General features: G+C 41.0%; 2 protein-coding genes across 4 annotated transcripts; one reads left to right on the top strand and one right to left on the bottom strand.

The window, feature by feature from the left end:
• Window positions 1-7,371: 7,371 nt before the first annotated feature.
• CAPN7 (calpain 7) lies at window positions 7,372-41,564 on the top strand. Of its 3 annotated transcripts, XM_027733309.2 has the most exons (21): window positions 7,372-7,565; window positions 11,716-11,824; window positions 13,484-13,641; window positions 15,935-16,002; window positions 17,069-17,269; window positions 17,661-17,747; window positions 18,638-18,764; window positions 19,472-19,557; window positions 20,429-20,522; window positions 21,964-22,110; window positions 23,809-23,915; window positions 25,395-25,515; window positions 25,770-25,914; window positions 28,418-28,517; window positions 30,124-30,259; window positions 30,689-30,764; window positions 32,706-32,851; window positions 33,525-33,587; window positions 35,978-36,108; window positions 37,314-37,406; window positions 37,488-41,564. In XM_027733309.2, exons 1-21 carry the CDS (start codon window positions 7,464-7,466, stop codon window positions 37,630-37,632), a joined length of 2,442 nt encoding a protein of 813 aa, XP_027589110.1. In that variant the 5' UTR covers window positions 7,372-7,463; the 3' UTR covers window positions 37,633-41,564. The 3 variants fall into 3 exon arrangements, with proteins under 3 accessions (XP_027589110.1, XP_039247159.1, XP_027589113.1); XM_039391225.1 differs by lacking the exons at window positions 30,124-30,259; window positions 32,706-32,851; XM_027733312.2 differs by lacking the exons at window positions 7,372-7,565; window positions 11,716-11,824 and having other exon boundaries at window positions 13,549-13,682.
• A 1,133-nt stretch (window positions 41,565-42,697) lies between these two features.
• On the bottom strand, window positions 42,698-94,302 carry SH3BP5 (SH3 domain binding protein 5). The gene is made up of 9 exons (XM_027733313.2): window positions 94,166-94,302; window positions 92,018-92,080; window positions 81,385-81,513; window positions 61,044-61,208; window positions 54,488-54,618; window positions 50,294-50,336; window positions 48,103-48,322; window positions 44,806-45,066; window positions 42,698-44,157 (listed from the first exon to the last, which is right to left on the bottom strand). Exons 1-9 carry the CDS (start codon window positions 94,244-94,246, stop codon window positions 43,976-43,978), a joined length of 1,275 nt encoding a protein of 424 aa, XP_027589114.1. The 5' UTR covers window positions 94,247-94,302; the 3' UTR covers window positions 42,698-43,975.
• Between the last annotated feature and the right edge of the window lie 18,236 nt (window positions 94,303-112,538).

Raw genomic sequence — 112,538 nt, 5'->3', positions numbered from 1 at the left:
CTGCTAGCCGAAGTCACCCCATCACAATGAGGAATGTGTTTTAAATTTTTAATTCCCTGGGAGTACAAATCTGACAGTATAACAAGCTGTTTTCAGTAAAAGACTTGCTTGATTAAATTCAAGTTTCTTGCAAATAACATTATTCATGCTAATTAAAATGCCTTCATTGAAAATGAGAAAATAAATAGCACCAAAAGAACACTTTAAAAAAAGGTCCCTCCTGCCCAATGCATAGAGTCTGAATTTTAATTTTTCTTCAAAAAGGAAAAAAAAATCAGCCAATATTAACCCTTTAGAAGTTGCTTCCTGTAAAAATTTGCTATCCTGTAAAGAATACTGTTTTCTTTACAGAAATGTTTTTCAACAGATGAGAGAGATACATTTGGGCATCTATTTTAGAACCTTTCTGTCCTTCAAATTGAGAAAATTAACTATTATTATTATTATTATTATTAATTATTTTAATTACCTTGAGCAGTTTTGAGGAGTAACCTGAGATATTAACAGCAAGAAATTGTCAGTGCCCAGGTGTTAATTTGCTCCAGAGCTTTTCCTTGGTATAATGCAGCACACAGGAGGGAAAGAATTACTGTTAAGTGACAACCTAGTTTTTATTATGACAATGTTTTACATACATGTCTACAGCAATCTATTTACTGAACAGAGAAAATTAGCATTGAAAAGTAGGCAGTGATTGTGATAAAAGAAGGAAAGGCAGAGGAGAGAGCTCATGGCAAGAAACTGAACTAAATTACAAAGAGCATACTGACCAGCGTGCTAGATACCTTTTAGTGCACAACAGAGTAACCTTTCTAGTTCCATGTCAGCATAAATAAGTGAAAGAAAACATAGGAATCACATTTCACCTTTATATTGTACTGACTCTATTGCTATCACACGTGTCATGTCGCACTTAAGAGAGATAATAGTGTTTAACAATTTATTTTGGCACTAATGATGCCAGCTAGACCTTTGATTATCAAACACAGTTATATTAGTTTCTCCCATCAGTCCCTAAAAAGGGAAATCTTGTCCCTGGCAAAGTCATTCAACAGACTCAAAATGCCACCTCAGTTTAATATGCTCATGAAGTCTTAACACATCGCAGCTCATGTGTATGAGGCTTGAACAAAACTTGTATTCCTCTTCCTCCCACATTCCATAGTATCTTTATATTAGCTCATTTACAAAGCACAACAAAGGTTCTGGCTTTGGTTATCCTGGTTGATAGTCTGCATTTTTTCTTAAACCAAAACCAAGTTTTGTAGACTCCTTATAAAACCACAGAATTAATCTTTGAAATCTAAGTAAAGGGGAGAACACTGCAATAGTGTCAGAATTTAACATTTTCTACAATTCTCTGATGACTAACTTCTAAGAGTCAGCAACCCAATAATACTTTGAGTAAACTGAAAAACACCATCCTGCCATAGTTCACTGCATATTTTTTTATATACAAGATTGCATAAAACTTTGATTTATATAAATAATTATATATATATATATATATATGCGTAAATAGCATGTGGAGATCTCTTAGTTAATGCCCTAATTCATAGTGTCATTGGTGCCTTTCACTCAAACTTATTTTATATAAACTTTTATTTCATTATTAGGCTTCTCTTCCCAGTCAACACAGTCAGAAGAAAGAATCTGCAGATGCAATTCCCAAAAGAAGTGCGTTCACTAACTACAAAGGTGAAGAATATTGTTGTTATCAAGATATATTTCTCCTTTTTCTTCCCTCTTTCCATAGTTAGGATCACAGTTCCTATCACCATAACTGTTTGTTTCTAAACAAATGCCACATGTTACAGCCCATAAAGTTGAGAACCACTGTTTTGAAAGTGTAAGGAAGAAATCTTTACTTTTAGAAAATTGTATTACTTTTTGTATGAAACTAGTTAAAGAAATTTTAGAGAACTGCAATAATCTCTGCTGAAATTGTGCTACTTAATAAAAAAAATCTACAGAATCTACAGTTACATGATTTTATATTTCATACTGCTATTTCTTTAGTGCTTGGGGAGCAGCAGGACCCAAAATTTCTGACCAGTTTAGACTGCAAAAAACAAATCTAAATCTCTGTGACTGAGTCAAGAAAACTTCAAAACCAAAATTAACCAAAGCAAATTCAACCACACTTGTAGCTAAACCAGAGCCAAACTAAAAATGTATTTGTTCAATTTCTGTTCCTTTAACCATGTAAAAACTTCTAGCTTCAATCTAACTGTAGATGGACATCTAGTGGTATAATATAATTGATTCTTTTTTTCAAGTAGTTTCATATATTCAAAGTCCTATTTATAGAAGGTATTTCTAGCATATGAAAAATTAAAATACTATATACAAACTTTAAGGCTTTATTTTCAGCTGTGCTTTACCTGCCTTCTTAATTTCATACCATTAAGCAGCATCAGAAGCAATCAGGGGTCTGGATTCATATTCAGAAGTCCTCAATCAAGGAAAATTTAATTTTCTAGCAAAAAGAGTTCCACATACTCTATACGTAAGGGTTCAGCCCTGAAAATACAATACTTAGGTACCCTACGTAACAATAAATTGGTGGTACTTCACAGAAAAATGAGCCAAGATCAGTTAGTCTGTTCAAGAAAACATTTTATGCACTAGAGAATATACACAGACTCCAATCATCTGTTAACGCAGATTTGCTCTGGAACAGTCCAACCAAAGTAGACCCACAAATATAGATACAAGGAGTTTCTCCTACGTAGCTGAAAAATATAGGCAACATTTCTCTAAAGTTTTGCAGAATTCATTTAACAATTGTGCGTACACGTCCAACAAGTTATTGATGAAACAGGTATTGATTTTCAATGATGTTCTGAACAAATAGCAGTCACTGTTTAGTAACACACTTTACCTTCCTTAGCTTCTTGTCACTTCAGTGCATGCTCTAAATCTAAGGTCTGTCCCAGTCTTTAAAATATTAACCATCATATGTCTAAAATAATTTTACCTGGCACTTACTGTACTGAATCAAAAGGGAAAACACAAAGATAGAACTTTTTAATGTAGAATAAAAAGATTAGTCGACATACTTAAATGACTGAAATAATAAAAATTACATGAAGGGAGGGAGGCCAATACAGTGATTAGTTTTATTATTTATTTTACAGTAGTGACAACTATCATATTTTGCTCTACTTGGAACTAAAAATAGAAAGAGATTACCTATAGTCTGACTCAACATGAAATAATACAGTCCATGGAAGCAATGAGATAACACTGTCCTGGCTAAGCAACAGGGTCAGAATATGAACACCATTTCATGTAGAAGTTTTGGTAAGCAACTTGTAAAAGGATAATCTCTTATGTCTTTCATAAGAAAGTGAAAATTTGGAAGGCAGTTCAATAAAGGGGCACTTAGAGATTCCGACACAGTGCCCTTCTCTAACAAGTAGAGGAAAATGAAATCATTGGTAAAATGCATGGGATGCCAGTTCTTAAAGTGTTAAAGGGGAGGCCTCTACGGAACTTAAATACAGCATATCCAACTTCTGTTTTCGAACAAAGTGGTCAACTACTGTAAAAACTCAGAAGTTACCTAGAAATGGCAAGAAATAATAGGGAGAAGAGGTATGACAGTGCTGCATTAGAGTATGAAATTTGGCAGAAACTAACCCCCCTTGCATTCCAGCTAGTCCTCAGAGATCAGAGGGGCTGGGTGCAGCTAGGCTGAATTTCTGATTATAACCAACGTAGCACTACAAGTCTAATCATGTTCGATAAGAACTTTCACAATCACAAAGTCACAACCGGTGTGGTTTATTGAAGCAACAGAAATAAAGATTTGGAATAGCCATTGATAAATATACTTCCTGCATTAGCGCTAAATATATTAAGGTTAGCCAATGATTATTAAGCCAAGTTAACAATTCAAACCAAACTAACAAATTCAGCTTTTCACTAAGCTTAACTTCACTGTTAATTAGCTTGGTTTCACCCAGGTGTGCTCTGACACAGTCAGAGATGCAAATCTTAGCAAAGAGTCTTTCCTGCTTGTTCGTGAACTGTGGTCATATTTTCATCCTCTACACGACGGATTCCAGATATCAATCTTATTCTTTTGGATAAATGGAAGTGGGACTGTAGTCAAATATAATTGGTAAAATGTTGTCATCATAGACGAAGGGGCAGCCTCTTTCTCATTTTCGTATTGATGGGTGCATTTTTTCACGTGTAAAGGAAGGACAGTGACAGTTTTGGTTACCTTCGGTCAAGCTGAGCTATAAGACTTAGAGTTGAATCAAAGGCAGAATAGAACCATGACACTTCAGTATCACTTCCTGCTCCACACAGCTGAGGCAGCCGTAAAAGCTGTCTGACGTCCACCTGATAGTCTTATCCCATCAGCATGTTAAAACTGCACCTCACTATCTCCTCAAAGGACCAGATTTATACTTCTAACAAATACTCTGGTTTGTGAAAGCCTACTACAGAAAGTTGTGCAGGGATCTCTCCTGTGTATGTAGTAAACAGCCTGTGAAATTAAATGCTGCTAAATCACAGGGGGAAAACTGCACATTAGGTACATAATGGCAGATGCTGAACTGTCTATCCTTTCCCAGGAAAGCTGAGTCATTCTGGAGAGTGCTCAGAACTTCAGTAAATGCTCAGCAGTGGTTAAAAAGGCAAATACAAGTGTTAGGAAAAATTATGAAACAGAAGAAAACAGCACGCCGGGATACAAAATTAATGATACAACTGTAATACTGCACACCATTCTGGTCACTCCATATAGAAGAAAACATAGAGGATATTGAAAAGAGATTAAATGTATGATGAAAGAAGGAACGGAAGAAAGAGATAGCAAAGAACACAAAATTATGGGCAAAATAAAAGGTGTGTGAGATGTTATCATAATTTTTTATAAGCAGGGGAGATAAAAAATTACACTGAGAAAAGGGATAGGGTTGGTTTATTGTTTGGGGGCTTTTTTTAAAGGGAATGTTATTTCACACAACAAATTTAAACATTCCCACAAAGTGTTTTGAATGCCAAAATCAAAATGTGCTAAAGCAACAATTAGACTAATTAATTGAAAATAAGCCCAGCAAGTAGTATCAGAAGCAATGATGTGAGTTCAACCTAGGCTACAGGAAGCTGAGACAAAATACTATAAATTTGACCTATTCTTGTACTCTTTCAACAAGCATCAACTACACTCCAGTCAGAGGAATACAGGACTGGAGTGACTCCTGTTCTGACTCAATATTGGCACGAGAGTGAAAGTAACCATGGGGGAATTCACAGAATAGATTATATCAAAGTTTTGGATCTTTGTTTTTTTAATGCCTGGGAAAAAACATTAAAAGCATTAAAAAACCATTAAAAAGCATTAAAAGCTTTGGTTGTAGTCAAATGAAAATAGGTATGACCATAAGCAAAATTTAGGTACAAAGCATCATCAACATGCAAATGTCTACCCCTACACCATATTTGGGAAAATGAGGAGAAGAAGAAGGAGAGAAGCAAGAATCAAAATCAGGAGGCAGGAAGAGGAGCTGGGAGATGGTAAGTTATAGCATTAAAGGAGACAAAAGGAAAAGAGTGATGAAAATGTCTCAAAGAGGAACGACAAATGAGAATGAGCTGATTCTGTCTCGTTAGTAGTAAAGGAGTATGACACAGAAACAGAGACCTGAATTTCTTCATCTCATATTGCCTCTGCAAAAAGGCAGGAGCTGGAGGGAATTAGATTAAGACAACATATAGAACTCTGATCTTCTCAGAGAATATCGACTGCAAAAGGCAGGCAAGGGAGATAAGAAAGCAAGCATTAGATGAGGTTAAGAAGGAAGGCACATAAGGTGAAAACAATGCCTTGCAATAAGCTGTATTTTCAGGCAGAAATAAATGCCCACAGAATCACGGAATTGCCCAAGTTAGAAGGGACCTTGAAAGATTCCCTGGTCCAACCTTCTGGGGGAAAAAGAGATTATCTAGCACCCTGTCTAAGCATTCTTGAAAACCTCCAGCAATGGGAATTCTATCATGTCCTGGGGAGGTTCTTTCAATGAACAGTTGATCTTACTATCAACACTTTTTTTCTTATGTCAAGATGAAACCTCTGCTGTAAAACTTGTTCCCATTTGCCCTTGTCTTTGCCATCTGGCTCCTTGTGGAAGGACCCCAGTCCTCAAGTATCCCACCCCCCAGATTAAGGAGAAATTCTGAAAGCATGAACAAAAAGCTGAACTGGTTACACACTGAAAGTGTTCTCTTTAAGGCTAGAAAACCCAGCTTCAAGAGCTAACCATGAGTACCTCCATCAAAAAGTCAATGAAAAAAACCCCACTCTGTTTTTAAAACACTGCAAAGGCACCTTGGGCTGTGCCTCCTCCCCTTGCCCGTGGCTGACAACCATGGGAGAGGTGGGATGGGGAGCAATTTAGGGAAGTGATTTTTCCCCTGCATTTGGCACCAGTGAGGCCACACCTAAAGTACTGTGTTCAGTTCCAGGCCCCTCAATTCAGGAAGCACATTGAGGTATTGGGGTGAGTCCAGAGAAGGGCAATGAAGCGGGTGAAGTGTCTGGAGCACAAGTCTATGAGGAGCTGCTGAGGGAGCTGGGCTTGTTTATTGCAGAGAAAAGAAGACTCAGGGGTGACCTTATTGCTCTCTAGAACAACCTGAAAGGAGGTTGTAGTGAGGTGGGAGTCAGTCTCTTCTCCCAAGTAACAAAAGGGCATAGTCTTAAGCTGCACCAAGGGAGGTTTAGATTGGACATAAGGAAGAATTTCTTCACAGAAAGGCTGGTTAGACACTGGAATGGTCTGCCCAGGGAGGTGGTGGAGTCACCGTCCTTAGAGGTGTTTAAAGAAAGACTGGATATGGCACTTAGTGCCACGGTCTAGTTTACATGGTGGTGTTCGGTCATAGGTCGGACTCGATGATCTCAGAGGTCTTTTCCAACCTAATTGATTCTGTGATTATGTGAGTCATAGAATCATAGAATCATAGAGTGAGTCAGCCGGCTTGGAAAGGACCTCTGAGATCATCAAGTCCACCCCCTGATCCACTACCGGGGTGGTTACTAGACCACGGCACTAAGCGCTACATCGCCCCTCACGCACCTCCGGCCCTCACACACCGACTCCCTCCCGTCCCCCACCCGCCCCCCACGGCACCCGCGAGCCCCACCCAGCCCCGCGCGCCGGAGCACGCGCAGTGCAGCCCCGGGCGGGCGGCCGCTGCCAGGGTGGGTGGGCGTGGCCGGGGGACGGTGGGCGTGGCCAAAGCAGCTGTCAGAGCGGCTGGGCGTGGCCAGATGCGCGGGGGGGCGTAACCAGACATGGAGGCGCGTCCTGCGGGCGCGGCGGGGTCAGGGGGGCGGGGGAAGCAGCCGGGCGGGCGGGGAGTTGCCGGCGGGGACAGGGTGGGCTTGGAGAGGCGCTGCCGCCGCTGCCGCCGGTGGTGGCACCGGGAGGGCACCGACCATGGACGCCACCACGCTGGAGCTGGACGCGGTGAAGTTCGCGCAGCTGGCGGTGCAGCGGGACCAGAGCGGGCGCTATCAGGAAGCGGTCTTCTACTACAAGGTACGGCGGGTGGGGGCCGCATCCCTCGGGGCGCCAGCGTCCTCGTCCCCTCACCGCGCTGATGCTCCGGAGCTACCGGAGGGTTCGCACTTCCCCCCAGCCAGCGGAGGGCCGGGGCAGGGAGGGAGGGGCGGCCGGCGCGGCCCGGCGCGGCCCGGCCCGGTCCTGCCGGCGGGGAGGGCGCGCTGGGTCATCCCGGGGTGTGTGCCCGGGGACGGCCCGCTCGGCCCGGGGAAGGCGAGGCGGTGCCCGCCGGGAGGAGAGCGGAAGGCCGGCCGTGCGCCTCCAAAGTTTGTCCGTCAGTCTCCGAAGGAGCCGCGTCCCTCAGGGCGGGTTGCGAAATGCCTTTTCCCTGCGTCTGGTTTTTAGGTGGGAACGAGCGCTGCCCCTGCGCTGCTGTTTAGGGGTGGCACCGCAGGTGCTGTGCTGGATAAGCGGGTGCCGGCGTTTCTTCCAGCTACTGGAAGCACAGCCCCCTCGGTGCTTCTCGGAAGCTTCGTCGTAACCTAAAAACGTCTCTGCCTCGCTACTTCTACGCTTTCGTTCCTGGCCTCTCCCCCACCCCCGCCAGGCCGGAAAGGCTGATCAGTTTTATGCTGGAGATGTAGCGCTGGGCATTTTGGAGAACCACAAGTCGGCAATGCTGCTGCTCTTGAGTGTGCAGCTGGAAACAACTCTATTGTACAATTGGTCATCAAAAAAAAAAAAGTCTATGGTGAAGTACAAGATGCTCAGCAGTAAGACAGCTTCATATGCTGTCAGTGATGTGTTTTTAACCACGTATGAATATTCTTTCCATTAGGGACCAGATTTTATTATTTAAGTACAGCTTCAGGTTGGTGTAACCAAGGGTGTAATGAGGTTGATTCAGTGTCTTGCTCAATATCTATAGACTTACTACTGGTATTTAGTAAATCTTGTGCAACTGTTACGTATTTTTCACCTGTGTAAGTTGTCTCATTTTTTTGGGTTTATGTTTTGCATAGTTACATTAAAGTTCCATATCCCACTGGCTTTACTTCTCACCTGCAAGGAGGGATTTTTTTTTAAGGCTATGTTTATCCTTGTCACATTAATCGTTCCGCAAATTCCGTTACTCTGCCAAAGTAATTCTTTTCCATTAACTTGCTAAAGGCTTGGTAGCTGGCCTTTTGCTTCATGAGTGTTAGGTGTCTATGAAATATTTAAAAAGCATAATATTATTATTATGGTGGCCTGTGCGTGTAAATGTGAAGGGATAGGAAGGGAAGTATCTTTTTTTTTTTTAGCCTGGTTGTTAATGTAGTGTGAGTTAAGTTTATATATGTAAAGCGTATGTATGCAAAAGTTATAGTTACCCATAATAACACTGATAAACTCTGTACTTACCAGCAGCAGCGTGTGTGCATGGTCTGATATCCATGCACAGTATTGCTTCAGTACCATATATTTCTGCATATATCTGAAAGAAATTATTCACTGCTCTACATAATAAAAACATCTCTTTGTGCAAGTAATCACCCTCGTATGCTTTTGAACAGTGTGTGGAAAATCTTTTTCAGTTGCTGCATATGGGTAGTGTTCTTGCTAAGTGCAAAAACGCCTTCCTAGCAATCTTGGTGCACTTGAAGCTTACACATGACAAAGAGTGTAACCTGGGTAGTGTTTTCTGGCGTGCAAAAGCTGTGCCAGAGAGCAGCACAGTCACAGATTTGACCCTGTTATAGCTTTGAATCACAACTGCAGGTAAGGTTTCTGCTGTTCAGACAGGTGCCTCTTGGCAATCCAACACTAGATATTGATGCTTGTGTCAGATTATATGCAAAGGTGTTGGTGTTCAATCCTATTGTGATCAGGAGCGAGAGCAAACTCAGCAGATACTATTAAAGCAGAATTCTTTATGTATATTTCAGCTGAGATAGGTTTGGCTTTCTGGATATTGCCTGAAGAATCATTGCCATATTAGATTACTAACAAAAGTAGTTAGAAAATATCATCTAGTATTTTGGGACCCTTCATGCTTTTCTTTTTGGACAATGCAAGTAAGCTCTGGCCCATCGCTAACTTTCTTATCAACTGATTTAAGCAGTTCAGAGCCCGCTGATGCAACTACTAAGCATGTGGGAAAGCCTAGATGTTGAACTGGCTTCTGCGAGAAAGTGACCTTAAGGATGAAACATGGAAAATGCTACAGTTGTTGTCCATAGACAACAGCGAAACAGACCAGTCTGAATGGAATTTCTATGGCTTGCAAGTGCTGTTCACTTCCTGCTGCCACTTAACTTTGATAGATCCCTAGAGGAGGGCTGCATCTGAACCAGCCTAGGGCAGCTTGCTAATGGTGCTCTGCAGAAATGTCAAGATCATTTTTGGATACCCAATGACCTCTGCAAAGCTGCTAAAGGCTGTTGCTAAGTTTGAATGTTGACCAGCAGTTAGCATCTTGCAGACTGACAATGAGTAGTTAGCTTAGTGTGGCTGTGGCACACTACTCATGACAAAGAACAATAATGATAGTGAAGAGATCATAAATGCTAACTCTGAATTGCATGTCCATCTGGTCACTGGAAACAGCTGGCGGGCTGGCTCTGCAGGTCAACTTCTTTAGTCCTTTGGAGGCTTAATTTATAAAAGACTGTTTTCATTATGTTTACCTCTTAAAACCAGGCAAAACAGTTGTTCCTGAAGGTACAGAACCAACATCAGTTATACGTTGATTTTGCAGCACTGGTTTGAAAATCCACGTTTGTTCTTGGCATCGTATATAGACAACACGCCTTTATGATAGAGCACCTGATTTGTCAATCTGTACTTGTCATATGTCACAGACAAATATATTTATCCTTTGAGCAGGTAGCTGTAGTGCATTTTTTCCCCCTCCGAAGAATAGTTGTGTGCTAGACCTTAATGGTAGTTAATTGCTACATATAAATGGACCTTCAGTTTACCGTGCTGTGGCTGTGGATGCTGACAGGGAGTATGTGGTACTTGGTTCTGTGATGCTTCTTAGTGAAAATTCATCCTGATAACAAGTACAGGCTATGTCAGGATCAGTTTTAAGCTTGGGCAAACTGGGCAGATGAGTAGGGGAGCAAACTGCAAAGCTTAACAGAAACAATGGCCATAAAGCACACGAGGGGCTCGTTTGCTGTGGTTCTGTGCTTGCCCTGTGCAGAGCAGCCTCTCTGAGCATTATCTTTGTGAAGCAGCTCTCTAGTTACTATTTTGCTTTCTACGGTACCAGCCTGCCTGCTATACGACCACCTCCTCTCCTCTTGTGCTGCAGAGAAGATGAGCACTGCCACAAGAATGTTGTGGGTTTTTTCCCCATGCCAATAATGAGGACAAAATAAGGTTTTTGTCCTCATTTTTGTGGGTGACAAGTGTGGATTCCCCATGTGGTTCTGAGACTGTGTCAGGCCTGGCTATTTCTTGCAGCCCTGCCAAACCTTACATGTTTTTCATAAATTTAGTGAATGGATAGACAGCTTATGCAACTGAAGGTCTTTTTTCTTAATAGATTTGTACAGTATGGGACAAGCCTTAATGTGGGTAGCATACTGTGCTTCTGAGCTGGAGGCCTATGCTCCCTTCTGGAAGTAGACTTGCATCCAGTATTTTTGTGTACGTGCAAATATTTGAAAAAACAAGTTTGAGAAGGTAGGAAACCTCAAATTTATAGACTTTCCACATTTCATAGCTTTATCTGAGTAATACTAAAAATCCCCCAAAATTCTTTGCATCTGATTTTGAAAAGCTTTTATCGTTATTATCAGATTAAATGCAAATAACTTGCGTAGCTAATGTTTTTCCTAATCTTAAATCCATGGCTTTAAAACCAAACTGGTTTCAATGCATGCTTGGAAAGTTTTACTTAAAATCTCCTAATTTCATACGATACTTTACAGACAGGCCTAAAATCTTGTCTTACAGAACTTCTAAATATTTTTATAGTCTTATAGGTTTTTCCAGATGTGAGAAATTGAACGTGATCTAATTTATAACTTGAAACTTTTTCTTTCCAGCAGAATTTCCCTTCAGCCGCTGAGTCTTTTTGAAGATGTAAGGGTTTGCTTTCATGCAACTCAAGGCTGTTGTAGGCCCTCTGTTTATGGAAAGTAATTTTCTAGGCAGCAAACATTAACTTTGTCTCAAATTCTTCTGTCTGCAGGAAGCCGCACAAGCCTTGATTTATGCTGGGATGGCTGGGTCAAACTTGGAAAATATTCAAGAAAAAATAAATGAGTACTTGGAGAGAGTTCAAGCTCTCCATTCAGCAGGTGGGTAAGGAGCTTTCCACTCAATTAATTTAAGCAGAGGTTTAATTAGGAAGTTGTTTGCTGCTGTGAAATACATATCAATGGTGTTTGCTCTGTTTTTCATTATTCTAATTTTCTTGTCCTTTGTGAAGAACCACAAATAAGCGTATCAGTGCTTTGAATTCTGATACATCAGAAATTAAGTGGAGACTGAACTACCTAAGGACTTGGGTGTGGGTATTCTTTGCTTTTAAATATTCTGAGGAATCTCATCTGCAGAGAAAACATGAGAAAGTAATTAAATATAGCAATAAAAATTGATTAGGAACAAATCAAAACACACATATGAGGTTAGATGGATTTGAAGCAAGTGGGTTCTGATATTTATATATAATTACTAATGTTGAGAGGGCAAAGGAGCTCTTTGCTCTCATAAGAGTTTCCTTGTTTGATCTGATTTCAATGTTTCTGCTTAGACTAAATCCTTAAATTTTTGCACACCTGCAATTCTCAATTAGAATCATAGAATCACTTGGCCAGAAAGGGACTTTGGAAGGCCTATGTCCAGCTGAAAGCAGGGTAGACATTGATTTTTGGACCAAGTTGCTTAGGTTCAGTCAGGTCCTAAAAACACCTAAGGACAGAAATTTCCTGGTGCCCCTGAGCCCCCGTTCCAGGGTGCAATTGTATTTCTAGTGATTATTTTTTTATATATATATCTAGTTGTATTCTCCCCTGTTTCAGTCCATAGCCACTGACTCTCATTCCCTTTCTTCACACTGCAGTGAAGAAAATGGATTCAGGCTCTTTTTTGACAACCTCGCAACTAATGGCAAGTTGCTATTAGGTCCCCCCAAAGCCGTCTCTCCTCCTGGCTGGACAAGCTGTGCTTCCTCAGCTTTTCTAAAGGCGAAGTCCTCCAGCCTCAACCTCACTGGGGACCCAAGGTGGGATGCAGCATTCCAGACAGTCTGCTGAGTGCTGAGTAGAGGGTGCCAATCGTTTCCCCACCCCCAAATCTCCTGGCTGTGCTCCTGATGATGCAGCCCGGGATGCTGTTAGCCTTCATTGCTGCTGGGGTCCTGCTGGCTCAGGTTCATCCACTTGTCCCCCAGACCCTCCTTCATGGACCTATACCCTGCAGGGTGTTAGTCTGTCCCAAGCACAGGGCATAGCATTTGTCCTGAGGTTCTTGGCAGCCTGTTACTTTAGCTTGTCTGTGTCCATTTGAACAGCTGTGTTCATTCACACAGCTGTGTGCTTGAATGAATTGGTTTGGTGGGGTCTGCAGCCTTGGTGAAGGTGCACTCTGCCTTCTCCTTCAGGTCATTAATAAAGGTATTAAATGAAGTGGGCACCTAAGGAACTCGTATGTTTTGTTAGGTGATGTGTTTTCACAAATGATGCAATATTTGACATAAACATACTTGTTCTCAGTGTAGTATGAAAGAGACTTTATTTACATTATTTGACATCTGAAATATCCTGAGAGCGTATCTCTGCTTCAGGGAGGGGGTGGTCCTTGCCTAGATGTTTTTAGCGAAGTCTAGAAAGATTAGTTTCCAGACAAGAAATAGTTATTACTCATCTGATTAGGGTTGCTAGTGTTTCCATACCATGTTAAGGATGTTTTTACATGTCTGCTGCTGAAGAAAGCTAAATACTTTCTTTTTCGTTTAGTTCAGTCACAGAAAACAGACCCTCTGAAGTCAAAACAACAGTTGGACTTGGAGCGTGCTCACTTCCTAGTTACACAGGCTTTTGATGAAGATGATAAAGGCAATGCAGAAGAAGCTATAGAGTTGTACACAGAAGCCGTGGAACTCTGTTTGAAAACAGTATGTTAAGCTACAGGTTAACTTGGTGGAATTATGTGATGGTAAGAAATTCTTCAACTTACACAAGTGACTGACTCTTAAAGGCTGGCTTGGAAATGGAGTACCTGTATTTCTAAAAACTACTTTTTAATCTTTTTTTTCCCCACTGTTTTTTTTTTTTAGCATTTCTTCCAGCCTGTGTTGTGTTGCTATACAGCACTGTAAATTTTTGGGGTCTTGTGATTTCTGTGTGGTTTTTTTTTCTGAACTGGATCATACTAAAAACTAGAAATATTCTGGAACGTTTTTCATGTTAATTTTTGCCCTGGAGCAAATACAGCGCTAAACCAAATTAAAAACTGTTAAAACTGAAGATGACTTGCTAATGTGTCAGCTGTATTACTTTCTGACTACATTAAAGGAAGTAATTTAAGTGAAATTTTTGTGTGTGACACTTTCTGAAGATGTAATAGTCTACTGATGCCAAAACTAGTAAAAATAGTAGTTGATTGCTCAACATTAAAGCTGTTATGAGTGAATTCAATTCACACTGAAATTAATAAGGACAAATTGGCCATTATGTAAATGATGAAGAATATAATTACAGGTACTGCTTTTTTCCCCTAAGTCCAGTTGCCTTAACTAACTCATTATAAGAAGAGCTCACCATCATAATGTAACTCCACCAAGTCTGTTTTTCTTTTTCCCTTCTTTTCCCTTTTTATAATGTAAAAATATACGTGGGTTGTTGAGAGTGGTATGTTACTGTTGCTACATGCTAGAGTAAGTTCTTTTCTCTGAATTCTGTAAACAGGTTATACCTAGGCTAAAAACCCCTGGTGATGCAGTGTAACCAGATCAAGAGTTAGTAGAACTGCTCTAGTTTTTTGACTTGAGCTGTTGGAGCAGAACATTTTCAGTCTATTACATAACATCTGCTGCAGCAGTGTACTGTTTTTCCTCTGCTGTGTTCCTCCTTCTGTTGTGTCAGTGCATGAAAATATTACTGAAGTTAGTCTGAAAGTACGTATTTTGTACATGTATTTTTCATGTCTGAAAGAACATATTTTTATTAAGAACTGCATATATATATGCATATATAACATTGGGTACTTCATGAGGTACAAGATACTGCTGAAGTTTCTTTTAGCATATTATTTTGTTGACATGATGGTAAGCTTTGTCCCTTGGGGTGACCCAAAAGTACCTTCTTCTTCCCAGGATGAAAGAAGATTGAAGGAACTCTGCTATCTTGAAGCTTTACTTCTGTTTTTCTCCTTAGAATATGCTGGTGGAGAAATTTGTTTCTTCCTTACCCTTAAAGTACTCAGAGAGCAGCCATTCCTCCTCTTCTGTGGCTGATTCCTAGATGACTGTGCTGGTGTTCCATCTCCATTGCTTACCTTCGTACATCTTTCAGAATCTTTTTTAACCAGGAACTCCAGTGTGTAATTTATTTGCAAATGAAGTTAGTAGCTTGTAGAGGGTGCTTCTCGTTTTTTTTCCTGGGGTGAAAGTAGCTTGCTTTTTGTATCCTCAGTTGACCTGGCTGACCTGGTCAAGCTACAGAGCTAGAACCTGAAACCTGTCACACTTGTGGGTGTCACAGGAGAAGCCACATGTCGTGTTGTGCCTCTTGCAGATTGTTTAGCAGCAGAAGCCATACTTCACTTGTAAGGAAAAGGAAAGTGTAAACTGTCATAGCTGACCTCCCAACTGGGAACAGAAGTTAGCACTCTTGATACCTGTTTTGTTGCCCTGTCATAGTTTATTTTATGCCTTTGATTGCAAGTTAAAAATGTTGTTCTTGCACATCTGTCTTGTTAGTTTGTATTTTATGAAACTAAACATTCAAAAATGTATTTTTTTTTCCTAAGTTACCCTGATTATTTTTTACTCATTTGGGGAAAAGAATGAGAACACATCCAAGCTCAGTAGTGTATGTTACATTTGGTTTTGTGTTCTTTCTGCCCATAGTGTTTTAATACAGTTAATTCTTCTGGCAATTTTTTTTCTGTATGTTATGTTTCCCATACTGAAAAATTTTAAACATCACTTCCATTTTATGAACATTTCACTAGAACAGCAAAATGATATTTACGTACTTCATATGGTTTTTATGATGAGATTTAAAAAAAAGAACAGCAAAAACCCTACGAGCCCCACATATTTGCTCATTTAAAAATAGAATTGGAAAAAATAGCTAGTTACTCTTCAGTGTAATCTAGAATTATGACAATCTGAGCTTTTAAAACATGCTGGGTTTCTTTCAATGTGTAGCTTTGTTTTTTCTTGCTTTTATTTTGTACTTCAGGCTACTGAAACTTCAGAAGCAGGCCTCCAGTCCAAACTGAAACAGCTGGCTCGACAAGCGCTGGATAGGTGAGTACTGCTAATGTTAGTAAATATACTTGCTGTCAGGTCTAAGTGCACCCTCTGAGTTGTGTTCTCAGTCTTGCATGTCTGTATGGTTTCTGGGTAGACCAGGCTCCCATAGACTTCTCCTTGGAGCTAGCTGCCAGCTGCTACACTGCTGAATGTAGCAGCTGTTGTGCCAACCCTCTGGGAATCTTGCAGAATTAGGAAAGGACATGCAGAATTAGGAAAGGGCTGCGTATATGCTTGAACAAATGCACTACTTCAGTATTCAGAGATATATGTCAGAGCTTCTATAAAAATGCTGAATTGAAGCCAGCATGAAGTTAAGGTGTCACTGTCCCTGTCCCTTCATAAGGAAGACGGCTTGGAAACTGGGAAACACTTATCTTGACAATAGCAATCTAATTGCATGGTATATGTGTAATAAAGTGTCTGTCTGAAACAATTTACCCAAGTATAAGTTCAAGGTACCTCTTCTAAAATCAGCTCTTTGATGGTGAATCATGGCCTATGTCGGGCAAAGTTTCAGTATAAGCTGGTTTTTAGCACTGCTTGGTCTGTGTTCAGAAAGAAACCAGTATTTTGCATGTGTGTGACCATCCACCAGCTTAATGCAGCAACAACAAAATATGGCTCCCGAATACACAGTCTTCAAGCAGTTGAAATGCTGGGTTGTGAGAATGCCTGTGGGTTTTTACTGCTATTGTAGCTGCTAGACAAAATAAATCTGGAAGGTATAAGAGGGTGCAAATCAGTTTTCTCTCTCTGTGTTTCGGTGATCTTGTTTTGAGATTCCAGATAATGAACACTTACACAAATTCTCCTATTAGCGTAAAAAGCAGCTTATGTGAGTTGGAAATGCTATCTTTTAATTGATTCAAGGACAGGAAAGTAAAGTACCAGCATCAGAAATAGATTTTGGGTTTTTTTTAGGGAAAGTGGTGAACAAATTGGGCATTTGTTCTTTCCATGTAATATATGTGGGAACATGAACCAAGAAAATGAGTAATTGAACCATAAGTATGTTTTTATCATTGTTGTAAGTAAAATGCATTTTTATTTGCTTTAGAGCAGAGGCACTGAAGGAATCTATGTCAAAGTCATCTCAGAAAGAAAAGTCAACTGCAGCTAAACCAAATCAGCCAGTGAGAACGTTCTTCCCATTGGGACCTGATTTTTCTTTAAATGATAAACCACAGACAATCAGAGCAGTACAAGCTAGTGAACCTCAAGGTCAGAGATACACTGCAGAGGAGATTGAAGTGCTCAGGTAAGTTGAAGATTTTCCAAAATGAGTTCATGAGAGATCTGGCTCTGAGAAGCCAAAGTACAGAGGTGTTTTCATAGATTAAGCAACTGCACTGGAAATTGAGGTTGCATAATATTTTGTAGGACTGTGGCTTCTGTTGCATCCAGTTCCTTTTGCTTAAATTTTTATTATAGGTGGAATAAGCTACAAATAATCCATAAAACCTTTAGCCTAAATTTTGAATTTTTAAAACTATCAAATACATCGATTTCAAGTGGCAGTTGTCTAGTTTTCAGAAGCACTGTTTTGTTAGCTTTTAAAAACTGATTTTGTTGCTATTACCTTTTGGAACTTAGTCTTTGAAAGATGATAGATAGGTTTGTAACTATATTTTTTTTGTTATGACTTTCAGGAAGACTTCAAAAATTAATGGCATTGAATATGTACCTTTCATGAGTGTCGATCTGAGGGAACGTTTTGCTTTCCCTATGCCTTTTTCGTAAGTATGGTTCAATTTCTGAACTTCACTTTTGTTTTTATTTTCAAAACTTTCCCATATTTGGTATTTCTGTGTTTTCTTTTTAGGAGATTAAAATTGGTAAGGTAGGGTTTTAATCATAATTCAGACAGAGATACTTAAATACTACCACTTCCTTCTTCCATTCTGAACTTAAGACTTCATTGTAGGCTGACCTTGCTGTATAGTGCTTTTGCAGTTGTGCCTTCAGGCCTATAAGGACAACATTATATTTGACTTTTTGGAATATTGGGCTGGGCTGGCAACTTGGTCCCATTATCTGATTCTGCTCCACACAGAGTTTAGCTCCCTTTGCATCAGTTACCTGTAAACTGAGGGTGGTAGCCGTTTCCTCTGTAAAGGACTATTCCGAGGAAGAGTGATATGTAACTGCTAGACCTTCATTCATGAGCAATAATAATATGTCAAGATTGCATAGCCATAACAGACAAAGACACTTGGGGTTGGTTTTTTATTTTGGTTTGGTTTTTTTCCCAATTTTTTGCTAAAGGCGTATCAATCAAACAAGCCTCAATTTTCAAAACTAAAGAAAGTTTTTATTATTAGGTTCATCATATTCAAATAAAGTGCAGAATTTGAGTTTCTACTGGTGTAGGTGGCTTTTTGGAATTCCCTTCTGTTCAGTCTTTTATGAAGGAAACTCCTGGGTTTTATTTCATTTTTTTTTTTCCTCTAAAAATCACACACTTAGAAGTGATGTCCTTTGAAATTGTTTTACAGCTTTTTAATTGTTCTGTACACAATTATTCTGTACACAATCTATCAGACGTACATAGGATTGGTCAAACCATGAAAAGCTTTTCTAAACTGCTACTGACTTATTTCTACTTTTTTTTCTCTTTTAAATCTAGTGATAAATGCGGGAAGTTACCATTATCCCCCAAACAGAAAGCAATGTTTGCCAAATGGGTGCGACCAGATGACATAACAAATAATCCTACCATGATCTACACTGTATCAAGTTTCAGCATAAAGCAGGTAAATTGTTCCTAAAGAGAAATGTGTGCTGCTCCCAGGGAACTTTCTTGTTCAAAAAGGAATCCCCAAATGTGAGAGTTCATTCCTTGGCCCTCATGAGATTAAATAAATAAATAAATTCCATAAGTTTTCTGTCCACAAGAATAAACAGGTGTTAGCAGTGACAGTGAAAATTAGAATTTGAATTCCAGCTGAAAATCCTGTTTTCTAGAGATAGTGGTAAGGGTAGTATGAAAAAGGCAAGGCGTACTCTGCAGGAAATCGCTCACTTCATTTAGTGCATGGGAAAAATAATGAGCAAGATCTTTAAATTTTTATTTGATGGGAAGCAGTGGCCTATGGGAAGCAGGGGACATATCCTAGTGTCAAGTTGCAGATGGTCCAAACTATTCTGGAATCTGTAATAGATTATGCCCTTGGATATGGTATTTGGGAGGAAGGAGTAAGTGTGAATGCATGCTGAGGTATCTGTGCTTGCCTCTGATTGTCATTAGTAATTCTGACTTTGGTTTGCTTTGTAGGGGACTCGTGTTGAACAAGCATACACTTCCTGCCTTTTTAGTAGTGGCTTTGTTTCTCTTCGTTTAAAGCTTTCCTTTTTGAAGGCAATTACTAACTGATGGTTTTCCTTCCCTCCATACACTGCATTCATCTTTCAGTATTTGAGTTATTAGTAAATGTCCTCACTGGTTTTCTTTTCTTTGTAGACAATAGTGTCAGATTGCTCTTTCGTGGCATCACTAGCTATCAGTGCAGCATATGAAAGAAGATATAACAAAAAATTGATCACGAGGTAAGTAGCTGTTGCTTTCTAAGGTCTTTCCGGACTTAATACTGCCAAGCTTTTGCAAGATGTTCCATGACACTTGTACACAGTAAAAACTAGCATTTGTTTCACCTTCATCTCCCTTGGACTTGTGATTTCAGCACTTCTAAGAGGAGAGCCAACTACATAGAGATACGTATACAGACATTGGTGTTTAACTTAGGTCTGCTTCAAGGAGTAATGAATAGTTTAGAAGGGGTTTTTATTTGTTTGGGATTTTTTTAATAGAAATTTTACTTACAATGCTTTATAGTTTCATTGCAACTCATTGTAGAATTAATGTTAGCAAAACTGTCTGAGTTCCACTCGTTGGGCATCCCATGATAAATTTGCCATGAGTTTTGTGGACTTTGATGGGAGCCCCTTGCCAGACCAGTGTGTGACTGTTTTTGGATTGCTTCGTTTTAACCTATTCTCATTAGAACTGAACTTGTGTTCTTTTCAAGAGCAGTGAGTTCTGCACTGCCTTCTTCTTCAAATGTTTAACTTATAAATACAGTACTTCCCTGAATGACATTAGAGATATGTAAATACCATTTGTTTAATAATAAGATAATTTCCTTTGCCTTGCTTCTGTTTGAGAAACAATTAGGTTACTTATGTTCTTTTTGCTACTATATTAAGCAGAAAGCTGCAGGAAAAGCAAGGCCTGAAAAATAAAACCTATTTCCACATTATTATTTTTTACTTTAAATTTGAGTTGCTCTTTCATTAAAAACTCTATATTGGTGTTAAGTATAAATTCCAGAAACAAACTGTGTTAATCCCACTCTTATTGTTATCAGCCAAGTAATTTGTCACAACTTCCTCTTTTTCTTTTTTTTTTTTCTATTAACAGTATAATTTACCCTCAGAATAAGAAAGGGGAGCCAGAGTATAATCCATGTGGTAAATACATGGTGAAGCTTCATATCAATGGTGTACCTAGAAAGGTAAATGGTTTTGGGGAGACTTAGTGCTATTACTGTTTAAGTCATATATTTTAAAGGCTTGGTCTGCTTCACTGTGAAGTGCTTGCATAGCAAAAAAATCCTTATATCACTTAAAAGAATTATGAAAACCAAACAGGAGCAAAACTACATATCCCATATTTATGAATTGGGTGTGCACTTTTCCACCCCATCTTAGAAAGGAAGTTACAGAATTTAAAAGTACAGAGGGGGACATCCAGGCAGACTATAGATATGGAATGACCATAGAGGAGTAACTCGACTGCAGATTTTTAGTATGGAGAGGAGATGCCTGAACACAGAAGTTTTTAAACTGACAAAAAACTTAATTTTCTTTTGAGCACAATAAATAAGGACATAAAATAATGTATTTCTCCATATAATACTTAATAGTAGCACTGATTATTGCAGATCATATTGTCTGATGAATGTTTAGAGGAGTTCAGAAGTAGAGTGAGCATATTCATGGGGGTGGGGGAGTAAGGCGAAACTCGTCAAAGGCTCTTAATTGCTAAGATATAACCTCTGGGTCAGGAAGTCCTCAAGCTGCAAAATTCTGGAATCTGAATGTTTCAAGAAAATATCATTTATGTGTTTGCCTTGCTCTTATTTACCCCTTCCAAAATATCTCTTAATGGCTTCCTTTTGTTATGATGAATGGCCATTTGCTCTTCTATGAAAAGAATTATTCATTTTTGCACAGATAGGATTTGACCAGAAAATGTGCTGTGTTGGTAGCCTGTATGTAATGGACTAATGCCAACAGAAAACTGAAAATCTATTCAGGGAAACTGTCTCATACCACTACAAGTATGCGGGAACAATCTGTGATAATGAGGAATATATGCTACCCAATATAAGGAAGAAATGTTAATACTGTAACAGCTGCTGCTATGAGTTGTTTTCCCTCTTCAGAGGGAAGAAACTTAAATCTGGAAGTAGAGGCTATGAAAGTGATATGACACAGTTTGTTTCCTTATAGACAAATAAATGTTTATTTTTCTGCTGGCTACCAAGCACAGTCCATGCTCTTGATTCCTAATTAGCTGAGGAATGTTGTTTGGCTTTTCTTTACTTTTTTATGCTTGTTATTACACTGAACGTTTCTGCACGTACCTTTTGCAATAGATATTAAACACTTTATAAGACTGTACTGTCGTCATTCCTATTTTACATATGGGAAAGAGAGGCAGCCGTTCACTGGACACTCAGTTGGGCCAGTGCGAGTCAGAGATGGCAACAGAATTTCTTTTTCACTTGGGCAAACCACTGCAGAATTGATAGAGGTGTTAACATGTGAGAATAATGGTTAGGTTTGGTTGTATCTGAGAAGCTGTGTATTAATGAGGGGTTTGGTTTATTTCCTAAGCACTTTCAAATTATTTTATTAGGTTTATGATGATTTTTCATTCATTTCAAACAGGTAATCATAGATGACCAGTTACCTGTTGATCATAGTGGGGAACTTCTCTGCTCTTATTCTAATAATAAGAATGAATTATGGGTGTCACTAATAGAAAAGGCTTACATGAAGGTCATGGGAGGATATGATTTTCCTGGATCAAATTCTGTAAGTATGAGATTATTTCTTAGAGGAAGAAATTCCACTTAGATAATATTGGGTCAAATAATTTCCTTCTAGTGTAATCAAAGTGAATTGCTTGGGGAGACAAGTATTGGGTTTGCCATTTTCCTAATTTTTTTTTTTTGTTACTTTCTTTCAAATATTCCTAGCTGTACTTAAGGAAATTATTCTATCAAAGTAGAATGAGCAAGATATCTTGATGGTCCAAGTTAATCTTAGTTCTCAGACTGCACTATTGACACTTGTGGGCGGGAAGTACATGTGTTTTATATAAAGCCTAGATGAAAGTGTTGGGTGAAGTCATAAAATTTCTTTGCCCATATCAATACTGTTGATTTTGGTTTCTAACTCAATAGGGCAGTTCTCCCTCATTAGGTAATGGAGTCAGCTAGGAAAGGGCTAGTCATTCAGGACGTGTATGGAGGGAGCAAGTACTTTGATCTGTTCAAGTTTGTTTATCAGATTGTTCCACTCACCTACATAAATATGTATCGGGTTCCTATAATGTGGTTACTAAAGAAACAGTCATTGATTGTACTGCAGCTAAACTGGCATGCAAATTATTCTTTCAAAGAGGGACAGTTTACTGAAATGAGTATCCCTTATAATCTTAATTTGTTACTTAGGAAGCCTTTCAGATTTCACTTTAAAATTCTTTAAAATTTTAATAGTATATTTTTTCATTTCATGGTGCTGTTCGCATTCTAGTTAATCACATTCTTGGAGGGTATACTAGGTAATCATCATCCCTTGAAAAATTATTATGGAACAAATGTGGCTTTGTGTAAGGGGTAAATGTAGCACACATTTTTATCTGTGCATATGTCAATGTTAAGCTGCTTTGTTTTGAAGGACAGAAGCTGGTGAGAATAGATGTGTTTTATTCTCATTGTTGTTCTCTAACTTGCTATCTGGAAAAATAGCTTGACTTGTGACATTTAATCTCCACCCTTCCCACCCCCTCTGATTTCCACTATATTCTATCTTCCTTGTGTAATCAGGGTTACTTACTGGCTGTCTTGTACTTGTAATTCCTCAAGTTCCCACCCAGCAGTGCTGGTTATTGACACTTCAAGCATTTAGAGTGTCTGTTTTTGCTTTGAGGAGTAAAAAGCAAAAGAAAAGGAATAAGCAATGTTTCAAGGAGTTGGGAGATTAAAGCATCTTTTTATGGAAATACATGTCAGTGTCAGCTTTACCAAAAAGAATAAAAAAAACCCAAACCCTGAGCCTTAAAGTAAAACTTAAATTATTTAAAATGCATATATACTGCTTTTGAGACTGTGCTTCAAGAGTTTGTGAATCAATGAAATAAATAGAACACATCACACAAATGAGTGTGACTGATGATTCTCTTATGCTTCTGTTACTCTGAAATTTCCAGCTTTTGGGGGGGGGGGGGTGGATTTTTTGGGGTTTTTGTTGGGGTTTTTTTTTGGTTTGGTTTTTTGTGGGTTTTGTTTGGTTTTGTTGTTTTGGTTGTTTTTCATTTTGTTTTTGTTAAACGATTTGGAAATGTTGTCCTTATCTAATCAAAGAATTTTTTGTTAGTCTTTATCTTGAGCCTTTTAGGTGTAGAGTTGTACTGTAACGTGTGTATACTTGATTTCTTTCAAGGCATTTTTATAAGATGTCATATGCTGATGGATCTGTTCTGATTTCTTTTGAATATTTACTTTTCAGAATATTGATCTCCATGCACTGACTGGTTGGATACCTGAAAGAATTGCTATGCACTCTGACAATCAAGCTTTCAATAAAGACAGTACTTTCAGAATGCTTCATCAGAGGTAGATGTTTTTTCTTTCCTAAGTAATTAAAATGCTTGCTGTGTAGTAGGTGCATTACCACTGTAAAAGCAGTACAGTCATCACAGATCCTTTGATAGCATTTTGGTATTGCTACAGATTGTGCTTTATAAAATCTCTATGTACTTTGTGGAAGAAGAAAAATTGAGGTATTGGTGGCTTTGATAAAACAGAAGAGTAAAATATTGTGGAATTTTGATTCTTTACATATGAAGAAAAATAATAGTAGCCCTTTTCTTGATGAAGAAAATAGAACACAGAGTCAGAGAAGAGCAGCTTGGAGTTAACATAAAAGTTAAGTGTTTAAAAGTTGTTCTCACACAGCTCCCCGGAACTTATGCACTTATCTGCTGTCCTTAGCAAGCAGATATAATATAGTATTTCTAATCATATCACAAGATTATGCCCCATTAGTAAGTGTCCTGGAGTAGCAGCAAAAATCTATCAAAACAGCATTATTTGTCTTCAGACATACCATAACAGTTGGATTTGATGGTCTTAAAGGTCCAAACTAAATGATTCTATTATTCTACTTGTGGTGAAAGGCATAGCTGCAATTTATAAATGCCAGCAATCAAATACTTGGATTTCTTTCAAAATGGTTTTGTGCAACCAGTTTCTTATGTATGTCAGTGCAGTAGAGAGGTGTTATTCTGATGACTGAAACATCTGCATTCATGATAGAAGAGCATGACTCTTTTGACAGTGCTTTTTCAGTCGGTTAGGAGCTTTTTAGATGACTGTCAACAATTCTTCAGATATTCCAGCACTGTAATTTGGAGGTGTGACTGCAGTTAGAATGGTATCTAGCCATTATAGCATCACTATTGCTTACCTGTGCTAGACTGAAAATGTTTTGATCCATAGCCCAGTGACCCTGTACACTGTCTGGGGACACTGAGTCTGTACTTGAATTCTAGCATGGACTGTGAAATGTGCTAGTGTGTTTTCAGAGTAATAATTGTTGCAAAATTAACAATTGCTATTCATAACACAAAACTTGAGTGTAAACACCTGCAAAAGTATAGAAGCACGAACTTCTCATTCTTCAGGTTTTGGAAAGCACCTTCAGAATCCTGGGGGTGTGACAGCGTTATTAATTTACTACGTGCAGTGCTTGGCTAAGTGTTGATGAAACCACGTTTGTGCTCAGCTGAAGACCTGTGAAGAGTATCTTTAAAAAGTGACACAGGTCGAACTTCAGGTTGATAAATGCTGAATTATGTTTATGAAAATATGAAGTTACATTAAAAAAATATTTTTTCACTTAAAGTCTATACTTAATTCTGAAAGAAAAATAGTTCCACTTTCTTAAGCTTTTTCAGGAGTGATTTCTGCTGACCAAAAACCAAAGGCATGCTAATGGACAGTCTAAAAACGTACTATAACAGTCTCTGGCAAATGTTAGTTTGTAACTTGCAAGGTTTTAATTAAGGTTTTTTTCGCTTTTTTTTTTAACAGATTTCACAAGGGAGATGTCCTTATTACCACAGCAACAGGGGTGATGTCTGAAGAGGAAGGAGAAAAATGGGGTTTAGTTCCAACCCATGCATATGCAGTGTTGGACATAAGAGAATATAAGGTATCAAATAAAACTGAATGTGTTTTCAGATGCCCGTTTGTAAACTCCAGTGGGTTTCTAGGTTTACCTTAGGTGGGCAGCTACTGATTTTTTTCTCTAAGGGCTAATATAGTGTATTTTGTCTTGGTCTCCACTGGGAAATTTCAGAAAACTTAATGATGCTGTCTTTCCTTTAGCTATTGGTCCATATAAAAAATACCTTGAATATGTAAAAATTACCCTGACAAGATGAATTTTATTTTATATTTCTTTAGGGACTTAGATTTCTTCAGTTGAAAAATCCCTGGAGCCACTTACGTTGGAAGGGACGATACAGTGAAAATGACACAAGAAATTGGACCCCAGATTTACAAAAATACTTGAACTTTGATCCAAGAACAGCTCAGAAAATAGACAATGGTAATAAAGTTTGAGAATTCACTATTTTTTCCAATAATACAGATCTTTGTCATGTATCCTTGTAGGAAGGTGGAAAGAAATGCTTAAGCACAAGGAGAGTAAAACAAATACCATGAATTAAATAGTCCAAAAGTTTAGGAAGTATTTCTGTATCTAAATCTGTCATTTCAGGTTTGACTGAGGTTTAAGTAATCTGGACTGTTAAATATATCTCAAATTCACTGACAAGAAAGTACCTCTTTGCTTATGTGTTGCTGTCTCAGCATCTGAGTGTGGGGGAGTTCATTGCAAAGAGAACATGCTTTTTAATATGTCACTGGACTTTCTGTGGGGTTTTCCCTATGACATTAGCAAATACGTACAGCATGCTTACTGTAATCAGTATTTAAATTAGTCTTGCCTGTACTGGAGGTAAGTGGGTTCTTTCTCCCTTGCATTACATTGAAGATTTGTTTGTAGATATATTAATTATATACACTCTGTTTCAGGTTGTAAGATTAGATTGAGATCCATCTTCGAGATAGTGGCACTAGTATGTCTCTGCTCAGAGAAACCACTTGGAATGATGCCCAATGTTGTCCCTTCTTTCTAAGGGAGCAACAGAGTATAGTATATGGAAAGTTAGCGTGGGTTTGGTGGTGGAAGGACAGGTTGCCAATAGTTTAGAAATTCTACAGTAGCTGCATTTTACTTTCCAAAAGAGATTTCTGCTTTTTACTGTATCCTAGTTGCTGTCTCCATATCTCTATGAGGGAGCCCTTTTGTTCAGTGCCACTCTGTTTCTACGACTGTATACATCCAAATCCATTAAATTTTAGCATTTATTGTTCATCATCATCATCATCATCATCATCATGGCTGGGCTTCGCGAATGAAGATTTGGGAAGGGCTCTACCCACATTTGTTACAGGCACGCTGGTGGCTAAAAAGGCCAATACGAGACAGGCACGTCTGGTTGCAAAAGGCACAGCAGAAAGACTCCTTAGATGGTATATTCTGCAAGACACGGTTCTTTCTGCGTTGCCTTTTCTCCTCAAGGGTGATCCTGCGTGCTTTCTCAAAAGCATCAGCAGCGTTATAGATGGTATGTCTCCAGACCTCCCGATTGGAGGCCAGAGTAGACCAGTTGTGGTGATCAATATGGCCAAGGCTGAGATGTTGTTTCAGGGAGTCCTTGTATCTTTTCTTTGGGGCTCCTCTCTTGTGGCAGCCGGTGGCAAGTTCACCATAAAGCAAGATCTTAGGGAGGCGGTGGTCCTTCATCCTGGAGACGTGTCCTGCCCAACGCAGCTGTGTTCTCAGCAACATGGCCTCAATACTTGTGGCTGCTGCTTGTTCTAGAACAGATGTGTTGGTCACATAATCTGACCAGTGGATGTTTAGGATTGTACGGAGACAGCGTTGATGGAAGCGTTCTAGGAGACGCAGGTAGTGGTGGTAGATGACCCATGATTCAGATCCATATAAGAGAGTGGACAGCACTATGGCTCTGTAAACACTGATCTTGGTACTTTTCTTCAGGTGTTTATTTCGCCAAACTCTTTTATGAAGAGCATTTATTGATAAGCCTCACGCAAATGCATAAGGAAAACTTTTGATTAAAGTATAAGAATAGCAGCCCTGGCTTTGTGGCAGTTATGAGGGCTCATTATTTATTTACCAATTCATTTAGTAAGTAGTTTGTAACATCTAGTAGTTAAAATCTTATATAAAATTACATTAGTAATTTTAATGGAGTTGCTCCTTCTAACTGGATTTGCACTCTGGTCTTACTTTTTGTGTGTAGCTATTATGACTGTTTTTTAGTGCTGCAAGATCTGCAGCTGCCTATGGCAGAGACTTGAATTATAAGGCTGTTACCATTTTAAGAGTTCATTCCATTAGGAATCTATTGTTTTGCAGGCACTCTTGTTGGCTGGAGTTACAGGAGCTTGCAATTAAGGGAGCTATGTTGTAAAGGAAGTTGTAAGGGAGAAGCAAAGGTGAAGGTGTTGTAAAGGTGAAGCAAATTCAGGGTGCCAAAGCAAGTGACGTAGGCATTGGATGAAGTATCTTAGAAATACATTCAAACATACTCATATGTTGATTGAATACTTGATTGTGCTGGATGATTACTGAAGGACGTTGTTGAATTGCAGGAACCCGTTTGACTATGTCCTTTTTGTTTTCAGAAACCTAGGAAAGGGGGAAGGCAGGTCAGAATCACCTAATGACGTCTCTTTCAACGCAACAGATCCTCTCATACCTTCTGCTTAGTGCTTGAGAATGAAAGGCATTCTGACAGCTTCAGAAAGTTCTTGATAATAAGCAGAGACTAACTTGTTTTTTCTTGCTTTAAGTTGTTTGTTTAAATTTAAACATTTGGGCAATGCAGTTCTGCAAACTAAGTTTTGCAGAAATGTTGGCTAATATAAGCTGTATCATTTGCCCAGAAAGAGACTTTTGAAAAACAAGTAAAATCAAGATATCTGCTAAGAAAACAATAACAGCATTTCCTTTTTAGGCATTTTCTGGATTTCCTGGGAGGACCTGTGCCAGTACTATGATGTTATTTATTTGAGTTGGAACCCAAGTCTTTTCAAAGAATCTACATGTATTCACAGGTTGGTCCAAAAGATAAAATTTTTGTGTCAAAATCTCAGTAAGTGTTCTGAATAGGTGTTTCCTTCCTTCCATTCTTCCTAGTTACAGCTAGGAGGTTGAACTCCAACCATGTTCTTTTGAGCCTGATTTCGCACTTTTAAATTCTCAACCCAGGCTTTCTTCTTGACTACTTCTGTAACAGAGTTGAAGCTCCAGTGACCTTTGTGATGTTGCTGTGGACCTAAGACTGCATAACCAGATTTTGACCTCAGTCCCACATCTATCGGAATAGAAATCAAGATTTTTGTGCAGTCTGTCTCTAAGCAGTGACCAGACAGTGCTTGAGTGACCTCAATTTTATTTGGAATTAATTTTTCTGGCCAGTTGCAAGTCTGCTGTGCAGCATGTGTTGTCTTCACAGGTGTTCACTGAAGTCAGAGTAGTTTAACCAATTCTGTTTTTCACCAGTTGTAACTAAGTAATCTTCCTTGCCGCTGATTTTTTTTTCTGAATGTGATACCCATCTCTTACCAAATATCCATCACATTCAGTTTTTTTGTCTCCCAGTTTAAGTGTGTGTATCTGTGTCTTGGTTTTGGAAAGCAAGTGTTTCTTTACTTTTCCACTCCACTATACTGCACTCTGCCACTACTTCCACAACTGCCTCTGCTTGTGTTAGCTCTGCACGAGCTCCTTCATCCAGAGTGTGACTGCTGAGCTTATCTGCAAAGGCTCCTTCTATCTTTGTGTTCCAGTTATTTCTAAAATACACTGTGGTGGTATAGTAAGATGCGGTAACATGTATGCTAATGTCAAAGCTCACCTATTGGTCTGTCTGTCCTTATATTATTAGTGATTCTCGTACCTCTGTGTAGGGAAATGCCTTAGCACAGTGGCACTTGTCATAAAAAATGGAGTAATGATGGTGATAATTTGAAGCTTAGTTAATGCAGCCTTCCACAAATACTGTTCAGTTTTAAAAATGTGGGAGGGTCAGTCAGACTTAGGAATAGCTGTATATGTTTCTGTTTCCAGTATGCTGCACTTTGCATTCAGCCATCAGCACTTTCTGTTTTTTCAGATTGTATTTTCCTTGTCTCCATAGTTCATGAGGCACCAGGCAGATTCTGCAGTAGGATACCTCAAAGATCTTTAACAATTCCTGCATGGCAACCTTCCAGACATGAAACAGATCAAATTTTAAAATAAAAATTGCCTCAATAAAAAAACTGGATGAAAAAATTTGGCAAGTTTTTGGAACTAACCATAGCTTATAGATGGATTTCTGCAGTTACAGTAGCGTAGGTGTTTTTCATTTAATATTGGTGTATGCAGTCATGACTAGAATATGTGTAGCTCAGGCTCCCTGATTGGTTCATTTTTTTCTGGGCTTTGTGTGGTTGCAGTCACCAGCCAGTCTGTTTGTATTTAGCATTTTTTATTATCATACATGTGTTGTAGTGAACTCATTTATAAAACAATGTTCTAGGATAATGCTTCTGATGAGACTGTATTCTGTCTTCTCACTGATAATAGCTAGCTCTCTGTATAGGTAGAATTTGGAGTTAGTTTCAAAGTAGGAATTAGTTTCTTACTCATTTAACACCGTGTCTGTATCACTTTCAGTACCTGGGATGCAAAGCAGGGCCCGGTGAAGGATGCCTACAGCCTGGCCAACAATCCTCAGTACAAGCTGGAAGTGCAGTGTCCACAGGGTGGTGCTGCCGTCTGGGTCCTGCTCAGCAGGCACATCACTGACAAGGTGCTGGGTGCTTATTCCATAAACCTTTCTGTAAAGCTTTCTGTTATTGGTATATTACTACTCATGTTTCATGTTCAGGTGTGTATGCCTGTGTGTGTATGTATAAATTTTAAATTCAGCAGGTACACATATCTAAAATTGAAACAGACCCAGAGTAACATTTGAGCTACGTGGTTCTATTCCACCATAGAGGTTCTGAAATAACTTTCAATCCTGGGGACTGAATAGGTTAAATTAGTGGCCGTTTATTTATTTCAGGCATTTAAAAAAGAATTGCATTGGGTATCTCAGTAAATATAAATATCAGGTCATATCGTGCAGTGATCAAAAAGGATGGTAGAATGTGTACTTGTCTCTGATGAAGCATTAATTTTGTTTCATAGAAGTGTACAACTCTGCTTGATTTGTGTCTGGTTGGTTTTTTTATAGGATGACTTTGCACACAATCGGGAATTCATTACAATGGTCGTGTACAAGACTGATGGCAAAAAAGTTTACTATCCAGGTTAGTGTACCTTAATTGTCAAGAAAATTATATTATAAATAAATGAGGAATTACAAAGAATTTTGTGGAGAGGAAAGGCATTTTTTGCTTTAAGACTAGATGCCTCACTAAGAGGTCAATCTTATGAAATAGTTGTTTAGCTCTGATCACCTTCAACAGTCTACACTGAAGGAATAAGCTACATGTTGGAAGCACACTAAGAGATCTATATAGTCCTGCTGACACTTATTTTGCTGCAGCATTTTCGTTATTCTTCTGTTTATTTTGCAGTGGCAGTACTTAATGCTTAGAGGGAACAGATGCTGCGCTTCTGTTTCTCTGATAGCATAATTATTTCCTACATTTGTGAAATTATTTAAAGGTCTGCAGCTTCCACTAAATGAAAATAATCAAGGTTAATTGTTCTATGAATTTGGCTTAATAAAGTACCTAAGCAAGCTTATGAGATTCTGGTGAACACTTCAACATATTTCCAGGAATATTTAAGAAAAATACTTATATGTTCAAATTTTATCAAAATACCGGTCTTGGTCATTATATGTCAGATTCTACTCACCTTGAGAAGAAAGGGTTTGGCTTTTGGAGCTTTGCTGTAGCTGGGAAAAAGCCATGATGCTTTAGTTCAAGACCGATAGCAGATCTGAAACACAGGCTGAGACACACTGGTAAGCGTTGCATTGTTCACATCTGGTCTTGTTCAGTGAACTGTGCTGACCAATTTCCCTAGAATCCAAGCTGTCTTTCTGCTGAAAGCATCTGTTGAGACCTGACCAAATCATCACCTGTTTTTGCAAGAGCTGATTTTGTTAAAGCATCTGCTTTTCCTTACAGCCCATGACTTGCTTCTGGTTTTGCTAGTAATTGCAGCAGTGCTTATTTTACGTGTGTCTCACTGAAAACATTCTTAAGTGGGCAAACCAAGCACATTGTGTAGTGGAGGGAATTCTGCTGTGCTTGAAAGAGACAGTCTTCTTAGCAGGATCACTAGCAAGAACTGAATGACTCATATGTTTTGTCTTGCTATCCAAACTCTTTTAAAAACTTTTACTCTCACGAGCTCAAATTTGTTTAAAACCTTTTTCCATGGAAATAGATTGGTCAAGCTGCAGTATTATTTTTAACCATCTGTTAAAATAAGATCAGAACAAAGCAGGTTAATCCTTTGGCAGCAAGGCTGAGATTTCCCATTTCTAAGCTTCTTATTGTTTTATATTAATCCTTTCCCCTCTCCCATGTTGCTTTGTGGAAGAAAATAAAAGGACCTGATCCTGGGCCTGTCGAAGTAATTGGCTAGATTTGGTCCTGCTTCACTGAAATTAAAAGAAGTCTGGAAAGAACCAATTAGAGGCCAAATAACAAATTACATTGTTTAATTGTAAAAGCAAACATTTAGGATGTTTCTAAGTACCACATGTGGTTTGGTACTGGGATGCAACTACATCTGTGTAATGATCACAAGGATTTGGGGAGAGAGAGAAAAAGTGTGTGTGGTGTAGTCAAAAGAACATGTTTTAAGTCTTGTTTACCCAGTGGCCAAAGATTTAGGTTGCATGCATTCTGGAACTGTCCGGCCAACAGAGAAGGAACAGACACCTCAGAGATTTTTTAAAGAGTGCTCAAACATTCCTTGTCTTTCTCGTGAAATTTCAACATGATCACATGTAGGTCTTATTTGTGACGTTGGTGAGGCATAGATAAGCAGTTCTTGCAGGTCTTGGGATTTAAGCTGTACTTTTCAAGTGCAGAATATGTCTTCTGTCATGTGTGATGTACCTCTCCTGAAAAAAGCAGTTGCTCTTAAGATTATATGTCCTTTTATAAGTCTTGAGGCTCTGTTGTTTTCAAAGCACTCAGGTCCGTTCACAGTCTAATCTTTGTAGAAGTTTACCAAGGTGGGGGATTTTTTGATCCAGAAGAGTGTTCATCCTTTTTCTTTTTCAGCTGATCCTCCTCCGTATATCGATGGTATTCGGATCAACAGTCCTCATTATCTGACTAAGATAAAGTTGACCTCTCCAGGGCCCCATACATTTACCTTAGTGGTGTCCCAGTATGAGAAACAAAACACTATCCATTACACCATCAGGGTATGTGCTGTTGGTTTTATAATGAATGTAAGCAACTAAAAAAACATCCTTTATTTTTAAATTTGATTAAAAAGTATACTTCTGGGTTCATATTGCTATTTTGGGGAGGGAGGCTATGAATGATGGAGTAGAACCTCTGGATGAAGTGTTTGGTAAGGTTCTCTGTTTGTAGTTAAAACAACGTGCATGCATTTAGCAATGAAATTTCAGTAATGAAATCAGCTGAAAAATACTCTTATTTCTTAGAATAAAAAAAATCTGTGTACAGGGAGATCATTGGCTCTTTGTGTATCCAAAATATGCCCATTTTAGATCCCAGTTAAGATTTAAAATTTTTTTGACTCCTCAAAGTCTTTGGACTTAGTATTTGAGTTTTTCTCTAACTGCTCAGTCAGGTGATGGTCAATGCTAGATATCTCTTTTTGTCACTTAAAAATAATGTTTCCATTTTGCCTTTTGTTTAAATAAAAACTAAGTAGAACTAAGTCTTGTTATTCCCAGCACTATTCAGGATTTTAAGTTTGACACAGGATCATCCAATGGGTAATATGGGCATGTAGTGAATAAGTATCTAAAAATGTTGTGTAAGCAATTCTTTTTTTTTTAATTTGTCATGATTTCATATGAAAAGTGCAAGGTGAATGTGTGACCTGCTGCTTCTTCTACAACACAGGTGTACTCCTTGTGCAAGTTCACCTTTTCCAAGATTCCTACACCTTACACCATTTCCAAGCGGGTAAAGAAACATTTTATTTTATGGGTCACTGGATAATAATTCTGGTTTGGCTTTTCCATATTTGAGATGTACAAGGTTTTTAAATGTATTTTTATACTACTTCTCCACCTTCACTGCAGAGTGTGTGGTTGCAGCTGTGCCACTGCAGACATTCTGCAAAGCCTTTGTAGAATAGACTGGCCTTTAGAACCTGTACCCTAGTAAGTCATCTCTCTGCAGAGGTCAGACTGTGCTAGTAATGCTACAGAGTAAAAACCCCACAAAAGCATTTATTGTCTCCCCTTGGGAGAATTGCATGATTTTCTTGGGAAAACTCTTGGCATGATGGGACAAAATCAGCAATGTCAAACCAAAGGCACAATAGCAAGACTGTGACAAACATACTTAAGATGTCAATATCACAATACATACAGTTCCTAAATTTTGCAAAGACATCTCAAAGGTCTGTCACCATTGGGATAAGCACTCCCATTGCCAAACAGGATGAAAGCAATATACCCATGGTACATTTCACGTTGAAATGCTCCCCAAAAGTACAGCAACAGGGGCAAGAGTGAAAAACTTGACTGAAATTAAGTCAGAAGCCCAGGCAGTTTTGGGGCCAGCTGCTGTTCATATTTCAGCTGTCAATGTGAGCTGCAGTTACACCTTCAGCTGAAGTACAAATATAGCCAAGAGCTCACAGGATAAAGTAACTTGCATGTATTTTCATATATTAGCAATTTTACCCCCAAGAAAGAATAAGCCAGCAGCTCTTAACTTTAGCTCTGTACCTACCATGCACACCCTGGGGAATCTATTATAATCAGAAGTCTTCTGTTCAAATAGTAACTTCTTCAGGAAGAGAGAAACAAGGGAGCTTGAGCCACAGTGGAACAGTCCATTTTCTAGGACACTTGTGCCTGAAGCCAAGGATTGCATTACTTTGTGTGGTCAGGGGCACACGCTGGCTTGCAGCGAGGCTCTCGAGTTCAGACAGTGTTCCATACCAGATGTTATTTCTGGAACAGCCCCTTGAAGCTAGCCTGTTCTGGAGAATGGTGAGTGACTAGAAAGATTCCTGGGAACAGTGAGATGATTTGCTTAGTTCTTCCAAGCAACCATTTTCCTGTATAGCTTATAAAAACTGGGCTTACTTTGAGGGAGTGCTTTAAGAGATCAAAAATGCATTAAAGATACCAGTCTGAGGAAGAACATCTGTTTTATGTTGTAATATGTTTCAAAAGAAAATTAAGTATGTGGAAACCTCCTGTTAATTATTTGAAGATGTCTGTCTAGTATTCAAAAAAAAAAAAGAGATGTTCTAGCTATCCAAGGCCAACTCTGTCTTTAAGATTAAATACAAAAAGTTAGTTGTCTGTTTTTAATGCATCTTTTATGTTTGCTTAGCAGTCATCACATTTAAAAGCAAGCAGAGAACTAGTTCCAAGTTTACCCATAAAAGAAAGTTCTGTTAGATGTCCTATGCTCAAGTCGAGTGTTCACCTCTGGAGCTCCCAAGCCCTAGTGTGATTCCTGGAAATAAGTGTAGCAGAGGTAGAAAAGGGCTGGAAAGGTTAACAGCACACAGAATTTTAGGCTCCTGGGTAGCAGCATGGTAGGGGGAGAAATCCCCCTTGCTTCCAAACTTGCTGTGTTTGAGGGTTTTAGACACTGAATAAAGAAATTAAATCACAAGGAGAAACGTTGCCCCTTGTTGGTTTGACAGAAAGGGGAGGGAAGTAACAGGAGAAATGGATCTCAGCTATAAATTTGTGTGAATGCCTGGCATGTCTTACAAGTCTAAACTTTCAGTTTAAAGACTAGCAGGAGGAACTTGGAAACAGATGGCCTGTTTCTCAAAGTCTGAGCAGCAATTTTCCTCTTGTGTGTCTTTGTCCTTGCGGAATCTATCCTTATGGTTATCTTGTCACTGCAGTGCTGGTTCTCAGAGAGCAGAGAGGTGATGGACAGGGCTGGAGGCAGTGATTTTTGAAAGCAAAGGTTACACTACCATTATTGTTGTACTTCCTGTATCACTGCTGCTTCTCATTTAGCCCAACAGAGAAGTGTCTGAGCAAAAAAAAAAATAACCTGCATAGTCTAGAAGGCATGGGATAGATGGGAATATAGATCTGTCATAGTCAGAAACAGTCACTTGTTACTTATGTCATATAAGCTGAAAAAGTACAGTACTCTTCCAAGGGATGTAAGGCTTTGATCAAGGGGGGTGGAGGACGGCAGTGAAACTCTGAATACTTAATATGGTCTTTCACTTCTCTTTAAAAATTAGGAGAGCTTACAAAAGTCAGTGACCTCTAAAGTGAGAGGAGTCTCTGCTCTTGTTTGTGTGTTTATATAAGCAATACAAAGCCTCAGGATGTGTTTTCTGTACTTTTGACTTCTTTCAGGTTAATGGACAGTGGAAAGGTCACAGTGCCGGAGGATGTGGAAACTTCAGAGACACCTACAAAAATAACCCCATTTATCAAATCCAGCTAGACAAGAATGGACCATTGCTAATTGAACTACGGGGACCGAGGTTTGTAGAGCATAAGCATGCATCAACACAGTGAGAGCATTACAGCTAAAGATAAAGCTTGGTCAGTGTCCTCTTGGGGGGAGGGTGGGGAGCTCACAGAAAATCCAGAAAACAAGGTATCAGAGTTGGCTTGAATTTAATACTATTTACGTTTCTATCTTCACCATCAATAGTGTTTTAAACCTACATGTTTACTACTGAAAGAAATCCTTGACCTACAAGGCAAGCAGGAGCCTTCCTTTCTTTATAGTTTTGGGGTCTGAGCAGAGCTAGGCCTTGCACAGAAGGGAAGAAGGTATAAAGGGCTCTTTCTCCCTCTTAAAACTAATTATGATCATAATTCCTTTCCTTTTTTAGTACAGCTACTATGCAGGATACTAAACCCTTACAAGATCTCAGACATCTCTGAAAGTGCATTTACTCTACCACTAGCAAGCCAGGAGAAGTATTGAATCTCAATGTCCTATGAAGTAGACCTATGCAGGTCAAATTCCTTTGGCAAAATTAATGATTACCTCAAAATACCAGTATTCAGAGCTTCTGAATAGCAACATCTCCTGATCTGCAGTTAAATGTTTATCTTTTGCAAAGCTGTACAGTGGGGCCCACAAAATGGCAGCACTTTTCTATCCATCCTCCCCTCTTTGAGGAAACTCCTTCTCTCATGAAATGAAGATGAGTGCAGAGGTGTGGCTGTGCTGTTCCATGAATTGAGCAGTTTTTTGTATGCATTTTTTTTTTGTACTTGCAGATCATATTTGGGTAGTTTGAACGGCAGGGGCAGCGATGCCTGTCACATGTGTTAACAGGTAGTAGACAAAGTGTCACAAGTTATATTGCAACATGAGAAATTCTGCTGAGATCACTGACACCGAGTCCTCCCATAGCGATCAGATCACACCCTAGGATCTGTGCCACGTGGCACAGGAGTGCGTCTCCACAAGTTTAACTACTTGAAGTCTGCTTAAATGCAGAGGCAGGCTTCTAGCAGGCATTTTCCCTGTAGTCTAGTTCCAGACCTGAGTTGTGTTCTGTCTCCCTCCAAATTCACTATTCATATCACGGTAAGTTTGACTTGACGTTTCTGTCACAAATGTGACAACGCTTTTAGATGTCTTTGTTATACTGTGAAGGTTTTAATAAATAGCCCTCTTTGTGGTAATCCTGATGACCCAGATACATGATGGCTGTCATGTCACTTGCAGGCAATACAGCGTTGGCTTTGAACTCGTCACCGTCTCAACAGTAGGAGATCCTGGTTCCTATGGCTTTCACAAAAAGAGCAGTGGTGACTACAGGTAATAATACTCAATGAATTCTGTACAGAGGTTTGAAATACTTCAGATCTTATTTCTAACAGGTAGTTTTCTTTATCATAGGTGTGGATTTTGCTACTTGGAAGTGGAGAACATACTTGCTGGAGTTTACAACATTATCCCCACCACATTCCTGCCTCAACAAGAGGGTCCTTTTTTCTTAGATTTTAACAGTACTACTCCTCTTAAGGTGTCCCAGCTGCAGTGAGGAGACATATCTGTGCAGTACTGTTTAAGGAGGTGGTTTTGATCTGTCCTACAGGCTGAGAACAGGTGAATAACCCTTCCTACACATATGCACAAAAGAAAATTACATTCTAAGTTATAGCCAAAAGCATGGAATCACTGATTGCCACTTACTTGTGGTAGGCAGTTAGCTGTGGGGTTTGCTGCTATGGTACTGGAGGGAGCACTGTTCAACAGGCTTGGGAATAGGCTAAAATGCATATATTCAAATGAACCAGCAGAACTCAATTTATTGCAATTTTCCCACACTTTGAATCAAAGTCCAGTGAGTTAGGAGAAAAACTAACACTGAAATTCCCTTCTCCCAAAATACAGGGTATATGGGTTAAAGATTTTATTCTTAAAAGTAAACATGTAAGAAAAAATATTCTTGTGTATTTCTGCTTATTCAGTCTCAGGACCAAATAGCTTTTACTACATATTTGTGCTGCTATCTTGAATGTTTTAAGCATTGAACTGGTTATCACCTCTAAATGTAAATTTACTACTGCTGAGCATGTAGTAGTCCATGCGCCAACTTATCTGGAATATGTATATAGGAGTAAAGGAACTATTTCTAAGAGCTTCGCTCATGTTACGTGTACTTTGAGAACTGTTAGTTCATATCGGTGTGACTTTAGTACATAAAACAGCACAAGGTTCTCTGTGGTTTTCTTCCTACTAGCTGCCAGACCGAGCTTGATCCTGATCAGCAGTAAGGACAGGGGGGTATCCAGCAGCAGCATACGGAGAATGCAGCATAGACTTCCTTGAGCAGGCGTGAAAGATTTTCATCTGAAGATCCCCACAGTCTCAGCTGCTGGTGGGGAGATGGGAAACTGCCCACCATCAGAAACCCAGCAAAGAAATGTTTTATTTTCATCACTTTTATAAGTATTCAGCCTATAGGGAAGGATTAGTTAAGCCTCTCCTGCTAATAAACCACAGCTGCAGGGAATGGACTTGCTGATTCCATTATACCAGACATCTTTGAAAAGGTACTTTTTTCCTTGTAAGTTGAAACCAGTGGATGAATTGAGCACCTGGCCACTGTCATCAACAGAAGCGGGGTTAGAGTTTCTAAGAAAATAGTGGAAGTGGGATTAATGCAGAATGAGATTTTTCTAGAAGCCTCCTATATGAGCTCCTCCTCTAGATCTGTATACATTGTATCTAAAGAGGATTCAAGATAACCAAATTTTCAATTTAATACCAACTGCCTCAGATCCTGAAATGCATTAAATTTTGTCTTTTTTACAAAATGTATATTTGACAGCTGGGGGAGAGGATGTTTTTAAAACAGCCATTTTGCTGTTTTAAAGAATGTTTTAAAACAGAATTTTGCTGCCATTCACATTAGTTTGCCAGTTTTTCAATCAAAACAGGTAGCATTTAAATCTTGCTTTAGAGCACAGGTGTCACTTGGCCATTGGGAAACTGAGCACACATTCTACAGGAGCACCAGAAATATCTGTGGGCTAAAATTACTCCCACAGAGGTCTGCTATTAGTCCTCTCCAGAAAGTACAAGATCCTTTTGTTTCGTTTCCTACATCAGACAGCTGCTTAGCAAGTGTCTAGTGCTGAAAGGGCACTGATAGCTCATGCCTTTGAAAATATGTCCTGCTGACTGCAGTTCTCTCAAAGGCCATCTGGGATAGGAAATTTGGGACAGGTTTGTCACAGTGTGACTTACCTTCTTTTGCAGGGAAGTTTCTGCATGGGCACAAGCTGAGCAAAGAAACAGATTAGGTTCATTGTAGTTACCCCCTGGTTTCTGGAGTATGGGTCAAGGACAGCTTCATCCCTACAAAATGAAAATCTCATTCAGCTCACATTTTCTCTGCAGATTTCTGTGAAGTTTTTAGCTCACGCTAAACCAGAATCGCAGTGGAGTCCTGCATGTATCTTATCACCTGTGACGTTAGAGGTAGTTAGGAAGTCCCAACTGAGTATCTTTTTGGCAGTACAAAATGCAGATGCCAGAACTGCCAGCTTTCAGTACCAAGTTCTTGCAAATTCTCTGCTGTTTGAGATCAAGCTGGTAGACTTGCCTACAGTAAAATCTGTTGTTGTTCTTCAGTAGTTGGTTTCTACTCAGCAGAAAGGAGTTTTTCTTTCTTTTTCCCCCTGAGCACAAGCTACTGCCAAGCTTATGCTGCATGAAATGAGCATAAGGCTCAGCTTCCATACTGTGCCGAACTAAAACTAAACTGAACTAAAAGCAAGAAATGTACTCACTGTCTGGCATTAAGGACAAAGTATCCTGTCCCAAACAGGATGTGCTGATATTTCTTACATATACAGAACAGTCAAGGGATTTGGCTTATCTTAAATCCCATACATAAATGGAGACAAGTGTCAATCTTATTAATATAAAACAAATCCTGTTCAAATATTGCACCTGCATAGGCTACTAGAATGCCATCACTGTGCATTTCCTTTAAATATAGGACAGAACACTCCGGTGGACTATTTAAGAGGAACTGCAAAATATTCTTATAAATTCTAGTCTACAGATTCTGGTTGTGGCAAATTGATTTTGCAACGAAGTTTTCTTGCCATTTTGTCTTAGGAAAAAATGTTAGTGTAAGCGTTTATGATTTGCTTTAATATTTTCTGTCAAATATATACTTTAATATTTTTTCCACAAATAAATCTGGAAAAATTATTGGAAAGTGAAGATTTTAAGACAACCTCAGGCCACAGTCTAAGTTAAGCTTTTCTTTCCCCTATACTGTTTAGCATTTTTTGATCCGTGACAGAGAACATGAGGTGGTGGGTTATGCAGCAAGACTTCTGGAAAGGAATAAGAGCTGTGAATGCAAAAATTTAAATAGCTGCCCAACAGAGGTATATTGGATTTGTTATTTTACTTCCAGTTAGACAGTCATGCACCTCTTGATCCTTAAGTCTTCTCTTCCTCTAAACATACAATTCAAGCTTTTAAAAATTTAAATACAAGGCCTCAGCAAGCATCCTGCACTCCTAAGTTGATTGTCACACAGGGTACACTTCTGAACTACAGCTAGAGCCACAGATGAGGGGGTGACTGATGAAATGGAGGCCAGTTGCTGTAAGGGATTTTAAGAGGATTTACACATTTTCTGATTCATTAAGGGAAGATTGCTACAAAGAAATGACTTTTAACTCTCTGTCAGGAGTGCAGCGGAATAACTGGATATAGCCTCTTCAAAAGTTTTAATGTTCTCTTTACTTATGCATTGCAAAGCCTTTTCTGTGTATTCCTTTAAAAATCCTACTTTAAAGCTCCACACAAGACCCCATGACGCTGCTGTTTATAGCTCAGGTTGAGACACCCCTCCCAGTTTATTTTTTTTCAGGAAGACACAGGTTAGACCTTGGTTAACCCAATCCCTTATTCTCAGACTCAGTGAGAGGTAGTACCATGGATGAACAGTATCAACAGCTTCTATCCCATCTGCCCCATGACACTGCAAGTGTCCTGTAACTACTTTGTACAGTAATTATGCGCTTAACCACACAATCTCCATGGTGTTTGAACAGCCAGCTATTTAGAATTAAGTTTGTGTACATATAGTAGAGGTTTTCATTGTTTCAAAAAGGACATATAAGTTGTTTGACAATACCAAAGAGAAGCAGAATTCCTAGGTTAACATTTGCTTCATACATTCTCATATCAGGGCAGCTGAAGTGATCACGTATACTTTGATACAGCAGAGGCTTATTTTTATACCCATGGAGGCAGCTACCATCATGTTACACTTCAGAATCCTTTAAGAGCTCCAACAGAAAAGTAACTGGAGAAAGCTTGTTCATTTGCTTGTAATCCATAGCAATGTTTGTTCATTTAAAAGTCCGTCATATTTATAATTATGGCTTTTATGAAGTTTAAAATAAAATGAGTTTTCCATTAATTTATTATAGACGCACAGTTCTGCCTGTTTGCTTGTGTGTTTGAAGGGTGATTTACCTGCTAAGTCTGGAGGTCGCCAAAGGAAGAAGGCTGCAGCATGGTCTTTCAACAAATCTCATGGAAGTGTGGTGTAAAAGTAAGGGCAGGGTGGGTTCCACGCACTTTTGTACTTCCTCATCAATGGTTTTACCCTGCTTGGAGCTGAACCCAGTCAGGACATAGCAAGGCAGTGCACACACAACTATTTTTATATCCTGATGGAACACAAAACTAATTTGTTGCCTAAGTGCAGAGAGTTTGGGTTTCTAGTCAGAACTGGCAAAATGAGAGGAAATGCAATAGCAAGAGAGGTTAAAAAAAAAAAAACAAACCAGAAAAAGGAAAAAGAAATCACCACCAAAAAACCATCCAAACAACCTAGGAAAATGTAACTGGCATTGACTGGGAGGTCTGCAAAAGTAAGATGCAACCACAAATACCTCTGCAAATTTTTCTAACTGAATACAGCACAGACAATAGGTCAGCTACAAAAGTTTAAGTAAAAACATTTAATGCAATGTGGCACTTCTTACTGCTTTTCATTTCATATTTAATACTGCCTACCCCAGCTTTTCCCCAAGTAATGGTCACATCAGAAGTTGGAACCACAGACTTCTTTCCTAAGCACTTTTTGGGCCTAGGAACTGCTGGCAATGGAAGATTTCAGCCTTCAAGTCTTCGGAAGATGTGAACGTATAAATGTTTAAAGCTACTACAGCATAACAGTTATAATGTGTTGAATCTATTTTTTATGAAAACAGGATTCTTTACCTCCAATTCTGCATGGCCTTACAGCCAATTTCAGCAGCATTAGGTACAGAGGTGTTGTGTAACAGAATACCTCCCTCCTTCAGCACACTAAGGGATTTTGGAAAACCTGACTAAAGCTCTGGTCTTGTGGCACAGTTCAGAATAAAAAGTGAACCACATATGCAGAGATTCAGGAAGCTGGAAGGAGGCAACAGTTGCCCATGTACCTCAATGATGATAATACCAGAGTTACTCCAGACTGCAGTCTTCAGCTGGAAGTGGATATTTGGAGACTAAACTTGCTGCACAAGAAGATTCGGTTCCTGGAGCTTTGGATAAACTTCACTTGCACAGACTCAAAATGTGGAAAACAAAAATGTTTACTGTAGTGTGAAGAATTTTACATTAACTTTGAGAATAGATACACAAGCTGTGGCAGGGATGAAATACAACAGGACTGCAAAAACATAGAATAGAAAATACTTTGGGCAATACTAAAATTCCCATCAAATTAACAATATAAACTGACATTTTAGATAAAATGGTGCTTTCAGAAATGCTTAGTCACCAAAACTGAAGAGTCCTAGGATTTTTTTACTACCACTTATTAGCATAATTATCAGACACTACTACTGTCTAACAGCTGCTGTCAAAACATTCCCCGTGCCCTTTCTAGTTTTATTGAACACTTTCTCTAGGGCATACTAAAATCCCAAGTCCCTTTAACAGTTATAAACCCCCACACAGTACAACCTACGGAGAAGCTTAAGAACACATTGTCAATCTACACTGGCAATTCCTTTTCTTCATGCATATTTCAAGGGTGAATCCCTTATCATAGCTGTCTGGAAAACATCTATGACTCCCATTTTTGAGGGAAAAAAAACCCCAAACACTTAAAGTGCTGAAAAATAATACTTCACTTTTCAGGGGAGGGGAAGGGCAAGGGGCCAATCAACTCTTTTTGGTCACTGGAATCACCCACAGAGTCCAAGTCAGACTCGGGAAGGTGTCTAGAAAGGGCCTACCTCTGCTTGAGCATCACCATCCCCTTTCTGTCATCCGTCTGTTTTATAGGCTTTTATAGGCATGACTCATTTTATCCTTTCTGCGAGCACCAAGGGAAGAGTGAAGGCTTTCAGACCCCACACATGCAACAGCTTTCCTGTATACAAAATACTTCTACAGTTTCAGCATAATACAGACAAATACAGATGTTTAAAGAATATGCCACTTGTACTCAAGAGATCAGCTGTATCTAAAGAGCATTTCATTCTACAAAACCGAAGCCAAACCGCTTTCTGCAAATGTCTGGCTTGAATTTCAGACCCCCGACTGGCATGAATTTACACGGGAACATTACTAGTTATTGCTTCAGCCAGGCTGCTACAAAACAATTTACAAAGTCTGTGAAATATGAGCACAGCTTAAACATTTGATAACTCGTCAGGCCTACAAAGGGTTTACTGAATAAAAACTTCAGCCCTCCACATCAATTAAACTTCTTAGTGCATTTTTATATTCTCAGAGTAAACGCTTAAGATTTGGCATATATTATTGGCACAACGTTCTTCAAACACTTAGAAGTTCATGTATAAATATTTAGACTCCCATTAATCAGGACAGGGCACAAGAAGGACTCAGCCAATCTGGGCAGCTTTTCTGCCCGCGCATATTCCCTCTTTGATTTTCATGCACTGAAGGGAGAGCTGCTTCATTCGGTTATCCAAAGTCAGCCCTTCAGTGGAGCTGCTCCTGGTGCTGCTCCTATTCTTGTTCACTCTGTCGCTCGTCTTGTTCTCAGCCCCTTCTGCCCTATCCCCTGCAAAGAAAGGATTAAACTGGATGTTAAACCCAGATTTCATTCTGCAAGTTAAGCTTCAAGCATCTCTGCAGTTTCCTTTGCCAAAGCGAGCAAAAATTACAGGAGCAGGAGCAAAACGTTGCTTGTGCACTGCGTCAGCAAATTAATCAACACAGCTTTAGGCTGGAGCACACAAGAGTGATGGTAATCCTTTAGTCTGAATTAGTCAGCTAGGGCTGGCAAAGCCTGCAAGAGGTTCCTTTTGGCACATTATTTTTTGTGAGTTTTTTTTTTTCCCCTGGAAAGCAAGATTTTCAGCAAGCGAGACAATAATTTTAAAAAAATAAATAAATGAATTCAGATTTTCCTTCAAATAAACGTACCATCAGAATCCCACTGAACACTTATTTTGTGAGAAACCTCCACCCCCTCCACTAAGACAGAACTGGGGAACATTTCCAGCCAGGAGAACAATAATTAAAATGCTTTAGATGTCACTGTTAACTTTGAGACAAGGGGCCTTCAAGAACTGCCTTCCCCAAGGAAGACGCCAGTGGGTCAGAGCTCAGTGAGCTGGCACACACACCTAGGGGAGCTGAGAAGGTTTTCCTGCTCCCTTTATAAGACTGAAAAACATTGGCCCAGGGCGTATCCAGCCGTGCGTACCTCTTTCAGCTTCGCACTCGGGGGAGGACGCCCCGCTGCATTCGCTTCGGGGGCCGAGGACAGGAAAGATCATCCCGAACTCAGAGAGGGATACAGGGCTGGGCAGATCCAGGCTTCCAGGTCGTGTCGCAGGAGGAAACTGAGTGGGCACCTCACAGGGACTTGTAGGACCAGAGCTGAAGCTGGATACTGACTGAGTTTCTGAATCTTCTTCGGATACAAAGCTGCTGCCATTATCATCCTCAAACACTTCCGAAGCCACTGCAACGTTCAGAGAATATTCCAGTTAGTAATCGTACCCTCTCTCTTGCACCTTCACAAGCACAGGCAGTTTCTCAGGTTTCCACCTTCTACTGCTCCTCGTGCCAAGAAGCTCTTGGATTTTTACTGGCCCTGCTCCCCCTGCCCAGCTGGTCTTGTGCTCTCGTGGTCTTCACTACACAAGTTAGGCCAGGGCCTAATCCCCTGTGTCTGCCTCACCCAGCATCATGATCCTAGCACAGACTCCTGGTTATTTAAGGCACTAATTGGAAAGACATAGCTCCCAGGGCAGATTGCTTCCACCTTATCTTCACACACTTGCAGTTAAAATCCAGCACAAACTCCCAAGATCTCTTTTTGGATGAGGATCACCAAGCAACATCAAATTAAAAAAAAACCCACCCACATATATTCTTTTCCCTGTTCATATTTGCTCAAATCTGAGTTCTAATTAAAGCAAACCAGCTCCGAGCTGTCTGGATTAAGCTGCAGGGTCTTTATTAGCAACCAGAGGAGAAACCCGTTAAAGATGATTCCATTTTGTGCAACATAGGGGTGTACATTTTGCTAAAATTCAACACACTTCAGACATGGCTCACTGCAGGATGGGGACCTATGAACCAAAGACTTTTGCACACAAGTAGTCCCGCTGGGATCAGAAGGTCCTTTACATGCATCAGACTCTCCACAAGAGAAGTGCGTGCTGGAATCACACTGGCCTGAAGATGTCCTACAAAGAGCAAGACATGTCCAGTGATCTGAAGTTATCTTCAATTCTGCCTCCTTCTGATTCCCACCATTGCTAGTGAGGCTCAGAACCGCCTTGGAAGAGCAGCAGAAGCAAAGCAGCAGCATTAACAAAACGGCTCAAAGGAGAAGTTTCAAAGTAGTTCTTCTGTTGCCCCGGCAGCCCAGGGCTCACATGCACCACTCGGACACAAAAGTGCCGACAGAGGCAGCCACCAATACGGTTATTGCCGAGATGTTCAGCCTCTTTCTGCTGGATCTGCAGATTGCAGAACTGTACTTACACACTGCAGAATTGACCTAAAAGGCTTCAAACATAAAATGGATAACAGCGTCATTCACCTTCCTGAGCCCCCTCTAGGGCACTTTGAGCTCAGAGACAGTTTTTCTTGTGGTTTTGTGCTTTATTTTTAATGATGTTAAATACAAGACTGCGGAGTGGCCTTCTCACTTGCTGTATTTTATCAATATATGGTGAGCAATACAGATAACTTTGCAGGGGGTGAAAGCAAAGAAAGGTGGGGAAAAAAGATGTTTCCAATTAGAGAGTCCTCTACTTGGCAAGAAGCACTGACATCAGCCAGTCTACAAGCAGCACAGCTCAAACTGTAGCTTACTTTTCACCATCTAAACTTACTGTAAAACACAGGAGCATCTGCAAGGGCCAAGAAACTCTTGCTGATGACAAGGTGTTTTATTCAACTCCGGCAGACAGAAATCAAGATATAAAAGGACCTTGGTGGAAACCTCCCTACACATTACATAACTCATCCAGGCTATTTTAGTTACTAAGTCTGGCACGCTGCTAGTCCTGCCCTGTTGTAACCCAGTTGTGTTGGCACTAGACACAACCTGAAGTCCTTCCACCTGTATCAGATTGTGCAATTAAAAGAGAGGGATGAGCCCATGCTGCTGGTCTTTGCTTACAGCCTCAGCAGTGACCAGGAGAGCCAGCAACTGGTCGCTCTGAATTAACTTTAATTTTTCTGGCTCTTTCTGCCCCTATATCCCAGGCCTCTGAACTCCTTCAGCACAAGAAAACCTTAACTCAGTTAAGCTAAGCCTTTCAGAAAGAAGGCCTTCTGCATGAGGAGGGGGGACTTGCAGGTATCCAAAGAGGCAATTGCTGCCAAACTTGGAAAGGTCCCAGCTGCACAGTACTGAGTTGAGAGCTTCAACACATCATGCAAGAAGTCTTGCCAGTGCAGAGGTCAAGCACCAGCCCAGAGCTGCCTCCCAGCTCCTATGGCACAGACAGGCTGTATCACCGACCTGTAAGACCTCAGTGCGAGTATGCACCAGTGTCTATGGGGAAACTGCATTTTCTGCCTTTGGGCACCAGGGTTGTGCAATTATGAACTCCTGCAATCCTGACCTAGACTTTCCCCTGCAGAAATGGAGCTGAAATACAAATTAAATTTGAATTTGTGGGACTGGGCAGCAGAAAAAGACTTTCTGCATCAAGAATTGGAGAAGGTGTCCAGGAGGGAGGCAAAAGTAGGCCACATGCAATGGCCATCTATCCACTTTCACCCAGAGCCAGGATAAACGCAAACTCTCAATACAACAGGCTTCGCAACACAAGGTCCCCATGTACCACCAGAAAGCAGAGGTTACCTAGCTTGCCTGGAGCTTGTTTGGAGCTTGCTGCTGCCACCCATCTTATACAGAGCCCCTCAGCACACTGCATCAGCATATTGCTGCTTCTTCACTTCCCTTGTTCGCAGCACACATGCTCTGCTGAAATCACATCTTGGCAGAAGATCCTGCAGTGCGAAGGAGCTTATCCTTACACGCTTCTGTGCAAGCATCACACCTTTCTGTAGTGCTGCAGCTGTACCTTTAGTTCCTCTGCCACAGGCCCAGCACTGGAAGACAAGCACTTGATCCAAAAGGTCTGTTTCCAGACAGCACTGCCACTTCAGCAACCTGGCTGAATGATCTGCGACAGCCTGAGACCACCTCAGGCAAGTCACCAACAGCAGCATCATTGGCTTAAAAATGCTCTGAAGTGTGTTAATTTTGCTCCTTTCATACAGCACTGTACAAAAAACAACAGTGATGCTATGAGAACAGCTGATGCACTTCAACTCATAACCCTTCCCCTTGAAAACTGGCTGTAAAAGAATGTAATCAACTTCTGTAATAACAAGAAGCATAACAACTTAGCCACAGTCCCACAACAGCCAGCAAATTTCAAAACTGCAGAATACGCAGAGCAATCCTAATCTTAGCATTTCTTATGATGCCCATGGGATATTCCCAAGCACAGCAGTGCTCTGTACTCACTGGAGATGGTGTCAGACTCCGGTTTACTTGCTGACAGGTCTTCCACAGAGGTATTGCTCCCTTCAGCACCCACGCCACATCCTCTGGGCCCCATAGCAGTGGACCTTCTCCTCTCATGAATCTCATCTGAGATCATCTCCAGATTTTTCAAGGCAGTCTTATACTCTCCCTTAGCCAGGGCCAGCTTTGCCTGCAGGTCATCCACTGTTTTCTTCAGTTGCTAACAAGGAAGACAGGTATTAGACGGACTTTCACCGTGAACAACGCACAGCACACAGTTCCCTGTTACGTGTCCGGGGGACTTGGCTCTGCACAGGCGAGCTGGCACAAACCAGGGCTAGATACCATCTAGGGGATGGGAGAGTTTGGAATTCAAAAGCACCCTAGCACAGGCAGTGACACTTGTGAAGGAGACAACAGCAAGGCAATCCACAGCAGCCAAGGGCTGGGACTGCCTCTGCAGTGTGGTAATTGCCCCTGGCTGAGCACAGAGCAGGGCCCCCACTCAGTTAATGTGCAGGATCTCTCATAGGAATGCAGCTCTCAACACAATGTCATTGCTTATTCTTGAACCACCCCTAAGGTTTGCTGACAGCCTCTGTCTGCAGAGCACAGCAAGGCTGGGGATCACCCTTGAGGGGACTAAGCCTCACTCTCCACTGAGCACCAAACCCATCATTTCTGGTCACTAAACCTTCAGAACAGAAAGCAGCAAGCCTCACACCCTGACAGCTATAATACAGCAGTTTCCATGTCCCCAGGCACAAACACCACTCTAGAGCAAGGGCAAAAGTGTTGTACCCCCTGTTTCCCAAAGGGAAAACACTGCTTGTGTGTCTGTGGCTGTCTCAACACTTTATATTGTACATCAAAAGCAGTCTGTGCTGTCTTTTGTATTACATTTTACACAATCACCTTGCTTCAGAAGGGCACTGAGCTACTGCCACGGAGAAGCAACAGGCCCCCTAACAACGGGCCTTTGCCCCTGGGAAAAAGGGTATTTCTCAAAAGAGGCCTCCAGCCAGAAGGGATTATTGGGCTGGCACCCAGCAGGCAAGGGTTCAGCTCTGTGCAGCAACAGCTGCTGACCACAGCTACACAGGCAGGCAAGACAGCAGCAGTGGGCATCCAAGCCTGGATCCTGGCAAGAAAAAGGTGTGTGCCAGAGTCTCCAAGGCTTACAAAGAGCTGCTGCATCTCAGGCAGCTCAGGGAAGGGCTCACAAAAAAGATGTGGGACATGCATTGCATCCCAGGCAAGGAATGGGAATCTTCTTCTAGCTAGGCTCCTACTGACCTAGCACCCCACAGGAGCCTTCCTGCACCCAGAGCCAACAGTGAGAGGCAACATGCTCCACTTAAACCCTGTGCACATCACACACAACTACAGCACCAGCCACTACTCTTCAACTCAGAGGAGCCAGGCTCCTTGTTTTGGGGGCCATATGCAGCAAAAGTCACTCAAGTAGAAAGAGAGTGATTCTTGCACTTGAATTTGTAGGGCTACTTTGCTCTCCCTGCCCTGGCAGCTCCAAGACTAAGGGCTGTAATAGCAGGGAGTACCATCCCATGAACAAGTGCCATGCCCACCCCAGGGCCACTGTACCTTGCGAGGCACGTGCTATGCCCAAGCACTGACCAGACACTATTGTATCACACAGAATGAAGTGCAAAGATACTAAAAAAAAAAAAAAAAAAAGCCCTGGAAGCTATCAAGCCAAATCACAAATCCCACTTATCCCAAACCCCAATCAGAAATTCACATCTGCATATGTTTGAGCAGTACAAGCAGGTTACTTCTTCTGTTAATTGATCCAACTAGTAAACATAAAAGAGCACCCCAAGGACAGTTAAACAGTCTGAAGCACAAAACAATAGGGGAAAAAATGAAACAAAAACCCACAACAAACAAATAAACACCAGACACATTAAACTACAAGAAATAAACACAGCCAAACTGTATTTGTTTGGTTCTGGTAGCAAGCAGCAGGGTTTGAACACTCTGATTTCACACAAGGAAACAAAGCCTCTCTTAGTCTTTTATCTTTAAAATGTGCTTAGCAAATTGCTCAAGAGGTTTTGAATTGGTTTTTTACAGAAACACAACACAGTTGTCAGAGCACTTTAGATGTAATTTCAGTATTTACCATAAGCAGTAAAGAGTTTCAGATGGATCTGAATTACATACGTACCTCTAGTTGGACATAGTACTTTGCCTTGAGTTCAAAATAAGGCCTGTGGAAAAACAAAGAATAATTGTTTACAATCACTGGGACTGAATGTAGAGTACTGGAGTGGGAGTTGCTCTCTTTGTAGCACGAACACAGCTATTTTGTGTATTGCTGTAACCCCAAGAGACCACTATCTAGACGACAGGACACCTACGCGTGCTCTCAATGTCTTGCTCTTTCTATTTCTCATGGGTCTTTTGACCTAAATAAAAACTGTAAAACTCCAGTTTTAGGAGTTGACAGCACAATTCCTTCAGGCCTAGATTCTGCAAGATACTTAAATGCAGCATCCAGCTTCAGGCGTAGGCATCCTCTCTGTATCCATTTTCTGAGCAGCCCACAGCACATGTAAATTCCCCAAAGAAGGTAAACATTAGATTTCCCTGGGTTCAGATGTGGGGGTTGAAGGCACAGTTCTTGGGTTATTCAGTGAAGGAAAGGGGATGAAGGGAGGTCAGAGCACCACATACAAGGGCACAGCACTTCCCATCAGCAGCCCACCAGGCACTTCCCTCATGCTGCACGGCTCTGAAACATTTTGCTTGGACACAGAACACAGTGTCACACCCGGTCTGTTTCCTACCTCTGACAACAAAAAGACAACAAAATTTGCTTATAAGGCTGCAGGAGGGCAGGGGTATAAGAGGTGCAGTACAAAGCCTAGAAACTACATTCCAGCTTCAAAGATTTGAAGCCCACAAGCCAATATCATCTGATACAACACTGAGGAGGAAAAAAAAAAAACAAAACCAAACAAAAAAACAACACACAAAAAGAAAAAAAAACCCAAACAAACAAAAGCCCTGATTTTTTAGCAGAGCTCACTACCTTCCTCATCTCTCAGAAGCTGGAAATTAGGGGAGACATAAACAATCAGATATGGTTTTACATGAAATAGAATGTCAACTACCCTTGTCATGTTTCTACCCTGACAGCAAGCCTCTTCTGAGCTGCAAGTCCTACTGCAGCTGCATTTTGGATTGTGCACTAGAATTCAGGAGTGCAGAACTGTGGCTTTCTGATCCTATATTCTTTGAAGGGTTGAACTCACTACACAGTCACACACAAAATAACTGAGTTGTGTTTCCCCAAGAGTAGGTCATTTCCATCTCTGATACTTTTAATCAGCCCCCCTACCATCAGTAGGAGCACACAGCCAAGTCTCGATGTTTCCAGGGACACTGATTCAGTCAAACTGTACCTCTGCCTTTCCTCACTGGGACATAACCCTGCCAAAGGCTACACAGATGCACCTGCCAGACAGGATAAAACATTGTAGTTGAGAGTTTGGATCCAACAGATAAAGGACTCCTACAGCCATACCCCAAAGCAATGAGAAGCCACAGACACTGACAGAACAGTGTTGCAGGGAAACATGTACAGGGAAAACAGAGAAACCCATTCACCTCAAATAACCTCATCCTCTTCCTTCCTTACCCTGGCATCAATTGGGAGGGAACAACAAGGCTTCAGTCCTAACCTTCCATCAGCTTCCACAAGCCTGGGGGAAAAGTCCCCTTTCTATCAGCCACAAGCACAGGTGTGTTTGTATGGTGTGAAAAAATCAATACGTATATGCGTGTGTGTGTGTGTGTGTGTTTACACACAAAGACATATATGTGCACATGTGAGCAGGCATGTTTACTTATAACAGATAAAAAAAATGCCACCTAAGTCACAGGAAGGATGCCAACAGGCTGACATGTAGGAGCTCATACATAAGCACTCTTGCTCACTCATTGCTGACACACAGCCAGGCATCTGACGCCAGCAGAAAACAGCGCGCTGGAAGGGTAGGGACCCACATCTCCTTGGGTCACTTCATCCCCTTATGTCCACGGCCCCATAACTGCTGAAAGCTTGTCTGTAACTCAGCAGGGCGGGCGAACCGTTCACTGATGCAATCAGTGTCCTACATCAGGAGTCGTCCAAGTCCAGGGCGTTGCACAGTCAAAGTGCTTTTTAAGTAGATGACAGGAGGAGCGCAAGGCACTTTGCCCAAGTCACCGGAGCAGAAAGTGACTTCCAAAAACCAGCTAACACAGGCAAGTTCATTATCCTACAGCTCAGAGGCACTGAGCCAGAAGATCTGGGGACTGTTAAGAACGTGCAGCCATACGCACACTCATAGCTTACAAGCAAGTAAGCACCCAGAAACAAAATTAAAAGCAAAACCAAAACAAAACTATCCAATAATCCTTTGCTCATCAACTTTACACAGCAAATCATCTAAATTACTTTTCGCTAGGCTGTCCCAGTCTTATTTTCAAAACAGTAATGCTTTAAGCATCTTAATCCAGACTGAAGTGGGGAGCAAATGCAATTAACTTTTTCCTGAAAGAGAGCAACTCATTCAAGCATGTCTATCGACAAGTTTACAGTGAGAGACAATGGACAAATGCACCTGAAAGACCCAAGCATTACAGCCAGTGCTCCCAAACCACCCAGGGAGAAGGTCAGAGCAGGATGCTGCTAAATCCTTCCTGAAAAGCAGCTACTAACCAGCAACACCCTAAAATACAAACAGCTGCAAGTTCAGGAGCCTCATTTCCCAGTTTATGTAGCCACCTGACAGCACTGATGTTTTCAGTTCAGTTTCAATTCTCCTTTACAGGAAAACTGCAATGCTGAGAGACAACTGACCTTTCCAACATCCCTATGTGGCGTGACTTCAAATACATCCGTGGCTGTTTGTGCCATCAGGCGTCTTCCACTTCAATACTAGGTTAGAAGTGGCATTTCTGTACACCCCTTATTAAAGGGTCTCCAAAACACCCTACATAGGTGGTTTAAACTGCAGTCAGCCCTAATGTGAGATGAAGGCATACGCTGGAATTCTTCCACACAAGTGAAAAGCAGCTTGTCCTGAGGAGAATGACACAAGACAACACCCCTCTGAGGGTAGTTTCAGCAAGGAAATGAAGACTCAGAAGCAAATCACACAAGAGGCAGCTGGGGCATCAGACTGCGCACTATCGTGGCTATAAAAAGCTATGTAGGACCCCACTGACAATTTAATCAGGGCTTTTATTTTAAATCTTATTGTAAGGAAGGAACTCCTAGCAGCCAAAGCACTTCTCAGATATTGCTCTCATCCAGAGAAATCTGTCACTTAGTGATCTGATGATGGTTTTCACAGTCCCTGTGCAGCGCTAAACAAACAGCATGCAGCTCATTCTAGGAAGTCAAGCCGCTACACCATTTCAGCAAACATGCTTTAATCTTGCTTGAGTATGCTAATTCTCTCTGGAATTGAGCAAACACCAATCAAAATAGGTTTTTTTGTTGACCGATTTCACCAAAAAGTCATTTTTAGATGGAGGGATTAAAAGCTAAATACAGCAAGCAGATTGTTCAGACAAGCTACAGTCTGGAAATGTAAAAAAAAAAAAAAAAAAAAAAAAAAAAAAAAAAAAAAAAAAAAAAAAAAAAAAAAAAAAAAAAAAAAAAAAAAAAAGGCTGTGAAATATAAAGAAGATTAAGATTTGGTTGTAAACAGAGCCAAAATTTTAAACAGGTTCTGAGCAAAAAGCTGTTTCACTTCTCTGCAACAGAGCAAATGTACATCAAATGCAGATACAATTACTAATGACACTTACGCTGCTTAGCTATGCCCTCTGAAGTGTGCTTCCTTCCCCAGGAACAGCTCTCATACGGCTTTGCCACGGCAGCATCAGGAAGTAAACAAGTCTGATGTACAGCACGCTATACCAGTGCAGTCTCACACCTTTCAGACTTCTGTCACTTGCTTTGTTGCTCTCCTAACTAAAAATAAGAACTAAACTGCAAACAATCCTAAGCTGCAAAACACCTACACACAGAGCCATGATGCTCTGCAGACAGCGTCTGTGTGGATGCCATGGGCCTGTTTCTCAAGTCATGTGCCACCAAAGGATTCAATGCACTAGAACAAGACCAAGATTCCACCCAGGAAAGGTTTCATATCCCACATTATCAAATCAGTTTTTTCAAAAGACAGTTAAAAGGACAACAAATGCAAAGACAAATACCAGTACCAATTGTGCTGTGAGGCTGCTCTGTGCAGACAGGAGCCCAAAGAGCAATACCCTTTCACAAGTTCAAAAAACCCCACAGAATCGGTATTTCCCCCAAACAGATTTCACCAATAAATTCATCTCCAGATGTAAAACATACTTTGATTTATTGATGGCTCTTTTCAGCTTCTTCTCCAGTTGTTTCATCCTTCCCATGGCAGCATTGTATTTGGCTGCAGTCTCCTTGTGAACCAACTCACTTCTTGTTTTGGTGTGTTCTGCCTCCATGACCTTCAAGAGGGAAAGAAACAGGTTGAATGGCAAGACACAGTGCTTCATTTCTTATCCTTTTAATTAACAGCAACTTCATAATCTCTCCAATCAGCTCATGTCAGGAGAGTATAGAAAAAAATGCATCAGCATCAACCAGTAGCTCTTACCACTTTTTGCTTATCTACACACACCACTTACTATTAAACAAAGAAGTTGCTACAGAACTTTATGAGAAAGAAAGATTTCCAAGGGATCTCTTGATCAGATATAAAATAATAAACTCAACTCCAACGCCCTTCAACTATTTTATATGCGTCCACTTTCAAAGAAAGGGGAGAAAAGAAATTATCAGGTTCATAACAGACTCTCTCCTGCATGCTGAAAATAAGCTGCAGCCTCTTATCTCAAACAACTGTTTGAAAGCCAGGCTGCTGCAATGACTTTCCTTAGTGAAACATGTCAGACAAGGCTGCTTTTAGCATGGAAGTATCTTAAATGAAAATGCAGTCTCCAAAGACTGCACAGAAGGTGGTTCACCTTTGTAGTGTGGGAAGGAAACTGCAATTTAAAAATGCTGGAAGCTACAAAATAACAGTGACTGGAATTTGCCAATGCTCAATTACATTTCGAACCTTCACATCCATTCTTGGGGCTAAATTAGAATAAACCTTGATATCTGGGATAAATCACATGATAAGTGCTACCAACATCAGGGTCATAAAGCAGGTCAGGTGTCCAGTATCATGTTGGTTTTTCATACCTTTCATATCAAACATCACAGAAATGCTGAATCCGGCAGAACTGGGATTTGAGTATGATAGACTGTAATCACCTCAAAATATCTGACAAAATGTGACATTTGCTGACAGCCTTATATACCCACGTTCATTACCCCCTCCAGGAAAAAAGGGAAAAAAAGGCTATATATTTCATCCTTTTGAGAAACCAGTGATACAAGAAAAACTCTCTCCCCACACATCCTTGTTTTTTCCTATGGGCAATTCTGTCATCACACTCACATTACGCCCACAAGTCTGCAGAGACAGCCTGTCCCCTTTCCCTGGGACAGTAGCTCAAGGTGCACACCACCCAAGGCTGAGCTCTCCATCAGGGCAGGTGGACAAACTGCAAACAATGCTGCCACCTCTACATCTGGCAGGCTCAATATAAGACCAGCTAGGGAAATGCCTCACCTCTTAAAAAGGACTTAGAAAAAGACAGACAGGCTTGTGTGGGAAAGAAGTACTTTTTATCAGCCCTAATACATTTGGGGAGGGAAAAAAAGCAGCGTTATGTGGACTTGTACACAAACTTTTGATCACAGTTACCAAATAAGCTGTTTTGTCTAATAAAAGTGCTTCTATCACTTCTACCACCAACCTGCCTTGTAGATGCTCCTAAGCCATCACAGATGCAAGAGCATCACTTAGAAAAAGGCAGGGATAAAAGTGAGGATGACACTTCTTCAAATGAAGACTGCTCAAGGCACATCTTTCCTCCTTACATGGTACCTGCCATTCATACCCTTGGGGTGAGCAAGGGACACACTCTTGCATGAAAACATCCAGAGTAGATGAACTTCTAGGATGCCCACACATTCACTGGACATTTCTTAGCCCACACCTATCCCTAACTACTGGATCACCTATTTCAGGCAGAACTCACTCTCCTAGGTAGCACAGGCTATAAGACACAACTACGGGAAAACAAAACAAGTCAAAATCCCCAATGCAGGTATCGATCAATTCCTCTTCTCTGTTTCCCAACCCTTTATTTCCAAACCAGTTGTCTGGGAAAGAAAGGTCAGTGTAGACTATATACTCATCGTGATTAAGTCTATATGTGAAGCTATTTCCACCCAAAACAGCTCGATGACCTGAAGTAAAAAATGGACTCCAGGCAAAATTTCTGTTATAACAGCAGATGCAAAAGAAAAATTTTATCAATGGAGTTCAGCAAAGCTGACCATCTAAGCCAGAAGATTACTCTGGACAACTGTTTCTTTCTCAAAAAAATTAAATTGATTGTAAAAGCGGAAAGAGACAATTAAGATAGGTAAATCAGGAGGAGAGAATCAACAATACAAAAGATTGCATAGAATCCCTGCATTTCCCAGATAAAGTGACAGAGGGATTAGGACCAGGAAGGATGTAGTATTTTTGTTGCTTCTTTCATAGACTTTTCTTCTCACCCTTTTTTTCCTCAAAGTTTTTCTAGCTTCAGGAAGTATCTCTCCTTTCTACATCATGAAAGCACCCACACATTTTACACTGACAGATGGCACTTCACAGTGTAATATCAGAGGGAGCTGCACAAGCCAAATTAATCCAAGAGGGAGCATGCCTCCTCCCTCTTTACTCTCCCCTCATCCTTTCCTTCTTAAAATGCCTCATGATCAAGAGCCAAAACATTTCTTCTTCCTGCCAGAATTTATGAACTGAACATATCTCAGGAAATACTGTAAAAGCAGAACCTTTTTAAGACTGCAGATTGCATCAGCAAATAGAAATTAGCAATTTCTCTTGAAATTTATGAAGGATCTTCCTTCTTGCTCCAGCTTCTCTCAAACTAGAAGTAACACATCCTTTTGTAGACCTTTATGAATTATTTTCAACAGGAGTATAAATGTGAAGATCTTTCTCCTCCATCCCTCCAAAATTCAACATCCTTTGGCCCTTTCATTGCCCTGTTCTCTGCACCCCAAACTGCAGCATTATATTCAAGGTACTAGCAGACAGGCAACGCACCTCCACTTCCCAAAAACACAATCTCCAAATTTTAAAGACACACCAAAAACTCAGTAAGCCAACGGCTAAGAGTGAGCAGTGCTTTCTTCTCTAGGTAGCTTAAAAGCTCATCACGCTGTCTACATTTCTATTACAATCAACAGACAATTTATTTTAAAATGAACTTGCCCCTCTGCTCACATGATTTGTTCTCCAAAAACCATCAACACACTGATCAGACCTCCTTTCATTATAATGGAACTTTTGCCAAGTTCTGTGATACAAAGTCAGGTTCTAGATACATGACACTGACGAGCTAAATTCCAGCCTGTCATTACACTTCTCAGATCTGTGGAAAAATGGACATCTAGAAAAAAACAAACACAGGACTTTACCCCAAAATACACATCATGTTAGGAACAGAAGTGGGTAAAGAAGCTGCCTGATCTGCAGGATTGCACCACAGCCCAGTGCTTCATTGTTGTCAACACATAGCTCAAGCACAGACATTTATAGGGATTAGTTGCATCTTCACAGAGAGGCAGGCAGGCATCCAGCTCCTATTTATGCACCCAGCTTCCTTGGGAAATGTAGCTCAAACTACAAGGTGTAAAAAAATTCTGAGTGACAGCCTGTACTCCCTGTACCTGTTCATGCTGTTTCTGTCTGCTCCATGAATAGAAAGACCTACCACATGTAATGCTCCCACCTCACCCAGGATAAACAAAATTTCCATAACTCTTCCATTTTGCATCACTTGAATTATATGATTTTCTGCATAAGTGGCTACGAAAGCCTTGTTTACAGTACTCTGTTAGACAGTTACATTAAAAATAGTGTTAATAGCTTTTCAGTCTATCAAGACACCAAAAAGCCATTACAACATGTAACCCTTATCTCTGTTTCCTCCCAGTGAGGGTCTGGAAACAGCATTTCCTGTCTGGTACTCTGGAACCCAAGTCTTTGTCCATATCCACTGGGTCATGTGCAAAACTAACCTGGCAGCATTTCCACATATGGCTGTATAAGAAACCAGTTTCTTGTTTGCTCTCTTGTTTACCCTTTTTCTTTATGCTTTTTGTTTGTGGTGTTTGTCAGCTACCGAGCTGCTACAGGGCTCGAGTTTTGTTCCAAATTTCAGATTAATTCAAAAAAGCCTGCTGCCTCTGCCCAAAACCAGTAAATACAAACCCTTTACTCTTGTCTGACATTTCTATCAATAGAGAAACAAATGAATTAGTAGCCACTTTTAACATTTGGCTCAGAGGTGCTTTTCTGCACTTGAGCTCTTGCTGTACAAGGTCCACTGCAAAATTATTCTCTGCCCAGTACAACTGCCACTTATAAACAAATGCAAAAAAAGCTAGCAGATTCAAATAACAAGAATGCAAAAGCTTTCTCCAAGAACGATTTTATAGGTGTAAGTAGAAGAATTCTATTTCTTAACCCTCAGCTTTCACTATCAGAACCATTTTCCATTAGTGACTTGTAATGTAATTAACAATTAACGATCTGAGTTATCAGCAACGCTGTGGCAGTCAAGAACTTTTGTTCTAGTAGATCTCATCCTCCAATCTGTTTTCACCCACAGCTTGGTAGGGAATGATGACATTTTCTGCTCCCTGAGATCCCAATTTTTCTCTTTGCCTCACTGAACACTAAGAACTTCATTAACTGCGTGCACTGAAGACAAGGAAGTTTTCACCCCCTCTTAAAGAAGATATAAGACTCAGTCAAGCCCTCCAAATAAACTAATGCCGGGTCTGTTCAGTCAGGACTTCCAACAGCACTCTCACCCTCCTTGGCTCTGGCCCTAGTCTCAAGACCTCCACTATGGAGGTCGTGTCTCATGAAAATCATGAGACAAACTTCCATGTAACTCTCTCAAAATCTGCTTCACCCAGGAAAGGTGCAGGTGGGTGTTTTCTGGGAACTGAGCTTACCCAGGCTATTTTAAGCACCAGGAATTGCTGGGTTACAAGTTTCCCACTCCAGGAGCCCTCAGCTGCAGTCCAGTCAGTGCCTAGGATATTTTACACCTGCAGTAAGTAAATCTATGTTTCCTATTTACTGTTCAGCTGTAACAAATCAGAGACATCATGGTTTGAATCAGTCCCCCAACAAGCAGGTATTCTGCATTTAGTGATGATACATATCAACACCACCAGCATGACTCCTAACACTGTCAGCAGAGATCTTCTGCTGTAAATCACTGGGTTTGCTCATCTCAGGTGTATACCTACCAGAGACCATCAGGGAAAGCTTAAGGGTTGTAGAAGGACACAGAGATCCCCTTGAGATAGCCAATGAAAAGAAGAATCTGTTTGAACTCTCAAAATTGCTAATGTTTCTCACCCACCCCAACACAAGTTTGCAGTATACCAGCCAGAGAGAAGTGGCCAATATGTGATTGCTGCCACTCTTCACCAGAACTCAGCAGTTTAGCAGACAGGAGGTCTAAGCAACTCCTTAGATGCTTCCAGTTTTCTCACCTATGAATTCTGATAATCAAAAATTGTGGATGCATTTCTGGACTTGCTCCTATTGAGCTGGGATAACAACTAGGGAAAATGACAGCTGCTGGTGTCCTGGCACACACACAATGCAAAGGGGAGGCTCCCCTCAGAAATACACAGTGGTTACCAGATCTGCAAATACCTAATGATAACAGGGACAATAACACAAACAATACCCTGGAGTTCGTTTTCTCTTTCTTTAAAATGTACCAGGTTTTCCATCTCTCCCCTACACTCAGTCAACATCCCTTCTGTTCCCCATTTCTTCATCAGGCAGCTGGGTTTTACAATTCACCCTAAAATAGAGGCTTTCTTATAACTCAGAAGCTTCTGCTACAGAACAGAGATACTGCATTGAGGACTGCAAGACAATATGAACATTGTATGGCATGCTAGCATATTTGGAATAGCAAGTTCAGCTTCACTAGCATATTAAGGAAACTCTGACAGAACAAAGATTTTTAACTTTGATTTTTGGTTCTTCCATGTTAAAAAAACCTTCCTGCCCTTTTTTTTTTTTTAAATAGACAGGAAAAAAGAGACACAGCAAAAGACAGGAAAATTCTTCTTGACAGCTGCTAGAAAGAATACAGTCTTTCTTTGTTAGATGGTGCATCTCTTCCATAAGTTTAAAAAGACTTTACAAAGGAGATAAGATCTTGTTTAAATTTGAAAGTTAATTCAGGATAAAGCAGAATGCGAGCTTAAAACGCAACACACATTTTCAAGTAATTCTACATTCAAACACGCATTTCTGAAGCAAAGTGCCTTGTTCAACTTATTCCATACTACGAACCCACTATGCTAAAATTGGAACATGTCCCTGTTTTTCCAGAGTAAGAGCTCCTATAACACATGTATTCAGGAATAGCCATCTCCGTGCAATTATTCTGGCACAACTCCAAATGCAGATATGTGTGAAGTTTATCTGTTATCCCTATAATATAGATGGTAATTTATTTTTTTCTGTACAGAGCTACTCCACTAGCTATTGGCACAGCCAGACAGAGAAATATAGTTGTCCCAGAAGAAGCCTAAGGCCCAGATCATTTAACCTTAGGCTTCATAATTTTTCATAGCTTCATTTCCTACATCGTGTATCTGAATCAAAACAAAAATTTGTTCTTTCAGAAACTAAGCCTCATACACCGCAGGATAACGCAAAATATGGAAAAGATAGGTGCTGGGGCACTTGTATTACCCTCTGAGTAGCATGGTTGAGCATCTCTTGCCAGGCAGAGTCAAACTGACGTTTGTCATCTTCCAGGAGCCTCTGCTCAGCAAGTGAAATGGTCTCTTTTGCAGCACGCAGCACTTCAGTGGCCCTCTGAAAGTCCTGAGTTGCCCTCTGAGCTTCCAGCTGTGCCTAAAGAAATAAAAAATAACATAAAAAAAAGTTTTAAACAGTCACATTTATAAGATCTACAACACTAATCCCAAGACTTTAAAAGCACCACACCAGCGTCACTGTTTCCCAATCTTTTACTTGGAAGTGGCACATATTTTTCACTGGAGTAAGTACTGCTAAGACAGCAGTTCCCACACAAAGAGGTAATTTGCCCAGAACTGCCTCATAGTGTTTATGGTCAAAAACCCACACAGCTGATGGCCTACAAATAAGCATCTGGCTGAGAGATAAACACCTTATGATGTAGGTTTAATCACTGAGAAACAAAACAAAAGAAAATGCAATAGCAAACTTGTAGCATGTCAAGAGTATATTGAGAATGGCACTCCCTGAGTTTAGTCAGGGTGGATTTTTATCTGATGCACCATTAATCACACTGAATAAATGTTCTGGAAGTATGACCTTGCTATAAAGCACAAACAAGTTTTCTGACAGTGGACACTAATTCTTTGGACATTCTTCTACTTTGCTATCGCTGGGACACAACTGGTACAGTAAGTCCCCAGCACACAGACACAAAGGTAATCAAAGGAATTTACAGTGCACGTAAAACATGGATAAAGGCCCTGCTATGTCCTTTGGAAACTGCTGCTTCTTTTAAGCAAAGTAACACAAAGTTTGAGCTTGAAGAAAGCACTTTCAAGTGTCTTCATGGAAGAACAATCTTCTGGTGAACTATATGGTTCTTGCTGTGAGAGAAAAGACTCCCCCAGAACAATATACCTCAACCTTCCCAGCAAAGCAAGCACTGCTTAGAAGCCATCTAATCAATGAGCTGTGATCTCTTCTGTTCTAGACCAAAAAAATCCTCAGTGACACTGCATGTACAGACCACCTTCATCTCTCCCGAAGGTTTTAACAAGGTTCTCACTATATCCAAATCCAACTCTGAACAGTCGTCAAGTAAAATGCTCACATCCCATCTTGCCACCTCCCTTTCTCACAGCTGAACATCAGCCCTCCAGGGCCAGCAGCAAACTCTTGCCTATTCAGCCCAAAAGGGGATAGCCAATAAAGCAGAAATAATGCCAGTTATACTGCAGGTTTCAGTAGTATCATAGCAGAGTTCAGTAGTGTCACACTTGAGTACCAAGTGTAAACAAGTCTTAAGTGTTCAAAATAGGTGACTTTACAGTAAATAGACAAAGAATATTCATTTAAAAATTACTGGTGTTGTCTGGGTTTTGTTTGTTGGGTGTTTTTTATTAAAAGATAGAGATATCCTCTCTTTTTATAGTTATCATTGAATGAGTAGCAATTTTAACATTCAGGCCTTCAAACATGCATATTTCACATTGTTTTCCTACATCAGAAATTTTTAATTTCTGAAGCTTTTGTGTTCGTTTGCTATATCAGAATTTTACTGCTCTGCGGCTCTTTTGAGGTTGACACACAAATACCTTGTTTAGCTGAAAAGTAAAATCTTAACCTGAATTTTTCTACACTATATATTTCACAAATTTCTATTTAAAGAAGTACTTTTGAACCGTTTTGTACTAAAACACCTCCCTTCCAGTGTAAGCCTTACATTAAATTAATTGAACATCCAGCACTATGAAGACAGTTTTCATTTACACTTCAATGACTTTTCAAAAATAAAGCAGGACTACTCCGTTTATTTATATCTCATTACCTATAAGAAATGTCTTTGACCAGACATGACTGACAGGACAAAATAATGAATAAAACTTTACATATCATGATATACATAGAAGGAGTCTGAGAATGAAACTGAGAAAAGAAGTCTGATATACAGAATACTAAACTGAGGAAGATAAAATGTTATGAATAAACTAAAAAGTTTTAGTGTGAAGAAATAGTGGTCACTTGGGAAGCGGCTAAAAATCCCTGATACAAAATAAGTAGAACAATGGTGCATTTCTCCAGCAAACAGCTGGCTACACCTCCTCAACACCAGCTGCATCAAACACCTTCACACTTGAGACGCCACAGTTATTTGTAAAGGTAATGGAAAAAACCCTTCCCTCCCTGCCCCATGGCAGGGGAGACAGACTCCTAATTTAAACACAAGTCTCAAAAGGAAATAAAACACACTAAGTTTCCCTCACTACGTCTTGAAATAGCAGCAAGTTCTTCTTACTTCCTTCCCCCTCTCACACAGAGAGGTACCTCACCCCGAAGTGACCATGAAAAAATAGAAGTTATGTGTCAGAGGTCCTTCAGTTACTAGCTAGAAAGGGAAACAAAATTCATCACAATCAGCGCAGTAATTTCCTTCCAACCAAGGTCCCTGATGCATTTCCTTCTGAAGTGGTTCGTGGTGTTTCCACAGAGAAGAAATTCATCTAACCTTTGCTGCTTTCAGGCAGCTTACACCACACCACCCTGCCTAAAGCCTTAGTGAAGAGCCAGGGCATTAAAGTGTTAATTTCCATGCAGAACTGCACATTCCAAAGCAGCACAAAGCTTTGGGCCAGTGTTAATGGATGCACAAAATAACCTCTACTGAATTTTCAAAAAAATTCAAAACTTTTTTTTTTTTAACTTCCAGTACGTTTGACCTACGCTAGCAAAGGAATCAAACACAACTAAAGGCCAAAAGTTTCCCATAAAAAATAGCGTGAGATAGGTTTTAACTAGTGAAATAAAATGCAAGACTCCAGTAGGAGCCTGCACTAAATACTGCAGAACAGTACTGAGAATGTTTGGAGGAAGAGCAGGACTGATTTTCATGGAAGACTCTATGAGAGGGAGCCACATCCCAGTGACTTCCAGCAATAAGGCTGTGAAGGCAGCTTCAGTTCCATGGCTGCCTCGCTGCATGAGCGGGCCTGCCCGTGCAAGAAACAACTTACAAACACATGGAAACAGACTGGAGACCCATTCCTAGCACAGAGAGAACCTCATCAGCAAGTAACTGCTTTCGAAACTCTAGTAAAACCAGATCCCAGGGGCAATGCGAGCACAGAAGTACAATTTTCTCACCGTAACTGCATCAGCACTTGAAAGTTTCTGTTGGCACAGATACTCGGGTCAGGGATCAAGACATCTAAGCTAGGAAAAATCCTGCAGAGTATTAGGAGCTGAGTTACTAAATCTCCAGAAAAAACAACATTTAGTGGTAGCTTGCAGTACTAGTAGCTCTTCTGATGAAGACTCTAAAGCACAATTGGCTGCACAGTAGGAAAATGGACTTTATTATAAGAAAACCAGAAGCCAAATTTACAATTCAGCTACATTTCTACTTGCACCTGGACCTGTAGGACATCGAGAGATGAAGCTGTGAACAGGCAGGCCCATAACACTGGGCTCATAATCCATTATGCTTCATGTCCTGTAACGGCGTGGGCAAATGGAAAACTGAAACAAAACCATACTTAAATACTCCCTCCCAGCTGCATTTGTTGAATACTACTCTGCAGTGGCAATTTGGAAACACTGTTTTGTTTTTAAGCAACACAGTTAGTCCAAATAGCAATTTAGCTTCAACAGTTACTGAAGTCAACCTAGAGTCTTTTATTTTAAGCAACTTACTGAAAGCCAGAGAAAGAAAAGGCCAAACTCTAGGGTAAAGAATTATACATTCATCATTAGAAAAACATCAACAGATTTGTGGCTTTGCCAGTGTGGATACCCAAACACTTTTTTAGTAGAGTTACTCAATAATTAGGCTTCATTTAAAACTCCCTCCAGCATGTACAAGTTGTTCTGCACCATCACCGACAGGTTGCTCTCACGCTCTCGGTCCCACGCCTGCAGGTCACTCTGTTTGATGGAAGAGAGAGTAGCCATGTTCTTCCTGTGCTTTTAAAACCATAGAGAATAGGAGCTCATGTCTCCATCCAACCTCCTTACGTTGCATATGAAGTTGGTCACTTTAGACAGTGGCTGTTTCTCTCAAAAGATAAGAATTCAAAATTCAAATGAATGGCTGAAAACTAGGCTATTTTTCTTTCATCACAAACTTGTATTTGATCTGAGAGAGGTTTAGCCCTGGGGGAGAATAAGGAAAAATGTACTAGGGATGAGGACAAAAAGCTCTGAGGGAGGTTGGAGGCAAGCAGGATGTCAACTTTCTGCCTGTCACACATGCGCTTGATGAAGTCTACCCGACATAAAAGTGAGGATCCTCTTTCAAAATAGTTAGAAGGAGCTAGGCCAGTGGAACCCCTCATTGGAAATAAGAAAGACTTGACACTTCGGGAACTGGGGGCCTGTGCCCCAGCTCCCACTGCCACAGTGACGCTGCTCCTTGTGGCTCACGATCAGCGCTTTCTGCCAGGAAGCTCAACTGAATGTCTTCACCACTGCGGACCCTTCCTCTATAATATAAAGTGGGACTCCTTGAGAAACACAAACAGCCACAGAGATTTAAGCTAAGGCTTAAATCCACCGTCACAGCAGTGTCTGTCACGGGCCATCCACATACACCAACTCCTTCTGCTGCTCTGTTCATCCCTCCTTTGCAACTCAGGACTCTGCAAGCAACCTGCTACAAATACATCTCCCACAACAATTCCTTCCTTACAGCAAGCTGAACATCCAGAAGTCCTGCTCTGCCCACTCAGACTTCTCCTCGTGGCCAAGACCTCATCTGCTATGGAGCCCAGGCTCCAATAGGCACTGCCCTGAACTTCCCAGGCAGCTCCCAAAGACTGAGGTGACACACAGTAGCAGCACTCACAGAAGCAAATGGAGCACTGCAGTATAAAATATGTCAACTTAGAAAACAAAAAGTTATGTAAAATTAAAGGGGTACTGACAGGGTTCATAATTGCAAGATATTAATGCATTGCTCATAGGTGCTTGATACCAACAAATCCCTTTTGGGGTATAAAAGCTGCACTCTCAAGGGCATTCCTCTGCTTAGCCTACACTGGGCCTTGCACAGAACGGAATCGCGAACAACAGCTGGATTATGTTGTTAACTACAGATAGGAATGAAAACAAAAAAAGCTAGGCCATGGCAAGCTAACAGAAGAAAACAAACCCAGGCACTTTTTCAAATGTAGTCCTCTTGGAACTGGCAGCAGCATACAGACATCTGCTTGTCCATTTTGAAAGCAGAAAAAACCCTGTACTCTTTAATTACGAAATACAATTTTCTGATTGGTTCATACAGCTTTTATTGACCCAAACCCTCTTCATAGTCAGAGCCCTTGCCCAGCTGACCTAATAGAGGATTTTTCCCCACCCTAACATATATAGCTTGAATCTATGACATATACTCCATTTCATCTAATCTCTGATGTTTTTGTTTCTGCACAATATCACTGACACTGAAACATGGTGCAACGCAGCTATAGCATTCCTCTGAGGTTAGCTGACATCTAATACACCCTGGGAGACACTGCTCAGTCTCTGACACGTGAATACACCTGCATGCAGCTGACAGCCCAGCCAGGCTGCCAAAAACAGATGCAGAGGGTACATTTTGTGGAGACAAGCCTATACAGAATTTCTCCTCTCAGCCAGCCTCCCTCACCAGAAGGCCAGACCACAAGTGTTGATAAATTCATGAAAAGGACATCACTAACCTAACCAGCAGATTTCCCATCAGAAATGGCAGTCAGCAACGATCCGCTATTTTCAAGTATTTACAAAACTGGCTTCTCATTTATCCAGGTGAACCTAACTCATTGTGCACTGCCAAGGCCTTGACATCCACTTTATTTCAGCATCTCTGTGTTACTGGCAATGAAAGGCATGAACAATTTCTCCTTTTATGAAATCACTGTAAGCTGGAACATGAAGGGAACACAGAGATGCTGCTCAGAACAAGGCACCAGCACACCACGTGCAGGCCCAAGGCCTTTGCTCTAGAAGGCACTTGTTTGTCACCGTGAAAGCAATGTCTCTCCCACTCACTAATCTTTAAAACAATAGTTTAATTGCTACCAGCAAAAGTGTACTTGCTTACTATCAAATAGATAATGATTAACTGTGTTCCAGTCACACTTTTCAGAAGGAAGCAAGTTTCAGATGTTTCCATTCTGGTCTTCTCTCATTCTTTTATCAGCATCCCACAATTAATTTGCTGTGCAAATTATAACAGGGAACATATTTCAAAACAGGAGCTTTACTCCATCACCAGAGTTGCTGTAGTACTGCCAGTCTTCAGGGATCACTCTGATCGCACTGACTGCACCAGGGCATCCTGCACAAGCTTCTGGCAGGGATGAGGACAGCAGGATCACCACTCACTGACCACAGTATACCTGTCTTATCCACCACTGCAGTTGATTCAGTAATTCAGAAGCCTACAAGGTGAAGGCACCATTCACAGTGACCAGCCATTGAGTGCTGCTATTTTGGCTCCAGTTTTCCTCAAGCTGTTTCAATGCAGTTGGCAGCCCTTAACAAGAGCAGCAGCTCAAATATCAACCCAAGGGCCCATAATGCTCAACATCCTAATAACAATCTTGATACCGGCACAACTGCATCCATGGTAAATCTGCAAATGACACTAAGTCAGAGGAGATGGTTGAAAAAGCAAATGGCAGAACATCAACCCAGATGGCCCTTGTGCAACTTGCCTGAGTGAAGACAAACTTTACAAGGTTCAACAAGCAGACTTGTGGAGTCCTGCACCTGGGGTGGAATAATCCCATGGTCAGCCCCGACAAAGAGGAGCTGTGCATTACAACAGGCATCAGGCTGAAAAAGCTGAAAAGGTGCAGTCTTGCTGGGAGGAAGGCAAACCATGCCCTAGGCTACATTAAGAGGGCTATAGCTGGCCAATCCTGGGAAATTATCATTCCTCCCAAATGAGTGGTGGTGAGGTTGCATACTGAATACTACATCCAAGCCCTCAGTTCAAAAGGGATGTCAAGATAGGGTAGAGGCCTACAATGACTCCCACAAGGAGTGCTGAGGGATGTGGGTTTATTTAGTCTGCCAAGGAGGAGACTAAGGAGCAATGTAATTAGCTGCCAGCTAAATCTGAAGGGGAGCTGTAAAGAAGACAGTCAAGTGAATGTTTTTTGGCAGTATTGGATGGTATAACATGGAGCAACAGCCACAGACAGCAGTTTAGAAGTTCAGGTTGCACACTAAAAAATGTCTTTCTTATCAGGAGGGCAGTGTGACCCACAGAGAGTTTACAAATCTCCATCTCTGGAAGTTTTCACAACTTGGCAAAGTCATGGTTGATGTAATCCAGTAATGTGACAGTTCTGCTTTCAGCAGGAAGTTGGGCTCAGATGACCTCCAGAGGTCCTATACAACCAGTATTTATATCAAATACCATCCTTTTTTCTTACAGTTTCTCAAAATCCAAAGAATATTTTTGCAAAAACTTTGCAGTGACGCTGAATGTTCTCCTAGATTCTCAGTCACATTTTCCTGAATAAACAGACTAGTGGTGTAATTGGGGGTAGGGGTTTTGTTTGCTTTTCTTAAGGATCATGACCTTCCTTTCCTCTCTCCCAACAGCCTAAAAATTCTGAGCCAAAACAGAACTGAGAAGTAGTAAAAACCACCAGAAACCCCTTCTTGCTATAGGCCATGCACAAAGTTTTATAAACAACTTCGCAAATCCAAAGCCTTGGGAGTGACCTCATTTTGACAGACCTATGAAGCCTTGTGAGCTACACATTAAACTGCAATGACTGCATTACTGACAGAAAATACAGTCTCTCAAGAGTCTGAAACCCCCTCATTCTTTAAGCTGTTTATTGTAAAGCTCTACAATTGTACATGGTTTAAAATATGCTTTTTCAAAAGCAGATCTGAAGATTTTTAACTGGATGGAGAAGGTGAAGTGGAGGAGGAGGAGGAAAAGGTGAAAACAAGCCTTGCTAGATTTTTATGAAGGACAAACCATTTCCTTCATGCTGCCTATGGAACACTATAGCCATATGTCCCTTAGTCTCTGCTTTTGATTAGGTGTCTTAGTCTTGTGCTGGGCTTTTTGGCCCCCTACATGCACCTACCCCTCCTCTTCTAACAAATTAATTGTCATAAAACTGACCTGAGTCCTGGTTCTGTGTTACTTTCCTGGTAAACCTGTAGTCTATAAAAAGGTCCAGGAAATAAGAGTAGACCTACAAAGCACGTTTCAAGAGACATCCAGCTCTATGCTAAAGTTAGGTGATATGTGTAACTCCCTTAAGATAGGATCATAAGCCATGTTCCAAGAGACAAAAAGTTCAGGGCACATCCAGCGTTAGCTACTTCTGTTACCAGCATACAGACAGTTAGACTCCTCAAAGACAGAATCCCACCTCACTTCTTTAGGAGCTATGGAAGGAAACGGGAAATAAATATCTGAACATACAATTTCCCTAAACGCTGTTAAGGCAAATCTTGGACTGGACTGGACTGAACAATCAGCTGCCAATCCTTCTCTGTTCTCTGGTGGCTCCCATCTAGGTTGTACACTAGGATCTTGTGAAACAAGGGCAAAAATATCACCTCTGAGCCAACCATTGCCACTGTGCAGTCAGTCATTTGAAACTTACTGGTCTTCTCACTGGTTTTAACTGATCTAGCTCCTTGCCTTACAGGAACAGGGAGGTGATGCTCATTTGGGCACTGAGATTGTATGGGAAACACTACCCCAAGCCTTTTGCCCCTCCTTTGTTTTTCATGCGGTCGTTGAGAGATGCTGGTCTGCTTGGAGTTACTCACAGTGATTAACGAGTCTATGGCACCAGAGTATGACATATTATTCAGCCTAATACCATCCAGGCACAGCCTTCTTGGGCACTCACTGCCATCTGCTTGTTAGCTGTGCACTTGTTTGTGGCCAAAATTATTAAGCTGCTGCCTTCTGGAAGAGGGGATCATAGAATATGTCCAAGCTTTTCTCTCCAAGGTAAAAGACCTTATTAAGAGAGAAAAACATCAAGATAATCCTCCGGGCAATATGCACCTGCAGAGTGAGAGCTTAGGCAGTGACTCAGCGAGCCTAGGGTTTATAGCTGGCTTCTAGGTTTAGAGAGGCTCTACATACTCATCTACACCTGGCATCAGCTTCCTTTGCTGGAATTAAACATAGAAGCAAGGAACAAACTCCCACAAATGCACCCTGCAAGAGGTACACTGCCTGCCTTAGTGGATTTGCTAATTATCCTAGATAATAAACATTCAGCACATACAGATGCAACAGATAAATTCAGGAGAAACACTGAATCATTGTCTCACATAATTGCCACCAAAGCAGCAAATGTTTTTAAGTAGAAGTTTCCAGAGTGTTGGCAAGGGATTGGCAGCCTGGCTCTGGAAGCACACCTTGTGCATGCATAGTGGCAGAAACCAAGACAAGGCATGTGGGTAGGAGTTTCACCTGGCTGATGGGCTGCTCTGGACACGTTTTCCCAGTTCCCAGAAAGCCTCACACCCACCAGCAATTGCCCATCCTCAAGAGCAGAGATATGCTCTGGAAGAAAGCCCCAGGGTAACCTTGTACATCTTTGCATGCTCACAGCTACTTTTGAGACAGTCATTTTCCTAAGGGACATATTGAAGATAACTATCGATTGACCCTTTAAAGTTTTTCCTAATGGAATTATATGACACCATAGCACATGTGACTCACAGGCTTGCTTCACTTAAAAGAAATAGTTGCAGGTGGTACCCTGGACAAATGAAGGGCTAAATCCATTCCATGAAGGAAAAAGTCTAGGTGGCAGCAGGAATAGAGAAAATGTCAATTCCACTTCACAGCAATAAAATTCCCCTTTGAGAACAAACCATTAGCACCCTTTACCAAATGAAAAAAGAAAACCCCACCAACCAACACAAACCATATTACAGCAAAAAAAAAAAAAAATAAAACACAACCACCCACCCACCAGACACAGACACATCTAAAAGAGATGGACATTTCTTCCACATTCTGGCAGCAAAATTTCTCATTTAATAGTAGAACTTCAAGTTTGCTGCAACTGAAAGATATTTCTCACAGAAACTGTCGATGCAGAGCCATTCCCACACATGCTGCACAGGAATTAGGCTCTTCAGATAATCTTTTCCAGCGAGAACAAACAAGAGCTCATAAATTTATACTGTTTTACTAGAAGTCATAATGAAGCACATCTAGAAGGCAGTAACCAACATCTATATCATATCTGTTTTGGCAGCAGCCCCTAGCATGAGCATTTATCATTTCATAATAAACTCCCACCTATTTAGACCACTATACACAGGTAAAGACCGGGTTAGGTGAACAACTTCCCCAAAGTTGCAGGACCTGTACTGCCTTCAGCAGTCACCCCTGAGCAATTACCCACAAAACAGGTACATAGGATATCACCCTGACCTCAAGTCACCCAGGCTCAAATGCCAACTCCTATTTTTAACAGATTATCCTGTCTGTGGCTTACAATCTCTTAAAATAGCCTTAACTAGTGAACAGAAAAAATTGGGAGGGGAAATAGTGAGAGAGAACAAAGCAAGGCAGTCTTTCCTTTAAATTGTTTTTTTCCTGTAGATTTGCCTTTTGGCAATAGCTATGCGAGTGTTATAGCTACACAAAGGAACGCACTATCTAACCTCTTGGGTTTTAACAAATTGAAGAGGATGCAATATGATGTTAATCAAATCTTCAGACAACAGCAGAGGAAAAAGGAATTCACTTCTATTTTCACATTCCAGCACCCTTTGAGAGCTATTTATACCTTCCCACCACTTCCAGCATCTGCCATTGCATCTGTGGCTAAGCACAGCATCCAGATCACCTGTATCACTGCTTTCTGCCTAAATCAGCTGACATATATAAAAAAACCCCAAGTTTTCCTGTCCTAGCCCTCTCCTTGTTACTCAAAAGAACAGAGAGTATTTCCACACCTACCTACCCCAGCATTTCAATACTCGAGACCTACTTGCACAACACTTTTAGTATTTCACAACAGAAGAAAAACAACAAGAAAAAAACATTCTTGAAGGTAGGAAAAATAATTAGGTCATTGGATTCTTGACAATTAATGGAGAGGAGGTTGAACAGCTATCTGACTTTGTACTACTGCCATCTCATAGCTGAGAAATGAAATAGGCTTTGGGGTGGTTGGGGAAAGTGGGAGAAAGAGACACCACAAGAGAGTCATTTTCTCCCTCTCTTCTAGATAAATTCTTCAAAACAGTAAAACAAACAGTTCTTCAAAACAAAACAGTATTTTCTTCTATTTCTACAAACAAAAGAAGAAGAGGGAAGAACCTCTAATTTACAGTGCACAGCTAACAAATTTGCGTAATGGAAACCTCCAAGGCACATCAACCAGTAACGTTGAGAAAACCAGTTACAGTTTTTGCATCAGTAGCTTATACAAACTAATCATCCATCAACAGAATAGTCCTCACATCAAACAAAAATGTAGGGTGTATAAATACAAACCCAAAATAACTAGACCCATTCACTGAGGCACAGAAAGCACAGAGAGACACAAGAGATCTAATTTTTAAAGGAGGGACACTACAGGTATTTCAACAAACAAGTGGCTAAAAATTAGTTCCTACTATCCAAGAACACAGTATTTACAGACGATATTGCTACAGATGCCACCTAGTCTGCAGGAAATATAAGCAACCAGGCACTAAATTTGAATCAGGTAAGGATTTTTTTTTTTTCAGTTCATCTGTGAACTAGCAGTTGTTAGTGCTCCCAAACGTGGGGCAAATTTCCAGCTGCCCAGGATTAAGACGGTAAAAACCTTCCATTCACACTGACCCACTATCCTGCATTAGTAGGGTTGATGGGAAGACAAACATATTAAGGAGCTTTCTTTCACAGATAGATCTTTGGCAGAACTTTCCAAATCTGACTAGACAACATCTGTTATCTTCTCAGCAGTTTAAGGACAGCTAGTTTGAGATGCTTGAATATCACACTGCTCAACCAGATGACAAAACCAGAATACAAAAGTCATATTGAGTCAAACTTTAATAAATAATGTAAATCAGCCAGATAAAACCTCGCTTTTTGACCCAGGTAAGTCTACCTAAGCTCCTTGCTTCTTAGGCTTTGTTGCTATCTTGGCCTGAAGAAAAATGCAACAGAATCGTAATTCAAGACTTAAAATACAATTTCCAGTTTTTAAGCATTCAGGTGGAGCAAACAGAACACATCAAGCATAAGCTCCATCCGGCGGCAGTGAAACACAGAGGCACACGCAGCTGAATGCAAGGTAGGAACCCCTACACACTACTCAGGGGGTTTCAAACACAACTGTGCAACCATGATCAGAGAGCACAAAAAAAACCCCACTCAAAATTCTGAGTGTGGCAAAACATTATCTTGACTGAACCCAAAGTACATCCTGCTTTAGAAATACAGTTTACGAAACTCAGTGGATTCCCTGGTGGAAGTCGAGGAAATGACTCCTCACCCTCAATAATAAAATTACATATTCCCTTGCTTGGCTTATTTCCTCTTCAGATGGGTGCTTGGCCCTGCAGCCATGTGGAAAGTGAGATTAATATACTGAGAACACCCCCTGGGATCACAGCAATGGGAACTCCATATTTCTCAAGAGGACTGACGTCACATCGACATGATTTCCCCAAGATTTAATGATGTGTTTTGTAATAAAAAACCGAAAAAGTCTGTGGGAAGAAGGGGTTCAGGCCTAGAGCAGGCCCATAGGGAGCAAAAAGGAAAAAAGGACACACAGAACTTCATAGGCCATCAGGTACAACCCACAGCCTCCATGCTTCATGGTTTCAGGCACTTCTTGCACAGCTCACCTACATTTCATCTCCTTACCATTTCTTCACAGCTCTGGGCTTCCCGATTGCCCACATAGCAACTTCCACGTCTCTCTTCCCTTCAGAGCATCCCAGCCATCTCTTCCCAGGCAAGGTTTGTCTTACCTGCCTGACTCCCTCTCTCCTGTGCCTGGCCTGCCGCAGTGCTAGCCGAGGCCATCACATCAGCCTCCATCCCACAGATGAGTTTCTCAACCACTAACAGTAAGTCCCAGCTCAGGAAGGGAGCTGCTCCCCTACCTCTCCACCCCACCAACCCAAGTAATCTAAAAAGAAAATCACAGCAATTTCCATATGGTTGATTTACAGACCTGGGGAGCAAGCTGCTTCTCACATCATTAACCTCACCTTCCTTATCCAGCCATCATTCCCTCCTCCATCTCACAGTGCTGTGAGGCTCCCCAAGAGCCACCAGGGCAGCTGCCACACAGCATCTCCAGTCAAAAGGGCAAACTATCAGCACAAGCAGAGCACAAACAACACAACCTATACTGCCAGCCTAGACTGGTTATTGCAAACAGCTGGAGGAGTAACATCCATACAAAATACAAATAATACAAAATGTAAAAAGAAAAAAAGTCCTACTGATAGGACAAGGGAATGCTTTTAAAGTAAAATAGGAGAGATTTTGATTACTTGTTGGGAAGAAATTACTTATTCAGAACGTAGTGAGGTACTGGAACAGGTCATCCAGAGAAATTGTGGATGTCCCACCCGTGGAAGTGTTCAAGGCCAGGTTGGATTGGGCATTAAGCCACCTGATCTAGTGGGTGGCATCCATGCCCATGGCAGCAGGGTGGGAACTAATTGATCTTTAAGGTCCCTTCCAACCCAAACCATTTCATGGTTGTATGATTACTTAACAATAACACAGCACCAAACTAGAGCCAAGGAAAGCAGTCAAGTACTCTGGGTCTTTGAGTTTTTTCTTGAACGGTTGGGAGGATTTGTAGAAGGTTTGTCAAAGTTAATTTTCAAGTTTCTGTATTCCTTCCTTTGAAAATGCAAATTCACATGATAGTTATTTGGTCTCTAAATAGTTAACCAGAAACACACTTTCAGCCAGGAAAGGTCAGTTGGTTGTTCCACTGTAACTGTGCCAATAATTTTGCTTTTTACTAGCTCCATGGCAAGTTGCAAAACAGGAATGCAAGTCTGTCACAGTTCTGCTGACATTTAATTTTTGCTTCTCAAGTTCCCTCTCCCTCCACCTTTTTTTTTGCCAAGATAAGCTTACCAGATAACACAAATCAGTCTTAACTCCTTATTGTCTTAAACGTGAGCATCAGGACTTCAGCTGATAAAAGTAGGATGGGAAAGGAGATTCCTTACGATATGAGAAGTAAATATACTGAAGTATAACACATCTAGAGGCTAGGAATCAGAGGGATATTTACCACTGTTGGAACTGGATCCAGGAGCTGTCATCCACACTCAATGCTGCCCTCCTTTCCACAACAGAGACAGCTGGTGCTGTGATCCTATCAGTTCTCACTCACGGAGCGAATTTGGATAGGAAACTTGGGTGCTGCAGGAATTGACACTGGCAGGACCATAGTTTCCAGTTCCTAATTAATTTTTAAGGGTGATTGGCAGTTCTGAACCTCCAAGTCACATGGATTTAAAAAGCTTTTGTCTTCTGAGCTAAGGAAGTTACCATCTGTAACTTTCATACTTGCTACTTTCAGACATCTCAAGCTGAACACTTAGAAGATGAGATGCCATGGCCACTTTGGAAAGTTTTATTCATTTAGTGGCACTGCAGTCCTGATCTCTGTAAAGAAGGATATCAGCCTCATCTGCTGAGGAAGACTCTTCCAACAAGGGAAGTGTGCTTATCTGCTTATACTCCTCCCACCTTCACCATCAAGTGGCTCAGTTCCTCCTCAGTTCCTGTTCTGCAAGATTATAGCAGCTGCTTTTGATCCTGATTCACTTCTGATGTAAGATTCACTGAACCACCTGGTGCAGGATTCACCCAACAACTGTGAAATGGCTAAACATCCCAAGATGAGATGCCTGAACTCCCTTGCATTTGAGAAGGGATGTATATCAGAACCCTTTTCACATGCATCTACCTCCCACCCCTAATTACAATTAGTGATTAAAGGCCCAAATTATTATCCTAGACTAGACACTAAACACTTCAGTAGGTAAAGCTAACCACCCACCTTGGTCTACTGGTGTCCACTATTAACTTCTGATCCCACTGGTCAAAAACAACCAAAATTCACATTTGAGAGAGGAAATGATTTCCCATTGCTAACTGGGCTCTCCTCAGTTTCACGAAGACTAGCAGAATGGAGACCCAGGATCTGAATACCTGAAGGCTCATTCCCAATAATTCTTTGCTCTGTCAGCTGATCTCTTCACACAGATGTGGCAATCCAGCATAGAATATTACATGAGAGAAAGATTATTAGTGAGGTGAGAGAAAGGGCTCTACTACATAAAAAGTTGCAGTGAATGGGACAGGTTAGCTGTCTCTGCTGAACACAATCAACTGCACTTTCTCTCAGATATGCCTAGAAACCAGTGGGGAAGACCTTTTGTACATACTGATTCCAGTGTGTTTTTCCAAGCCTTTTGAGATAAAAGAGTGCTCCTTAAGAAAGTATGCCAACAACATGAAAAGAAGAATTAGTTGTAAAATCAAACCAGGAAGACTTGACTCAAGAGGAAGCAGAACATGCATATCCTTCAACATATTGTTGTATGAATACATGGTACAGATGGGTCCCTTAGTAAGAGATACATATAGATGTAACCTAGCATAGATCTTTCATCTATTTTTGCCTGAAGCAAGTTTTCTGACACTTTTTTGCAAAACCTAAATGAGACAGGGGAGATGAAGGGACTATCACAAAGCAAAACAAGGTCCTTCCCAAACAAGTTCAGTACTAAAGTTGAGCAAAGCATCCTCACCTACTCCCAATCTGAGCCAATACTGAGGACTAAAATATTAACTCCTCACCCCGCAAAAAAAAATCCAACCAAAAACAAACAAAGTAACAAAGAAGAACCAAAAACAAGCCAATAAATGCTAAAGCTTAATTAAAAGCAATACTCCCAGGGCTTTTATTCAGTTTAGGGTCACTACAAATGCATGGGTTGTTTTATTTGTGGGGGTGGGAACACATTTTTTATCAGATTCTTTTTCCATCAGAAGCACAGCAGAAAGGCAAGTTCTCCTGTTCAATTTGTCCATGGGTTCACAAGTGATGATGTACAGATAACAATGTTTTAATGGCACCTCTCACCCAATGACCCCAAAGTGCTTTTACTTGGCTTAATGAACTCGGCTTCACAGCAGCTTGACAGCTTCATTTTACATTGGAACTAAGAGAGAGACGAAGTCATTTATCTGTGCCATGCAGGAGCACAAAATCAGCTCCTACCAGCCCAGTGATTTATGCAACAGACCACACTTGCTTTTGCACAGCATCCAGTCCCAGGACATGCTGTCACTGGGGAGGTAACACACCTCCCAGCTCTATCACTCGCTCAGACACTACTGTGAACACTATTGCACAGGCACTTTATAGCCCCAGCCCTCCAAAATGTTAAGTCAACAGTGGCTTAAAACACTCCTTACTTCAGAGGCTCAAGACTTCTGTTTACATTATTAATGTTTCCTGGCAACTTCACCCTTTTTCCCCATTACCTTTGGGCAAGAAAAGTGTAATTCTTTGACTAGTCAGCTAGGGGGGAGGATTACTAGTGGAAAATGAAAAAAAGAAAGAAAAGAAAAAAAACAAACACCCACACCAAACAGACATGGGAAGTTTGATCTTCTGAACACTTAGAACCTGGACCACCTTCTGGATTACAGGAATTTCACATTGCTGCGATGTGGTCACTACTTGTGTACATGCACAATCCTCTGCTATATGCCAGGGTTCTTCCATTAAACGTGGGCATTATGGTACCAGTTAAAGAATAACATGAAAAGACAATATGCAAACCACAAAAAAGTTCTTGCAGCAGAAATACTTTAAAATTTCATTAAAGAACACATTTGAATCAAAATGCTCTAAAAGTAACGTGTGCCTGCAATCAACACAAAAGGCCCACTGGTGTACCAGATGAGGAATCACAACAAAGTTGTCTTGGCAGAAAACTACAGGGGCAAGAGTATTAGCCAGCTCTCACTTCAATCTCAGCAAAAGCCCAATATTACTGCTTTGGTGCCAACAGACAGCATCCTCATTCGCTGTGCCACTATTTCAGAGGGCAAAGTACTCAAATCTTAATGCTAAAGGGCCATTGTTCTGTTAAAACAAAGTTTCACCCTGAGAAAGGCCAAGGTGAGGCTCTCTTGGCAAACATTACACAAACAAGATGCTACAGAACTTTTGCACGGGGGAGTTAATTTGTTTTGAATTCCCCATCTTCTGCCAAGACAGGATTGCAAAAGTAGGGATAAGGGTGGGTAGACAAAAGGGCTCAAGGTCCTAAAGCTTCTCCAGAGCTGATGACCTCTTTTTCGCTGCCCCCATGTCACTGCCCTCATACCTTTTTTATTGAGTTTTATCTTAACAGATCAAACAGGTATTTCCAAAAGAGAATCATGCTGGTGCCAAGTGAAAGTAAGCTCCTCAATGTGACTTAATACAGCTTGTATCAGGCAACTCACCCTGCAACTGACATCTTACATGCAAGTCACTCTGGACAACTCCTGCATTTCTGCCAAACTAAATATCATTAATTATGCAGTTCTCTAGTCCCAAAAGACTTACAATTTATAGGTCATATTTTTACTTCCCTTTACTGAGAACAACAAACGAGAACTTACACTTCCCTTTCCCTTACAAGTACAGTCATGCATATTTCCCTTATTGTTTAATTAAAGCTGTTTTAACCTCCAAGAAACTTATGCCTATGTTTTTGGAGGCAGCCTAATGGCTCTACAATAACTGTAAAGACAGGAGGAGGAAGACAATTCTTCATAGGCTAGATGTTATTATAAATTTAAATTGAAAAAATAGAAAGCTGTTGCCATCATTTCTCTACAGTCTTACAAATAAAAGTAAAAAGAAAGATGGGAATTGGCATCTAACTGTGTTAATATTCTAGTACATTCCTCCAGTTTCACATTTCCCTATCTACTCAGCCCTTCTCCCTGCTTTAATACAGTGTATTTGCTCCCAGATAAATGGAACTTTTCTAGGCTAAATTAAAACTAAAAAAACTCCTTAGGCAGATGCTTTACTGATGGCTCATACTAATCTTTACAATCTTCCCAGTTTCCAGATAGATTCGCTGTCCTTCAATGCTAGTACTCCTCTTGGCCCTCACATTTTCTATTTTAAGATTTTATTAGACAAAGAGCCAAAGGGAAACCAGAGACTATCTTCCAGGGAGCTCTGTTCCATGACCAGTTCCCTAACACAAAGTGGAAAAAAGTGAAATGAGCAGTTAGAAGGGAAATTCCTGCTTTAAAATAAAATTCTATCAAGGAATTAAAAGAAAACTGAGTGTGTGGCAAATTAGCAGATCTGGGATAAATGGCATTTAAACCTAGCTAGTGACAGAATGGACTGGGAGAAAAATATGGCTCTCTCTATCAAGCCCAATACCAGAGCAGCAATTCTACTAATTTAAGGACCTTCAGTGGTTTGGGTTTCTTCTTTTTCTTTTCGGTCTTGCAAAGCACCTTTGAACCAGAATGACTGAATGGATTTCAAGAGTAGCAAAGACATAACAATACAAAATTACATTTCCAGGACATAATGGGCTGCCAACTTCAGGACAGAGAGCAAAGTTCATCGCTCTCAGTGTTTGATGTTACAAACCTCAAAGTCAATGGACTTTTTTTCTATCGTACTGCAAAGTACGCTTTTCTACCATTGACTTTTCCAAGTATAACTCTTGCAGTCCTATGCATGCTGTGCCTTACATAGCTATTTACAGTAATAGAAGTATAAGGTCATGCTCAAGGTAGGGTTTTGGGGATTTTTTTTTTTCAAATTGCATTTTATTTTGTTATTAACTTCTCTAGGTCACTACTGGTATATCTCTAGCACATCACCCATCAACACACCATAGGCCCCATGAGCAGGGATTGCTTTCAGAACCGGCAGAGATAAGTAGATACTCTACTTACTGTGCTTTGAAGCAGAGTTTACCTATTTGCTGCACTACTAGTCTGTAGGATTAAGCATAAAAGCCCTACACTTCATCCCCATCACTTGAGACAATGGTTTCAAAACAATGCTGTGCAATTTAAAGCATCAACACACTCACATATTATCTTGAATGACACATCCCATCAACCCAATTCCTGCTTCATCAAGTTTCAAATTAAGTTTGTGTTTATGCCTCCCTTTCCTGTGCATTGTTCTGAAAATGCATTCTCTTCTCTCCCCTTCTCTTACCTTGTGCCATCTGGCACATATCTACATGACTTTTCTCATCCCTCAGCCTCATCTCTTACCTATTTTCTCAAACAAAATCCTTCTGTAATTTTCATGTATTTCATACATGCTACCCCATCTCTCACTCTCCCCTTGAACACAATCACATCCTGGCTACCCAGCCACAGACACCACCTCACACATCCTTCCAGCCAAGCACAGAAGCACCAGCTCCAGGCAGTTCTTCCTGACTCTCCCTGCCTCAAGAGAAAACACAAAGAGCAACCAGGAACAGCCTCCCCTTGGGGAAAAAAAAGATAGCCTCAGACACCAGCAAACCCCACTACAGATACCAAGAAGAAGCACTGCCTAAGCCACCACACACTCAACACTCAGCAGCTTCTTCCCTAAATGAGAAGCTGCCTGATATCTCACAAGCTCTCTTGCTTTCTCTTCAGCCAGCAGGTTACACCCTTATTTCCACACCTCATCCTTCCTTACCTCAGCCACACAGGCCTATCAATAATCAAGTAGTAGCTGGGGAAAGGGAGGTAAGGTCCTGATGGTAGTAGAGAAAGCAGAGGTCAGCTTCTCCCCAGACCAAAACACTTTAGAGCCACATTTAGCACATTCATCCCAGAACTTTATATCCACATTTAGCTTCATCACAGCCTAATCAGCACCAAACCCTGCAGGTTGCCCCAAGTCTGCCCTACTCCAGCCTCTTTCCCAGCAGCTTCCAATTACAGCCATTTGGCTGCTAAGCAAGAAGAAAAAGCAGAAACACAAAGTCTACACTATATGTTCAAATAATTACAACTACTGATAGGAAAGAGCAGGGCTCTGAAAGACCATTGATAACAAGAGGAGAAAAGAACTAGTCTTTTGCTATTGTGTTTGCTGTAGTTGTTCCTGGACTGAAGAACATGTGCAGCTGTGGTTGTGAAGAAATACACTTTTGCCATCAATTCCCATGGCTGACATGCAACTAAAGACACAGACTAGCATCAGCCAAGTGTATATGCTTACAGTGTTATTAATAGCAGGAAAGCAATGCAATCACTATGTGCTCTCCAACTACCAGCATAAGCTTGTAAGGCAAAAGTTCTTACCTGCCTGGCCACCCTTCGAGCTTCCCAGTAAGGTTTAGAGTCTTCTACAGCTTTTCCAATCTTCTTTACCAGTTCATCCAGTTTTACTGTTGCTTCAACCAGCACAGAGCGGAACTTCTGGCGTGCGTCCTTCAAAATGTTGCAGAAAAGGAAAAAAAGGACAAAGATAGATTAGAACTTCAAAAATTATTTCTACCTGTTCGTTCCTACTTTTATTCAGGTTCCTCTTCAGATTCACACACGAGCTGACACATTCAACACAGTTACTGGCATTTGGACTAAGCCAGAATTCTTCAGCAGAGGAACCCAGAACTGCATCTGAAAGCTGGCATCCCAGACACCAACTGTCTTTCAGAGACAGCTCTTAGACAAAGCTTACAACAGTCTGTTCTAGATGTCATCTCTGGCAGGGTTTCTCAGAGAGGAATAGTTTGTAAATTACTCAGTGAGGAGGCAAACAGCAGGGTAACAAGTTCTGAGAGGCAGTTCAACGGTAAAGACATCTCATATAGACAATGCTAGCAGGCAGGCCAAAATCCCACAGCAGGCTGGCAAATGAGCTGGAATTGGCATCTCCTAAACCTTAGCATGTCCGCCCCTAGTATTGGTCCCCTCAGAGAACCATTTCACAATGCAAATGAGGATGTTTTCTACAGGAAGAACTGGACACTTCCCACATGGTATATTTTCAAGACAGCTCCTCAAACACACCCTACTTACTTTGATAGCAGCAGAAAGGTTCCAGGTTCTCATAGCAGGAGCTCCTTTCGTAAAAGCCCATCTTTTCAGCTATGGTTTGTAGCAATGGCTAAGGGCACCTACATTCCATTTCACTGTTAGTATTTACTCTATTTAAGAAAAGTGAATTCCAGCCACTTCTAAACTGGACGAGTTGCCCTCCTTAAATTATTAGCTAAAGCAGTCAAAATATTTTCTCTGCTCCACTGAAATTTCCACACCTGTAAGCAAAGTGATTCTGATCTCAATCTCAGAAACCAACACGGATTCTAAATATATTAAACTACTGCAGAGTGATGCAAATTCAGGCTGGGACCTGGCCCAGGATTTAAGGAGATGAAGAGGAAGGGCCATGTGAGCTCTCAACAAGGCTTGTAACTCTAATTAGAGAGCAGCATTTATGCAGACTGCTGGAGTGACATGCTGATTATCAGGAAGCAGCTGGCTTGAAAAAGTGCCCTAATTCAGGAGGGGTTTGTCATTATTGTTGAGGATTTCTAGAATGCAAAACTCTTTATTCAGTGGAAGATTTAAAATACATTGGAACCTGCCACTATGCTCTCAAAGGTGGAAAAAAAATGCAACAATACATTAGTTCTTTACAGAAAAAGCGAGATACTTCTGTAAAAGCTTCCTAGCTTCCTTTTTACTGTTATCTAAAACCTGAACCAGCATCGGTAATATTTTAGTTCAGCGCAAATAGCTTTGGATTCTTAAGGTAGTCTAATTTATTCTAAGGAATTATTCAAATGGGTATCAAGTTCAAAAATGGAGAACTAAAGAGACAATAACTTATTATTTCATTAACCCAAATCCAGTCAATAATCTCATTGCTTAGTGAAAGCCTGAAATGTATCATTTAAACAATATGTATTGAGTCAGTGATTTTCTCGGTGAGAAGAGTTTGAATATTTCCAATTAAATGACTGGACGATACATGGTTCACTGCTCAAAATGAGTTTCACAAGTAACTGAAATAAGGCTACAAGTATGATGACTGTATTGCAAGAAAAATATTACGTACTGAAGTATATTTAATAAAAAAAAAAAATATTCCTGTAAGTGCAGGAACAGAATTAAAAGCTCATTTCTAAATGATTGAGTCTGAAGGTTTGTTTTTACTTTTTTTGTAAGAGCTAACATATTATGATACTAGTTATGCAAAGCAAATAGTTCAAGCAAAAAAAGCCCTATGCAGTGATTCATCAAAAAAATCAGTTCCCATGTTTGCAAGATAAGCACTTAGAACAAAGAAACCATCACTACAAATCTGTGCTTAGAGACCTACCTCAAATTTATTCATGTAATAATTGTGTACAGTCTTATCCAGTAGGAAAAAGATGAGTAGTCTCTACTTAGAGCTTAAAAAAAAAAACCAAACAACTAAAAAACACCAAGGACAGAGCGGTCAAATGAACAGCAACTATTAATTTGTACCTATTCATCTCCCATTAACTCAGATGAAGCAGATACAAATTACTAAACTGTAACTACTCCTGTAACTGGCACCTGAGGCACAAGTCTTGCAAATGGTTAAAGCACATGTGTGCCCACAAGCCCAGTCCCACCCAGCACAGTAGTTAGTTACTCAGAACAGGGAGCTTCAGCTGAAAAATATACTGGTGTGAACTTCCAGTTTGTCATTTTACCCCAAGCACGCCTGGTTCCTCTTTTGAGGCCTTATTTGGGTCTGACCATCCTCATTTCTTCCAGTGAAGAACAATAATGAAAACCGAAACACCCCAGAACTTTACATCTGTATCATCCACCACAAGACTTATTTTCAGTGACATTTATTCTCAGGTTCCTGACTGTCAGAAACACAAGCCTGCAGGCTCCAACGCCTTCTGCATGAGAGAATAAGCAGATGCTCAGTCTCTGCTAGGATCAGTCCCCCTACCAAAGGTTTCCAGCCATCTCCTTCAGACACAGCAACAAGATGCTGAGGTCTCTGAGAAGGTGTAATGCTGAACACATGCCCTCTCCTGCACTACAGTACTCTCCACTAGCCCCAACTACATTACAAAAGCAAATGATCCCACATCATGTATCTGCACCACATGTGCTCCTGTGGCAATCCAGTGCATTCACACCACCCAGCCTCCTCAATCTGAACTGATTCAGCTCTCATGGGCTCAGTGACTGCATCTCCTATCTGGGAGCTATGGCAACATCTCCTGTGAGCAGGGTCACAGTTTCCCCCTGCCATACTCTATGTGTTGGCCCTGCCACATACTGGCAGAGCATCTGTAAGAGACATCACCCTTGAGACAGGGCAAAATTCCCCTGGCAGGTAACCCTGGGGAAGTCTGAGTAAGAAATACAGGTGCAGCAGCTGTTTTTACTCTTCATGTGAAACTTGGGAGGTCAGAAGTACCAAGGCAATTGCACCAGTAGGACTGGGCTTGGTGCACTTACGTGGCATGAAAAGTGCATCTGTGGCTCATGGGAAGAATGGGCCTGTGGTCAAGACTTGGGAATCGATTAAATTCACTGCTTTATGTCTGGTTTTCTATGTTACTGTCAGTGAGACACTGCAACCCATATGTAAAGTGGTTCAAACCTATAAATCCTCTTAATGATGTTTTCTGTAAGGACACTCGTGTCAAAAGCTTAGAGGCTCGGGAACCGCAGTTCATCCGTGGTCCCTAGCACAAGGTAAGCCCTACATCTGTTAGGAAAACAACCACACCACTTTCAATTTACTTATCAAATCCCCTGATGTGATGTTCCTCCATACAAGTGTTACTATTTAACTGCCAAAGTCTTGCTTCATTTAGACCTTTATCTAGCACACATGGATAATAGAGAAAGGCAAATACGTCAATCTCTGCAACTTTCTGTCGTGAGCAGAACCAAGACAGCACAGCATATGCCATACAAATTTGCTAGCACAGTTCTCAATCCCCAGTGTCTGTATTTCAGTTTCTTGAAAGATAGTGCCTTCCCAGCAGAAATGCTAGTTATTGATAAAAGCAGCCCTAGGTACTAACCCTGTGCATCACACTCACCATTTCTAGGTGGGTTTTTAGGTTTTGGAGGTTTGGAGGTTTGTTTTAAAAGCACATGGCTTTGTTTTTCTCATCACTGCAATAGAATACATTCACAGACCAGATACACTCGAACAGAAGCAATGCAACTGACAAAAGACATCTCAAACACCCAGGAAACATTTTTAAACCATATTTTCCCCTCTGTTCACTCCTAATCTTCCATGATCATTTTTAAGAATACCTTGTTGCTGATTTTACAAACAAAAAGGTGACATTGAAAATGCCAGCCAGTCAGCTTTCAATGTTTTCTATTTGCTCAGATGAGATGATGACAAACCTTTTTCAAGCTGGACAAAAGCCGATTAAGGCATTTTATCCTCAATGTGTGTCACAAGGTTACAGCCTTAAAACTAGACTCTCACTACCTAGGTGCTTGTCATACACAAGCTCTAAGTGCTATGCCTGCTAATGCACCTCCTGAACAGCTGCAGTTTAAGTTTCAACATCTTGTTCTACAGCTGTAATAGCTCCACACTCACTAGCTTTCTTCCTGGAAATCCTTCACACTTTTCTCCCAAAACAGATTTCACTAGTTCTGTCTTAGGGAGCATGCCAGACCTCTACCCTGTATATGTTTTTGCTGCAATAGTTCATTATTAAAGCACAGTTTGTTTCCAGTAACTTGCTGTGGGGCAACTATTTGATACTGCACCAAAAGAGGGAATCACACTTAAGGACAGGCCATCCATGCAGGAGCATTTGGGAGATCCACTCTTAACTGCAGGAAAAAACTAAAATACAATTTTCCGATTACACTGCACCTGTCAGAGACCAAAGCATGCCTGTTTCCCTTCCTCAGGAGCGATGGTGATGAGCTGGTGTTCGATGCCAGATGACAGGCAAATAACTATTTCTGCCCATCAAATGAAACATGTATTTTCAAACAGTTTTCTTTTTAAAATGAACTTAACACGTCACCCAAGTATGAAGTATCTTAGTACCAAACACATTTAAATTTCATTTACAAAGGCTGTCCTATGATCTTTCTGCCAGTTTGGTGTGCAGAACCTCTGACAAGCCATTAAAACAGCCTGGGAGGTGCATGGGAAATTAAATTGCTGACTGAGGGACAGGCTTCATCTATTTCCAAGAGGCAGTATCCATACCCATCTTCTCTGCTACAAAGACCTATAAGCTAAAACAGCATCAGCATCATACATACACCAGACAGATGCATATGCTGTGCTCAGAAATCTGCCTTCAGAGCATCAAATTGGTTAAAAACATTTTTAACATCTATTTGGTCCCTGAGCAGTTAAGTAAACCAGGCTGGCTACCAAACCTTAAAAACAAAGTGCAAGGAAGGGTATAAGTAGTATCTTGCTTAATTTTTAAGCATGGGGAAAGGTCTGATTTTTTTTTTAGGCAGCTACTAATTTGCCATCTGAGAAAACAGAAAATTGGTATTTGAAAGTTGCTCTAACTTCCTGCTTGAAGACAGTTACAAACTGAGACTGCAAATACTTCTTACTACAAATATTTTTAGTTCTCATAGAAGAAGAGAGAGGAAAGCAGGCCAAGGAGGGCACAGCGTGCTCCTTTCAAAACAAGATTTCTCTGCCTAACCCTTCCTCCCTCAGGCTGGAAACCCACTTGGGTGACAAAATCTTTCCAGAGCCATAGCAGAGGAAGGAGCTTTTCCTTACTCATCCATGGATGAAAGCAGAAGGCAAAACAACAAGCAATTTGCACACAGGAGCCATTTCCTATGGAAGCAAGTGGATTGTTAAGAAACGCGGAAAGATTTGTCCTGATAGTGCTGGACAAATACATCATGCTTGTATATCACAGTCCAAAAACCATGAGGAACACCAGCCAGTGAGCTGCTTTACCCTTATCTGTGTATTCTTTTGTGAACACCGGAAAACGCTGCACAGGGGTCTGATAAGTTAGCGGATGTTTCTACAGATAGATAGATGCCAAGCAGGCATGCTCAGAATGAGATTCCCGCCACTCACAGGTCATTTCTCTAAAATCTGAAAGATGGAAGATTATTTTTTTTTTTAAGTCTACTTAAAATTCTTACATGTGACAGGATCGCCAGCTTGAGTTTTACCCCAAACCCAAGTATTTTATTGAGGAAGGAGGAAGCAATTCTAAATAGTTGGTGGACTTCTATCTGCTTGCCAATGGGAAGCAGTGAATAAATTCCTTGTTTTGCTTTGCTTTGTTTGTGCATGCAGCTTTTGCTTTACTTATCTGTCTTTATCTCAAGCCACGAGTTTTCTCACTTTCACTCTTCTGATTCTCTCTCCATGGGAGTGAGTGACTCTGTCGTGTTGGGCTGCCAGCTGGGGTTAAACCATGACAAATAGTCCTTCCCTGTGTGAGAGGGGTTCAAATGCTGACAAAGCTTACATGTGAAAGAGCACCACAGCTGATACACCCCCTTCCCTTTGACTCTATCCAGCACTAACCCAGGGTGACCTTTATGATAAATCTAGGACCAAAATTAACACCAAGTATTGCAGATCAGGACTAGAGGATCTAGGCAAGCGCATGAGAAGGATCCTAACCAGGCCCTCTTATGACAAGCATGGCTGAAAGCAGCACTGTTCAGCTCTACTTTCCATGTGCAGCCATCTCCCCTGAACAAACACTGGCAAGCTCTTAGCTCCAGCAACATAAAAACTCTCTCTAACAAAAACCACATTCGGGATAGCTGGGATTCCAGCGGTAATTTTAATGGTATGTGCTGCATTTCCCTTCCCTGCTATGCTGCCAGGGGGTCTCTGGGTGAATTTGTTACATCTGAATTGTACTTTCAAGAGCCAGTCAAAGCCATGCATAAGCTGGCTGGACTGGTGAGTCATGAACATTTGTTAAGTACATTTGCAACTCCTGATGGGAGTTCAGATGGAGATGCATCTCCAATAAACAGGAAAAAAGCTCAAATAGCAAGGCGCTGCTCTGACTTGCATTTGGCCAAAACATACTTGTATCTCCACTGCAAGATGTTTCCCCCACCTCTTCACAGACACTTCAAACATAAACAGGGACATTAGCGAAGCCAAGTGTTATATCCCTCAGAGGACCCTTATCATCCTTTTGCTGTGTCAGTAACACTCAGTGTTGCACTTAGTACGAGCAGCATTATGGATTTTAAATCAAGCCTAATCAAAGATTCATTAACAGGCAATACATTAACGCAACATATAACTACCAGCTACTCAGTGCCCTTTAGCAGCCCTGCAACTCCTGAACAGGCTGCAACCATCGTCAGGTCAGGATATTTCTCCAGGGTTTAATAGGAAAGGTCAAAAGAGCAAAAAAATGAGTAATTCTTCTGAGTAAAGAATAGATGTAGCCAACTTCAACATATCTGTCCAAGTCATACCATGCATGTATATCCACTGCTCTCACAGGTGGTTTGGGTGCAAACCTTATTTTAAAAGATAAAAAAAGGCAGGCCAGTCACCTTAAAACAGATCACATGGCAGTTTCAGTGCAAAACTTAAAAAAAAAAAAAAGTCAGGCTGATCAACTTAAAACAGAATTCCCCATTTTATCACCTCTGTAATCGGCAGATGCCAATATTTTCTACATCATTTTCTACATGGACACACCTGTGGCAACACCAAGACAGTGCAGTCTCAAAATCCCAGAAGCCTCTACTGAATTGAGCCCCATAACATTTCCATTCGGTAAAGCAGCATTATTACTTCCATTTTACACATGTAGACCTAAGGCACAACAAGAACAAAAGCATGGGGGTTAGAGGCATTTAACAGCCTTTTTTTCCATTTAATGGGAACTGGAGACAGTCAGCAGTCCCATTTAAAGCAACTCACACAAAGCTACACTCGAGAAGTCCAGAATAGCCTTGCAAAACTCAGATGCCACAAGGTATTATCAGACAGTCAAAAACATGGGTGTCTTTTTCTAAACCTCCTTCAAAGAAATATACCTTCTACTCAAACACTTCATTGCTCTTCCAGATTATTCTGGGGGGAAAAAAAAAATCAACAGTGGGAATGTATGGACCACAAAGTAATGCTACAGGAAGCTGGCAGTCAGCATCTTGTGCTGTAAATAGCATAATGATACATCTATGTTCCCATTAAAGATACTGAAAGATGAAGAAAATGATACCAGCAAATCAGGATAAATATAACTCCATTGTCTGGTTAAAAACCACCGACACACATCTTTCTTCTAATGAATTATCTTGCAATAGCAGGAACACAACAAACTAGGAAGGCATAGCAAGAGGGACCCAAAACAGCTAATAACAGCCAAAAGAGTAAATCTTCAAAGGCAAACACAGCATGGCTCTCCCAGAAGCCCACATTTTAAGCAGAATTCATGGATTTTGGAAGTCTTTGAAGCAGAATGACCCCAGTTCTAAACTCCTCCTTCCCAACTCTGGATTCACCCTCTAAGGCTGCTTGGCAAAGCTTTCTTTTCTTGTTCAGAGTATGAATGCAGAGATATTCTTCTAACCATGAGTGGTGGGTGTTGTGGGGTTCCTGTAGGAAAGTCTTAAGTCCATTTAAAATGAATTTATCAACATGTACATAAATTAAGCCTTGCTTACATCATCCAACTGCATCTGTCCTCAAAATTTAAGCAGATCAAAAGTAATGAAAATCTTACGCATTAGAAATTATGCAGTTGCATGATATCACAAACTGGCTTCAATCCAGTAAGATTTTCGGATGAAAAATGAAGAGGAAACATTCATGAAGGCATACTGTTGATGATATTTCAATTTAATTCCATCAAAGACTGCTTACAGTACGTACTACAGACAGATCTGCAGTAAACATTTAATGACATAGAGGCAGAAATCATGTAATCTCCGCACTATCTGACACTTAGTATTTATTAGACTGCATAAAGTAAGCAACAATGTGAAATCAAGCTACTGTGGAAATACCGCTCTTTTATTTACAGTTATATATCCAGGAGCCTTTCAGCCTTTACACCTCAGCATGTGTCACACACACAGCAGCTACAAATCTGCTGGCTAGGCAAACACCTGAACACATGAATAATTTTAATCAAGCAGTAAAATCCCATCTTAAAGTCACTGGGACTTATTTCATGAGTACACCTTTGCATTATTATTACTATTCCATCTGCTTCATAATATGGCCTCGTTGAACGGTTATGACAAAATTAATGAAATCCAGGCAACTATCCATAGTACCACCTCTCAATTTCAGTACCTCAGCATGAAATAAGGAGAGTGAAAAGATAAATACAATGATTATTTTCTTCAACACATCTATATAAAGGGTCCTGAAGTCCATTTAATTGGTATTGTTGCAGACTAGCATACTGATTTTTAGAGTTCATTCATAAAATTTAAATCAAGCTAGTGACACTGAATAGTTTCCACAGCTAAAATATCGTTTAATTTGATATAACAAATATAAAAAAACTACGGTTTTTTGCCAATAAATGCATGATCTACATGCCACAAATGACAGAAAATGCAAACAAGTGGGAAGAAGGAAAAAGACACGACAAAGCTGCTTTGTCTCCAAAGAAGTTCATAACACTATTTTCTGCTCAGTGCACCCACTGGATACTCCAGTACTTTAAAATACTACCAGGAATCATTCCATGCTCCAGGTAATCCATCTCATGAAAACACACACGTACAATAAAACAAAACACAGACTTTGATATTTTGAAGGTGCAGACAGAAGTACATCTATATATGTTCTTTTTCAGTATGTTCATCACTGCAACTTCAGCATGTTTTGATACTGTATTCAAAATGCTGTAATGATATCAAAATTATTTAGGATGCAAAGTCGTATTTTATGCCAGTTTTTATTTAGCAGCATGTTCATCTTACACTTCCACTCGGTATATCTTCTTTGTTTTGCAAACAAAAGAAAATTTAGAAACACGAGTAGGCCAGTTTGGTTTGCTTCATTATTAGATCAATCATGTTGAGCCTTCCAGAATGACTACCAAGTAGCTGAAGCTCAAATTTGGGGATTTAGAAACAATTTCTTCAGAACTTTCTATCAGATTTTTAAGTATTCAAGAAAACCTCTTTTTACAACTAGGAAGTCTTTTCCTCCAACTTTCTTTCATTACCTTCCTTGATCAGAAAGTACTGACAAAAAAGGCAAAGTTAACAAGCTAAAAAAACCCCAAACAGCCACCAAAGTGAAGATCCTGGCAGACAGTTGTATGGCAAAAACCTCTTAATCAAATAAACTTTCCCTGTCTATAATTACAAGAATGCAAACTCAAAACAGTGACTTAGAATCATAGAATCATAGAATCGATTGGGTTGGAAAAGACCTCCGAGATCATCCAGTCCAACCCTTGGTCCAAATCCAGTCCATTTACTAGATCATGGCACTCAGTGCCACGTCCAATCTGTGTTTAAAAATCTCCAGGGATGGTGAATCCACCACCTCTCCGGGCAGCCCATTCCAATGCCTGATTACTCTCTCTGTAAAGAATTTTCTCCTGATATCCAACTTAAATTTCCTCTGGCGGAGCTTAAGCCCGTGCCCCCTTGTCCTATTGCTGAGTGCCTGAGAGAAGAGACCAACCCCCACCTGGCTAGAACTTCCCTTCAGGTAGTTAAAATAAAATAAAAATAAAACTTGTCTAAGCTTAGTTTCAAAACCTAAAAATAAGGTTTGGAGTGGCGGGGTGTGAGAGATTTACACTGTCAGCATACCTCAACCTTCTCCCTTTCTGTTCCAGCTGTTAGCTCAATTCATATCTTTGAAAAAAATCATCACCAGACTCCTGAAGCCAAATTACCACAGGATGCACAATTCAGGGGCAACCTACTCAGAAATACTGTTCTGTTGTTCACAAAATCGAAAATGCACAAAAGGAAAATGAAAGGATAAATGCTGTACCTCCAGCTCCGTCTCTCTGCGATTGATATCATCTGTGGATTGATTCAGTTTTTCTAGCTCCCCCTAGAAAGAAAAAAAGAAAGTCAGATGCATAATAAGAAATCTGGGGATAAAATGTGTCTGAGAAGGCTCATTCAGCATCCCCTTTGAAAGCTCACAAGGGCTGTGGTTTACAAATTCCGTGAAACCTTGAGATGTTTAGTTTAACTTCACTACTTACATGAAAAATAATCAGAAAAGCTCTATAGTTTTATGTGAAGGCAATACATTTCCTGTTCTGGCTAATTCTTCACTATTACAAATAAACATAAGGTACAGTGAGTTCTGTCTTATTAATCAGTATAGTCAGTATCTGCGAGGTACTAGGGAGACAGACACACCCACCCTAGAAGGATTAGCACCAAGTTAGTACTATCACAGGAGACATGCAGTGAATGCACAGAATTGATAAGAAATGCTCTTGCAGCACGAGAGACATTTTACTCTGGATTTTTGGCAAACCATTTCACTACACAACCAGTCAATGGGACATACGATTATGTTTACCTAGCTTGCCTTCGTGCCAAGATTTTGGTCTCTTAACAGCAAAAACAAAGGTGCTAAATCCCTTGAATAAATATATACTAGAGGTGGTGTTGGCATGAATGAAGTTACTGTAAAAATAAAGCTCATTCTTAAGTACTTTCTTACCACAAAAAGCAACCCTGAGAAGCAGACTCCGATAGCGTTCTTTATTTGAGCAACATATTACTCCATGTGACATCCTATGATTTCAACAGGAGTGTTCAAACGTTATCTAATTGTGAACCAGTGTAACAGAATCCGTCTTCAAGTGTTTAGCTGTATAAACTGAACACTGTAAACTGATTGTCACTTGAGCCATTTCCCACTAGATTACAAGAATGACTCTGGTTACAACCAGAAAAGAAGTAATTGCAACAGTTTAGCTCTCTTATTCTCAGAGGTCAGATTGCATTTCCCGCTCCTAGGATTTGGAAGATACCTATTTGCATATCCATGTTCTCCAAAAATGACACTCATACAAAAATTACCTAACTGTGTCTTACTGTAAAGCCAAAAACCTTACAGCTGTCAGGGAAGCCGACACAGCAGCCTGGTTTTTCAACCAAACAGAAAACTTAACAAAAACACTGTTTTGCCAAAAATGAGCAAATCATGTACATGGAAACACGCTGCAAGCAGAAGAACTTAAGGACAAAACTATATCAATAGGCACCAACTGAGCTTAGCTTCTCAAAATCAGGGCAGTAACAGGCTAGCTCTTGGCTGAGGGCCTCGCTCTATGTAACCATGTTTTGTGAATTTTGCAATTGCTCTGCTCAGCCCTGGAAAAAGAAATGCTCACGATGGAGAAAAGAATGACAATTACAGGGAGCAGGGACCTACGCCAAGGATCCTCTCAGCAATGTACACACGTTATATTCACTCATGACAAACAATCCCAGCAATGCTGGAGGTAAAAGCCATAAATCTGTAGAGACCTAAAAATATATTTCATATGGGGGACCACAGCGTGCTGAAGTTTGCACTAGGCTATTGGTCAAGACACAATTTGGGGGAGAAAAGCTTTGTTTAGAAACCATGCAAAAATAAAAAAATCATCGCAGAAGGTATTCATAGAGAAAACACCATATTCCACTAACGCCCCTTTTTTAAAGAAACAAAAACTATAATTAAAAAAATCGACGTTTTCCCGCATTTACGAATTTCTGAGCACCAGCCCTGTTCCACCAGCAAGGTCACGCCGTCATGGTCAAAAATAAAAAGGGGAGGGGGGATTTCAGCAGGAGGAGAAGGAAGGGCGCCGAACGGAGCCCGGCGCAGAGCGATGCCGGGGGTAACAAAGGGTTGGGGCGCCCCGGAGCCGCTTCCCCCGCACCCGGCGGGAGCTCAGACCCCCGGGGCTGCTCCGCACCGCCGCCCGGCGCGGGGAAGAAAAAAAAAATTATATATGTGTGCATATATATATATATATGTATATATATATATATATATGAACATATGCAGCACAAAATAAAAGGCAATCCTTATTCTATGCAATTATTATATACATTACATACGTATTAAAATAAATTAAAAAATTAAGCCCCCCCTTCCTGCCCCCCCCCCCGGAAGGCAGGCCCTCACCTGGATGCGGGGGTCCACCTCCTCCTCCTCGGGGCGCGGTGGCTCCTCGGCGGGGCGGCCTCGCCGGCCCCCCGGCTCCATGGCGGCGGCTCCTGCTGCTTCCAGCAGCACCTCCCGCTCCGCCGCTCCGCCGCTCCCGGCTCCGGCTCCGCGGCCGGCCCCGCCTCCGGGGAGAACCCCTCCCTCCCCACAGCGCCCCGCCGTCTCTTTGTGCGTTCGCACCGCAACGAGGAAATCGGCGCAAAATTACGGGGTTTCCTCCTCCTCCTCTTTTTTTTTTTTTTTTTTTTTTTTTAAACCCTTCCTCACGCCCCTTTTTTTTGGTATGCCAAAGCCTATGGTTTTTGCCGCGCTCGGTGCTCGCCCCGCCGTCCCGTCCCCCCACCGCCCCCCGCAATGGCACTGCGTGAAACCAGAACGAGTAGTTTCAGGTGCAGGGAAATGCTAACAACACCTTGCTGGCTTTCTCCCCCCCACCCATCCCCCGCCCCTCTTTTCCTCTTTCCTCTTTTTCAAGCTCTGTTGGAGGCTGACATGCCTATGGAGAAGAAAAGCAGAGAGAGAGGGAGGAAAGAAAAATACTAAAGACGCTTTCAACAACCTTGAAAATTCAAATGAAACCCAGATTTGTACTGTGTGGCAGCTAGGCAATCAACTGTTGTAGCTACTGCATGCAGCAGCAAAAGACATACTGAAGACACATTCCTTTGTTGTCAGTAAAAAGGAACTTCTTGCAAGAAGCACTGATAGTATATACATGCATGGCCCCTGTCTAGCAGAGCATTTCCAAGTAGGGTTTCCTTAATCACAGGGGCAATGCCCAAAATGGTACCTAGACACTAATGGGAAAAGAGTGTGCAACCCTTCTGACGAGCAGTGTACCAGCAGGGATGGGCGCCAGCATCTCTTTAACTCACTGGCCTCAGGCATGGCTGAAACCCCTTCTGTGGTCTGCAGCAAAGAAATAAAATTTTAAGAAATTACTTTCTCTTCCCTTCTCACAGCAACTCCTATGAGAGATTAACAGCACATTCCCTTGATGCTGAAAAGAAAAAAACAACATGCTTTGTCTTTTGCCTCCTCAAGATGCAGAGAAGACAGCCCTGCCAAGGCACATGGACCAAGCAACCCACGTAGGAAAAACAAGACAAGAAGCAGCAACTGACTGAACCAAGGCCATTCCCCAATTCACACCAGCCACACTGAACTGTTTCCTCACTCCCTCTGGGAAGATAACAAGTCATTTCAAACAGATGAAGAATATATCTCCACCTTTGATTTAACCCTATTTTTGTTATGAAGCTCCTCAAAAGATAACAAAAAAAATAAAATGAAAGTTTAGATGTGGTGAAGAAAGAAACTTCCTTTATGAGACTGAAGGTGAAAAAAATCTCAGCAAAGCATAAGATAAAAATTCACATTCCTAAGGTAACTAAGGTAAAAAAAGAGGCGAAAGAAAAGCAGTGAAACTCTTCCAAACACTATAAAGCAATGGGGGGGGGGGGGGGGGGGGGGGGGGGAAGAAAAAGATGGGAGGAAAGTGACACAAACATTTGAAAATAGTATAAACATGCAAAGTGACACCAACAAACTAAAATAATCAAGGAACAGAGGAGGTGTTGCAAAAACGCAGATGGGTTGCTTGCAACATCGTCACTTCTCACAGCAGAAGAAATCATGTAAAGGGGAAGGAAAAAAAATCAAAAACAAAAACAAATCAGCCAAAGCCAAGTGTTTACTCTTACTGCTGTCCATTAAGGGAATTCAATGTGTACACACAGCCAGAGGTTCCCAGGGCCCTGGCGTCTCTCATCCCTAGTGTGCTGTGGCTCATGCCAAGACTGTAGTGGTCAAATGTCCAACATTCTCATCATCCTGAAAGAGCACAGAAAACACAAAGCTGCACGTGGAAGAGTTAATGCTGGCGATCTTGCTGTTATCACTTTCATTTCTAGAAAACGAGGCTATGTAAAACAGCCACTACAGCTATGCCATGTTTCTCCAAAACTTACGCAGGCTGACCCACAGCAATGTCACACAAAGCATTGCCCACTGCTTGGGGTACAGAAATGCTCCTGCACAGATGTGCTCTCCCAAAGGGGTCTGTGATGTTTGCACAAAGGATTCCATTCTTCCACTGCCACCATGACAATTCCTGTGATTGTTACAGCTGAAAAAATCTCCAGCCAAATTCATCAATCTGCTACTATCAAGGCAAAGCAAGCTGTCTTGTTCCTCAGTCGTACTATGGATTTAGCAAGTTGGGAGAGCTGCCCGCAGAGCTTAGTGTAGTGCAAGAGATGGTACGGATACACAAGCCCCTTTCCCCACAGCTCTGAAATCTCTAACAGAGCCCAGAGGCCACTGAGATCATTTTATATCAAATTAATACACTGGGAAGATTTACATATAATAAAATCACTGAAGAATGTACACGTCATATGTCTGTCATCACTGCAAACATCACTAAAGCATAAGCAGAAAAGTGGCCTTTGAAAAAGATTTGACAAAAAAAGGAAAAGGAGACTATTCAGTACACATAATTATCAATAAAAGACTCAAGACTATTATTTACATGTTCCATTTTTTCTCTTCTCCATGAAATAGTTTTGACTGAAACCACTGTCACATGCAAAGGGCAGCAGAACCTCGCAAATATCCAGGGAATAATCCTGAACATCACATTGGCAGGCTTCATGTTTGACTGCACTCTCAGAAAGTTTGCCAATGACACCAAGCTGTGTGGTGAGGTCAACAGGCTGTAGGGAAGGGATGCCATTCACAGGGACCTTGACAGGTATGAGAGGTGGGCCTGTGGAAACCTCATGAAGTTCAACAAGGCCAAATGCAAGGTCCTGCACCTGTGTCAGCACAATCCCAAGCACAAATAAAGGCTGGGAGAAGAATGCATTGACAGCAGCCCTAAGGAGGACTTGGGGATGTTGACGGACAAGAAGCTCAACGTGACTCGGCAGTGTGCACTCACAGCCCAGAAAGCCAAATGCATCCTGGGTTGCATCAAAAGGAGTGTGACCAGCAAGTCGAGGGAGGTGATTCTCCCCCTCTGCTCTGCTCTTGTGAGACCCCGATGGGATTACTGCAGCCAGTCTTCGGGTTTTCGAAATAAGGACATAGACCTGTTGGCACAAGTCCAGAGGAGAGACATGAAGATGATCAGAGGACTGGAGCACCTCTCCTATGAAGACAGGCTGAGATAGTTGATCAGCCTGGAGAAGGGAAGACTGGGGAGACCTTATAGCAGCCTTCCAGTACCTAACAGGGGCCTACAAAAGAGCTGGAGAGGAACTTTTACAAGGGGATGTAATGACAGAACAATGACAGAGGGTAGATTTAGATTAGATATTAGGAGGAAATTCTTTACTGTGAGGGTGGTGAGGCACTGGAACAGGTTGTCCAGAGAAGCTGTGGATGTTCCATGCCTGGAAATGTTCAAGGCCAGGTTGGATGGGGCTTTATGCAAACTGGTCTAGTGCAAGGCATCCTTGCCTGTGGCAGGGGAGTTGGAAGGGATCTTTAAGGTCCCTTCCAACCAAAACAGTTCTGTAAGTCTATTATTCTGTGTTCCGCTTAAAGGTAACACTATGCAAGAAGTCAACTCCGGATGATGGCATCTGGGTATTATCTTTGCCAAATCATGAGTGATCTCATCCTAGCAAATCTCTCCTACACAATCAGTTAATAGCCAGACACCTCCCCAACCTCACCCCACCCCCAGAAAGCCAGTCATACTGACCTTTTCGCTTCCCCCACAGGTCCTACATGCGCCAAGGCGTCTGAGTAAAGCCTGCACGAGGCTTGACCGAGACAGTCTGTGCTTTCTCCTGTATCAATATTTCAAAACCCTGGTCCCAAGTATTCAATATTTGAACAAAGCACTCTGAAGTTAAGGCAGGAAGAAACAGCTTGCTCTTTCACTAATGGGATTCCAGAGTGGCCGCAGCAGAAAATTAGCCCAGACCTGTCAGGCTGGGCTGCAGCTTAACATGAGCTGTGCTGGAGATGGTACAGCTCAACTAAAAAGCACAAGGAGAGGTTCTGGTGCAGGAAAAGCCATGACCCAAGTTGCTTCAACAACCAATTCAATTGCAACAGGCAACCCCTCTGTGTTGTGACATGACAGCAAACATTTGGGGTACAAGCCTTATCATTAACATTAGATCCTGGAGCACAGAAACTCCTGCACAAGGGTGATGCTCTGGCCAAGAGCACTGCTACAGTCATACTTTTGGGGGAAGTCGCTAGGTAATCTCTTTTTTTTTTCGTCCCATGGAAATTCTCAGTGTACAGACAACATTTGGCAGAGGAAAGACTGAAATGTCTGTACTTCGAGGGAGGAATACAGAGAGGAATTCTCTCCCTCATTCTGGAGGATGGTTTGTAGATTAGGTATTACATTTCTGAATAGCCATTGGGGAACTAGAAAGTTGCATTTTAAATAAAATCAGCTGGGAAGAAGTATGCATCAGTGAAGAACTGCCTGAGGAAACATCCTAATTACTGTAGTTAATTTAGGGGGTAAAATTCAAAGGGAATGGATAGTGTAATTTTACATATATTTGATAATGGTAGATTCTGAATGGATTTTAAAGAAGAGTTGGGTTTTTTTCCAAATCTCATCTTACATTTAAATTTCTGCTCGTACTTGCCCTCAGAGCTTGCTTCTGCCCAAGCGCTAGGGGCAAGGGCCTAAAATACAAATCAAAGTTTAATTTCCTTCCTCAGAAACATGTATCTTCTCTTTTTGAACACTGATAGCATATTGAGCAGTGTTCAGGACTAATTAATGCACATTTGATTACTGAAGATACATTTCAGTTCATGGAAACCTTTGAGAAGAAAACAGCCTGAGGGACAGAGCCTTCCCTACAGAACACTGCCCCTCTCCACAAGGGGACTGGAGAAATAGTTCTGCTCAGAAAAATTCTTCTGCTTCCATCGATGATGATGCTAGAGGCTAACTTCCAATTCCCTTCAACAACTGAAGCACTGTTGAATTTGGTTTTAAATAACTTACCATCAAACAAACACAGAAGCATAAACAGTCCAATTCTAAGGAGAAAAAAACCATATATATATAAAACATGGTTCCCCAAATATATTTATGAGCATAAAATCCACCATGTAGTTTCTTAACTGAATTAACCCTGAAGACCAGTTTACCACACTGACTTTTGCAATGTTGCTCCAGAAAATAGTTTAGTTCAGGGAATGTCTCATTTAAAAACAAAGCCACCATCTCCATCTTCCAAACTGCAGCAAAGACATTGCTCTGTCACCGTTCAAATCCCATATGCTTTTCTGGTTTTCAGAAGTATACTGCACGTGTTCAAAACATTTTTAAACATTAAATAGGATCTCACCCGCAGTCACAGTACATTTGAAGATCTGGCCCCCCATAATTTAATCTAAGAGGCAAGGACATATTTTTTTGAAGCTATGTCCTGCATTTATGAAAGATTTTAAATTTCCTGAATGCATATGCAGGGTACTAAACACTTTAGAAGTGGTCAGAATCAAAACTTCCCCTGGCTTATTTCTCAAGTAAATTTTCACGCTTCCATACTCACAATGGTTGTGGCATGTCTGTGCTCTGCATTTTAGAAAGCACTAAAAATCAATTATCTCTCCTACACCAGTTTGGAAGATGATATTGCCTTATGAACTTGCACACAAAGACATTAATGGAGCTTGAGCATCTGTGGTACAAAAAATTGTAGACTTTCCCACCTACAAGGAATGTATTTAAAGAAAAAGCCACATTCCAAAATACCCTTTGATTTCACTTCTTTTCAACAAGCACCATTTAAAATTAAAAATAACCTTCAGGCTTCACAGAAAGGAGGCTCATTTAAAGAGGTACAACCTATTTTCTAGCCGCACTAATCTTAATATCTTTCATAAAAACTAAATACAAAGCTTATTAGCAAAATTATCTGCTGGGCCAATTTCTACAGCATATACATTTATATCCCATGAGCTACACACTCACATCCACTGTGCTATGTATATATATATATGTGTATAAAATGCATGACTAACGGCTTGATGGATTTCCCTGCTTGTTGTTATTTCTTTGGGAAAGAACCACCATTATCACGGGACATTTCCTCCTCCTCCAGGCTATCTTTGGCAAGGCTGGTGGTGGTGGAATTTCCCACTGGAAACCATCAGTGCAATGACACTACATCTGCAGAGGAGCAAAGCAGTCCTGCTGCTCCTTTGGCCAACATACAGCGTTTGCTGCTTTTGCAGATTTAGAAAATAACAGAGTAACATAAGACTCTTCCTCAGATCTGCTGCTGACTGATAAGGAAGATCCCTTTTACAGTGCTTGATACTTGAACAGGGAAAAACCCTACACTGCATCCTTTTAAGTTGAATATATCTGCCATAGGTTCCTGGTCCTGCTATCTGCTTTCCTTGATAAGCAGTCTCCCATCAGTTTCAATGGCAGCAGGATCAAATGCAAAGGTATTAGTCTTTACTCAAAATAAGGCCTTAGACAAGAGGCATTGCCTCATGAGAGCTAAGATGAGATGCAAGTGCCACTCTCATCTGCCTAGCCCAACAATTCACAAATGCTTTGCAGCAGTGCGGATACAACATTGCTATTTAGTACAAAAACACCCACCCTCATCTTTTATTCTTTATACTTAGACATCTACACAAACCATATTTAAAGCATTTATTTAAAGAACCACCTCTTCATTCTTAAATAACATTACTCACATGCAAGGATATATCTCATTTTGCTTAATGTTCAGACTGATTCCATATTTGTGGCTATTTAACTGTATCAGTAGGGTTCTCACTGGTAAATTTACAGGATAAAGTCCCTTCACTGGTTTCTTGCCACTAGCCCACACTGTTCATGATACCAAATGCAACACTGACAGATGAAGGCAGGAGTCCCTGCACTATGAAAATGCAATGACAAGCAAGAAATTCGAGGTATTGAAGTTCCTGGGGGTCTGGTTCAGGGTATTCATGTATCTGCTGCACTTTCTGCCCAAAGGTGGCAATTTCCACAACCTTTTCCTCACACGGCATGGTTACTCTATGCACTTGGCACATTGCAGCTCACCAGGAAAGATTCTCCTTATGCCTCCCGGTCTCAGGCAATGATCCTGACAGATGCTTTGTGACACCGTTAACAGCCATCTTCCCACCTCCAGTGAGTCATCTCCTACGGAGCAAAGGTACCCATTGTGTGCAGGCTGGAGCACAGCTCTGTGCAAAAGCAACCTGGTGACTGCTGAAGGCTCCTCGACCACAGACTTTGCTTCTCACTAATCTTGCTCTCAGACAGGAAATTCACCCTATTTTAAGCTGCTGAGCACACACCATGAACACCTTGAGCTTCCAGAACACCTTTCCTCAGAGGATGTCGGAGTGTTCCTTCTAGCATCGGCTATCCAGGGAAACTTTTCCTTTGGTTTCCAGCACAAATCCCTTTCCTTAAAGGTTGATTAAACAAAGGGAAATAACGCTGACATTTCAACTACAAGGATGGCCCAGAGGATTGGGGCAACAGTTACCTATTCAAAATGAGCTTCCAAACAGGGGGCTGAGTAGATCATGTGGCTACAGAAAGATTTGGGACCTCATTATCATCATGACCAGCTCAAGAGCAAAGAAAGGCAGAATCCTGGTCTATATATAGAGAAACAATAGACAGGGGCTGGCATCCAAAGGGAAATTCCTGCTTTCAAGTAGAGAAGGCAGCCTGACAGCCAAGAGGGAAGCAGCTGGGAAGCCCACAGCTTGGGACAGACCCTTCCACAGCCAAGTCTCATTAGCAAGATATTAAGAAAATTCTTTGCACAGTCTCTTTGCTTCCTAACCACACTCAACTACCCACAAGCAGTGACAGAAGAAATAGGAAATGTTTTTTCTACCCTTGTCTTTAGTTTCTTTTCCAGGCTGGTTATAGCCTAATTTACTTTGTGTCAAGAAAAAAAAAAAAAAAAAAAAAAGGATCTTATCAAGTATCTAGATACAGAAAAAATTGTCAGTTTAACAAATTTAAGTTTGATGCCTGCAAGATCAAAATTGTCCACACTTCAAGTGTCTCCTTCCAGATATGTATAGAAATCCACAAATCTTTAAAATACTTGAATTTTGAAAATCTGTCAGAGCTTTGCTCTGTCTTAGCACAGAAATGCTTCCTGTGTACAAAGCCTTTTTTTCCCTCTCTTACCATCAATACAAAAATTTTCTGCCCTGGCAAAATCATATTTTTCAGTGCTTCCTGTTACATAAAAATGGAGTGACAGCACATTGTGTGTAGGAGTGGAGTCTGTTTTAGCACCCAACTTTATATATCAGGAGAAGTAGTGATTAACTGTGTTCCCTCTCCTGCCTTTCCCCATGACATAACCTGCAGGGACATGCTGCTGCAGAGCCATATCCCTATATTTCCATCTTGGTGTCTAAGAGCAGCCCAGAGCAGCACCAAGGTTGTGAAACCAAAGTCAGTCACACAGGGAAGCCTCCCTGCCAGCAGCAAGTGCCTCACGTCTCCAAGAGTTGAATAAACACATCAGATTGCAATGCAGACAATAGGCTCACCCTCTCACCTCTGCTCTCCACTCTTCAGTTCTGTCACTTCTATTTCTCCCTCAGCTTCCGAGCTCTGCCTTGTTTCTTCCTTAGTCACAATACTTTCCCCTTCTTTCTATCATCACAAGTATCATTTAAGCCATTGCTTCTCTCCTTCTTTAATTTGTCTTTGGCCTTAATTTCTCTTCCCCCTCTTCCAAACGCCTCAATTTTATGTGCTGGAAATCCCTCCCCTAGAAGTGGAATTTGATGTTCGCTCCCCCTACTGAAAATTTTCCCCTCATTTCCTTGTTTCACCCCAACTCTGAATCACTTCCCCACACCCCAACTTTCCACCACCAAAACACAGTCTCGAGTAGCACTCTCTCAGTGCTGCAGCCCAGATTGGACAACAATCCTCAGGCCGACCTTCTCCCATCCTGCCCTTCATCAGCTCTTCCTCACAGGTCCCTTAGGCAAGGCAGGCATAAAGTGGAGGCTGCTGGGGCTGCCTGAGTGACCTAGGGAGGAATAAAGGCAGCAGCAAGAAGGCTCAGCTTAGGTTCTGTGGAAAAAAAAAAAAAAGGAAAAAAGAAAAACTGCCCACTGCTTTGGGGACTTCTGAGGATTAGAGAATATCCTCACAGCTTCTACAAACTGACATTATGTCTGGGAAGTACAGTGTAGAAATGCAGGAGTAGAGGGAGAAAGGGGTCTTCAGAGTTTTGTTACAGTGAGTGGTTAGAGCTCCATCAGTGGAAGACTCTGAAAACACAAGACCAAACATTGAAAGCTACCAGATTACAGACACCTGCATCACATGCTTCTGAACTCACTATTTTGAACTGCTTCAGATTTTTCTCTTTCACCAGCAGATGCAGACAAGTTCCAGACCTAGGCATATATATATTAATTCAATATACGAGCAAAAATCTGTTCCCAAGGCCAGGCTAGCTGTTGTCTCCCCTGCATGGTAGAAGCAAGTGCTGTGCCAGAGAATGACAACAGAATTAGCTTTGAGCAAGAGATTGAGAGAAGATCTGTATTATTGTTATATCTACTTTTCAGACAAAGACAAATAAAGAGGCCAAATAACTGCAAAAAGTCACATAAGAACCTTACAACAAAATTCAAAAGCAGACCCCAAGAATAATTTCTTAAATTTTATTTGAACCACTCTTTTGGACTGTCTTTTTTGGTATGCTTCATTGTTGCTCTATTCCACTAGTTCTGCAAAAGGCCTTTTCTCATTTTGAATTAAAATTACCCATTTAGGAGCCAGGCCTTACTGCACAGTCCTTAAAAAAGAAAACTCACTAAGATTTCCATAGCATCAGTTACATAACTAAAAAAAGTACTTCTTTCTATGGTAATAAATTCTCTCAAAACCAGACTTTTTTTTCATATATAAACTGTTACATAGCAGTTGCCATTAGCCATGGTTCAACACCACCATTTGTCCAAATGATGCAGCTTCATCATTCTGCCTCCCAGTCTGGGGTTAGGTTTACTCATCTGTTGCAGAGACTTGAGAATTTTTGCAGTACCATTTGAAGTATCTTGATTTTCCTTAGACAAGGAGAGTCTCTTTTGCCACAGAAAAAATGCTCAACCTAGGAAAGACTAACTGCAAATTCTTCCATTACTTTGTGCAGGTAACTGGATTTAAAAACTGCTCCCTTTCGTCTAAAAGGGCAGTTGCTCCAACTGAGTCTGGCATCTGCACCACTCCCCAGTCCCAGCAAGCAGGACTGGGAGGGCATCCCAGTATAACAACAGCTGCAGCAGCGGCCTCAGTCCTCCAGCTTCCATTGCACAGTGCCGGGGATGCGCAGTGGGATACCAGCACAGGAACATCCTCTCCAAACAGCAGGAGATGAAACTGATTTTTCAGATGCAGGCATTCTTGCAGACAGAGCAAAAAGAACAAAGCAGATGTCAGGCAGTCTGCAGTACGGCTCTCCTCTTGCAGGCACTCCTTTGGAGCAGTAATTCCTTCAAGGGGGGGAAGGGGAGAAAAAGCAGCCACCCAGCAGTGTGTTAATCTTCACAGATGGAGCAGCTTTAATGCTGTCTAATCCTCCAGAGGGAGGAAACCGCATTTCCTTTGTGCCAAGGATATCAAAATGCTTGAAGATGGCAATCTCCACTGACATTAACTTTATTAAAGGAGGGATATTTCCATGAGCCCCGAGAAGGCTTGGTCAAGTGCCAGCTGGAGATGCACTCTGTGTAAGCATCTACTTGTAACAACAGAAAATAGCAGGCAGTTGGGAATTCCTGAAAGAATATATAGGCATCGAGCATGCACACAAACTGGATGTTGCATATCCCAGCCACACATATCAATTATACAGCTATCAAAAAATTAGCACAGCAGCAGAAGCAATGTGAGCAGCTAGTTACTGCTTTTCACTCTTTTTTAATTTGGCTCCTCTATTATTTTGCTGCAGCTATATAATCAACCTGTATTCCGAAGAGGGAAGTGGTGCCCCTGGGTTGTCACCATAAGAATACCAAACCTTCTTAAGCCACCTCCTTGGCAGAGAATGATTTTTCCACGTAAATGGATGCAGAAGTGAAATAAAGGATAAGCGTTCTCAGAAAATTTTGACTAATAGGAGCCAGCATTTAATTAAACCCTACTTTAAATAACAGTAGCATTTACATTCTATTCATAGACATTTCTTGCATCTAAATATCAAACTGTCACTTCACAATGGCACTGACTGTAAAGTCAGCTCCTAAACACTTTAGACAATGCACACTTGAAATATGATCTTGAATACAGATCAGTGTGTCAGTAGATCTCATCCAGCCTTGCCTAAAAAAACTTAGAAATAGCAGTTTGCACTACATGCCTGGACATTCAGAATCCTATTGTAGAAATCTGCAGAGATCTGTTGTTTTTTAGGATCAGATATTTTAGTTATTTACATTTGGTTCTACAGAAGTCTGAAGTGTTTAAAACAGTTCCACACATTACCGCCTTCTTGTGCAAAATGGAAAGTTAAAACTCTAAATAGAGGATCTGAAATATAAAGCTCTACTATTGTAACAGAAGCAGAAAATACCAACACATTCATCTCCCCTTGCTGGAGAGCAGTTCAATTATCATCATGTCCCCGAGCAGATTTTGCACTGAATCACTGTGACATCTGCTAGGGAAATGAACACAAGTCTATATCTGCATGCAGCAAATACATTGGCAAGGTTGCAATGAGGGGAAGGGAAATAAGTGTCACTTTTCACACAAACTAGAAAATGACAGCTTGTCACATCCATGAGTAAATACTAGCAGAAGTGAGAGAAGGCAAGATGCTTCTTCACCTTTTCCCTCCACAATAGCATTACAAAGATACAGATTAAGGACAAAACTGTGGCTTGTTATTCCCTGCCTACAGTAACAGCATCTGGACACATATCACCCTCTGGGAACACTAATAATAATAGATCATATGTACCACCCACACTGGTTAGTAGAGCTGAGTTCAACGGAGCTGTGCCTCTTTCCTAGCTGAAGAGCCAGTTCAACATGCCAGACCTGGAGAAACAGAAGCCAGAGGAGCCCCAAAGGGTGAAGGTGCAGAGTAACCTCCTTCAGATCACTTATGGAGAAGAAGGCTTGCCCATAGCCTTGGCAGCAGCAGAGACAATTTTATGACACAGAGGTAAGGGGGTTAGTCATGACTTGCCTGCATGAAAAAGCCATTATGTAACATAGTACAAGCATCTTTGTATAGACAAAGAAACCCAGAAGAAGGGTAAAGTTAGCTCAGATTCCCCCATGTTTCCCCAAGGACAGAAGTATGTCCATGGACAACTGCTGCCAAGCCACCCACAAGTTAAAGCTTGCTTGTCCCTCTGAGTCCACAGGCACCTTACCCATCCTCTTTCAGTCCAGCATCACCAGATGCATCTCATGGCAAGGCACAAAGTTGACTCTCAAGTGCAGGATGGAGGAAGAGCCACGGGTATGAAGCTACTGATAGAAAATCACCTTCTAGCAAGAGGTCCCTCGGCTCCAAAACCTACCCCAGTTGCACCATAACACTGTGACCTCTCCTCCATCCCAGTCACACACAAGGCTGGACACGAAGGCAGCACAGAAGAGCACACCTGAGACTCAAATACCTAAGTCTCATCATGCAGGATGTGCAAGATGGATCTGACCTTACACCCACAGAGGATACAGCAACAGCTCTTTTTAAGCTAATGACACCTTTTACACAGGGTTTCAGTAACTGCAGCTGTTTTGGGAGGAAACAGGTTCTCTACCAAAAAGACATAAATGGGTACAAAAACTGCACATCACACCTTCACCTGCAAGAAATGCATTGCATTAACATTTAAGAGTGTCTCACTGCTGGAACAGAGCACAGCACAGCACCCTTTCATCAGTTATGGCTTGTTTTCAGGTGCACCTTCCCCACACCCAGAAGCCTGTGTTCAGATATCTGTGTTCAGATACTCTTGTGATTCGTATGGTAAGATTAAGATGACTGTAAAAAGGGTATTATTACAGTTCCTTTTTAAAGAGATGTACAACCTTCCACCCACTCTTCCTTGTGCTTTTGCAGTGAGAATTTCTTCCTAATTGGTATCCAAGTGTGCAGAGTCAGATCAATTTCTCTTCAAAAAGAGTGCGGCTTTTTATCCACATGAAAACAGATACTACAGACTTCACTTACGGGCTCTGATTTTAAAAATTACTATAATCAGGCTTTGATAGAACCACTGTGATAACAGATGTGTGGTTAATGTGTTTCCTAATTTTATGATAATTTGACTACAGACAAAGTAAATAAATGGCTTAAAATAAGAAAAACTTCAGGAACTTCAACGTTGCTGATGAATGCCAAATTCAGAGCTCAGAAGTCTCCTCTGAAATGTTATTAGTTCATATCCTCCTACTTCTCCACAATCCTAATCTTTAAAACTTAAGATAAAGAAAACTTTGAAATTTGGACTCCTGATCTGAATTTGCTTTCTCATGCACGAGATAAACTTTAAGCTTTCAGGAGTTACATATTTACAGGCTTGTTTCACAACAAAGAACATTGATTCTTCTAGGCAGTAGAAAAATAGAAATGCTTTCTCTAGAAAGCTGTATTCTATAGTTCACAATGAGGAACTTCTTGAAAAATAAGTAGAAAAGGAACAGTAGAGGGTTTTTTTTAAAGATACGTAAAGAAAGGTTATTGTTAGAACTGCCAGAATTCTTTACATTGGTATAATTCAGTAAGAACACTGACATACTTTTCTACTAAATCATGGTTTTCAGACAGGAACTTTAAATGGTATTTTCACAAATCCACATGGTCTAACTGAAGGGTTGTTGGCTAGAGCCATCCCACTGCCTGTTTCAAAATAGAGGTGGAGAACAAGTGTATGATCTGCCAGATACCTCCTCCTGTGCTTGCCACAGCCTGACCAAGAGCCAGGCTGCTGCTGCCACCCCTGCCTCAAGCATTGCAATGGAAGATTGCAGTATGAGCAGGCACAGAGACAGAAAAATAAATGCAAGAAAGAAATAAAACTTCAGTTTTAAAACTACCCTTCCTTCCAAAAGATGCATTAAAATGGTCTCATAGCTGTTTCACACATAGCAATAAAAAATCATCAAGAAGTTCGAAAGGCACTGGTTGCTTTTATCTGCCACACAGTTTGCTTTCCAGTCTGCAGTTCTCTGTGATTTCTCAGATGAGCAGATCTCTCTTCTAGGTGTTTCTAGCACACCTGCTGAGTTAGATTCCTATCCTGCAAATACTAACAGCCATTATATGCAGTATAATTGTCTGCAGTATCCGAAACATATTTTATGTGCATTATATCTAGGACATGTTTAAAAATTACTGAGAAGAGACACACATGAAACACAGCAGAGTTTTGTGAAGTCTTTCTGTGCCAATACAAAAAGTCCAGCAGTTTTTAAATCAAGAAATCCTAAGTAGGTTTCCCTCATCAACTCCAGGTGATCTGGTACATTTCCCACCTCTTCTACAAGAACTGCAAGTGTGGGAAGGGAATTCTGCTGATTCTGAAATCCTCCTTCTCCCCTCAAAATGGCTTAAAATAGATTTACAGTAGATTCTCGGTTTGGGGGTCTTACTATCTTACTTATGCCATTGTTTGAAGCTCTGTAATTCAGAGGATTGGGAACTGATGTTGTATTCTGGTAATGAAAACTGAGTGTAATACAACAGCCCAAACCAGGACTGAAAGAAAAAAAAAGAAAAACAATAAAAGTGGGCTGCATATTGGGAAGACAGCATAGAGGAAGGAGTTGAGGTTGCACACAAAGCCTTATTTCCACACTCCTTGCTTACTTTTTCTTCTAAATGCAAAATTGAGATTTTGCCTTTCCTGTACTGCATGTGTTCCCTACTTTGAGGCCACCTGAACAACTTTTTTTTTTGTAGGGACTTGAGGAACTCGGAGCAAGACAATGAAAGCTTTCTTGAGAGCTAAAGCCAAGTCTTGCCAAGTGAGCAATCCTCACTATTTATACTAAGAGTTTGAGCCTCATGCTACTGTATGGTATGTTATGCTAAGAGCCTTGAGCCAGCTAGGGATGCTTGGGAAACCCAAGAAGAGGGGAGTCACCTGAAGTTCTCAGCCCAGCCTGACACACAGGCTACACTCTGCCTGAGAGCACAGAGAACCACAGAGCTGAAAGCAAGTAAACACAGACAAGAAACTCCAGCCTAAAGGAAAACCAGAGCCCACCTCCCTCTGGTCCTTTTTTCATGTTCTAAACAGACTGCAAGAGTGGTCAAAATACCTCCAGAGCTGCTTAACCCAGCATTTTCTTCCTTGTCCATGCCCTTGCAAGGCAGCAACCATTTAGGCCTAGCTAGTCTCAGTGTACAAGCTTAGTGATACACATATGTTAGTGAGCCTGTCCATCACTTTCTACAGCTTAATCCTCCCCTACCTCAAGAAACAGGAGCTGCTTTTTAAGTTTCTCCAGACAGATTTTGTCTGTATAAGACACTACCATGCATATGCTAGCCAGTTTTTACTTAGTTAGGCAAGAGTTACCTGGCCAGTGTAAATTCCACTGGCAAAGAAAGCAAACTGCTTGGAGCACAGCTAGCAGTAGCACTCAGGTTGTTTTGCACCACTGTTGACTTTTGTCTGTGTTCATGTTATAGTGAGGATCCTCTACCACATCAGCTCTCTAGGTAATGATTTTCTCTACCCATGCTTCTCTGGTAATTACAAGATCCCAGAACCTTTGTTTTTTGGAACCAAAGCAGAAGCCCACCAGCTTCTGTGTGTTTTCTCATACATGCCCAAGACAGTAATTCAAACATGATTCTCCTCTCCACAAATCTCTTACTTCTCCTCTTCAGCTGAGCTGCTCTTTCTCTCACCGCTATTTTCTGAAGGAAACATGACCCAAAATCGGGAAATAGCCACTAGGACTGGCTCTACAGAGAACAGGTGCTTTCTTTGCATAAATATCTGCAAGCAGCACTTGGCTGAAAGACATTAGAACAACACTGACTTACAATGAATGAGGTTTCCTCTCTTTCTGTGCAGCATCACAATCCAGGCTGCATTATATGTGGCTCACAGACCAATTAAGGCAATTTAGGAACCTTTTTAGCCTAAGAACTTGCTGAGATGGGAACAAATGGATGAAGGGAAGAGGCTAGATGACATACTCTGCTAAGCTATATGTGAAGAGTGATGTGAAACTGTTTGAACTCACTAGTCATCATAACAAGGAGACAGAGAAGGCTATTACTGCTCATAAAAGAAAAAATAATCTGAACTGTATACATTGTTGTTAGTGCTCAATATAAAAAGGAGAAATTTAAATATACATATAAAAAAGAGAGATGTTGAATAAGAGTATAACAAGGAGCAATTAACTCCATGTTGTGTGTAGAGCAATTTCCTCCAGCACATCACAAACGAGGCACATCAGGAACCAAGACCAATGGAGGCAGCAGTGCTTTTTCCAGAGCACTTACCAGTAGAACTTATCTTCTATATATGATAAATAAGAATGGGGGTGAGTAAATTCTGGTAGTTTCAGCCCAAATTTGAGTTCTGTTGTTTTAAGTACCACATAAACATAAAAGAAGCCAAACCTGGCCCCAAATATTTGCAGTATAAAGGCAATAAAAGTAGAGGAGGAAGGAAATGTTTATCACAAACAGATGGCACGTGTTATTACATGGTAGCTGATATCACTGAAGGGAGAAAGAAGCCAGGCAAGTCAATTTACTTAAGGGAAGGATAATTATAAAGAAGAGCATTATGGAAAATGGGGAGAAGGGCTGGATAGGAGGTGGCTTGCTTATGGGCTCAATTTCCTGCTTCAGAAGTCACCCTGAGCCAAGCAGGCACAGAGGTCTTGTGCAGTCTGCAGGCTGCAACCACACACCCCTGTGCACGTGGGACACCGCAGAGGACCCTCACAGAAAGTGCAGCACTGCTTCCCTTCCCAACCATGCACAGTCAGTACTCCTCAGCATCCACACACTGCACAGGCCTGATCACTCAGAGCTTCTAGCAGTTAGTAAAACATCTATCTCACAACTGTCTCTGAGAAAAGGAGATCCAGGCAGTGACCCAGGCTGCCAAAGAAGCACTCTGTACAACATTTGCTCCTCTTAACCTTTACTGTCCTTTGCATTTTCCAGTGAAATCCTTCGAGTGCAAAGAAATCAACAATGGCTTCTTATGGCTATCCAGGATAAGTATATTCCGTAATACAGCCACATGGGAGTACCCACAGAGACCTTTCTGGCTCTCCCCCTGCCTGCATGGCTATTCTCCATCTTAATGAAAACCAGGACTTCAAGAGAGGATGGGAAATGATGCACAAACAAGTCTTATCCCAACATTCACTCATTCCAGGACCAGAGTGCAGGTCCAAGTTCCACAGTTTATCTGAGAAAGTAGTGCCATAGGAATGCAGGTTTAAATATACAAATGCACACTTTTTAGGCTTTCAGAACTTTGCTGGTGCACCATGCTTAAATGTTTGACATCTTCAAGCATTTTTCTTCTAGGCCATGGGGAATGCTCCCTTTCTCAATTAAATTTCTTTGGGTTCATATATGAAGCAGATGATTCTGGGTTTTTGCCCTATCACAATAGTGATAGTGAACAAATGAACAAATAGTGAGCAAGTGAACAAATGGGTATCCATTCTGTTAGCTCCCCTATTGATTTTGTGATTCATAGTGTAATCAATTTGCTTGTCTCTCTCCAGACTTTTGCCTCAGGGCAAGGAGAGCTACACTAATGGTATGGGACAGTTGGACTGTCTCTGTTTGGTGCTGTTTGGTACAAATACTGCTGATCTATGAACACACACTCTCAAATGCCTTTTTTTTTTTTTTTTTTTCTCCTGCCTCTCAAATGGGCATATTCATCTGAGGAGGTCAACAACTAGCTAGGTCCCAGTTTCCCATAACAATTATTATCCTCCCACCTCCTGTCCCCAGCACACTAATAGTGCCCACTCACAACTTACCAAGACAGTCAACTCACATCTTTTACCATCATCACTTAGGCTTTATCTTTTTCTCTTCAGTCATATCAGCACTGTTTCTGTGTTGGTATTCCCATATTTGAGGTTCATATCAGTTTGTGACACACTGGCTAACTCATTGCTAACACAACTATTTGGTTTAGGGGAGATTTGCTTCAGTTGCAGCAGCACTATCCTCTTTTCCTTCCTTCCTGAAGCTCACTGTCTACCACTCCAACCTATACTCACTGCATTCCACTAGCAAACAATACAACCCACGGGTGTTCTTGCATCCTTCTTTCAAATGCTGCATTG

The sequence above is a fragment of the Pipra filicauda genome, unplaced genomic scaffold, assembly GCF_003945595.2.
Source record: "Pipra filicauda isolate LSUMZ 115617 unplaced genomic scaffold, ASM394559v2 scaffold91_size2508729_pilon, whole genome shotgun sequence".
In the NCBI taxonomy this organism is placed as follows: domain Eukaryota; kingdom Metazoa; phylum Chordata; class Aves; order Passeriformes; family Pipridae; genus Pipra; species Pipra filicauda.
This window is presented reverse-complemented; position numbering and strand designations above follow the sequence as displayed.

Bases quoted from the DNA above. Each gene is read 5' to 3' on its own strand.
- SH3BP5 (XM_027733313.2), bottom strand. From the start codon at position 94,246: ATGGAGCCGGGGGGCCGGCGAGGCCGCCCCGCCGAGGAGCCACCGCGC. The intron at 61,209-81,384 runs GTAAGAACTTTT...TTATTTCTTTAG, and splicing joins CTCGAAGGGTGGCCAGGCAG to GCACAGCTGGAAGCTCAGAG. The intron at 50,337-54,487 runs GTATGTTTTACA...GTTTTTCCACAG, and splicing joins AGAGCCATCAATAAATCAAA to GCCTTATTTTGAACTCAAGG.
- CAPN7 (XM_027733309.2), top strand. From the start codon at position 7,464: ATGGACGCCACCACGCTGGAGCTGGACGCGGTGAAGTTCGCGCAGCTG. The intron at 30,260-30,688 runs GTGCTGGGTGCT...GTTTTTTTATAG, and splicing joins GCAGGCACATCACTGACAAG to GATGACTTTGCACACAATCG. The intron at 33,588-35,977 runs GTAAAGAAACAT...GACTTCTTTCAG, and splicing joins CTTACACCATTTCCAAGCGG to GTTAATGGACAGTGGAAAGG.